Source organism: Talpa occidentalis, unplaced genomic scaffold (genome assembly GCF_014898055.3).
Source record: "Talpa occidentalis isolate TD23 unplaced genomic scaffold, MPIMG_talOcc4v2.1 talOcc4.12, whole genome shotgun sequence".
NCBI lineage: Eukaryota > Metazoa > Chordata > Mammalia > Eulipotyphla > Talpidae > Talpa > Talpa occidentalis.
This window is the reverse complement of record NW_023601212.1, coordinates 99,105,743-99,249,921: the sequence shown is the minus strand read 5'-3', so window position 1 is coordinate 99,249,921 and position 144,179 is coordinate 99,105,743. Positions and strand designations below refer to the sequence as shown.

General features: G+C 47.2%; 1 protein-coding gene across 1 annotated transcript; it reads left to right on the top strand.

Moving 5' to 3' along the window:
* Positions 1-26,970: 26,970 nt before the first annotated feature.
* On the top strand, positions 26,971-138,187 carry LOC119241952 (RNA binding protein fox-1 homolog 1). The gene is made up of 7 exons (XM_054693927.1): positions 26,971-27,108; positions 28,560-28,802; positions 75,093-75,236; positions 81,446-81,499; positions 87,820-87,912; positions 89,612-89,672; positions 138,051-138,187. The coding sequence occupies exons 1-7, from the start codon at positions 26,971-26,973 to the stop codon at positions 138,185-138,187; spliced, it is 870 nt and encodes a 289-aa protein (XP_054549902.1).
* Positions 138,188-144,179: the final 5,992 nt, after the last annotated feature.

Here is a 144,179-nt window from a genome sequence, read left to right as displayed (position 1 = left end):
TCTGAGAGCTGTCAGCAGGCTTCCTCCTATAGGTTGGCTCTCCCAGGTCAAGAACTGGGGCCCTCCACCTGGAACAAGGTGGGAAGAGAGGGCAACCCCCATGCTGAAGGGTGCCTTGTTCAGTCCCCCTGAGTCAGAGAAACTGAGTCCAGTAGCAGCACAGTGCTGAGTCCAGAAGCAGAACGTGGCATCGTTAGTCACCTACTATGAATCTGTGGGCAGAGACTTGTCGGCATGGCCAGGTGCCTGCCTGGCTCGGCCAGAGACCTGGCATCAGACAGGGGAGTGTTTCTGTGACCCAGCGCCCGCTTCAGGGTCTGGCAGACCAGCTCCCAGACCATATGACCTTGGTCAAGGCGTTTGTCCTTTGTGATTTTCACTTCCCTCGTGTATGAAGTAGGGAAGTAATGTGTATCTCAGAGAATGCTTGTGAAAAGAAAGGTGTGTTGCACTAGATAAGCTCTGAGCCCATGACCACACAGTAGAAGGTGGTATTCTAACTCACATACCCAGCTCCTGCCTACCAGGCTGACTTTGTCACCTACTTATGTACCTCTTGGGGTGCAAATTTGGCGTTGGGGATGGAGAAAGAGCAGTGGACTTATTGGGATGACGGTGCTAGAGTGTTTATGGTCTCACAGATATGGAGAGTATTCATATTTTAAAGATGGAATTTTCTGGAGTTGGGTGGGAGCCCAGCTGCCCAGCGTTGCGTTGCTGGGACTGAGAACCAGTCATGGGGATACTTAAGATGATGGCTTTCCCTCCTGATAACCGCTTAGTGTGAGAGGCTGTGTATCAGCCACTAATTCAGTGTTTACATACACTAGGATGCGTCCATTTAAAGTCAGTTGCTTGGGGCCTCCCCGGTGGCGCAGCGGTTGAGCGCTGGGTTGCGAAGCTGCCTGCAGCCTCTGCAGCGCGGGTTCGATCCCCGGCTGCTCCCCGGCCACCGGAGGAGGGTCCCACATGGCGCGGAGACCTCTCCTGCCGCCCGCTGCTCCCCTCAGCAGTGTACTTCGGTCCTTCTGCCTGCTCTGCTCCCCGCTCTGGCTCTGGTGAATTCTCTCACCCTCCTGCGCTTCTGACTGTACCCAGTGCTTGTATAAATAAATAAATCTTTTTAAAAAAATAAAAAAATAAAGTCGACTGCTTGGTCCATTTTGGTAATTATACACAATAATATAGCCTCCACTACAATAAAGATACCGGGCAATCCCTCCATCCTCCGAAGTGTGTGTCTGCCCATTTTCATACCACCTTCTCTTCCCAACCCCAGCAACCGCCAATGTGCTGTAGCTTTAAATCATGTAGATGGAATCATCCCGAACGCGGTCTTTTCTGTCTGACTCTCTTTACTTAGCGTGCTGTTTTCGAGAGTCATCTGAGATGTTGTGTCAATTAACACCCATTGGGGTTTATTTATTGCTGAGTAGTATTCCGTGGTGAGACCATCCCACGATCTGTTTATTCACCAGCTAAAGGCCATTTGTTTCCAAGTCGTATCACTGATGAGTTGAAATTTGTGTCTTTGGTGGACACAAAGGATCCGGGGAGGCAGATCCTGTCTTTATTTCCACAGTGAGTTATAGTTTTATAGGTCTCGCATTTCAAATCTGTGTGCAGCTGTAAGTCCCTTAATAGTAATCGATCACTTCTTTTTTTATTTTTTTAAAGATTGATTTATTTATGCATACAAGAGCTGGGTGCAGACCAGAGATGCGGGGGTGAGAGGATTCACCAGAGACAGAGTGGGGAGCAAAAGAGGCAGATCTACTGAAATCCACTGCTGAGGGGAGCAGTGGGGAGACAGGAGAGGTCTGCTGCGCCATGTGGGTCACCTCCCTGGCTGGGGATCGAACTCATGCTGCAGTGTCTGGCAATGGCTTAATAGTGCTGAGACTTAACCCCTGCGCCACCAGGGAGGCCCAGTGGAGCATTCACCCTACAGATCTAATGAGAATTCCTACTTGCTGGTGCAGGAAAGTGTCCCCACCCCCCACCTTACAGCCTGAGCTGCTGGACACGGCACACGTATGTTCGCTGAGATACACTTGATGCTTTACAGCTGTGATGACTGATTCAGCACCTCACCTGGTCACACACACTCACACACAAGGGCAAGCATGCACATGCACACGCTCGCACACTCCTGTGTTGTTCCCCTCACCCTTTTTCAAGGCTGACCACAGTGAGTCTAAAGTTCTGCCTCGCTAAGCACTGGGGCTTGCACGTTTCTGGAAGACATTTCAGCGCCTTCTGCAACTGCCTGGTACTTTCATCTTCTCCTTGTTGAATTACAAATGGGTTAACACGCTTAATAGGTTTTCCTCGAATCCAACTGGAGCTTCCACCTCCCACGTGTGCTTTTTATAGTCTTGAAACTTGACAGAGAATGAGGTGAATGAGCTGAGGAATTGGCCTTTCTCTTGGGGTGAAGCAGCACTCAGCCCCCAAATGGGGTGCCCTAACTCCCCCAGGCAGGGGGGTATAAGGAGCAGTTTTAAGTAGCTGGAAGCCGGTTCCGCGTTTGCACGCGTGTCACTGATGTCTACTTTTCATTATGGGAATATAATCCCTGATGATCATCTGTGGCTCCTCAGATGAGTGTGGTTCTCCACTCCCTGGCAAATGCCAACAAACTACGGCCACCTACTTTTGTGAATAAAGTTTTATGGGTACCTATTCATTTCTAGATGGTCTGTGGTTGCTTTCTGGCTGCAGTGGCCAAGTTGAGCCTTGCATCAGGCATGATGCGAGCCTGGCACAGCTGCCAGCGTCTCCTATCCTGCTCTTGGCAGATAGAGGCTTCCAGCCTCCACCCTGGGGGACCACTGGGTGAGTGCACCCCTCACACCGCCTAGGGGGCTCATGTCCCTCACCGCAAGGGCAGGCATGGTTGTCTGCTTTACCTCTGGGTCAGTCACCTGAGTTAGCTGAGTTGCATTTCCAACGTGCATGAGGGGACACAGGGCGGCATCTGTTCCACAGAGCTGGTGCAGATTCGGAGGCCAGCCAGGTGTGGGGGTGGCACCCAAGGTGTCCCGGTCACCGTCTTGCTTGTTCTGTGCACTCCTGGCCCATGTGAGTGGGGAAGGCATCCAAATGCCCTGGGTGGTTTCCCCTCTACTCGTGGGAAGAGGCGAGGGAACCATGAGGCTGCGACCTGGGGCTGGACAGACGCCATGTCCGGCCAGTGTCAAGAGCCCAGTACAGGCCCGTGGCTCCTCCGTTGGCTTTCTCTGGCCTCCTTGCTGCTGCGGCGAAAGCATCCCAAACACACTCACCACATCCAGGCATCGAACTTGCAGATCTCGATACCCACACAATGCAAGACATGTGCAGGCAGTATCCCCTGCCCTGCCCGCTTTGTCTCAGGTGGCTGGCAGCCTCCCACGGCCCCTCGGTGCTGCGCCCTGGCCCGCAGCGCAGGCCCCACCCATGCACCCCCAGCATGCATTTACGCGTCTTTTTCCTCTCTCCAGCCTCAGAGGCAATGCCGAGCAGTTAAGGATTTACCTGGTTATATTCCCAGCACAGACACCTTTTCCCAGAAAGAAATAGGACATCGATAAATATTGGCTGAATAGCGAAATGAATAGAACCTTCCCCAAGTAAGGATGGCCTCGGTGTTGCGGTATCCTCAGCCACCTGCTCTCCCTTCCGTGAACAAAGACAGTGTGCAAAAACCCACTCTACACCCCCCACACTCACACCCGATGCCCCACATAAACCCTCATGTTCACCTGCGCTCAACCACGATAGACAGAGGGATGGACGGACAGACTGACAGATGCCCCCTTAACATTCCCCTAAGCAGTCAGACAGGCACAGCCTCTCCAAGTACCCCTGCATTCCCCACTCGGAAAGACCCCCGGTAGCTTTATTGGAGAGGTCCTGGGCAGAAAAAAAGCCGCCGCTTAATGAAGGCCATTTAACAGTCAATCTCAATTCCAAGGAAAAGCAAATCTTTATTACCAGCACCCGATAATTTCTGCTCGGGGATTCCCACCCTTTGGAATGGATATATTTTTTCAGAGCCTCTTTTCTAATTAACTCTGAAGCCCAGATTACAGAAGACCAGTGTGGGAGGGGAGGGGCCGCCGGCCGGAAGGAAGCACTGGAGGTGATGTTTAATTAGGGCCAAGCTGAGAGAGGAAGACCCCCGAGCAGGCTGAGTGCTAATCCTCTTGCCTTGCGCCCGTGTCCCTGCGTGACTGTGATTGATGAGCTGCCCCCCTTATGTCTTTATCTGCGGCGCTAATACCCGCAGGCAGGAGAGGGGCTCCTGGCTCTCGCGCGCTCGGGCTGCTGATCTGGGCTGGAGGAAGGCGCAGAGCCATGTCTCCTCTGCTTTTTTTTCTTCCAGTCCTTTCCACCCTTTGTTTTACAGATCATTGGCAGGTAGACAGATGACAGATAGATAGACGGACAGACAGACAGATAGATCAATAGATAGATGATAGACAAGTAGATGACAGGTAGGTAAATTAATATAGAGTCATAACTCTACGCATATACAGACATAGATATGTGTGTATGTCTCCAGTCGTTCTGTCTGTCTACCTACTATCTCTGTCTGTCTGTCTATGTGTCTGTCTTTCTATGGATCTATCTATCCATCCATCCATCCACCCACCCAACCATCTGCCCATCTACATACCTCTCTATCAGTTATCTATCTGTCTGTCTGTCTGTCTGTCTGCCTGTCTATCTATCTAAAATACTGTACAAATCCCACTTTCTCCTTCTCAATGTGTGTCTTTGTCCAAATCTCTGTTGATCTGCCTCTGTCTGTCTCTGTCTTAAATTGTTTACCTTTTTTTGCCCCTAAGATTATCTCCTCTGAGATACTGTGGAATCCTCTCTCTGACATCTTTATTATGCAGCAGTATTCATGTTAGAGTGATTTAGAAGCTACCTTTGGTTAAGCATCTACTAAATGCCAGGGACCGCCGGATGCCTGAGGTACCTTTGGACAATTATTTAATAATTGTTCTTACAGTAGCCACAATGATTAATCTCTTCATATGTGCCAGACCCTACTGCTAAGCACTCTTTTTACCTAATCCTGTTTAATCTTCAGAACAATTCTTTGTAATAGCTACTTTCATTCCCATTTTGGAGATGAAAACACTGAAGCTTAGGGAGAGAAAGATGCATTTATCTTTCTTCCACACCTCAGTGCGTGAAGACAAGACTTCACTTCCACCTTTGCGTGATGCACAGATAGTGGTTTAAAAAGGTAAAATGAATTGGCCAAGGTCAGAAAGCTTGACAAGGGAAATTCTTGGGATCTATTCCAGATGTGCTTCTCTCCAACACACCCCTCTGAATGGATCAGAAGGTGAGTTTGTGTCTCCCAGAGTCTCTCATTTTCTCTTACCTTGGCAGTCTGTGTCCAGGTGGCGCTTCCGGCTGTCGCTGCCATGTGGCCAAGGGGCCAGCTCAAGCACACAGAGGCCGTAGAACTTCTGTCAGTCCTCTGAGCAGGAATAAATTGGCAGAAATACCTGATTTGACTTTTTCTCCTTCTTCAAGGCAGATGCTTTCTCATTACTGAGAAAAGAATGACACTTTGTCTCTCCAAGAGCTCAGATGTTCTTGGTAACAGCTGTGGAGTTTCTGATCTCAGAGTCACTAGCTCCACGGGGCCGAGGGGCGGTAGAGCTCTGCCTGGCTCCATCCCTGTAGCCGCTACTCAGAGCGGACTGGTCTATGATTCCAGCTTCACTGTGTACAATTCAAATTCTTTTATTTTTTATTAGATTTATTTAATTATGCATACAAGAGCTGGGTGCAGGCCAGAGGTGCAGGGGGTGAGAAGACTCACCAGAGACAGAGTGGGGAGCAGAACAGGCAGACTGACTGAAATACACTGCTGAAGGGAGCAGCAGGGAGGCAGGAGAGGTCTGCTGCGCCGTGTGGGTCAGCTCCCTGGCCTGGGATCGAACTCATTCTGCAGTGCCTGCTGATAGCTTCATAGTGCTGAGACATAATCCCTGCACCTCCAGGGAGGCCCTTGGCTTTAACCTTTAGATTCAGTTTCCTTGTGGGTCATGCTTCCATCATAAGTAAATATAGACCTTGAGGGCTGAATCAGACACATAGATCATCAGACAGGCCAGAGGTGTGGTAACTCTCATTTTCATGATTCGTTTCAGAGATCACATAGCCTTCCTTCTTGCTTCATGGGTTGGAGTCAAGGTAACCATTTGGAATGTTCTGTCTCCCTGTCTCTGTCACTCTCTCTGTTTTTGCCTTATGTAATATCAACATGCTTTTCTTGAACTTTCTTTTTAATAGGCCATTTCATTACTGTTATAAATGGGTCTGTGGTTCACTTGGCCTTGCATTTTTTTTTTGTGAACTGGTGACACCTCTCTTAAGGCGATAGTGTTTATTCTCATTAAAATTTGAATAATAAACTAAATTGTCTTGTTTACTAGTTAACAGAAATTTTCAGGAAATATTCAAACTTCAGGAATTCAAATTCAGTATTTTTTTCCATGTCTATTTAATTTCTACTTCATTGCTCTTCTGTATCTCTCCTTCCTCATCCTGAATATCAATACAGTGTATGTTACTAATCTCTAAGGTAGGAAACTCTACCCCTTATACATACTTACCTTCCCTAGCTTTAGGACTCTGTTCCATGCTTCTATATCATGGAACCAGCTCAATTTTCAGCATTAAATTACCATGCCAAACGGTGGATAGATTCTACAATAAACTGACTACTTAGCATGATTTTGTCAGCCTTTGCAATTGACACTGATTCCTAACATAATCTAAAAAGGCATAAAATTCAGTTTTTTGAGAATCATTCACCAATCAGAATACTGTAAAAGTCTTCTGTAAAACTTCTAGTTAAAGGAATGCAGGTTAACAAACAGAAAGTTAAAAAAAAAATCTTTGTGTTTCTGTCTGTGGTGCTAAAAATGGGGGGCCCTCCTTGAGCCAGCTTCCCTGACTTAGTAAATGTAATGATGTGACTGTCCATAGGTCTGTCCAATTGTAATGTGACTGTCCATAAGTGATTGTGGATACAAGATCAGACATTTCTCTCCAATCATCCTTTCATTCTATTTTCCTGGGACTATAGATGCTATTGATAACCTCGAGGGAGCTGATTGGTGCCTACCACACAACTGCCTCTTCCATATTATAGTCATTAGCTGCATGTGCCCATTTAAATAGATTAAAACTAAATAAAAATAAAATTAAGTTTCTTATTCACATTACCCACCTCTCAGTCACTCAGTAGTCACAGGTTGGTGGTGTTCATGTATTAGCAGCCCAGAAAAAAAAAATTCATTATCTTTTTGTGTTTTTAGACAGTGTTCCCCTGGAATATCATCTTTGTGGTGGGTTCAGTAATGCCCACCCCAATACATACAGTCCTATGCATCTGCAACATTTGAGTGATGTGAGTTACTTGGTCAGGTATTGGGGCTTCACAGATGTGATTAGATGATAGATGGTGACATGGAGAGGTTACCCTGCATCAGCCAGGCACAATAACCACAAGGGTCCTTATCAAAATAGGGGGGCAGAGGAGTCAGAGCCAGCGTTAGAGAAGAAGGCAATGTGGTGGCAGAAGCTGAAGGTGGAAAAGGGGTCATAAGGCAAGGGATTCGGGCGGCCACTGGAAATTGAAAAGAGCAAGGAAACAGATCCTTCCCCGAGGTCTTCAGAGAGAGCCAGCCGAAGCTGACAGCCCGGCTTTATGCCAGCAAAGCTGATTTCAGACTTCTGACTCTCAGAGCTGTTGGAGAATGCATTCATATCATGTTAAGTCACCACGTTTGTGGAAATTTATTACAACAACAATAAGAAACAGATACAGTCATCATCATGCTTTCATTAGATTCTTGCATTTACTCTGGACTTTGGTAAAATTGCCTTCTCAGATAGCAAGTTAGAAATAATACCTTGGGGGGCCCCCGCCGTGGTGCAGTGGTTGAGCGCTGGGCTGCGAAGCTGCCCGTGGCCTCTGCAGCACCGGTTTGATCCCTGGCCATGGTGAGGGTCCCACATGGCACGCAGACCTCTCCTGTTTTGCCTGCTGCTCCCCTCAGTAGTGTACTTCGTCAGTCTGTCTGTTCTGCTCCCTGCTCTGGCTCTGGTGAATTCTCTCACCCTCCCACGTTTCTGACTGTACCCAGGGCTTGTATAAATAAACAAATAAATCTTAAAAAAAGAAACAATACCTCGGGTATTTGAATAGCCAAGTTCGTAAGCAATGATTCCATTTCCATTTGCAATATTGATACTGGCTGATGAATTAGTTCTTCTCTGAGAGTGGGTAATGGAGGTGTAAACAGTATATCGCAAGTTAGCAATGTCAGCAAGGGGTCGAGGGCTGTGACAGGGGAAGGTGAGAAGAGGAAATCTATGTAGCTTGCTTTCTGAGTGTTTGGGGCTCACAATTCCAGTTCTGGTTGTGCACACAGTGCCCAGTCAGATTGGTGAGGTGAAAACACAGGGGAACGTCTGACCAAATCAGTGAATCAGAGACAAGGCTCAGTCCTAGGTGTGGAAGCACAGTTCAGGGAGAAATCATCTCTGCCCTTCCTACTCTTGGGGGCTAGTGTGATATTTTTCAAGCCCACTGTGTGATCGTGGGTGTGATGACTCAGGCTTATTCTCTGCTCCCTCAACCTGCTCCTTTCCTCCCAGGCTGGGTTTTGATGGATTATTTTTTTCTGGAAAATTTTCCTTCACCCACTGTGTAGTGACATCCAAGTTACTTACTTCTCTTTTAAATAACAATAACAACAATAATAACACTGATACCATAACTATTACAACAGGTAAATATGGAACACTTAATCGGTGAGAGGACATTTCTATGCACTGCCTGGTTTACTCCAAACATAACCCTGTAAGGGTGAGCTCTTTGTGTCCCCATTATAATAGAGAAAATCAGAGCACAAAGAGGTTATTCTGCTCACTCAAGGATGCCCACCTGTTAGGACGGAAAGCAGAACTAGTACAACAGGATTTCTTGACTCTGGAGATGGCTTGCATTCTAGAACTCCTCAATCTCTGAACTCCTAATGTTAGGAGTCATTCTGTCTTCTTTTGCTTTTTTACCCTGTCTCCTCAAAGAGTCTAGATCATTTTTTATTAATTGGATCACATTGTGTTATAACATTATAAAAGTTTCAGGTGTTCATAGTTGAGAATCAACATGTATATATAAATACTGTAGTAAGTTCACTGCCAAAAATCCACATGTACCTTTCACCATACATTGGCAGCAGAAGCTAACTGAAATTACTCATTTAAATGTATGTTTGAATTGTGTAAGGACCCTTACACAGAGGGGAGGTCAATATAGAGGACATTCCAGAGGAATCCTGTAGAATATGGTATAATGGGACGACAACAAGTTGGATCCATACTCCAGCTCTCGTTCTTACTAGCAATGGACAGTGAACAAGCCAGTCTTGACTTCAGCCTTGCCTTTGTCATCTATCAAATGGGGACAGTAGTATCTAGTTCACAGTCCTCATGAGGATCTAAGAGGATAATTGGTATAAGTCACTAAAGGTACATAAAAGGCATTATACATGGCCTCTTCTACCAGCTCCACCATCATAGTCTCCATCTTCATCATGCCTATTATCATTATCATCATCATCACCATCATCACCACCACCATCACTGCATCATCACCATCAGCATCATCACCATCATCATTATCACCATCTCTATTGCCATAACATACATCCAAGTGCTTGTTAAATTTTCATGTAGTCCTCGCTTTGCTTAAGTGTATTTATATTCCAATAGTGCAATCTTTTATTTTCCTATTATTTTTTAGTGAAATACTATTGCATTGTACAATTATATGCTTCAGGTGTGCATTATTAAAAACCAGCATGTGTCTACACTACATTAAGTTCACCATTAAAAGTCTGGTTCCATCCTTCACTATACGGTTGACCCATTTCGCATACCCATTTGCCCATTCTCCCACCCCTTCCCTCTGGTAAACACTAATTGATGTTATAATCAATTTAAAAATTTATTTTTGTTTTATTTACTTCATTGATCTGTTAGTTTTCTCTACATACCACATGAGTGAAATCACACAGTGTTTGTCTTGTTCCATCTGACTTATTTTATATTCTATTAAGCATAATACCTTTTTAAGTCTATTCGTGTTGTTGCATATAGTAGGATTTCATCTTTTAATAGCTAAATAATAGTCTATCTAACTGTGCCATCCTTAATAGAGATTTTTTGTTTTAATTGGACTATTTCAGTGTTCTCATAGAAAAGACTAAAGAACACAAACATCATTTTCTTATTTCATGTTGTTGCTTCAAATATCTTCAAGGGTGAGGTAGACAGTTCATTGGACTCCCATTAAAATAAAAAAAAATAATAAAATCAGTTATTTTGCACTGGGAATAGGAAGCACTATAAAGGTTAAGGTTAAATCTGTTGGCATCCTTGAGAGTAGTCCTCTGGTTCTTTTTGCCCTCCACCTCAGCCTCTCCCCCACATCGCCATGCTTGGCACCACCATTTTTGTCCTGCCCTCCTTATTCGGACCATTTTCTCTCTCCAATGCATTGTCTGTTCAGTGGCCAGGGTGACCTTTCTGTAACACAAATCTAATCTTGCTATTCTCATTCCTGGAACTCTACAGTGGCTTCCCATTACTTAAAGGGTCCGATCCAAACTATTTGGCATGGTAATCCCTATTCTTCCTATGCCGTTGACCTCATTTTCTATTGCCTATTCCTGCCCGTTCCCCAGCACACATGCACTCAAGCCATATAACCATATTCTCTGTGTTCTTTTGTGCCCTGAAGCTGCTGCCCATGGCTGTTCCCTCCCTGGAGTTCTACCTCCCTCCCCCAGGGTCACCTTTCAGACTCATGTCATCTACTGTATCCTTCAAGAAGCATTTGCTGTGCCTCCCACCTCTGAACAGGGATGTTTCCTTTGTGGCGCCCATGATAACTCGTACTTAGACTTGTAAAATCCATGACACCTGTTTTGATTACTGATTTTTCCTGTATCTCCTCCTATCCATATTTTAATCTCCTTTCTCATGTCAGAGTGGATTGTATATCTATGCTAAAACAAATGCTGATTCTGAGCCTACTAGTCACAGTATGTATGTTTCCCTAGTACACCTCTCAGTGCCTAAAATGAGTCAAAAATACATATCATGCGAGTGATGAATGAATAAAAGCAAAACATCCTTGTATCTTTGGGGTTTAAAGAGAACTAGATTCTTTCTGATCAATTCCGATGGATAACCTTGCAGAATAAGATCTAACTCAGAATATCTGCTGATGCCTTAAGCATCCTGGATACTGGAGTGTGTTCAAGGGCCCCTCCCTGACCTCACACACAGAGAATGTCTGAGTTCTGTAGGCTATTTGTAGAGAGTTTATTTCATCTTTGCAGAAAGCTGCCCAGTATAAATATTAGTCAGTTGATTTCACACAGAGTTAAAACAAGCTTTTAAAAGCCTTTTACCTCTCCTGTCCCCAAATAGGTACTTTAGACAGATTCTCAGAGCCTTGGGAGCTTTGTCATTTTTGGTAAAGTGAAAGTTATGTTCTGTTCAAAAGCGGCCTTCTGTGAAGGCTGTCTTGGGGTTGATGCTGAAATTGTGCAGAAAACGTCAGGTAAAGTGAAGAATTTTAAGATCACTAAGACTGGGTGAGGGGTGGTATGGGACTGAAGCTTCCCATTTCTGGATGATTCTCTCGATGAGGTCATTTTCTAAAGATGTTCACCTCTGGTGCCAAGTGGGTGGCTTGGATTTGTGAAGGAGCAGAGGCTTCAGATTTGAATGGTCTGGGTTCAGTGCCAGCTCTGCCCTTCGGCTAGTCAGTGTTAAGCATGGATCCAACCCAGCTGGATGACCTCAAACCAACGGGCACCACCAGCAAAAATATAATCCCATACAAACACACTTACACGGTATATATGTATAAATACACATATATGCATGGTGTAGATACATGTGTGTGTATGTATGTGTATATATATATGTATATGTATATATATATATATATATATATATCCATACGTATATGGTTCCACATGTGAGTTGCATATGCAGGTTTAAGAAAAAACCCTGGTAGCTACATTAAACAAGTAAAAATAGATACGTGAATTTCATTTCAATATTTTACTATATTCAATATGTCTCTATTCATAGCCAAGAATGTTTTATTTAATCCAACATGTCCATACTATTTTCATTGCAGTGTGTAATTAAAATACATCTATTAGGAAGATTTTGCATTCTTTTCCTTGAAGTCTGGTGTCATGTTACAATCAGAGCACCCCTCAGTTCTAACCAGCACGTGTTAGCAGCTCATCACCATGCATATGAATGAGGACAACATTTGGACAGCCCAGAGTGACACCCCCAGATCTGGGCATATCTCTCAAGTTCTTGAACTTTCCCTAACTGGGATGGACAAGATCTGTTTCCCAGAGGTCCAGTGAGATCACACGTATGTAAGTAGGTGCCCCAACTTCCTCCTCTTCAGTGTAAAGGAGAGGGCAGCGTGTTGTATATTCTCAGTTGGTTTACCCAGTTGTTGAATTTCTGTGTGACCTCGAACTCTATGAGGTAGGAGTGACTTCACTGAGCACTATGTCCCTAATGACTAGCACATAGTAGGTGCATTATTTTTCCAGGGCTGCCATGACCAAGTAGCACAAACCTAAAGACTTCAGTAGCAGAAAAAGATTTTCTCAGTGAGCTGAAGGTTAGAAGTGCAATGTCAAGGGGTCAACAGAGTGATTCCTCCTGCAGACTTAGAAGAAGAGTCTCTTCCAAGCCTCCTTCTTGGCTCCTGGGGCCTTGCAGGCCATCTTTAGTTTCCCTTGGTCTGTAGCAGTATCATGCTCATCTCTGCCTCAACTTCTCATGGTCTTCTCCTTGTTCACACATCTTTGTCCTAATGTCTCCTTTTTCCAAGAACAGTTCTAGTGGATTAGGGACACAATTTACTGCACTCTGTCCTAACTTTAACTTAACTTGTTTAATTTGCAATTACCCTGTTCTTCGGTTAGGTCCTAAGCCTTCTGAGATTCTAGAAGCTGGAACTTCAACATTTCAATGCAAACTACCCTTATTAGAGGTTTCAATAAACTTAAGTCAGATGTATGAGTCAGTCATACTTGAGTATAAAGACTCCTTTGGCTTCTTTGGGTGGGTTCCAAGAATATTCCATTCAGAAGAAGGCAGCCACATTAACAACCAAGTCAGGGAAACTGGTTAATGCACAGATGAGTGTTGTTCCTGGACAGATTCTCCATAAAAACACACGGTGCCCAATCACATGTGAACGTATTTTAACACTATTCCTTAAAGGCCTTTTGAATTGAACTTATTTAATCCCACCATCCTCAGGTGCCTTAGCTGTGGCCGACTAAAGAGTTGTTTGGATACATTCACTTGAATGTCTCGAGTTGCCACATACACCGATCACACAGTTTCTTAGGCCAGACTTTCACCCATTGGTGTCTGATCACGGTGACTCACCTCTATTCCCATCCTCTTTCTATACAAATGAAGTCAACTTCTTCCCTATTTCTGAAAATATTTCCATACTTCTGAAAATCCGTCTACCTCAACTCCACCTTGATATTTTATAAGGCCTCTTCTAAGGCACACTTTCCTCTGAACTGCGGCACTTTCTCAGCTCAGCATTCAGCAGACATCCCTAAAACTCTGCACATCTTCTGCTGAAGAAAAAATAATACGAATGCACTGATCAAACCTATGTGAAGACTTCTAGGGTCTGCAGTGTCAACTGCAGTTGAGAACCATGAGCTCAGAGACCCCGGCTGGGGTAGGCCCACTTACTGACTTGGCTCTTTTGCTGAGTATGGTGGAGCAACTTGTTTTCAATCCCCCTGAAAAAAAAAAAAAAAAATAGCTTCCATGATGGCTAAGCTGTTTTGTAGTGAATTTGTAAGGCCAATAAAGTCTCATTTCCCCTTTGTTCTGAGAATTTTATAACATCCATGTTCAGTTTTCTCATTCTTCATGTAAAAGTTTATGAGCTAGGGATAAAGGAAGTCCAGAAGTGCATCACGCAGTCAAACTTTTTGATGCAACTAGAGTTGTCGGCTCACATGAATGGAAAGCTTAGGGAGTTGGAAATATGTCTAGAGAGGTCACCCCAGCTCGAACATTTACTAACTCTCTGAAACTATATATGCTGCTGACTCACTGGGCCTCAGCTTCTCTTTTGTCAAATGGGTGTGAATGGTCCTCACCCTACCTGCTTTCTGGTGTGGTATGTGAGGGACAAATGGATGAGGTGTAAACGCTCCAGGCTGCCCTATACCCCATTCCTGGCTATGCTATTGTGATGGTGACGATAAAGATGAAGAACTTCCATCCTATTTACTTACTTGCACTGACCACTGGCTTCCTTTACCTACTTAGTCTATTTCAGACATGGAAGTGGTTTCAAGTGGAATGGTGACGTCAAGGCAGTAGTTTAAATGTCAGAACCCTCTCTTTTCTTGCTGTCCCTCTTTCTCCCCTTGACTGCTTCATCCTGGCCTGGGTCTTCATCGCGTTTACCCTGTGATTTAAAACCAAAAGCTTTGGCGCCTCTCCTCTGTGTTTGCCATTTGGACAAGATGGTGGTTGGAAAGACACACCTGGGTCTCTGCCCCCAAAGACCTTACCACCTGCAGCCTCCAGCCTCTCACCTTCCTCTTACAGGAGGTTCTGCAAAGAACCTCATCACTCTGTTTCTTTTCACTGACTTCTGCATGGAGGGTGAGGGAGAGATCCTCCTAATGCAGCATCACAGCCAGCTGGTGCTGTTTGGTTCCACATCACCTGGCCATTTTCCCACCCACCCTCCTAGTTTCAGTTTAGACATGGATTCTTCTGGAATGCCCCCCTCAGGGGCCAGCTGAGCCCCTTTAGCTTCTTACAGTCCCTTTCTCTTGGTGCATTTCCTCTTGTACTGCCCATCCCTGGTCTTTCCCGTGACCCCTGCCCACCGTACCCACAGAGGCACCTGGGCTGCATCCATCCGCCTCACCACAAAGCCCCCTAGCTCTCCCTGTGCCTGCCATCCAGAAGATGCCCAACCATTAGCTGCCAAAACAGTCACAGGGTACCAAGTTCTTGCCTATTTGGATGGTTCGCTGTCCTTGCTTTCTGGCAATGTCTCCTGATTTCCTTTCTTCCAAGTCCAAGTATAATTCACTCCATGACAGCCTTTTTTTTTCAAGGTGGCAAACTATTAGAGGCTAAAACTTATGCAACACACCAGGAAAGACAAGGTCATATTTGATCATGTTTTCCTGTTGCAGTAACCAGATTAGACATCTTTCTACAAGTGAGGCGAATGCAAGCCAGCAGATACTTAGCATGTCAGACACCTGATTGCAAAGTGCAGAAGCAGAGGGAAATGTTAATGAGGAATAACCCTACCCTTAAGGAGTTCACAATCTTAGCAGAGGTCTGGGAGGTTCGTGTGGGAAAAGTGGGTCATTAAAAACACACTCTGGTGCTTGCTTCCGTGAAGTCAGAATAAACAAGTGGGAGGCAGGTAGTAGCTGTGTCTCCACAAGCCCGTGGGGTCCTGTCAGCTAGGTCTAGACATCCGGCCTAGAGAAGGGACCAAAGGAGGAGGAAACATCAATGAGTGGCGTGGAGACATCAGCTGTTCAGTCTGTGTAATGTGTTAGGAGAGGAACCTATTCTGACTCCCTCCTGGTGTCCGGCTGTGGCATCTGCTTCTTGCTTTAGTTTCTGTCTGGAATATTTACTGCTCCCTTCACTAGTAATTTCCATTTTCCGTCACCGCATCCCACTGGAGACAGTGTCTGCTCTCTTTCTACCACAATGGCCTAATGGCCCAATTTTCTAAATCTAATAGCAGACCCCCATGATGGTGTTGGGAGGGGTGTTTCCTCGGTACGGTCCACAGTGGGGCTGGTGTCTCTCGAGGCCCCCTTGCGCTGTCTGTATAGAGAGTCACCTCCTCTCTTACAAAGAAAGTTGCCTCGCACCAAATCTATCAATTTCCCATTTTAGAAGCAAGCAGAGAATCCTCTGGATAGCTGTGATGGAACAGGTAACTGGTGATATTATCCCAAATCATATCTGCAGGGTAACTGTTCACAATCTATTTAAGGGAACAAAATCCATCCTTTTCCTTCTGTGGGTTTGGCTAAGTGTCGTTGTATTCGCAATGGTGCAAGTCATTGAAATTCACCTTGAATATGAATTTGACACTGATGTTACCCTGGTTGGTGGTGGCGTGACAACTTTTTTCCCTTCTTTAGAAAAGAGCTGGCTGTGAAAGGCAAAGAGACTGAAAAATAGAAACCAGCTCAGGCCTGGAAGTCCCCTCCATACCCAGAAGGTGAAGAATCCTTAGTGAATCATAATTTTAAATGCATTGTCTATCCCTTCCCTTATGAAAACAGCTTTTGTTTATAGTTATTTCCATGGTTCAATTTCCTACTTGTTCATCTGCCCATTTGTGATGGTGGTGGGCAGCGCCATCCTCAGGGGTAGCGATGGGGACAATGTGACGGTATCGACAGCTGATGACTCATAGCAGGTAAACTTTCTCTTTCCTAACTACTGGCCAGTGATGCCAGTTTCCTGGATATGACAGTGGACTGTGGTTGTATATGAAGTAGGTTTGGGCACAGGTCCTATGTAAGGGTACATAGGAACTTCCTCTAATTATTTTTCAACTTCAATGTTTGAGTCAGAATTGGATTGGCACAAATATGAGTGTTACCAAGCACTATCGGGGTCACCTTGGATTATTTGCTGAGCCCCACATAGCCACCCATCTCTGAAATGAAGACAATGATTGCGTCTATATCGTGGGTTTGCTGGGTGCACTGAGCAAGTTACATTTATAGAGCCTTTAAGACAGTGGCAATTATGAACTGAAAGTCCTTCTAATTATACTGTCATCAATAATGTTTTAATCACCATAATCATCCTCATTGGCATTATTAGCCCACTTGGGGTCTGGATATTGGCATGGAAGGAACTAGAGCTCATGATGTTGTGGTCACCTCCAACTTTGGCTAAGAGACATAGGGTATTTATCAGAACATCTCAGAAAACGTTTTGTGATTGAATTGCTGTACTTTGCAAATATCCGCCCTTCTCTTAGCCAACAAGGAGGTCACTCATAGCCTCCTTGAAAGAATCTCAGCTTTGGAGAATGACCTGGATTTGGGGTCTGCATCTGCCACTAACTAGCTTCAAGATCTTTTTCTTCCTTAGCTGTGAGAGGGGCATGATAAAAATGCGGTTCCTGCAGAGATCAACTTAGATGACACATATAAAGTGACTGGCATTACTTGGTGCTGAGTGAGCTCAGTAAATACCAGCTACTTTTTATTAATAATAAGCGATACTAAGACATTCACATCTATTTCACATACAGACGGCAAAGCCCTATGTTGCGTGACTTTTCATCAAGAAATCATTCTGTGCGGTTGGTATATTCCAACAGGGAGATGCTTTTCAACAGTCGGAGCAGCATTTGATGGTTTGACCTTGTTTCTCAGCAGGCAGATCTGCTGGGTGAATCAAAGCCTGCCTCAGTGCTGGTGGAATAAAAGGACTAGCTTGGGAACTCACTTTTCATTCAACAAACATTTTGAGTGTGTGTGTGTGTTTGTGTGCATGTGTGTATACCATTGTTTGAAATACTTGAGGCACAACAACAGAGAAAAAAAAAAAAGAAACAAGCAAGGCCCCTGTCCTCATGGAGTTAACCATCTAGCTGGGGACAGACATCAAAATACACGGAATGGAAATACACATATAAGGGCAAATGGAAATGGATCCTACATCAGACATTGACGAGGGTTTTTAAAGACAAGTCTGGGCCCTCGGAGAGCACAGGGCAGAGGTGAGGAGCACCAGAAAGCCCATTTTCTTAAGTGCCTGCTCTTGTTAGTTGGGAACTTCACTGGCTCTAGAGGCTGCTAAATTTTTAAGAGACAAGCACATTTCCCTTTGGAAATACCACCCCGTAAGCAACCATATCAACACTCTCACTTGCACAAAGTGCCATAAATATTTGATTGTCACTAACTTTTAAGGAGTTGAGAAAAACAACCTCTCCATTGCCTTCTGTGACTCCAAATGGAAAATCAGGATGGAACATTTTGCAAACATGACACCTCGTCACCGCGAGCCCGCCACCCACTCGGCCTGTTTGTATTTCTGGGGCTGGTGTCTGTCAGCAGCAGCGAGATGGCTTCTGGCCTCCCCCTCTGCTTCCCTGTGGAGGCCAGAGAGTGAGATGAGACAAGTGGCTTTCATTTGATTCTGTGACACAGATTCTTCTTAGCTTTGTTGGTTGCTTAGTTGTTTGTTTTGTGAGTTATGGCCTCAGAGTTCTTTGTTCAAGAGATGCTTTTCTGGAAGTGTATACAGTCAGGGAGTCAAGGTTTGTATGTTTACCTAGTTGAGGTCAGATTTGAACCCATCTCCAGATGTTTAAGACTATAGAGCTTTGGCTTTTGACAGGTTAGGGTAATGAGCACTCATAATTGTGTGACCCTAAGGAAGTAACTTCTCCTTCCTTGGAAAGGGAATAACAGTTGGTACCACATGGAATGCCGATTCATTGAAGAAACAGGCAAAGCTGCTTTGTTGAATGTTTTGTCCTCAGTAGTTAGAGCAATGACAGTTACAAAGCATTCAAGAAGAGGTTTTTCTAATCACGATCACCATCATCATCTTCATCTTCATCCTCATCACCATCACCACCACCACCACCACCTTCACCCTCATCCCCACCATGTCATCCCCATCATTAGCACCACCACCATCTTCATCATCATCACCACCATGTTCACCCTCATCGCCATCATATCACCCCCATCATCACCACTACCACCATCTTCACCCGTAGCCCCATCAGGCCATTCCTATCACCACCACCACCACCATAATATTCACCCTCAACACCATCATGAGCCCCATCATTATCTCCGTCTAAATGTTCATCATAATCATCATTTGTGCCTTCTTCATCTTAGTCTGAAGATTCAATGATAGGAACTCAACGAGACCAGATTGCACTCAAGTTCTGGTTCTGCCCCTTAACAAGTGTACTATCCCATAGTGGGAAATATTTCCTCTCTCCTTTGGCATCTCAGTTATCGTAGCTTTAGAAGGAACCATAATGCCTTCCTTGTGGGCACTGGTATGAGGATTAACGTCCCTAGCAAAATAGGTGAGGCTACAACACACCTGCCTAGCATTTCACTGGGCTAGAAAGGAGACTCATTTCTTCCCCACAAGAGGAAAATTATGTTCATGGGACTTTCTAGATTATAAAACACATTTCTATAGATTTTTTTTTCCTGAAGCATTGGAACAGATTCATTGGAAAGAGGAGTATGAGTTATGAATATTTATAAATATGGAAACTGAGGCACAAAGAGGTTGAGTAATTGCCTATAGTTCCACCTTTATGCTTCTGACTTCTCAACAGTTGACTTTGATCCTTTAGTCACAACACTAACAAAAAGTTTGGGAGATAACACTGGAAATTACCTCGCACACTATTTTATTTATTTTACTGCAATCCATAAAAGATTTTACATTGCAACCCAATTAACTCACATATAAGTTTCATGAATCAACACTAATTCTCATTATCCTTTTTTTAAAGATTTATTTATTTAGGCAGACAAGACCTGGGGTACAGGCCAGAGGTGTGAGGGTAAAAGGATTCACCAGAGACAGAGTGGGGAGCAGAACAGGCGCATCTACTGAAATACACTGCTGAGGGGATCAGTGGGGAGACAGGAGAGGTCTGCTGCACCATGTGGGTCAGCTCCCTGGCTGGGGATCAAACTCGTGCTGCAGTGGCGGGGGATAGCTTGATATCATTGTCTTTAACTCCTGCGCCACCAGGGAGACCCCAGTTCTCACTGTTCTCTTCCAGTGTCATATGGTTTAGTTTATGTAAAGTTGTGGGGATAACCTCTACATGGATTTTACCACCCAAGGCATCACATCTATACTTCATAAAACACAGGGCATTTTCCCCCAGAACTGTGTATCAGAATGACCTGGACACTTTTCCCAGAACCCCTGTCTGGATCCTGCCCTGGGAAACTATTGGCCAGTAGATCTGGGTGTAGTCCTAGTGTCCTGTTTTGTTTTGTTTTGTTTTTTAAGAAAATACCCCAAGAGACTAACAGTACACTGGTTAAGGACCACAGTCCTGTTGTATCCCTCTGATTGTTTCCACCTGAAAGCTCTTCCTAGTGAGTGTTTTGTTTTGTTTTGTTTTGTTTTTCATGAGTATGTTTTCAATCTCTAGAACGTGTTTCCTGGGGAATTTGCCTTAGTCTCAACCCTCTTTCCCACGTTGAAGGAATGAATTTCCAGTTGTCAGTGGGAACAGAGACTCGTGGCTCATGGTAGTGGTTTGAGCCCATGTGGGGCAGGACCGCTGGGGCCAGCAGTGCTGGGGGCACAGACTCATGCTTCCCCCCAGGACATTACGAAATGGCTTATTCTATCCTGGTCTTGGGGAGGGAAGCCTGGTGCAAATACTGCTTATCCAGGATTTTCTTTCCAACCCCGGGAGTTGGGAATTAAGAGAAATTCTCCCAGGGGCTCCCCTAGCTAATACCAAGGACAGTCTAGCAGGAAGGTTGAATTCTTCCAGCCTGCCTCTCCTGCCCTCATCTCTTCTGCTGTTACACAATTTAATTACCAGTTTAATCACTCCCGAAACCCCATCCATTCCCTGCAGGTCCCCCCTTTCATAGCAAGGCATCTGGGCGATAAACAGCTGTCCACCGGCAGGGCGATGGGACTCTGGAAATCCTCCCTTGACACACAAGAAAGACAGGACCCAATAAAAATGGGAAGTGTTTTGACATTTCACTCTGGGTGTTTGTTGTATTTTTAATAATAAAGGAAGAGCAAAGTATTTGTAGCTGTAACCAAAGAGGCAGCATTTGGCATGGAAATCACTGGGGATTTTTTCTACCAGGTTTTATTTTTGCTTGGAGGGAGAGGAGAAAAAGAAACAACAAAGAATGAGGAAGAAACAGAAGTTCAAGAACAGGGGAAAGCAAGACTCTGCTCTTTCCCTCTATAGCACTGACACCCCCGGGACTTGGGGGTCATCTGTAGTGTCCTTTCTGGGAGGCCTGTCCCCACACTTAACTGCTAGTCCACAAAGATGGCTCTGGGGCTCGCTCCCCTGTCACCAGACGTGATGAGTGAGCAGGTCAGATGGTGCCTCCTGTGAGCCAGGTCCTACGTGTGCTAGTTTTGCAGGGATTTAATGTTTCTTTTTGATTTGCACGATTATTCTATGAAGAAACTCACAACCCCCATTCAACAGAAGCAAAAAATGGAGCCCAGCGTGGTCAACACTTGCCCAAGGCCACAAGGCCGGTCTGCAAAGAGGCCGCCTTCCAAATCTTCAAACCACCGCCCAAGAGCCGGGCACTTTAGAAAATGATTCCCTGTGGAGTCCTCAAGGTGTTGTGTTAATTCACCTCTATGCATCCCTTTATCTCTTTGAACTCTGGCTCCAACCCTCCCCTCCTACCACCACTGTCCCCCCACCCTGCTGCCCTGCTTAAAAATATAAAATAAAGCAGGGTAGTAGCCAGCTCCTGGGTGCATTCCATAACTTTGTTGCATACCGCATATTTAGTTTCGTAATGAAAAATCCCAGCTCCAGGCGATGCATAGGATAGCATTTCTAATGTTTTTTAAACAGCTATTAATGTAGCTGAGCACTGTGTGAGTGTAGTGTGTGTGTGTGTGTGTGTGTGTGTTCTCCCTTCTCTGTATAATCATCTGCTGAGTGTGATTTCTGAGATGAGAAGCCAGAGGAGGGGCGAGTGTGATTGACGGACCAGGCCCCGCTCCAGGAAAGTCCCATCTGGGGTTGGTTTGGGGAGCAGTCAGATGTTGAGGGGGAGGTCAGCCAGGCGTCCTCAGCTCCCCCGCCTTCAACACCCCAGCCATCCACACGCTGCACACACCCGCGCTCGTAATTGAGGCTTGCTTTGGGCAGATGCTTTGTGGAGTGGGGCTAGAACAGCTGCTAAGTTTATGGAGGAGAAAGAAAGCAGGATGGTGCAGCAGGTATTTCTCCCTGTTTTATTTTTCATTGGGAATTGTGATTTGAATGGTACTCAAACCCGTCCTTGCGTTAAGTCGGTGCTGTCTGCTGTGCTACTGTGCCCCCTGCATCCCTGCATCCTGCATCCCTGCAGCCTGCATCCCTGCATCCCTGCATCCTGCATCCTGCATCCCTGCATCCTGCATCCTGCATCCTGCATCCCTGCATCCTGCAGGCGGAGGCGAGGATTTCAGCCTCCTGTGTGTGTGTGTGTGTGTGTGTGTGTGCGTGCACACACGCGCTAGCCTTCTGCTTGATGTGTTGAACTGAGCTGTTCTCAGAACCAGCAGGTTAATGGTGTGATTCTGCATTTCTTGACTTTGTTTCCATGCCCCGGGGCACGATGCTGTTTAGCTCCTTGCTCTGCACTGGAGGCTTTTTCTGAGTATGTGCCATTTCTTGCCAGAGAAGTAGAACTGTGCACACCACTAAACTAAAGTAAAGCAGAGTGTCAGCAAGACTGCACACTGCGGGCAGCGCCGGGAGGCTGGTTCTCCCCAGTGAGAGTGGGGTGAGGGGGCAGGATGCCGGGGGAGGGCCGTGGGCGGGCCTCACTGCTCTCCTTGCTGTGTGGACAGACACAATCAGCTGGACTGTGAGGGCTGGACACTCCCTGTGTGATTCTTCAATATCGGGGCTGGGTTTATGCACAAGAGGATTTTGAAGGGGCAAGAAATGGACAGGGGAGAAATAAATTCCTGACGCAAAGGGAAAATAGGTCCTCAAGAAGTTTGACAATGAGAAATGGAGAAAACAAACGAACTACAGAAAAGAAAAATATACTTTTGAACTAAAAGACCAATCGATGGTCACCAGAAGGGACGGGAATCAGGGCTGCAGAGAAGGGGGCCCACGGTGGAGAATGGCGCCAGCCTTTATGTGTCCGTTTACACGTGGATTCTGGATGATGCACCCTGAAAATTAATGATGTCATCTTGCAACTAAAGTAGAAAATAAAAGTGAAGAATGCGTTGGGGAAACACACACAGGGAAATGCTTGACGGGTGTCCAGCCCACCTTGGCAGTGAGGGCAGCCAAGCTTTCCCTCCTCTGTGTGTGAATCAGGCATTTTGACTGAAAAGCATGTACCCGGTGTGTGCCCTCCACATGGAGACTATTTTGCCATTGAGATGTCATTTATGTTAGGTTTTTTTAAAAGATTTATTTATGCATACAAGAACTGGGGTACAGGCCAGAGGTGCGAATGGAGGGGTGAGAAGGCTCACCAGAGACAGCGTGGGGAGCAGAACAGGCGGATCTACTAAAATCCACTGCTGAGGGGAGCAGCGGGGAGACAGGAGAGGTCTGCTGCGCCCTGTGGGTCACCTCTCTGGCTGGGGAATCGATCTCGTGCTGCAGAGGCTGGGGACAGCTTCATGGGTTGCGTCTTAACCCCTTGCGCCACCAGGGAGGCCCTGGGTTAGATTTGGAGCCAGAATGTTTTGCAAAGTCGAATGGGTCCTTTGTTCTTTTATGAGTTTCTCACAACTGCTTTATTAAACCACTCAGGGCGATGAGAAGAGAAATGAATAGAGAAATTAAAAAAAAATAAGAGGATCCTCTTCTTTGCTTTCTGGCTCTGTCTCCTGAGCCCACCGCAGAGAGGAAAGTGGGGGTGTGGGATGTTTCAGGAACGAAAGGACCGCACCTCGCGTCTGAGGGTGGATTTCTGGGGTCCACTCTGCTCTAGTCGTCAGCTTACGGTGTTTCTCTTAAAATAGCAAAGATATCCTGACTATTTCATGCTTCGGTAAAATATTTAAATTGAAATGGCTTTTTTTTTTTTTTTTTTTTTTGCTTTGGTGACTCAGACTTGTCTGCATCCTAACAATCCTAGTGGTCCTGGTCCCTGGCACACAAGCTGAGGGTCGGGGTCCCGGGTCACGAGGGGCCCCTGCCATCCTCCTGGATTGAGTTGCTCTAATGGACCGAGCTTTGGTGGATGAGGACAAGGGAGTTTCCTCCATGTGGATCCGAAGGGCTGCTCTTTATTTCAAGCTTCTACCCAGTGCTGTAGCAATAGTGGGTTTCAAATCATGAGGTCTTGGTGGTTTTATTTTTTTTCCCATTTGTGCAGCAACCCAAGAAAATCCACACACTGAAAATTAGATGTTAGGTTTCCAAAGTCTTGAGGCGCTGGCTGGGTGATGTGGGGGATGCGTGCAAAGCACAGTCACCCTCCCCTCTCACTCAGAGCCCCCCTAGCACCCTGCCTCTGGAAATACCAGTATTTCTGGGATCATCCCACTTATTTAGGGAAAGGTGGGGGTTCGGCCTTGGGTAGAAGGCGGCTTCTGCCAATAAGGGAATGTCTAGCCAGAAGGCTCCAAATAACTCTTGCCTGTCACCATCACCTCCGTGACGTTGACTGCAGTTCTCAACCCAGAGCCCGTTCACATGACCAAGCTCCTTGACCTGGAGCGGAAAAGGTGCCCTTAACGTGAAGGTATTTTTCCAGAAAATACATTTCAGCCAAGCTGAGAATCCAGGAACATCACTAGGGAGGAAACAAGACATCTCTGAAGCCATTTGAAGGTGAAAAAAAAAAAAAATTCCATAGGAAGTGCAATGATCTTAATTAAATATTAGCTGTAATTAGCCCAAAGTGCAAATGTTGGGAATATTAATTAGGGTTTCTCTGGGAGGACTGTCAGTGTTAATCAGTAACAGTGGGGGGTCCCGCCAACATCTGTTGGCGAACTCAGGGATCAGGAATGTGATCTAGAAGCCCGGGACCTGGATGCACCTGGAGGCACCTGGGCTTCCCCCGCTACAGGTGGCATCCTGGCTGTGCCAGGTGCTGGTGAGGTCGGTGGTCTGTCCTGGCCCAGCCGGCCCTTGCCTTTCCTAAGGTGGCCCAGACCCTTCTAGAGCCCGGCTTCAGCCTGGAGAGGGCAGAGCTTTCCCATGTCCTGCTCTGCCCCTGCCCCAGACGCCCCCTGGCCTGGCGAATCTGCACCTCCTGCAGCCCAGCACGCACCCTCCCCCGCGTGGGATGTCCCACCGGGTCTGGAGGCCTGGGTGCATGTGACAGAGAGAGATGTCATCTCTTTTGTGAATTGGAAACGAACCTCCCCAGCAGGTGATCATCTTGCCAGATGAGAGACACCTGGGCACGCGACGGACACCATTTATTTTAGCTCCCGGCTTCCTTAAGAGGTACCTAAGGCTGCATCCTTGCAAGATTATTGGCCAGTTTGGGACTGTACCATCCTTCGCCACAAAATTAAGTGGGATTCGAAATGCAATGCACAGAATGCAGGATTCTAGATGTCAACACTCTTAACACGGGGGCTGCAAAGCATCCTTTGCGGGGCGGGGGCTGCTGTGTATCGTAGTGTGATTAGTGCGTCCCTGACCTCCACCCCCAGGTGCCAGAAGCACCCCTTCCTCCCATCGTGACAACCAGAGTGGCTCTGGTCAGCCACTAATGGCCCCTGAGCAGCCACCACCGTGTGAGCGCTACTGATGCAAAGCGCCCGGCACATGGCCGGCACCCAGCGGCCTGTCCCAGAGCACCAAGGAGACCAGGGCGCCACCCGAGGAAGCACCGAGGCCGCCCTAACCCTCCTGCGCCCGCCACCTGCGGAGTGTGCCACCCAGTGTGGTGTGTTTACGGCTCAGCATCCAGTGATGCAAGTGGATCCCGAAGGAGAAGCAGATGTTCCATACCAGGCCACCTCGACACTGCCACGTCCAGTCTGCTGAGCGGTTCTCTCTCCTGCCTTGCTGCTGGCTTAATTCCTGCCCTGACTATCTGCATGAGAAGGACTCCTTATCTGTGTCCCCTGGTCAGTTAGAAGACTTTTTCTGCCTAGGACCATCCAGTCTCTGGCACAACTACAGGACTCTGCATCAAAGCACAGGCTGCATGGCGATGTCCCAATAAAGCTTTATTTATAAGGTTAAACCGTGCCCAGATTTGTCCCTGGGTCATTTGCCAATCCCTCTTTTTCTTTTCCCACACTCTCTCCTGTTGCCTAAGACAAGAATCCAGGGGTCGTTATTCCGACACGCATTCACTTAGCAAACACACAGGCCCAGTGGGGCTCTGGAGATGAAAGGGAGGGTGTGACGTGGCTTCCGCTCACAGGGAAAGCCAACAAACAAACAGCACTTGGAGTGATGTCAGATGTGGTCCCAGGCTGCAGCGGACAACAGGGAAGAAACAGCTGCACGTGCGTATCAAGGAAGGCTTTCAGGAGGAGGCGGCTCTCGATCTGGTCCCTGGAGACAGGAAGAGGCCAGCCAGGCCAGGGAGTAGGGGACCCTTTCCCAGCAGGGAGGAGACTTGATGTGGGCCAGAGCTTGGGGCCCTGCTTCTACCTCAGGATCCCCGGCTTCCAGGGCACAGGGCCCTTCTGTTTCCAGCGCAGAGGGAGCTAACACCGCGTCCAGTACTTCCAGGATGGGCCTGCTGACATTTCACTGTCGGCTCCATCCCCCTGGCTGACTTCTGCTTTGGGCAGACCCTCTTCAAGAGCTGTCTTGGTTGCTGCAGGCTGACATTTTTATAGCCACCCCTCGCCGTGGGAAGAGACCTCCACCCCCAGCTCCAGCAAAATCCCAGGATCAAACCTCCCTGGCGTTTCCTGGGCCGCACTCGGTTAGATGGACGCGAGGCCGTATCCAGAGACCCAAGAGTGGAAGGCTATGCGAGCCAGGCCAGGGCGCGTGACAGTACCAGCCAGGCGCCTCCACACACACACACACACACACACACACACAACACACACACACACACACACACACACACACTGCCTGAGAGTGGAAGTCCCTGCAGAGAGACGGACATGATCCTTGAAGAAAGAGACATGAGCTCCCAGCCCCCAGCCGCCTTGACAACCAACATCCTGGTGGTCCCCAGGCGTGGCCAGATGCCCATGCCCGGCGCAGACAGACCCCACCAGCCCCAAATGCTTCACAAAGAGGTTGGAAGGAAGGGCCTGCATTTCTGTTTCCACTGGCTCGGATATTTGGAGAAACCAGTCTGGGGGTGGAAAGGGATGTCTTCACTTGTAAAATGTTTTTAACTTATCCCCGGCTTCGCTCTCCTCAAAGTGTCATCGTTAACATTCTAATTAAGGTCCCCTCTAAACACACGCGCCAGCTCGGTGCCTGGATCTGAGAATAAACTCATCCCGCCCCGGCCAGGCTCTTTGCTGCTTTAGCCGAGCGGCTCTTGAGCCTCTTTGGCCGGGACCGAGGCGGCGGGAGCCACCCTGACGTCTGTGTCCTGCTGTGGTTCTCGGAGGGCCCAAGTCACATGCAGTCGACCGCAGCCGAGGGAGGGGAGCCTCGGGGGTGCTTCATTGCCGAGTCTCCCTCCCTCTCTCTCTCGCTCCTGTTTTTCTCTCTCTCTGTGTGGTCTGAGACCGTGGAAAATTTGCACCTCCGGGTTACGGTTTCTGATGCCATGGTGCGTGTGCGCGTGTGCGCGTGTGCCAGTGTGTGTGGTAGTGAGGCGTGGAGGTGGGCGTGGAGGTGGGAAAAGATAGATGTTTCCTGAAATGGAAGCGTTTGAATTCAGGGTTTTTTTTTTTTTTTAATTCTTTTGATTAGACTGTAACGATCACACTGCATGTTTTGCCTAGATCTGAAGGGCGGGTTGTTATGTAATACTCTGTGCTGGTAAAAAAAAAAAAATCAGGCGGGGGTTGGGGGGGGCCCTGACTAATGAGACTGAGAGTTAAGTCCAGGGTTTTGCAGAAATACTTAGGGTGGGGGTATCGGGGGCACCATCTTTATCCAGATTGCCCTGGAATTTTCTTTTTTTCTTTAGTTGTTTCACATTAGCACTGAGAACATTCTCTCTCTCTCTCTCTCGCTCGCTCGCTCGCTCGCTCTCACACACACACTCACACACACACACACACTCTCACACACACACAAGCACCCGCGCACACCATTGTGGGCATTCAGAGGCACCCCATCCCCTTCTATGAGCCAAGTCACATCAAACTTGGATTCAATTCACTGCTTAGATGAGTTCTCTCCTCTCAGGAGCACACGCCATTCCATCTCTCTTGGCATTTGGAGGATCAGGTCGAGGTTGTGCTGTCACGGTAGACTGCAACCGTGCTCCCGGCGGGAATGAAATCAGGGGGCCCTGGTGGAGCCCTGCCCGGGGGCGCAGCCCCCTCTCTAATGCTGGCAGGGGGTTGGGGAAAGGTGTCGCCTTGCAGGGCCTCAGTTTCCACTCTGGTGCAACAGGGTGTCCGAGGTGGTCCTGGCAGGCAGGTCTGGTCTGGTGGATGAGCGGGATCGGTGCCCTCAGGCTCTGGACACGGCACAGCTTCCAGTGCCAGAGCAGGGGCCCTGGGTGGGGAGGCTCTCTGGGTGCCAGCTCACCTTTTCTTTCTCCCCCTTTTGGCTTTTGCAGGGTAATCAGGAAGCAGCCGCCGCCCCGGACACCATGGCTCAGCCTTACGCTTCGGCCCAGTTCGCCCCCCCTCAGAACGGCATCCCCGCGGAATACACGGCCCCTCACCCCCACCCCGCGCCAGAGTACACGGGCCAGACCCCCGTCCCTGAGCACACGCTAACCCTGTACCCTCCCGCCCAGTCGCTGTCGGAGCAGAGCGCTGCGGACACCAGCGCGCAGACGGTCTCCGGCACCGCCACAGTAAGTGGTGCGCTCGGGGCGCGTGCCAAAGGTGGGGGGCTGCACCTGCCTGGGGGCGCCCCACCTGCCGGGGCTCCCGCTCAACACCAGCCCTGTGCCCTCCTGGCCCCCCGGGCTCCTGTCTGCACGCGTCCTCCCCTGTGCCGTCTGCAAACCAGCCACATCCTTCACTCCCAGGCCACCTGCACCTGTCGTGTCCCCTTTCCAGGACTGTGCCATCTCCTGGGACTCAAGCACGAGGCTCCTCAAACTGGTTACATAGAGATAGAAAGTACAGCCCATAAAATTCACACCTTTCTTAGGTGTACAATTCCCTGGTCTGTAGTAGATTCATGGAATGAGGCAGCCATCACACCATGTAATTTTGGAGATTTCCATCACCCCAAAACAAAACTTGTGTGCTTGGACCAAAGCTCCCACTTCCTCCCCAGAACCCTTAACTTAGCCTAAGGCACCTGCTGTTCAGCTACATTTGTAGGACAGTCCCTGGTTCTTCCTTTTTTACTGCTGAGCGTTGGGGTAGCAGACCCGGTGGTTACAGAAGTCTAGGCACCAAAAAGAGTACATTTTATTGCATGGAAATTGATTTACTATATTAAAAAAAAAAACAGAAAATAAGTCAAAAGAACAATATTTTATTGCCATCGTCAATGAAAACTGGCATAATTGGCTATGGATCAAAAATAACCCTAAGCAAAAATGACTTTAAAATTAGTGCTGATTTGTTGTACCATCTCACTGAGTCATCAAGATGCATATGAACATCTGGGAACCTGGTTGTGCTGAATTCTTAGGAAGCTCGGGCACAGCAGGCTCAGGTCCAGAACCTGTCGTAGGGAGGAGGTAATTATGCCTCCTTCTCCTGTCCCCAGACCTCTGGAAAACCAGTTTTTGTGAAAAAGTTTGTTGGTTTGAAGTGTGGCTTATTTCTTGTAACTAACAGTAACCATTGACTAACTTTTCAACCTGGTACTTTATTTGGAGGTTTGGGTAAAAATTTAAAAAAATATATACTAGCCTAAAATTTTTTCAGCCCCCTTTTTATTGTGGTAAAATAGATCCATAACATAGCATTTGTCATTTTAGCCATTTTAGCACATACAATTCAGTGGCATAAATATATTCACAATTGAGTGCAAACATCGTCATTATCTAGTTCTATATTTTCATCACCACCCCCAAAGTACCACACCACTATGCAGTACTCTCCATTTCTCCCTTCCCCCTGTCCCTGGAAACCATCATTTGGTCCTCTGTCTGAATGGATTTGGGCATTCTGGATAGAAACATATAATATATGACCTTTGTGCTGGGCTTATTTCACTTAAAATAATGTTTTCAAGGTTTATCCATATTGTAGTATGTATTAATACCTCATTCTTTTTCATGGCTGAATACTATTCCACTTTGTTGCATATATTTCCTTTAAAACATTCTTTCATTTATTCGTAGACCTCTGCAAATTTTTGCAGTTGAGAATAGTGTTGTTATTGCCTCTTTGTTCTGACTGCTGTGTCTTAGGGATGGATGCATCACATGGCCTGGCTCTCTTAGAGTATGTTTATTGTTGTGTTGATTGCCAGGTGGAGTGATAGAGTTGTTCATTTATTTATTTATTTATTTTAATTTTATTTTATATTTATTTATTTATTTATTTATTTATTTATTTATTTATTTATTTATACAAGCACTGGGTACAGTCAGAAGCGCGGGAGGGTGAGAGAATTCACCAGAGCCAGAGTGGGGAGCAGAGCAGGCAGAAGGATCGAAATACACTGCTGAGGGGAGCAGCGGGCGGCAGGAGAGGTCTGCGCGCCAGAGTTGTTCATTTTTTTATTGGTTATTTTATGATAATGGCTATTCTAGGATTTTAAAAAAGTTCAGTCAGACTTTATTAAGCCTCAGCATGTGCCAACTACACTAACTGTTGTGGGGGAGCCATCCACTCACTCACAATAGTTATTGAGCTTCTGCTGGGGCTAGGACTCAAACTAGGTGGTGTGCTTGAACCAAGTTGAAGTAGTCCTCTCCCTCTTGTAGATAGTGTGAGAGGAAGAGCAAGAAGATGGGCTGCTCAGATAGCTGTATCAACATACACTGTGACATTAGCTATATCAACCCACATTGTGATGTATGCTCTTAAGGAAACAAGAACTATGGGACGTTAAACAATAGCAGAAGTGCTTCCTGCAAATGGGTAGTCTGGGAACATTTCTTCCAGAAGAGGATTTTTAAGGTGAGAAGACAAAGCTTTCTAGGCAGAAGGAGTACAGCATCGAAGGTCCTAAGGATGGAAGAACTTTGCTCTGCAAAGAACTAGAAAAAGACCAATAAACCCAGGGCCTATGAAGGGATTTATCCATCCAGTGCATGGAGAGGAGCTCTGCGGGGGCCACCCCAAAGGTCTACCGGGTTCTGTAGTAACTTGGGATTCTACCTTAGGAGCGATGGGGAGTCATTAAAAAGAGTTTAAGTGAGAAGAGTTATAAAATGACAATTTCAAAATTTCAAAGAAGGGATTAGTTATGCGTATCTTAAAAGAAATCAATCCAGTTGGGGAGGTGAGATGCTTGACATCCTCTCTTATACATACGCACAAAACTCATTAGCAAGCAACACAACTGAACTTAAAAACTCTGTTGGTTGTGGCTCTGCCCTGTGCAGGACAGTGAGCTGAAGGAACAGACATGCACCTTTCCTCAGGGAGCTTTGCATCTGCTAGTGAGCGCAGGATATGCGTTCTGGAAATTATTGTCGCGTGGTGAGTTCTATAGCCCGAGTCTTCAAGGCTTTGTGTATCATGGTGGCAGAAGAAAATGCTTTCTAAGGAGGCTGTCTCAACCAACACCATGGCTGAGTAAGAAATAAATATTTGAGGGTCTTCTGGTTGCTAGTGACAGAAAACTCAGGAAGGAATGTGTTGGCTCATACACAAAACCCAGGAGGAAGATTGACTTTAGACAAAGCTGGGTTTGGGCATAGACCCACTGGGCTCCAACAGGATCCATCCCTGGTCTTCTTCCTCTTGCTTAGCTCCTTCCTCCAATTCTGTGTGATGGTCATGGCAAGAGCAGGCTCTTGCCATTATACCAGATTCAAAATGGATGACTCTTGGGCCAATCCCAGCACACCCTGGGAAACAGTCTCTCCCTGTTTTCTATGGAATCTCTTAGTTCAGGGCTAGAGCTAAACTTGAGTGCCTTGGCCCTGGAGCTCTTGATTCCCATACCCAGATTCATGAGCCAAGGATGGTTCCACCAGAGCCAATGATAAGGCACCTTCAGAATGCATCATAGAAGATATTGATGAATAGAAACTGGTCGGAGCTCAAGGGAGCAGGGCGAGCCATGGATGGAGGGGTTGAATCTATACATTTGCCAAGTGTGGGTGACAAGAGAGGGACAGATCCTTGGAGAACTCGTAGGTGGTGGTGTGTAGAAGGAAAGGTGCTCCTAAGTGAGACACAAGTGTGGTCTGTAGACTGGGGTTGAGCCAGACAATGAAGTCAGGGACGCCTGGCTGATGTGAACTGACACTGGCAGTTGGGACATCCCTGATGACCAGGAAGCAACTGGGTCGAGGACTCTGTGAGAAATATGCAGGGAGTGTGCGCTACCTGTGGTGAGCATTTGGAGTGAAGGAGAGAAAGGAAAAACAGTAATGGAGGGCCTCCCCGGTGGGGCAGTGGGCTGAGCGCAGTGCTGCGAAGCTGTCCACAGCCTCTGCAGTGCGAGTTCGATTCCAGGCCAGCCAGGGAGCTGACCTACATGGTGCAGCAGACCTCTCCTGTCTCCCCGCTGATCCCCTCAGCGTGTATTTCAGTAGATCCTCCTGTTCTGCTCCCCACTCTGTCTCTGGTAAATTCTGTCACCCTCTCATGCCTCTGGCCTGTACCCCAGCTCTTACATAAATAAATATTTTTTTTTTTTTTAAAAAAGCAGCAATGGAGGAACAAAGACGTCAGAGAAAGCAGTTTGTAGGATGGTTGGCTTAATTTCACCCCTCTGGGTGGGAAGAGGACAGAAAGGAGAGCAGGGAGTGAGAGCTAGAGGATGATGACTCAGGAGAGAAAGGGACAGCATTTTAGGAAGAATAGAAAGGACTATGATCAATGGTGTATAGATGCAATGGGCAGTAATTTTAAAAGAAATACTTAATGCAGCTTTACTGACGTGTCGTTGACCTGCTATAAATGGTGCTTACTTAATGTGTGCAATTATGAAGTGCTGACGTGTGTACATACATGTGGGGCCATACTCACAGGTGTCAAGATAACACACATATCCAGTCCCCTCAATATTTTCTTGTATCACCGTCCTCCGCCTCACCCTGTTCTCAGACAACCAACCGATCTCCTTTTATGAAACCTCCGTGCCATTTCCAGAGTTTTATCTCAGTGAGATCAACTGTTAAGTGCTACATTGTGTGGCTTTTCTCACCCCATCTTCATGCTAAGATCCACCTAGAGTGTCACAAGCTTCCGTGGCGGCTCGCACTGTCGAGTGTCATCCGCTGGTGTGGACATGCCACCTCTTGTGGATCCGCTTACTGCGATGGGCTTTGGGTGGTTTTCAGTGTAGCCCTCTACGGAAAAGGCTCCTGTGGACATTTGGAAACACCAGGTTTGATGCGGAAGGGAAGTGTCTCGGTCCATTCGAACTGCGACAAGGAACTGCGCAGACCGGCTGAGCGGAAGCAGAAACCTCATGTTCACAGATCTGGAAGCTGCAAGACCAAGGTCAGGGCGCCAGCTTGTCGGGGCCAGGGGTCCATTTTCTGGTTCATCGCTGGTTCCTCTTCAGTGTCCTCATGTGGGAGAAGAGCCAGGGGACCTGCTCTTGTGTGAGGACACTAATCCCATTCATGAGGGCTCTTCCCCATCACCTCCCAAAGGCCCTGCATCCTGACCCACTCACCTGGGGCTTTCGGATCCCAATGTGCAAACACTCAGACCCCAGCAGGGCGCAGGCGTACACCTGTGAAGACACAGAAATCTGGATCATGAGGAGACATGAGAAGCTCACCCCGTGCCGTCTTAGGTTCCTGGTGTGAAGGCACCGTCATCGCTGACAGAGTGAGAACCCAGGAGTGTGGACGCAACGGCAGGACTCCTGAAGTCAGGCAAAGGGCAAGAGTGTGGGTCAGATGCCTCTGGGGGTGCCTGAGTGGCCATCGGTTCCTCTGAGGTTGCAGAGCGTGAACTTGCGGTTGGCGGGTTTCTTGCCTTCTCCGTCCAACTTTGCAAAGTCCAGAATGTGTCGGGAAGCTTCAAAGGAGAGAGAACCGTCATAGCTGGAGCAGGCGGGCTTTGTGGCTGACCTGGAGGCAGTGCGGGGCCCCTCATCCTTCACTGGTTTGGGGAAGTGGGGGAAGTCCTCACGGGGCCATCTTGGTTTCGCTACAAACCACCCCACACACGGGCATTTCTCTCGCTGACCCGTCAGGAAGTGGCTTTGCTGTCTGTGACCTACTTCTGAGTTGTACTTCCCGGCATGACCGAGCAGAACATGGTCTTTGACAAGTTGGCTGAAGTTGTCTCTGCATCCTGGCACGTTTGCTGAGCACACTTTCTCTTCACACAGAGTCTGCATTTCCCGGGACACTCAACCTCAAAGTGGGTCAGACCCTGGATTGCCCCAGCCCCAGAAGCATGGCCCTGTGCACCTGCTCTGTGACTCTCCAGGGGTTTGTGTCCAGGCACGAGCTCTGGGCGTGCAGGATGCTGAATAGCGGTCTGAGGCCACCGCAGAGGCCGTGGTTTCTTCGAGTCGTTTTGGGTAAAAGAAAACTTCCCTCCATCTGGCAGGCTCCAGGAACGTCTAATGTATGCGCATGATTTCACGCAAAGTGCAGAATCTGTAAAAGGGAAGCAGGAGGCACCAGGCCTTCCACCCGGAGCTGCCCAGAAATGTCTGAAAGTACAGCCGGCAAAGACTTACCAGGTCCTCTCGCCAGTCCCCGAGGGTTGGGGTGAGGCCCTGGACGTTTGCTGCACAGTGTCTATTTAGCACAGGCCCCCCAACATCACAGATCACTGTGCTGGCGTAGCTGATGCCACAGTAGGCTCGATACTGCTCCTGACAAGGTATTTTACTCTTGACATATTATAATTAGAGATTTGCAAGTGGTGAATTTTCCATGTATCTCCAATAGCAACTTCTATTTTTAACATCTCTGCAGTCTGTCTAAAAGGTTCCCACCAACTCTAGGCCCCGCAAGGAGAGAGAATGTGGGTCCTAGAGCCTGGCCCCCAATTTCTGGGGAGAAGCTTGGTAGAGAAAAGAGCCGTTGGAGGAGGAGGCCGGTTCTCCCTGGTCTTTAGCTGCCTCTCCTCTGGGGGGTGTGTCCCCAGATTTCATCCAGACCCTTAAGAAGTAAGTCACGGGCTGGTGATAACTTCCTGGATTCTGCTTTCGAGGCCAATCAGGTAGGTAAGACGGGGAAAAAACACATCTCAATACATTCCTTTGTGTTAACTAGCTGTAATAATAATTGTAATTAGCATTACCAGCACTACTTGTACAGCTGCTATTATTGTTATAATTACAGCAAAGCAAGTTATAAAAGTCACACGTTAGCAAAGAGGATGTGATGAAAACTCAGATTTCCTACAGCCTAGAAATGTGTGCGAATGCAAGCAGATGCCCGTCACAGTCCGTGCGGGCTGCTGTAACAAACACGCTATCAAGTGAGTGGCTTATAAACAGCAAACGTTATTTCTTACAGTTTGGGGGCAACAAAGTCCAAGAGAGTGGCACCCCCAGATTCAGTACCTGGGGAGAGGCCCTTCCTGCTTCCCGGATGGAGGGGAGACAGCCATGGTCTGGGGGCTCCATAGAAGGATGAGCCCCCTGATAAGAACTCCACCCTCTGCTATTTTTGGGGCTCCGGGGCATCCCAACCCCCGCTCCTATCCTGCATGCCGAAGGACCCCGCCGGCCTCTGGCCTCTGCTCTCAGCATTCCTCTGCCCGCACCCCACCGTGGCCCTGCCATCTGCAGCCTCCTCCTGTTCCCTCCTGAGCAGCCATCACAGCGGATGTTCTCCCTGGTGGGAGACTTTGTCCTCCTGTGCTCGTCTTAAACTCAGAGAAATCCTGGAGGGGAGAGTCTCACCCTGAGCCAAGTCACTGAGTCCAAACAGCAAGTGGGAAACAGTCGCCTCGAAGTGATAGATTTTGCCCGTGAGGGTTCAGCTGTGTTCTCGGCACTTCCCGTGCACAATTTCAAGTAACCTTGACCTTCACCTCGCACCCCCCCACACACACAAAAAGGAGGTGTGACCATCCCCCTGTTATCATTGAAATACCAAGGCGGGGGCTTCCGGAAGCCGGAAGCCGGGGGCTCGGAGCTGGCGCTCATACCCTAGGGTGTGAGACCTAACCAGGCACCGGGCAGCTTCTCCCCTGGCAGGCGGGCTCAGCCGCGGGCTGCTCTGCAGAGATGGCCCTGGAGGCGGGGGCCGCCCTGGGGCTGCTCACCCACCCCAGGCCGCAGACCCGAGCGTGTGCAATATCACAGGCTTCCAGCGAGCCCTGATTTGAGACCTAGGCCTTGAGCAAAGTCCAATAACACATTTGGTGGCTTCAAAATTGTCTTTTCAGATGGCAGCATGGCTGAGCTGTTCTGTCAACACCCGTTCCACTTTCCCGAAAGTTCACATTTACCTTGAGGACGCTGGCACTGCCACGTGTTCCCGCATGAGGTCAAATGTTCTGCTTCTGCCTCCTTTTTGTGCTTGGGGACAAGTGTACAGCACCCAGGGCATCTTAGGGCATCCATCCCCCATGCCAGGGCTGCCATGTTGCCTGGAAGGCCTGATAACCCATGCCAGTCTGGTGGCCTGGGGCCAGGATGGGGCCCAGTGTAGTGTACCTCTAAGAGGAGCAGGTATGGCCATGGGTATCTGAGACCCAGGTGTTAGGCCCCTCTGCATTTGTCTAAGACAGCGGCCTTGGGTTCTGGTAGGACTGCAGGCTCTCAGAACAGGCGAGGAAATACCAGCATGGGGTGAATAGGTCATGTGCTACCAGGGGCCAGTGAGGTGTGGACAGAAAGGACTTAGCAGTTCCACCCAGGGTGGTACCCTGGGCATGGAATGTGACCTTTCTGCGCCCCACTTTCTCCTTCCGGATTTGTGAGGTTGAGATTGTCTGTGAAGTCCACACAGGGTCATTCATGTGAAGGGCTGGGCACAGTGTTGGGCACACAGTGGACACTGCCATATTACCCATTAGAACAAGGAGATGACCGTGTCAACCATGATGCAATCACATGGCCTTCCCTCTGCTCTGAATCCATCCTCAGTATTTTCAGGTAACTAAATCCATCCTAATCATTACAAAATTTTATGTATTAAGAGTAAAATGCAGAGGAGGAGCCCCGTGGCCCCTAGTGGAGGATTATTAGGGCTCTGGTGCTAAGTGTGCTGTGGCCGTATCCATCGGTGGAGGTGTGACCCTGTACCCCTAAAACATTTGTAATGTTGCAAAGCAATGTTACCTCAGTAAACATACTTAAAGATAAATAGAAATGGAGGTCAAACTAAGGCTTAATTCTCAGATTTATCTTTAAAGTAATTCTTATGTTTGATGATTTCCATGTACATAGTTTCAGTCACTCAGACCTGAGTACGACTGATTGGTACAAGCTGTGCGCTGACCGAAGCCTACGTCTAAATCCAGCAAGGTCAAGATTGACTAGAGAAACACATGACTGAAGTTCTGTTTGTGAGACCCGAGACATCTTGCTTTTCCTAAATGAGGGAAGATGCGACATACTCTGAATCTGAGTTAGTGTTTCCTTGGGGGATTCGTTGTCACATTTCAATTGCAAATCTTGCAGCCATCTAAAAAGTTCCATCTTGACTTTCTCTTTATTTACTGTTTTGTGCTTATTCGCACGTGTATCCTTTGTCACCAGCCTACGCCCTCAGCAGGACTCAGCAGTCGCTATCCGTGATTAGGCACTTAGTCTTAGAGCAGGTCTTAGCACACTCAGCAGCTTTAAGGTGTTGGGGTAACTGGGTCATTTGAAGATGAAGTGGACAGTCTATGAGCTCTGTAATGAGTAGTCTAGGTCTTTGAAGAGCTTCATCTCTGTGGCGTTGTTCACCGTGGCTTTCTTTGTTCTTAAGTGAACTTAGAAGCAGGCATTGATCTGTTTTGTGGGCAGTCTTTGAATCACTTATTAACCGATCATCCGCTAACACTCTTAATTTGTGGCCACATGTTCTGATGGTTTGTAGTGAGTGATATGAATTCTGTGCTCTGCTTACATTCTAGGCTGGCAAAGAAGCTGGTCATGCTCTGTCAGTTGAGGGTTCCTGGATGGTTCCCCCAGGCCCTTGAGTGTTAGACTTGAAAGGTTTGGAAGAATCCCCCCAGCTCATCCTTCTCATTGTGTAGCTATGAGGAGATCACATAAGAATTGAACATTCAAATACTTTCAGGTCCAAGCGAGTAACATACAAGTTTGAATGAGGTTGGTTTATGGAGACACAGGTTTAAAAAAAAAAAAAACACTAACTTTCCACATACTTATTGGAATGATAAAACTTTAGGCATGATGCTGTACGATCCCTGGTGGAGACCCTGTGGTAGTCTAGGAGACACGTGGTCACCCACAGGAGCACCCCTTACTGTTCATCTACCCACCGCCATATTGGATTGCTGTGCCAGCCCTATGAAATCTTTTCACATTTTATTTTTTAAAAAAGGATTTATTTATCTGTGCATACAAGAACTGGGGTGCAGGCCAGAGGTGTGAGGGTGAGAGGATTCACCAGAGACAGGGTGGGGAGCAGAACAGGTGGATCTACTGAAATACACTGCAGAGGGGAGCAGCGGGGAGACAGGAGAGGTCTGCTGCGCCATGTGGGTCAACTCCCTGTCTGGGGATTGGACTCATGCCCCAGTGGCTGCAGATTGCTTCATAGTGCTGAGATATAACCCCTGCTCCCCAAAGGCCCACTTTTGACATTTTAAAAGCAAGTAGCAATTTGGATTTTGTATGCACTCCTGCTCACTCCTATTTTATTCATTTTTCATTTTCTTCCCAACCTCTGAGTGTATAATCCCTGGATTAATCTCAGGATATTATTTTTTAACTAGAAATAAAGTTAGGAAATAGAGCCCTTGGAGTGAGGCTGCATTTCTGATGTCTAAGAGACTGCACGTACCAGGGGGAGAGTGCAGATGTGTTACAAGCTAGAGTCTGACACGACCACCTTGTCTGCCGGCTCCCCTTACCTGCAGTGCGGAAGGGAAGGTGCCTGCCTGAGTCACACAGTGACGGTCGCACCAGGAACCAGGCTCTGGCAGCATCCTAAAAGAATGTTCTGTGGTGGTTTTCAGAATCCGCCTACTCAGGCTTATCTTCACGGGGAAATAGACAGAGCCAGTGGCCCTGCCTCCAGAGGAGGTCGGGCTGTATGACTTGAGGCTCCCTCTCTCTCAGATATCCTGTTTTGGCTTAGTATGAGGCTTCACCCGTCAGTGGGCCTTCCTCTCACCGAGGCACCCAGCCCTCACAACAGTGTCTGTGTCTTCCAGTTCTCCTGCTGGTGCAGGTGGCTGCGCTGCTTGCACAGGGGTATGTGCTGTGTGTTGCACTTTGCTCCAGATCCGATCACTCCTGGATCAAAACTCTGCTTTGGGGGCCTTGGGGTGGGGGGTGGTCTGTGTCGCCTTATTTGCATCCCTGAAGATCTCATCTCGAAGGCTTTGGGATTGCCCTCAAGTGAAGGGACCCTGAGGAGCAGAGGCTCAAAGACTGGGTTCTGCACCCCAGAGAAGAGTAACCGGCCCTGGAAGCAGGTGATCCATGCTGCGTGGAGACCCACCCGGGTCTCCTGGGCTCGCCGACCTCTGGGCTTGGGCAGGAGCCGCTCCCCTGACGTCAGGAACAGTGCATATGTGGCTCCAGGACAGGACCCCATGTGACCTTGGTGTCCTTGGGACAGTGCTAAGTGCCACAGGCTTCCTTCAGTAGCCCCGGGGCTGCGTCCCGTCCGGTCCCAGCAAGCCCAACCTGCCTTGGAAGTAAAAAAGGGCAGTTTTCCTCTCTATCAACGTGTGTGTGGCTACAGATGACACAGTTCAGAGTTTGGGCCACTGGGTGCTTTGAAGAGGGGGATGTCAATGTGCATCCCTATTGGTAGATGGGGAAAAACAAATGGAAGTTTCTTGGGCTGGAAGAGAGAGGATCAAGGGCGAGACAACTGCCGTCCATTGCTAACGTGCAGATGGTGGGACCCGAGCTCAGGAGCGCGTGCCACACGCCCGGGCCCTGCACAGCTCTGCCTGCCTGGCAGCACCCACAGGAGGCCAGCACGTCTGGGGAGGAGTCCAGAGCGCAGAGGAACCAGGAACCATGGTCATCCAGCTCTGGAGCAGTGAGGGCAGAGCAGGGCGGCCCGCGTCCTCCTGACTCTGCCACCAGCCACGCCTCTAGGGGGTCTTATCCACGGCCGTAAGCCACTGAGGGACAGTCACGATGCCAATGTCCCACATGAGGAGGCAGCAACCCGGAGGCTAAGCAGCTCCCCGCAATACAGTGCAACTGGTGAAGGGAGGAGAGCAAGTGCAAGGCGAGGTCTGCCTGGCAAGTGTCTGCACCCACGGAGCTGATGACCCCACAGAAGTATTGACTTGGCTAGAGTGACGTCCCTGCTGTTTCAGTCATGATCGTGTAGCTCTAACCTGCCTCAGTTTACACACACACACACAACACACACACACACACACACATTCTTCCCGATCCCCAGACACCCCTCCCCGGGGTGCCCAGTGGCCCCCAGGGGTGAACGGAGCCCGCAGCCCATTTGGCAAGCTGACTGGAGGAAGCGTGGATTTCCCAGAGAAACTTGCTACAAGGAAATCGCTAATTATAACCCAAATTGTATTTGACGTCTGCATCTTTGCTTCACATTCTAACACTGTAATTTAAAGAGATTGTTCCCTGGCCTTTTTTAGGGGGAGAAATTAACTACCATTTTTTTTCACTAAGAAAAGCGGTGGTAGCAGCAGTTCTCAAGTGACAGGAGGTGGGGCCCCTCCCCGCTTTTCCCTCTAATTGGCTTGCAAGTGGGAGTCAGGTTAGCAATTATGTGAGGAGTTGCCTGGGGTTCCAGGCAGTGTCTCTGGGTGACATTCCTCTAGTGGCGACACAAAAGGGACAGAGATGGGGCTGCTGGGGTGGGGAGTCAAGGCCCCAGAGGGTCTCTTGGACCCCAGGAGGTGGCAAGGAGAGAGACAAGGCACATGGGTCCCTTGGGGACCTTCTTCTGTGTTTGGATCACAGAGCCTGTTGGCAGTGTAGACAGAGGGCACAGGGTTGGAGGTCAGAAAGAAGAGTTGGAAATGGTACCAGCACCTGAACCTGTGCTGTCTCTTGCCCTGGTCTGGCTGTCTGCTGGACTCAGAGCTGCCCCCAGCCCTGTCTTCCCCCTTCTCTTCCCGGCCTCCCACAGGCCTCTAGAAGCGGTCAAGTAGCTAGACCGAGACTGGAAATGAGGACCAGTAGGTCTATTCTGGCCCACTGTCTGTTTTGTTAATAAAGTTTTATTTGAACACAGCCACAGTAACACCGCATGTGTTCTCTGCAGTTGCTTTTGCATGGAGGCATGAATGAGTCATTGTGACAGATCTGTGGCCCACAAAGCTGAAGGTACTATCTAGCCCTCTCCAGAAAAAGTTTGTGACCCCTGATCTAGGCCAGAGTTTACATATTGTTGAGTGGCTGACTTCATTCAAAACTTACTCATGTGTTGGGTTCACAAATAGAATTATCTACATTTTAAAATGAAAGACTTTACAATGTGATCTCACTTTGATTAAAAAATGGAAAACTAGCTGACCCTGATAATGTTGCTCTGTTTTGAGGATGTGCCGTCTCCCAAGACTGCTTGCCACAGTCTCCACCACTCTCTATAGTGTCCCACCAAGCTTTCTTGCCCCATTGACATAGAGACTGTGAGACATTTGAGTCTGAGCTTGCCATCGGGATCTTTGAGTTACCTCTTCATAAAATATTTCCAGTTTCTCCCTTGAATGATAGATTCCATTTCTTGTATTATTTTCCCTCCATCCAACTGGACTTCCCTTTGGGACTCTGACAAGAAAATAAATATGTAATGCCAGAAGTTAGTGAATGCCAGAGCTGTTATATGAGAAATAAAACATCGTCTTCTACTTTCAAATACACCCACACATGCGCTTGCACAAGCACACACACGTATACGCACAGTGCTTTCCCCCTACCCCCACAAAATCCTTTGGAATCAACATCTGTGTCACTGTTGACTTCGATTTGAATCAAAGCAGGATTAATAAATATTACATTCTTCTGAGGTTATGGAACATCACAGTTGTTACTATGAATAGATTAAGTTCAGGGGTTAAGTCCTTTAATTCTAACCCTGATGCTAGATCGTGTTGCCCCATTTCACAGACAAGGAAAACAGACTCCCCCATTTATGTCAGCTACCCTGAGCAGTGCATCCAGGAAGTGATGGTCCCGGGACCCAAATCCAGCTCTTGACTAAAATAGGCCACAGATGCCCACAGCTGAGCTGACATGTGGCCCCAGGATCTTTCCTCCTGTTGCTAGAACTGTCCATCTTGGTGCTTTAAAGTTCTGGGAGAACCACTGAAGGTCAGCTTGTACAAAGCAGAGCTTGCATGCAGAGCTTGCAGCAGAGGGAGAATTTGGGGTGAGTGGGTGGAGGAAATCACATGTCTCCTCCTTAGAAGAAGGGTGTGCAGGGAGTACCCATGGCGGGAGGGAGCCTCGTCAACAGACTCAGCTCCATCCCGCAGGCTGAGATTTTGTGGCGCAGAAGCCCAGGCTGCACAGGTGTTGCCATGCACCTTGGTGTGCGCATGTGTGGCTTGAGGAGATCCTGTGATTTTCCCTCCACGGCCTGGATACTGAGTTCTGCGGGCTTTCTGAGGAGTCAGAGTGGCCTGATGTTGGGGCTGAGCCCTTGATAATGACACTGTAGACATGAGGTATTTACAGCTCTGCTCCTTCCCAGGCAAGCTAAGTGGACCTCGGATTATTATTCTGAGTATAATAGGAGCATAACTAACACTGAAGGAAAATTGTCCTTCTCTATTTTATTAACCGCTTTTATATTCCCTTGTGCATGACTATGATGCTATGAAATCTCCTTAAATGTGATATTACTCAATATAATACAATAATAATGCACACACCGTAATGTATTGGATTACTTTGCAAACAGCCCTTCTGAAATTGAATTTCCCATCATTTCCCTGGGCCAGCTCAGGGTGGCTGGCCTCACAGGGGCTGGCAACCTGGGGTCCACCTTCACAGTCACTTAGGTTTTCAGAGATGGAAGCATTGGGCTGCATCGTTTTTATTCATGTGTGGGTGTTGCGGCCACATTGCTAAACATCTTGCCCTTTGTTGAAGCTCAGGAATGACAGTTGAAGCTCACAGTTCTGGACACCTCAGTGTCCTTTGGAAATGAACTGAGTTAGACAGCATCAGGAAGGAACTCACTAGATAGAATCAAATTCTGCAGTGTTGGGAATTGCCTTTTCTGGACACCCAATCAGATCGTTACTCTCCCGCACAGCCTGTGTTCCTCTTAAACCCTTGCAGGACACCTTCTCCATGCCCTGTTGGCCCTCCCTTATATGCTGTAGGTGCCTTGGAAATTCATGCCTTTGGCATCAAAAACAGGTGTTTATTGAACTCTACAGGATGTCACCACAGACACAAAGAATGGATACATGACCATCAACTTTATCATAATTTTGAACTTGACTTTTGCATTCATCTGTAAAGTTCTTGAGCAGGCCACTGTGCCTTCTTCAACTTTGTTCATCCTGCCAAGCACAGCACCTGGCATAGGGCAGATGCTCAGCAGGTGTGCATCATTTTCTTATCCATGACTATTTCTTGAGTCTCTGCTCTTTGGGAGGTGTAGTCCTGGGCCTGGGATGACAGACCCAGGGTTTCCTTCAAGGAAAGTACAGTCTGGTACAAAACATAGAAACAAAAATCACTTGTATAATTAAGCAATGACATAATTAGTAATCATGGGCCGTGTTATCAAGGAAAGGTGTAGGTGCCTTTTAAAAGCAAATGCTTCTTCCCACCATGATGGGATGTCATGTTAATAGCTTCAAGCCACCATGGTGAGAATATTTGCACCATATAAATTGGCAATGACACAAATCAGGGCTTTGGGGGGTTTTGTTTATTGGAGACTGGCCAGCAACCAGTTACCACCATGTCCCTGTTGACAAGAAAAAATGTGTCACGTCAGTGTGCCTGGTTGAGGGGCAGGGAGGATCTGGCACAAGGGGAGGTTAAGGAAGTGGGTCCTTCCTGCAGGACTCAGTGGTAACCGTGTGAGGAGGGGGGAGTGCGTCTTCATGCTTTGCACCTGAGAGTGGGGCACTGGTGGATTTTAAGTAAGAGAATGGCAAGGTTAGATTTTGATTCTAGGAATGATCTGACTGTGGAAAATAGATTGGGGAGACACAGCAACAGGTTGGGGGGGACCGGTTGCAGAAAGAACAGTCTGTGACCAGCAGCCAACACGAGCTGGGAATCTGGGCAACGAGTTGTCTAGAGGGTGTGTGAAGGAGAATGGGGTCCACCGTGGCTCCGAGTTTGGGCATGAGTAAAGGCAAGTCTCATAAAGTCAAATCTTGGTGGAAATGAGTGTCATTTTCCAAGGAGTAGGAGCTGAGATAAAATTTTAATGTGTGTGTGTGTGTGTGTGTGTGTGTGTGTGTGAACTTTGAAATTTTGTGAGCTACCCAGGTATACAAGGAAGCAAACCTCCACGTCTTTACACTGAAAATGGGCAAAATAATGCCTGTCTCAGCTGGTGGCTGTGATTTCAGAATGGGTTGATACAGAGGGAAGCACTTCACAATAGAAAACAAGCAGTAAAATTTAGTGGAACCTGAATTTCTAGACATGTTTAATCCGTGCCCTTTAAATATGTGGACAGCCAGACAAGAATTAATGGATAATGTTTCAGGTTTGGTCTGAGATAGAGGATTCTATTATTGGGTCGCAGTGTATGAGGGGGTGGCTGTAGCTAGAAGCCTCAGTTCTGGTGATAGCTGGGGCATTCCCTTAAACAAACCACTCATTGCAAGGTGTAAGTCACCATGTGGTTTCAGACCATCTTGGTTCAAACCCTGCTTCTACCACCTCTTAACAAGTTAAGCAAGGTGCTTAATCCCTGATGCTCAGTTTTCAGACTACGGTTGTCTAAGTTAGGGCTCGTATGAACACAAAGGAGATCTTGAAGGCAAAAAAAAAAAACTATTAAGACTATGCTTGGTATAAGCCTGTACTCTGTCATGGGGCTATGACTAGGATTCACTTTAAATCTTGATTTTTCCATCCTCACATGGGCACAGTTTTAATCTACATTCTGCCTAACTCACAGGGTAGGAGTGACCATCAATGACCAATGCCCCAAGAATTAGCCCCCTTTGTAATGAGCAATGTACACACATGTGAGCCTTGTTACTAGCTTAGTGTCTAAAGTAATTTGTGATTTAAATTCAAGATGACCTTCAAGAATAGGTTCAATGAAACCTATACAGGGGAGGACATTGAGGCTTGGGGAGCGGACATGACTTGGTGACTTTCCCAAGGTGACATGGGTATGTGAGTGGTATGTCTGAATCCACAACCTGTGCCGATAACTCCAACACTATCCTACTTCTGCAACCTCCTGAGGGGCTGGAAGAATGGAGAAGCCACTGGGTTTGGGGTGCGGGATCTACTGAAATATGTACCTAGTTCTTCGAGACCCACCCTTCCTGTCCTTTTCACAGGAAGTAGGAATCAGTGTCCATTCCCTCTGACCTACCTCTACCTGAGCAGACCCTCGTCCTCACATCCATCTCAGGAGTGGTGTTTGGGATTAACAAAGAGCCCAGTGCAGATTTCCAGTTGGCTGCAGACCAGAGCGTTTGGAAACTATGCATTGGAAAACAGTTCCGGATAAATTAATTTCTGCGATACATAATGCATGAGGGGAAATCCGTGGTATTTTTAAACAATGGAAATGAGAGAATCTGCCTTTTGGGCATTGATCCCAATTACATTTAGTTCAGAAAACATTTATCAACACCTACTGTGTGCCAGGCCCTTGCTGGGAAACAGATGAGTCAGACATTGTCTGTGCCCAAGAAGAGTGAGAAATCAATGGAGGCTCCAGCTGAGTGATCGGCGTTGGGTTAGACCTTGAGATCAGGGAAAAGGGGAGCCAGGGGCAGAAGCCCACCTCCTAGTGGGGAGAGTGAGCCTGAGGATGAGGGGTGACTGAGGAAGGGTGATTCTTCTCTGTGAGATCAATTGTTCGGTTGGATGGTTTTCCTCCACTGTCCTCGCTCTCCCCCCATTAATACAATTCTTGTTTAAAACTTTCTACCTCTCAGTCCCTCTGAAACTAAGATCAGCTAATAAGGTTCAGACACCCCCCGCCATTTAGAAACTTCTCCAGTCTTTGAGCACCTTGGATCAGGGACTAGCTGCTTGAGTGATGGGATGAGGGTGCTACCTGCACTACAGTCCAGGTTATTGTGAGGGAAGATTAGCAATGGCCAGTGCCGCCTCTGTCCTTATCTTGTATGTTACACTAATGCATTGATGGGGGGTTGGGGTGATGATAATACCAAAAGCAATAACCTTGATCATGGTGATGTTAATAATTGGAAGCCATGTGTTTCCCACACTGGCCCATTTGCTCAACCTGGTAGCCGTCACTGCTACTCTCATTATAAGTGATTATATTATATTTGATTACCACTATGATTAATACTACAACTACTCCTACTCTGTTGTTACTGCTACCGCTATCCTATTGTTGTTGTTATTAGCTTAATGATAGATCATCCATTCAAAATTATTTGTTGAGTACTCACTGCGTAACAGGCACGGGGGATCTGGAAACAGGCAAAGACAGACAAGATTTCTGTTCCCTGAGTGATTATGTTCCTGTGGGAGAGACAAATCAAAACAAGCAAACAACACAGCTAAATAATTACAGATTATGTTTGCTTCAGCTGTGCATTGCTGTCTAACCAGCTGCCCCCCAAAATAGGGACTTAAAAAACCAGCATTTCATTTTGTCATGATTTTGTGTTTCAGGAGCTTGGGTGAGACTCAGCCCAGCAGATCAGTGGGTGCTCACTCACTATGCTGCTTCACTGGTGCTGGGGACCTTGGGGCTGTCTGTGTGGCCCTTTGCTCTCTCTACTTGACTAGCTTGGGCTCCCTCCCAGCATGGCCGTCTCTGGCTAACGGGGTGTTTTCCATGGCATCTATAGACTGGCCACATGGAGGCTGCATCCAGAAGGGAGAACCTCAAGGCTCAAAGTGGAAGCCACATCCCTCACAGATCAACCCTGACATTTTCACTGGGCACTTCTGCCTCTGTCAACTGGCTGAAGCAGCTGAGAGTCAAGGATTGCCATCTGGCCAGGGGGGTGGAGAAGAATGGACTACCATCTTCAACCCCTCTGATGTCTTTGGGAATAAGCACACGTTAGGCTGATAAAGAGAACAGTGATGAGCAGACACTGGACCATGGGAGCTTCTCCAAGGAGGGCATAGTAATGGAGCTGTATTCTAAAGGATGGGAGAGGTTCCTGCAAAGACATTGGGAACAGCGTTCCCGCAAGAAGGAGGGTCATGTGCAGAGTCACGTTCCCTCTCGCTGCATCACCAGAGCAGCCCCACCCCCCACCAAGCAGGAGCCTCCTCTCAGGGTGGGCAGTAGGATGGGGTGTGAAGAGTAGCTTCTAGGTGGTTGAAACCCTGTCCCTGCTTGCTTTTCAGCGGCAGGAACCGAGACAGGGGGTAATGTGTGTAAATACACTGACCTTCGTAGATGTGCCGCAAAAGGTAGTGACTGTTTTTCCCACCTATGATTGAACTGGAATTGCCTAGAGAGCCATCAGGTATGAGTTGGTGCCACCAGCATTGGTGGGAAAGTTGAGGTGAGATCCTAGGGAACCAGGGTACAGAGACTGCCCAGCAGAAAAGAATGGGCAGAGTTGCCTGTTGCCTGTGGCCAGTGGCTATGACAGCCCTTGGCTTGTTGCTTCTGCCTCCCCAGCACAGCTGCAGGTGGAGGCTGGGGCCTGGATGGCGGCGGGGGACTCCTCAGAGCAGTGAGTCTAGTTCAGGTAGATAAGAAGAGATAAGATGGCCGCCCCTTCCCCACCCCAGCTGATTCCTTCTCTGTAGACAAGGTAACCCTTTGGAATTAAACACACCTGGTTCGAACCCCAGTATTGCCAGTTGTTCACTGCTGACTCAGGGAAAGCCCTGCAATCTTACTAAGTCCCAAAGTGTGGAAGGTGCTCCATAAATTGTAACTGAGGGTTCCTGCTCCATGGATTTATTATTCAGCTAACGCTCAGAGAGCAGGAACCTCCTGGAGGTGGGATTCTTCAAGCCTCTGTCTCTTGCTTTCAAAGGCTCCTTCTGCCAAGCTAGAGTTGCCTTTCGTATGGCACCCCAGCTGCGCACCTCATGTCCTGTACCTTTGGTTTTCTCCAGAGCTCACGTTGCCTTCGCAAGGGACCCATGGACTTGGGGTCATTATTTTGAGGCACCATGGTGCCGTGGGGGTGACATGGCCAAGAGACTGACTCCCCAGAAGGCTGCAGATTCCCCACACCCCAACACCCCAGACTTGGCAAGTATTATTTGCCAAGTTTTTATCATAAACTATAAGGTCAGATAATGAAAATACTTAGAGGGTATTTGTGAAGATGGCACTGTCAGCAATTGCCAAGTTCCCGCCAGGCGAACGGGGGATGTTCAGGAACCCTGTTTGCTTTCACCTCTGTTGTCTGTGATCTCCATGGGTGACACAAGACACAGACAGGAACCTGCTCTGCAGAGACCAGTTGTTCGAACCCAGATGTATCTTTTCATGAAAGAGTAACAAGGAGATCAGTGGTTAGGCACCTGTGAGATACTGTACAGAGAGGCTCTCCCTGCACCTGGGTTAGGCTGCTGTGAAGGCTTCCCTCTTGGCTGCCCCAAAGCGGCCCTCTAACTCACCCCAAACCCAGGCCCGTGCATCATCAGGGCCGGTTCCTGTCCAGTGCTTGACTGGATGAGTCCCCTGGAGGGTCAGCTGGGATGTCTCACCAGGCCCAGAGTGTTTCCATCTGGAGGCCCCCATGCACACTGGAAACCCAAGGCCCCACCCCATGCCTGTGCACACCCTGAGCAGAAAGATAATTATTCACCTAATCACCCAGAATCCTTACTAAGTTCAAATACGAAGAACTCTGAGATTCAAAAATAAACGATTCTGCAAAACCGGCAAAAAGGTCTTTGTTGGCTGTTCTACCAGGGGGCACCCCACCTCTGCGGGCTGCAAAGTGCTGAGAGCCACGTTCTTCACTGGCCCTGCAGCTTCATTGGAGCCCCTGCCGCCCCCTCACACCACCTCCATCCAGCACTGCCAGGGTTGTCTGCTGCCCGCTCGTCGTCACTTTTCCTGACTTCCATCTGACCTAAAATTGATCGCTCTTGTTCATCTGGGCACACGCAATGTGCACTGCCAAGGACCCATCTGAGGCAATACACTGCCATGTAATCCCCCGAGGACCCCGATAAAGCTAGCTTCCCCCTTTGGGGTGAGACAACTGAATCTCGGAGGAGTGAAAGGTCTGTGTGGCACCACATAACCCAGCCTTGTGCACGGTGACGTTGAGACTCGTTCTGCGGGGTCTGGGTCTTCTTTTCCCAACCACCAGCCCCTGTATCCCCTTAACCCTGTCCCTCCCTTCGTCCTCTCACCTCAGACGCCTCTCTTTAAAAGTCATTTGCATCCCACTTGCTTTTATAAGTGTCTTGCTTTGTTGAATGGCCCACTATGTCCATCTCCCTCATCACTCTCCTGACTCGCTTTAGGAGGCCTCATTCCCTGCAGCTCCTTCCACGTCGCTCTACATGGCAACATCTCGTCTTTCCTTGCAGCTGCAAAATAGTGCGGTGTGGACAGACCACATCTTCTTGACCCCGTCCTCTCTCAGCAGCTATTTAAAAGATGCTGCAATAAACATTGCAGAACGTATATTTTTTTTGAGTTGGTAGATTCACATTCTTTGGATAGATGCCCCCGAGTAGGATTGCTGGGTCATAGGTATTTCAACTTTGTTTTTTTTTTTTAAGTTTTATTTATTTATGCATGCAAAACTGGGGTGTAAGTCAGAGGTGGTGGGGGAGAGGACTCACCAGAGAGAGTGGGGAGCAAAACAGGTGGATCTACTGATATGCACTGCTGAGGGGAGCAGCAGGGAGACAGGAGAGGTCTGCTGCGCCATGTGGGTCAGCTTCCCAGTTGGCCTGGGATCAAACTCATGCTGTAGTGGCTGCGAATAGCTTGATAGTGCTGTCTTTAACGCCTGCACCACCAGGGAAGCCCCTCAACTTTGTTTTTTTAAGGTAAACTCAGATCGCTCCCCAATAAGGCACACCAGGGAGCACCCCCACCAACAGTGCAACAGGGTCCCTTTGTCCACACCTTCTCCAGCACTTGCTGTTGGGGAGTCTTTTAAATACGTGCCCTTCTTACAGGTGTAAGAAGGTATCTCATTGTGGTTTTGACATGCATTTTCTGGAGGATTTCTTAACAGCCAAAATTTAAGGAGTATCTTGGTGTCTTTGTGTTATAATTTTCATTCTTTGCATTTATTTTCTCAATGATTCCATGAGGCAGAAGCAGCCCCCTTGGTCTATGCAGGAGGAAAAGGAGACCAGGAAAGCTTGAACTGAACCACGGGGACTCCTCTGACCAAGCTCTGAGTCGCTTGGTTCTGTCGCCTCTGTCCTTTGGGGTCAACATTGGTTGAGTGTGATTGCTGCGGGGAACAATGACTCAGGGAAGCAAGTGTTGGAACAGGACCGGCACGTGTCCAAACACTTACTGGCTGGGCTGCCCATTTGTCAAATGCACTTGATTCCGTGTCCTGGGTTGAAAAGCATCCTGCCCAATGTGCAACGTGACCTTACTTGCAAACAGAGTCTTTGCAGACCTAGTTAAGTGAGATCACACTGTTTTTGAGTAGACCTCAGTCCAAAGGCCAGTGTCCTTATGAGAGAGAAGATGCCCATGGGTCCCTAGAAGCAGAAGTGGGAGTGAGGCAGCCACCAGCCAAGGGACGCCTGCCGGTAGCAGAAACCAGGGGTGTTCCAGGGAGAATTTGCCTCTGAAGTCTTTGGGGGAGTCCAGCTCAGCCAACACCTTGATTTCTGGCCTCTGGCCCCCACAACTGTGAGAGACTGACTACCTTCCTGTTATCTCAGCCACTCAGTTTGTGGTGATTTGCTGTGGTGGCCCCGAGAAACTCACAGATAGGAGATATTTGTTTCTTGAGTGTGTGTGCTTTCCTGCATTTATGACAGCTTGCAGTGATTTGAGTTGACTGATGCTGGCCCACTGAAATACGCTGCTGAGGGGAGCAGCGGGAGAGACAGGAGAGGTCTGCTGCACCATGTGGGTAGCTCCCTGGCCAGCTGGGGACTGAACTCGTGCTGCAGAGGTTGTGGACTGCTTCATAGTGTGGTGCTTAACCCCTTGCGCCACCAGGGAGCCCAGGAATTATATTTTTCCTGGGCCCCTCTGCCTAGCCGAGGCCCCAGGAACTTGAGTAGTTCTGTGGAGGGAAGTCACAGTCAGAGAAACGGTAGTTTCTGCAGAGATTGACAGGGCAGCACCCTGCCCTCCCTCTCCTGAACAGTGGTTTCCCTTTGAGAAAGGAACCCCCACCAGTGAGCCAGAGGGGATGCAGGAAGCTGGGGGTAGCTGTGTTGTCTGCAGCCCCCGAACCCCCGTGCTCCGAGCCAGAGCTCCACCTGCCATCTGCGGTCGGCTTTGATCGCTCCGGGTCCAACAGACACACGTTAGTCGATAATTCTGGGAGACATCAAACCCGGCCCCTGCCCTCTGCTCCCGGCAGCCTTCTGATGCCTCTGGACGGGCCTCCATCCCGAGACTCTGGAGGCCACGACTGCCTGTGTGCTGAGCCTGAGGCCCCTCTGACCCAGTTATTCAGAATGAAGACAGTATCCCTGGTGGACACGTTGGCCCTGAGGTGACTGATTTGGCTGCGGCTGCTGCGTTCCCCTGGCCTTCTTGCCTCACAGAGGCAGACAGCACGGGGAAGGTAATGGGTCCAGGGGCTGGGAACTTGGCAAAGGTCTCACGAGGCCGCGTGGCACCAGCCGGCCAGGTGCCCTTCCTGGAGAAGACTGAGCATCTGGGAGCAGGACCCGAAATATCCATCCTGCCTCGCGACAGGTCTGCGTTGAGACTCAGGAGAAATCAGATGTGACTATGCTTGAGAAATCGAAAGTGTGATAAAAATAGAAACAATTATTGTCATTATCCTGTGATGCTGAGCTCATTAAAAAAATAATAAGTTCATGACTGACCCCGGTTATGCATTGCAGATTGAGAGACGGCAAGACCAGGTCCCTGATGACTTTTTTTAAAGTATGCAAATAACTCCTATTCATTATGGAAAAGATAGAAAACCCCAAATAAGCAAATAATAATGATGATGATTAATAATAATAATAGTAGACGCAACCGGTCCTGCTCTCTTGGACCACCTGGCTGTTTATCCCGTGAGAGCTTCGCGGCGTGTTACCAAACAAGTTGAAAATAGATAAAAATGCAAAGATGAAACCTGTGCTCATCCATTGTGATGCTTTCACATTAAAATACCGGATGCACCTTCCCAGTCATTTAATGCATTTTAACGTTCCTGGCTTTCCTGAAAGCCCCTGGGTGTTTTATTGCCCAGCGTGGCTCCAAGTGGACATGGTTTATTTAGCAAATCCCTTGGAGTTGGGCACTTAGGTTGTTTCCCATTTTTCACGGTGGCAAATATCACCATGATGAATTTCCTTTCGCCCAAATCCGTGCACACTTTCCTGATTGTTTCTGTAGAATAAATTCCCAGAAGTAGAACTGCTGGGTCAAAAAATAAAAATGCACATTTTTTTCAGGCTTTTGATAGTCAAATAAAACTAAAAAAAAAAAAAAAAATCACCCTGCAGAAAGAGGATACCTATTTAAACTCCAACTAAGTTGGAACAGGGGCACCCCATTTCTCGAGCTCTCCCGAACCCCAGTGCCCAGCATTATCTCAAAGTGATTTAAAATACCCAGGGAGGAGTGATAACGGTTTCTAAACAGCACTGGTGGCTAAAACAGGCGTGCTGCATACTAGCTTTCAGCTTGATAAATACTTTCTTATAAGGTCATAAATATCGGCGGTACCAAAGGTTAATGTAGTGTGCATGGCTGTAAAATTCAGCAGGCAACCTGCTAGATCATAATGATGCATTAGCACCTTTCAGGATGAAGTGCAGTGACTTACAAAGTCTGTTTATAAGTGGCCACTAACTCAACAAGTGCATAATTGTGTCAGTTGGCCCCACTGTCTCTGCAGACATAATTTATTAAGTGAGCACCCTGCCTTCCATTAGGTGCCAAAAATGAGGCGAGGAGAAGAGAGAAGAGAAGAAATGATTAGTGGATCTGACCATGCATTTAATCCCTTTTGCAAGCTAGAGATACTTAAAAGACCAATGTAATTTATTGAGGAAAAAACAAAGCACATCGTCTTTTTCATAGAAAAACAGTGAGCTTCCCACATGGCTGCAGTGTTCGGATCAGAATCGAGGCGGGCATGACAAATAGCTGTACCTTCGCAAGCGTGTGCTGCCAGAAATTAGACTTTTAAATGATTTAGTTCATGTTCTGGAGTTTGCGATTCAGATACCTTGCATGTTCCATTCTTTCTGCAGGTGGAAAGAGGTTTCACGGTCCTTTGCTGCTGTTCTTGTTTTGGCCAGGATGAGCGGAAGCCATGTGTGATTAATGAACGCACAGGCCTTGGGCCTCTTGCAGCTGAAGAGTGGTCTGGCCTGGTGGAAGGCAAAACACAGAGATATGGGCTGGCGGGGTCGGGAGTTGGGGTCCTCTGGGGTAGAGAGGGGGTTAAGCATGATTGACGGGCTTAACTCAGCCTGTCTTAGCGTTTGCTTGTGTGAGATGATGCCTTTACTGTTTGGGGTCTTTGCAGAACACACTCTGTGCAGTGGAAATAGGCTGAATGTTTGCGTTCTGAGCAATTTATTCCATTCATTTTCAGTGACTATTCACCATGTAAAATATTCTGAAACAAATCAAGGAGTTCTCTCTCTCCATGCCTCTGAGGAGCTTCTGCCCGTTGGCGGTATAGACCCAAGCAGAGGAAATGTCTTTGCAGGAGCAGTGGGCAGGAGGCAGTGGGTGAACACAGATCAGTAGCTGGTTTCTTCTCTCCTGCTCAAATCTCTGCTCTGTTCACCCCCATCCCCTGCCTGACCCATCACAGGAGGGGAGACTGTCTCCCTCAATGGGTTCCTCTCCCCTCCATGTTGTCAGGTTCTACCTTCTGCCTATGTGCAGACTGGCAGAAGGCAGAGAGGAAATTTCAGGCATGGTGGCACTTTCATGCCACAATTACTAACTGGGGGCTCCACTAATTATGCTTTGGTTATTAATGAAGAATTTACTGTTAAGACTGTACCCACCTGATGGCCTCCCTGGTGGCGCAAGGGGTTAAGGGTCAGCACTATGAAGCAGTCCGCATCTACTGCAGCACGAGCTCGATCCCTAGCCGAGGAGGTGACCCACATGGCGCAGCAGACCTCTCCTGTCTCGCCCACTGCTCCCCTCAGCAGTGTATTTTGTCAGTCTGCCTGTTCTGTTCCCCGCTCTGTCTCTGGTGAATCCTCTCACCCCCTATGACTCTGGCCCATCCGCCAGTTCTAGTATGCATAAATAAATAAATGTTTTTAAAAAAGAATGTACCCATCAGGGTTCTCTAGAAGTACGTGGAACATGACTGAGAACAATGCTGCTGTCCAAAGCTCACATTCCAGGAGGCCAGACACCTCCCCAGAGCACCGCTGGTAACAGGAGATAATGCCAGGCTACTGCAGGGGCACATGGTGGAGTCTCCAGAGAAGAGGAGCTTACACGGATGCCTTTGGAGATGAGGGATCCAATTTGGCAAACTAGGGAAAGAAGAGATTCCAGGGAGAAGACCCTCCACCGTGCAGGGCCTCTGCAGGGGAGGCATCGATGGTGTTGGAGACTGCAGGGAGGGCCTCGAGTCATTGAGTGAGGCTTTGCTACTTGTCAGTAAGCAAACTAGTGCTTGCGATGAAGTTGTGAATGGTAGGGCCTCCTTGCCCCGCCGGGAACATAGATTCAATTCCAACGGATAGGAGGAGCTACCAGAGGGTCTGGAAGCAGAACGGGCACCTTCTCCTGGTTGGGTGCCTCCAGTCTTACTCATTTATTTTTGACCACACTGGAAATACACTTAAGTGCCAGGGTGGCCGAGTGGTCTAGGGACTCCTGCTCATGAAGGTTAATTTGGTGACACAAATATCTGCTCCCAGGCGAGGGAGATGCCTCTGATGATGCCCAGAGGGTGGACTTTATGATCTGGGAGCACTTGGAATGTTGCAGCAAAGCTGCATCGTCCATGGACTGTCTCTTCCATTTTTAATGAGGAGCCGGAGGCACTATATAAATAAAACGGCCGAATTATTAAATTATCACTCTACTGGGCATCTTATATTAGTCCTAATTAAATGATGCATCTCATATTAACAAACAGAGCTCAGAAAGGGATTCCAATTTTTAATCCCAACCAAACAGATAGAGGAAGCCTCTGAAATTTCTAGAAATGTCTAGAACGTTGCCCTCACTGGAGGGAAAAGAGGGTTGAGTTTTCTGTTAATATTCTCAGTAAATGCAGTTCTCAGAACCTCGTTCACCCAAACCCAGATGATCTCATTCATCCAAACAAGAAATACTTATGGGGCTTTAGCTTTAGTGACGATGGAGTAACAGGGATGAGGTTTGCATCACACTTTAAACAATGGGGAAAATGGTCGACATGGAGGAACCAGTGGTTTCAGATGCTGCTCTAGAAGCAGCACCAGGAGAAGGAAAAGAAACAAGATGAGCCCTAGAGTGACCCCAGCTTACTGCATGGGAGCATTTCCAAGCCATGGGACAAGAAGGAGTGACATAAGGGACATTTAGGGTGTATTTGCTGGGTACCAGCTCCTAGATTCTTGGGGCGCAGTAGTAACTAAGATGGACAATAAGTAAACAGGGGGGAGAGCAGAAAGCAACAAAATAATGGTGTCATCTCAATGAGGTTAGAGGAGGTGGAACAGACTGGTGAGAGCCTGTTGTGTGCGTTTCTTCCCGAATCTGTGATCTCTGTCCAGCTGCATTTGGGTCGGTAGATTGAATTCTGCTAGGGCTTGTTTTCATTTTATTTACTTATTTTTGAGCATTTGCTTACCGAGAGACTTTGAGACAGTGTGGTTAGGAAAGCTTTGTAAGAGAGTGTCGTGTCTGTTGAGACATGAGGATGAAGAGCCCAGTGTTCCCAGGGCAAACTGAAGGGGGAATATTTCAGCAGCGAAAACGGCGTGTGCAAAGGTCCTGTGTCCACCTCCTCGCCTCCATCCTCTCTGAGGCTCAGAGCACATTTATCTTATTCTTTCCTATCTGCCTTCCTTAATGAGACCTTCAATGTTGTATGTCAGCTGTGTCATCACTCCCACCTTTGCTACATCTCAGTGAGCACAGCAGACAATGTCTGTACGTCATGATCAGATCTCGATCCTTGTATCTTGTTTTCAGACTGTCTTCTGAGTCTGTGTCTTTACATTTTCCATAGCGGAATTTCACTACTTATTCCCAGGAATGCTTCACTGCCAACCACTGGAGCTTCGGTCAGTAGTTCTCTTTTGTGTTGTCTGTGACATTCTTGCACAGCTAGAGGAGAGTTACAAACAAAAGCAGGAACATTCCCTTGGCCTCTCGAGGGGTAGGACTTCAGCATCAGAAGGTGAAATTACCTTGGATGGTATTTTCCAGGAGCATTTTCTTGAACACCAGGGTGTTCTCAGAGACAATGCAGGGCTGAGCCGGTGAAATGACCAAGGGGTCAGCGCCCTGAGTGGCTGCTGGGTCAATGTTAATTGATAATGATGCTTTTTATGGTAAAATCCAAACTGAACCTCAACACTGTTCTTAAAATTCACTGCAGAAGCAGAGAGAAGAAATCCATAGTTCATGACCCTGTAAGATTTATGTCTCAAGCATTTCCAAGGCCCGTATTATTTTTTTTTTATTTTGTTTTTGCATGGCCTATTTACCACTCCCGGACATTCTCTGGCCTACCTTCTGTTCTCTTAGGAAGCAGGAAGATATTCTAGGAGGAATGAGCTGCTCTTCCTTTCTTTTCTTCCTTTCTTTCTTTTGTTTGAATTTTCCCATATCTGTAATTTTTAAATAATAGCTCAGGATCTTGGGTAATGACTGTAAATGAACATCAGACATACAGAAGTGAGCATTGCTGAGTGCTGCAGAGGAGAGGCACATGGCTGAAGTCACCAGTCAGTGGAAGTCTCGGGGGCCGGTGCTTTAGGCTGAGGATGGGAGCTTACCTCTCAGGGATGGGTGGGTGTCGCCCAGATGGAGCTGTGTCATCAACCCCTGCTGCAGGAATTCTTGCTGCAGGATGGAGCTGACTGACTCAGTCCACATGTCTGGGCAATCCCAACCCAATCTCAAATCCATGAACCAAGGAATCTGGTTCTGGAGACCAAGAGACCCAATCCCAGTGGATGGCGACACCAGCGTCTGCTGTCGTCTGTGCTCTCGACTTTTGGAACAAGACCCCAGTTTGCTCCATTCACAGTCCATAGTGTGTGCCTGGCTCCACGCTGGGCCTTGAGGCTAAAGAAAAGGAGATTCACCTCCTGTTCTGTCAGAGCTCACGGTTTCATTGGGATAGTGGGTCCACTCATGGATTATACCATGAATAGGCCTTGGGACATCACATCATCCATGGTAAGTTGGACTAAATGAATCGATTCATCTTTACACAGTGCACTCCAGGGACAGGCCAGGAAAATCAAAGGCACCAGTGAAAGGAACTCACCAGAATCTGAGCATCCCCAGAATAGCCAATCACCAACTGTTCTCTTCCAGGCACAACACTAAATGCTTTCCATGCATTATTTTATTTTCAAAGCAATTCTGTATTTTATATGCTCTGCGATAAAGTCCATTTGATTGATTAGCACCCTGAGCCCAGAGAGGTTAGCTAACACACTCAGGGTTGCACAGCATGTGGTAGAGAAAAGGACTCCACTAAGAAAATCAGACTCTTGAGCTCAGGTTTTATCATTAGCTATTCTACCATGGAGCTGGAATAATGCAGAGTTGGTCTCTTGGGAGCTCAGTTTCCTCATCAGAAAGGTGGAAAGTTCACAATGCAGCAGCTCGAAGGTGAGCCGCTGACCTCAGATGCCAGGGAGTCCAGATGAGGACTTCACGCATCTTTGCCTCCACCCCCTTCAAGCACCCAGCACCACTAACCTAACCAGCCCCAAGTTTTATGAGCACTAAGTGTTCTGATTTCCTAATGCAATAAACCAAATACAGGACGCCCGACCTGTAATATTGGCCGCATTATCACCATGTTCTAACCAAGCGAGCTTATTACTTCAGACAATTAAGAAAATACAAGTTGCAAATACTTGGTTATTAGAGAAAAAGGAGTAACATAAATCCACAATGTTGGGACAATTAGCATTTGCAGCAATAAAAATCAAGTCAAACAACCTAAGGAAATGAATATTAAGTTGATTAGTTAGCATTTACTTAGCACTTCATATTTATAAAATGCCCGATAATTGTTCTGGGCCATTTCTTTTGGTATAACTGATAAAGGACATTGGCTGTTCTTGTGGGTAGCGCAAAGGAGGTTTTAAGTAAGAGCCCATTAAATTACCATTCAAGTAATCCTCTAGTCTCTTGTTCTGAACTCAGATTTAAGCAGAGAAAGAAAGCATCCAGAAATCCTGCTAAAATGTAAGTCATTTCATCTCCCTCCTTTGTTAAAAGCCCTCCAGCAGCTTCTTCATTTCTCTCCAAGTAAAAGCCCAAATCCCATAAATGCAACTTGTTATCCTGGTGGAATCCTGCAACAGCAAAAGGACAGAAGTGAGAAAACAGGGGAAATGTGAATAAAGTCTGTAGCTGAGTTGATAACAATGTGCCCATGTTAACTTCTAAGCTTGAAAAAAAAAGCACCGGATTAGGCAAGTTGTTGACTTTAGGGGAAAATGTGTGAAGGGTGTGTGAGAGCTATCTGTGCAACACTTGGGTAAATCTAAAAATCTAGAATTGTTACGAAATTAAAAATGACTTAAACACAGCAGAGTTCCTACCACAGCCTACTAGGCCTCCCTTGACCCCTCTCTACCCCTCATTACATCTCTGACATCTTCTCTTGGTCTCTACCCTTTGACTCCTAGGTACTCACCCCAAGGCCTTTGTACCAGCCATGCCATGCCGGTGTCCAGACCATTTTTGCCTGAGCAATCAATCCCCATGGCTTAATCCTCTTTGTTGAATTCAACTCAAATGTCATCTTCCCCAAAACTCTTGAGAGCACGTTTCAGACCCGCCCTGGTAGCCTCAGTCTCGTCACGGCCAGTGCTTTGTCCCCTGGAGCTGACTTTTCTGACATACTCTCCAGTGTTTTTACTCATCTGCCCATGTTTATCATTTTCCTCCCCTTCTGGCTGAGAAGTTCCTTAAGAAGGGGGTTTATCTACTTTCTTCGCTATGCACATCCAGCACAGAGAATTGTGCCCAGCACATGCCTAGTGCTTGAAGGATATTTGGTTTTTGTTTATTTATTTGTTTGTTACATACAAGAACTGGGGTGCAGGCCAGAGGTGCAGGGGGTGAGAGGATTCACCAGAGACAGAGTGGGGAACAGATTGACTGAAATATACTGCTGAGGGGAGCAGCAGGCAAGCCAGGAAAGGTCTGCTACACCATATGGGTCAGCTCCCTACCTGGGTATCAAACTCATACTGCAGTGGCTGCAGATAGCTTCATACTTCTGAGACTTAACCCCTTGCACCACCAGGGAGGTTCCTGTAATTTAATTTTGATTAAAGATGGTGTTTAACCAGAGGGCGTATGCTCCTGGCATGTGAGCAGGTGGCTGTCATGAGCAGGTGGCTGTCACTTGACTGGATCTACTCAGGTGGACAAAATCAACACAGAAAAGGTTGGGACTCTGGAATCTGCATTTCTAGAAGGTTCTCCAGATCATCCTGGTGCACATGCAAATTATCGAGCCAATATACCATAAACATTTTGTTGGAATTGTTGCATACATTTGAAGTAAACACATGAAAATAACATATAATATGACAAACATCTAAAAAATGGAAGTACTAGGCCTCCCTGGTGGCGCAAAGTGTTGAGACACAGCCTGTGGGGCTGTCCACATGGTGCAGCAGACCTCTCCTGGCTTGCCCGCTGCTCCCCTCAGCAGTGTGTTTCAGTCAATCTGCCTGTTCTGTTCCCCACTCTGTCTCTGGTGAATCCTTTCACCCCCCACACCTCTGGCCTACACCCCAGTTCTTGATTGCATGAATGAATAAATCTTAAAAAAAATAAAAAATGGAAGTAGGACTTGTATTTTTAGCAAATGCTCCTGGATAGTTACGGTGCATGGACTGTGCTGTTACTTGTCTTATAAGAGGTATTAAAAAAAAAATGAATAAGCATATTCCAAAGTTTTATTTTTCCCTTGCCCTTCAATGAGGTGTAGCTGTTATGCATTAAAGAATAAGTCAGTAATCCTATTTCCAGAGCAGCCTGCATCAGCGGATGGTTCGAGGTCCTTCCTGAAAGGTTTGGGCAAAGATAACAAAATGTCTGGAAAGCTGCAGGGCAGGGCTGAATGGAAAAGTAGGCTTGTAATCTCAAATTCAATACAAAGGATCGAAAGCATCAAATAATCAGTCGCCGGTGAGCCTCCCATCAGAATGTTCCATCTGCCCTGGAATTCAGCTTTGTGAGGGTTTTAGGATGTATACTTCATACCCTGTCTGTCGCCCACTCTCCAAATATATAACCTCATAGAAAACGCTGGGCACTTCTGAGATCCGTAAGGAAGCCTTTCTTGACTTCCATAGAGAAACCCCCAGAAGCATCGCCTACCTCTATTCCCACCCCATCCTCCTGAAAAACATAAACATCTCTTTTCCAGACAGAGTTTTTAGTTCAGGAGAAAGTCTTCCCCTGCCCCCAGGCCAAGGGCAGTCCACTAGTTGTGCAAACCCTGGTCCTCGGCGGTTCAATCCAAGGCTTGGGCTTTGCCCTCTAAGCAGTGGATTTGTCCTTAGAAGGTGGATGGTGGTTAAAAATGACTTTCTGTGACTGATGTTTACCGAGGGGTCACCAAGTGCTGGAAGCCAGGACAAGCACTTTGCACTCGTTACAATGTTAACATCCCCCTCACCCCCCATCTCTTGCTTCCTGCCCAGTCACATTGAAGATAGTCAGTTAATGTTGCTTGAATGAAGGAACATACTCACAACCCCCCTTTTTAAAGCTTTGGTAGGGGAGGTGCAGAAGGGAGAAGTATATCCAAGGTCAAATAATCCCCTTTGCTCTCTCAGTCCAGACACATGAGCTCCCGGGAGCTCCTGGCCAGGCAATAAACAGTGGCTGCTGAGATGTCAGAGCACATCAGTCACAGATGATTATTTGAAATGACTCACCTTGGTCTCAGGGTCATGAACGTTTGGGGATGACTCCCCAGGTAACTCAGGGAGGTGGTCAGAAGGCTGTATCTGGAGGCAGACCACGCCCCTACACACCTGTCACTACAAACCTGTCTATCTGCCAGGTGGCAGCTTCCAAATTTGTCGAAGGGTCTGGCTCCTTGGCCCACCTACTTCAACCACCCTCTCAGAGTCTCAGAGCCTGGGATGGTTAGATAGAAGCACCTCTAGGCCCCCAAATTCAGTGCATTTCTTTCTCTGCTCGGGTACAGTGAATATCATCCTAGAAACACGAGACAGTGAGAGACTGACCCAAGATGGGCTTGACACCAAGTCTCCTGAACCGACAGACCTCCGCCGCCTTCTAGTGCCACATTGGTTTCTATATTTTTGTCTGCTGTGTGATCAAACCTTGCTCTGTAAGTGGAATAACCCAGGGAAATGGAAATCATTGACTACAGGTGCACACCACCTTGAATAATCATAGTGTTTGTGTCTCCAAGAGGCAGCTGATGTTGTCAGTCCTTGAACACAAAGGAAGAAATGAAGACTCAGAGAAGGCAAGTCACCTGCCTGACATCACACAGCAGCCCAACTACCTCTCAGATCTTTGTCAAGTCTCACGTTTTTTCTCTATAGCCGTGGATGATATATTTAGATGGCAGATGACCCCAGGAGAAATTGCTGTGTCTTCATTTGAAGATTTAACTTTCAGGTCGCCAAAGGTCTGCTTGTGAACTCTGCGAAGGTACTGCCAAGTTTCTAGATGGAGACTTTCCCCGAGAAGTTCTTCATCATCCCCTCCTGAAGAATTGTGTATCCAAAGGTCCTTCAATCAGAAAACTCACCCACTGTCTTGTGATTGTGCTTTAGCCTCTCCCCCTGACAGTGCAGGGAGACCCCAGAGGCCTGGGACCACTCATATTCCTCCTCCAGTCCTCGCATCTGGCAAATATTCTTCATAAAGTGGGATTTCATTAAACAGTAGCCACATAGACCAGCCTAGAACCAGAGTGTTGATTCCTCTCTGAAACAGAAATGACCAACTCTGATCCCATTTTTGTACATAAAGCTTTATTGAAACACAGCCACACTCGTTGTTTGGCTGGAACATTGTTTTCATAGAAGCAGCAAAGTCAGATATTTACTCTATGGCCCTTTGAGAAAAGAAAAACAAAAACAAACTTGCGTCCATCTGGGTGTGGAGCAAACTGGAAAGAAGATGCAGACATTTCTATTTTCAAAGTGTATTTTTTGTATTTCCTTTGCATAGCATATATTTACACCCACCCCCATCCACGGGTGCAGGGGAAATAGGCCTGCTGGTGGGTGGGGTCTGGATTCAGAAGTCCCCTGAATCTTGCTCGCTCACAGAAGCCATGTCCTCGATGTGACAGGCCCAAGTATGTGAGCAGGCTGCTCGCGAAGAATGGTGTCCCCACGTGTGCCGGGGCGTGTAGTAAGTTCTCGTTTAACCGATAGGTTCTTGGGAACTGTGGCTTTAAGCAAAATGATATACAATGAAAGCAGGTCTTGTTCATCATCAGCAGGGCTTGTTTTTTCCCTCACTGATATTATAAGGAAATGACATTGACCTAAAGACTTTAAATAAGGACCCACAGGACCAGCAGGACACCAGTCGTCCCAGGACAAAACTCTTGCATTGCTTGTCTCTTTGTTGGGAGCATTTATGCAGAGAAAGAAGACATTAGCAGGGAAAGCCCAGGGATTTTTTTTTTAGCTGAGATCAGTCCCATCTTAAATACATCACCAATTTTCTGCAACCAAATTATGCTTTCAGCAGATTCCTTAGGCCTGGAAAATTAGCATAATGTATAGATTTGCCATTTGGTTAAATTAAATTTTGCATAATATGTTGGGGGGACATCTTTGAGCTGAGTGGATTTGCGGATTCACTGCAAACTATCAACCTATTTTCATTTCAAATTGATGTTTAAGTTGGCCTTGATTTCTGAGTGTTTAAGGAAATTAAAGAAAAGCAGAAAGCTAGGAGGGAGTGAGGAGAAAGCTGCAGGTGTCAGCCCTGGAGAGGGAGAGCAGGTACTGGCCAGAGGGCATTCCGTGCATGGGGCGGGATGCTCGCTGAGCTGGAGAACTAGAAGACTCAGCTAACAGAGTCTTCAAGGCCTGAGATGAGGCAGCTGTGAGTTTGGGGGGAACTTGACACGGAGGCTTGTGCTGCTTCTCACCTGGGGTGGTTGAAGGAGGGGACCGGCCGGCACAGTGACACTCAGCAGGAAGGCTAGGCGCTGCCACTGAGGCGCTGCCTGGATGCCAGCCCCGGGGGCATCCCACTCAGCAAGGAGGTTCCATTTGGAGGGCAGGGCGGGAGTTCTGAGGTTGTCCAGGAAGCCCAGTATGGAAGGAGGGTGCCTCCTTTAAAAGGAGAGCTGGAGCAACTGAGACGGCCCTTGGCCCTTGGATAGCAGAAATGGCTGAGCTCTGCCCCGAGTGAGCCCAGCGTGCTGAGGCTCCTCACACCTGCCAGGGGTACGGCAACTGGGAAAAACAGAGACAAGAACTTGCTTCTTATCACCAGGAAACATCTCATTTAATGGGAGGCCCCTTCTCCCGGGTCCCAACCTAGAAGGGCCATGACAGGCTACAAGAGTCTAGCAATGACCCTCCTCATACGGACACTGCTGCGCAAAGCAAATCACGCCTCACCCCCTCTGGGTTCTTCTAGGCTGGACCATAAACAAGCATCAGACATATTGATAAGTGAAAAAGCCGTAGAGAAGTTTAATAACAGCTTGTCCGCCTCCTATCTCGATGGGAGAAGCCCAGAGTGAGGAAAGAACGTGCCCTCGTGGCTTCAGTTACCATCACAAAGAGCTGAGCTAAGACAGGACTTTGGGGGGCAAAGGGAGGTCAGTTAAGGAGGTGGGGAGAAGGCACAGTGGCCAAAGGTGTGCAGACTAGTTCTGCCTCTTCCTCAAGAAGAGACAGAAGGTGAGGTCTTCCTGGTGCACGCCCTACGGGAGCTTACATGCAAATATCCTTTTCAAAGGCAACCTCCACCCGCCTTCAGGACCCTCCCACAGCATCAGACTTTTGCCAAAAAGGGCATATTTTGGGTGCCCAGTTTCTACTCCCTATACAGCAAAGTGCTCAAATGATAGCACTGAGAGGCAGGAAATGCCCCCTGAAGCAGGCCCAGCAGGACATGGGCTGCAACAGGAAGGGTGTTTGGGTCTCCTTGATTTTGAAATACATACAGTGGAGCTGCCAGAGTGGCCAGAAGGACATTGTCTCCTCTTTAGAGGTCATCCTGGGCTTTGACTCAGGATGGTAGAGGCCTCAACTCCCAGCCATTCTGCCTGCCCTGTCTGCCATGGGCCCACTGAGCATCTAAGAGGGGCACTTAGCCCTTCTTAACCTCTGGTACTTTATCTGAAAATGGAGACAAAGAATAGATTCTTTCCCTCCAAGTCATCTGGTGGTGCAGCAAAAGGCACACACTGTTGATCAGTCTATCCACATGTACTAGAGGGCTGCTGGGCACCGGGTACTGTCCAAGATCCTGATGACTATGGGCCACTCTAGGGCACTCAATGTGCCTTGACTCATTTGGGGTGGGTGCTGATATTATTCCAGTTTCCAGTTGAAGGAAATGAGGCCCAGAGTGGTTAAGCAACTTGCTGAAGGTCACACAACTAGAATGTAACCAAGCTGAAATTAAAATGCATAGTTGGTTTTCAGCATCTGTTAATGATTATTGTTAATAGTAGTACACAGAATCCTTGCACCCCATCATTTTGTTCACTATCACCTTGTTATGACATTGATGAGGAAAAAAATCCTGGCTGACACTGAATCGCATTGTTTGAGGACCTGCTTTCATAACTCCTTATTTTGCTTGGTCAAGGTTTCCAAGGACCTATCAGTGGTTTTAAGGAGGGTGAGGACTTATTGTAGATAAGTTTTAACTCCTCATTCCTGAACTAAAAATCAAAACTTTGAACGTGGAGGAGTAGAGAAGTCTTATTGTCTAGTCTCTGATAAGCAGGCACCAGCTCCCAGCCCTACCTGCTATTTCCACAGAACTGGTGTTCAATAAATATATTTTTAATGATCAATGAGAGAGAGAGAGCACTCTCTCCCTCCTACGTGATGTAAGGAGGCAGGAGCTGGTAGCAGATCAGGAAGAGAGCTTTTACCAGGAACTGACTTAGCCTTGATCTTGAACTTCCCCGCCTTCAGAACTATAAGAAATAAATGTCTGTGGGTTGAGCTTCCCAGTGGATGGTATTCTGCTGCAGCAGCCCTGAGTGGACCAATACAGACATGGTGGCAGCCCATCTCCTTAATGGATGTGTTAAACATGAAACATGTGATCCCTTGTGTGCTCAGCCTGCATTTTCAAAGACAAAAATATAGCCAGCGAATTTGGAGTCAACCCTTCTCTGCCCCCCAGCCATGCTCCTTTCCAAGGAATTTCATCATTTCAGCAGAGCATTGAATTTATTGGAGCCGAGAGAGATGTGATACATTTCCCAAATCTGTGTCACCTCACTGTGGAATCAGCCCCGCTGAGCTAGAAGGAGGCATTAACTACATCCAAGCTGTGTGATTAACTTATTTGTTTGCCTACAGAGCTGAAATGAAAAAGCAGGAAGCTGAGTGTATCTTCACGAGCCCCGTTTTGAAGTGGGACTGTGTGAAAACCCGAGACTTGGGTTTTAATTCACATTTCCAGGGCTTGCCATTATTATTATGTTTAATGGAAAATAACTTTGTGCAATCTTGGCTCCATTTTAAATGGAGAATATGCAATATTGTCTAACACAGAGTATGAAGTTGATTTAGTATGCATGGTTTTCTCCCCACCCGCTCCCTGCTTCTTTGTACACATTCAATATAGTTACATTTTTGCTTAGAACATATATATTTTCCCCCTGAACTTTTCTCGATTGCTTTTTTATCAGGTTTACAAATCAAATCAAATAGGTATATTGCAGAGCTCTGTGATATTATTTTCTGAGCTTATAGTACAATGTATTGAATTATGCCAGTCCCTGCTCCCTTCCCGCCTTTCGCTCCAGATTGAGAGAGAGAGACTATGGACCCTGTAAATTCACTTGGCGCCCGGCATTACTGGCTAAATCAAGACCGCTATTCAGGCTGCAAGAAGAGACAGAGCTAGTGTTCGTTACACAAATCAATTTGGTCCAAAGTACATCGCAGTGGGTACTCAACCATCGCTCACATAATATTGTCAACTTAATCAAATAATGCCTCGAAGACACTCACCAGCTTTTCTCTCTGAGAAATAACTTGATTGGTGGAGGAGGGAAAGCAGCTGGCTATTCAAAAGTACACTTTTTATTTATCACTATTAAGGGCTTTGTGCATAGAAGGGAGGGCGCCTGTAGCAGAGGGAAGACACTGAATATTCAATGGACTGACTGGAGAAATGAGGCCGCATTAGCTGCCTGTTTTGGGTGTTGGGTTCAACACCACGATGGCAGGTTGGGGATGGTCAGGGGATGAAGAAGCTGGATGCAGAGAGGCCTCTTGGCATGATGGTATAAAGATTTGCTGAGGGCCTACTATGTGCCATAGTAAAGAGCTCTGAAATGCATTTGATATAGTGTTTGTCTATAGGATGCTCATATTCTGGTAGATCAGACATGCAAATAAAAAAGATAGCAGCTAATACGTGCTCAACAGAGTAACAGGAGGATGTAGGCATCCAGAGGAGGCATCTGAAGCAGACTGATTTGGTCAGCTTGTTTGTTTGGTTGGCTGGTTGCTTGGCTAGTTTAGTGGTTGGATGCTTGGGTGAGTGGGTGGTTGAGGGGTTGAGTGGGAAGATGGGTGGGTGGTTGGATGGGTGGTTGAGTGTGTGGTGGATGGATGGGTGGGTGGTTGTGAAAGGGCCATATTCATAGAGCTCATCGCTCTGGTTTCAACATGGGCGAGGCATAGGCAGCTAAAACTTGAGTGAAGCTCTGTTCCACTGACGAGAGCTTTGTGGTTTCCCTCTAGCACTTGCTGTCCTTAGACCACCCAGAGCATCTTCCGCCTTGACCTCAGAGGTCTGAAGAGTCCAGGAATTGCTGTTAGTCTAGCTCCAATCCTGGCTCTGCCATCTCCTGGCTGTGTGAACTTGGTCAGGTCACTGAACTCTCTGAGCCTCATCTTCCAAGTGATTGTTATAATTTAGTGAGAAAATACCTAGCAAGATGCCAGGCTCACAGCAGGACCTCAGAAAGGTTGTATTTCCAACCCCTATCCCAGTACTCTTTAGCCACTTCCACACTTGCCAGGGATCAGGTGGTCTTCAGCATCCCATGTCTACATTCAGGGTAACTTCCACAGCAGAGGTCCTCGGCCAAGGTCCTTGCATGTCGAGCTGTCCTTCAGGGAGTCTCTTTCTGAGATTGTACACAGGATTAATTAAGGTGTATGTGTGTTTTCCCCCAGGGAACAGGTTTGTCACCCTCATAAAAACGTTTGTGTCCATGCACAAAGAAAAAGAGTAAGGAACCTTTAACAAGGTAGGGAAAATTCTGCTTTAACAATAGTAATATTGAAAATAGCAGCAAAGATTAGAGCTGCCACTGGTAGAACCATCTGCAGTCGCTGCTCATCCTATACCCATGATGCATATTATCTTCAGTTCTCACAGTACCATGCAAGGAAGTCACTATTATTCCAAACTGATTTTATTTATTTTTAAAATTTTCATTTAAACCTTTGGTTCAGTGTGTTCCAAGTACCCCATCCTCGCTGGTCTAGGGAAGATGTTTTCTTTCTCCATTTCTCTTTCTTCTCTTTGAATCCCATTCTGCAGCCCCTCCCCCCATGACACCATCTGTATATAATCCTGGGGACATTCTATGCCTATGCCAGTAATGAGGGTGTGCCTTAGCCATGGCAATCATCATGGCAGTCCCCTGGACACAGAGGCATCACCTTACAGTTCCGATGCAGAGACATCAGAAGTCTCGCCAGCCCAATCAAATGTCTTCAGATAGGCTTTCTCTCCGAAGCTCTGGATAGGATCCCTTCCCTTGCCTTTTCTGCCTCCTGGAAGGTTCCCTCATCCTTCCCATTGAGATCTGACTCCTCCAACGTCACACCTGCAGTGGTGTGCTGAGTCTTCTCGCTCTGTCACACTGGCTGTTCTTCTGTCTCCCTATTCCCCCTTTGGGGAGCCTATGACTCCCCTGGGTCCCACAGGTAATCAGCATCATCTCCCTATTGTAAGGTCAGCTGATTAGCAACTGTAATTCCACCTGTACTCTTAGTCCTCCTTGTGTGTAAAGTATCGATTCACAGATTCTGGGCATGAGACATAAACATTGTTAAGGGGTCATTCCAGTCACAGTTACCTGTTGAGCCCTTGAGATGTGGCTGGTGTGAATAGGGAATCAAAGTCTTAATTTGATTTAACTCAACTCAAACACTGATACTTGATTATTTAGTTTTAGATGTGTTTTGAAATTCTTGGATGTTCAACTGTCAATTTTTCACAGCCTAAATGCCAATCAAATATTTCCAACAAAGATCTGGTATCCCTACTGAGAAATGGAGCCAGAAGTGCAAATTATACACAGGATTTCAAAGCTTTTGTTAAGAAAAGAAGGAAAAAGATCATTTACAGTGATTACATATTGAAATAATATTTTTTATGGTTGGATTAAAATAAATACATTCTTAAAATTAATTCCTTATATTGCTTTTTACTTTTTTGGAATGAGTCTTCTAGAAATTTACAGATGACTTGTGAGCCTTCTATTTTTTTTTTCGTGGGGCAGGACTGCTCTCCAGTGCTCAAACACCACCCTTGAACTAGTGCTGTGTTGTGAGGACTTGCATTTTAATTTTCATCATGTGGGGTGAGGGAAAATACTTTTCCTTCTGAGCTTCTAGGGTCTTGGCTGAGTCTTCCTCCCCAACTATAATAAAAGACAGATTAGCAGGAGAAAAATGGATAGAAGTTTAATGACATGCATATCTTCTCTATACTTGGGAGAGACCTAAGAAAACTGAATAACTCTCCAAAATGGCCCAAGTCACCGTCCTAAACACCATCTTCAACTCAAGGCAGCTTTCTCCTTTGGTAAGTGTCTACACCCTTACAGCTGTGCCTCCAGTGACCCAGAAGCACAGACAAGTTGGTGGTGGGAATCCATCACCGTTGTTTGCCAAAGAAGACAGTGATGTTCAGGTGGGTTAAGGAGCTGGATGGGACTGGGTTTTTAACTTGGAGATCCCGGCCTGCACTCCTGCTGGATCCCTGGTCCTCCCCAGAAGAGGCCAAGTGAACTCAGCAAGGCAGGCAGAGCTCCGAGTGGGAGCCGAGGCTCAGGAAGAGGCCAGGGCCCAGGGCTCCTACCTCTAGGTAAAGGCACATTCTCTCTGAGTTTTACCCGGATTGGTCGATATCAAAATCTAATTTCACCAGGATTAGTCGTCAGTTGCTCAGAGCTATTCATTGAATTAGGGATGATTATAGCAGAGGGAGCCCCCACAGTTCTTTATTATTAAGTTCTTTGCGGGAACACTAAGCGATCTTCAAGAGATTAGAGTACTGGTGGGGTTTTCTTAGCATTTTTAACCCACACCAATATCTGGGGACTTTGTTTATTGGAAAAATTTGGTGGCCCGCATCCTGCGTCCTAATGGGGCCTTCAGACAGGGCCCAGGCAGAGCCAGCTTTGCCACCCTCAGAGATTCTTTGGGGGCCTGTGGCCAGGGCTGCCTGGAAACACACCTCTTGAGGTGAATGGGCTTCCCATCCCCTTGGGGAGCTGCCTCCTTTCCTGCATGACCCACTGTATCATTGGCCTGAGAAATAAAGGACAGAGCCGATGGCCATGAACAGCAGCCATAAGAACAGGAGCTAGAATGACTTCAGTTTCTCCATTTCCCGAGTGAGTTCAGTATTATTCTGCTGGTTTGTTGGGTTCCACCATCTGATCTCCCAAACATGCTTCCGAGGGGCATTGCCCATCCAGCTGGGGCTCACGTTAGGGGTCAAACGACTTGAAAAAGGATCAACCAAGAGTCTTCCAGCTGGTAATCCCCACATAGCCTGGACATGCAGGGGGCTCAAGTCAGGTGACCCCTGCCTCTAGCCTGCGCACATTCTACATGTGTAGTTCCATCCTTCTGTCACCCTGTTTTATTTTTATCTTAGAACTTTCACTCTGTGCCTCTGCCATAAGCTTCAAAGCACATCTCAGGATTAGTTTATCCATCTATGCAGAGTACAGGGCTGGGCTCTGGCAGCCCATAGGGAAAGTGATGGCTGCGGGGGGCTGGTGGATGCCCTTCAGCCCAGCTGCATCCAGAGTCAGGTGCAGAGATGGGTCTGCTCGCCTGGGCTGGCAGAGGGAAGACTCAAGTCTTCTTTCTTTTAGGGGAACTCAATGGGCTTCCTGGCAAAATCCTTCTTTCTGCTTCTGTCCTGCTAGAGATCCACCCTTTGGGGAACTCCCTGCTGTCTGAGGTAGTAGGAAACTCATCCCCCACCTTGCTAGCAGCTCATCATTGTCATGCCCGGTGGCTGCATTGTTTAGCCGGGGACCACAGGAGTCGAAGGGTAGACTCCAAAAATTATGCCCATGCCCTGACCTTGTCAAACCGACAAATGTGACATTATTTGGAAAAAGGGTTTTTGCAGATCTCATCAGGGATCACCCTGGATGTCAGTGAGCGCTAAAGCCAATAGTATCACCCACAGACGACACAGGCAGCGGGAGGTTTGCGTGGCGACTCCGGGAGGGGAGAAAGCGACATGAAGATGGAGGCAGAGGAAGGAGCCCCACAGCCCCACACCCAGGGACCAGCAGGGGCTGGAGAGGCAGGTGGACTCTCCGGCACCTCCAGGGGGAGCTCAGCCCTGAACTGAGGCCTCCCTCCCCGTGGACACCGGACAGAAAACACGGCTGTTGCCTTAAGTCACCGAGTGAGTGGTAAACGTTAGGAGACTGAGACAGCGACATGAGATATGGGCATTTTCTGAATACATTTTCCCTGCAACTTCTCAGAAAAGTCGAGTGAGGCAGGGCCGAGCCTTGGTGGCCTGGGCGCGGGCGGGGCTGGCGTGACCACTGCAGAGGCTCTGTGTTTGCCGCAGCCGCTGGAATTCTGTCTTCACCCCCATCTCTTCCATGTGTTCTCGCTCACCCTCTAAGTGGGTATCCTCAGTCCATTTTGTTTGCTTTTTCTTTTTCAGCTTCTTGGATCGTCACCTTCATCTTCCTGTTCCTCCGCATTCTCCCACGATGTCCGTAATGTTTCTGTTTTTTACAGTGTGTGTTATCGCTAAATAATGTTGTTAACACACAGGTGCTCCGACCTCGCAGTTGGTGGGCATCGGGACATCCGCGTGGTCTATGGAATGATTAATTGAGCATTGTGTGTTTTTATCAAAGGAAACAATGCAGAGATTTCTCCAAAGTCCTGTTTGACTAAAGATGATTAATTTTAATTTTCACGCGAGCGGCATAATGCTATTAATCATTTAATATGTTTAATCATAATCTCTGTAATTCCTGTAATAGGTTTATTAAATGGAAACATCCAGCAGTTCTGCGCAAATCCAACTCTAAGTCTCCTTCTTGGGATGAGAAGGGGTTGGCTTTAATTTGCAGTTGAGAAGCAACTTCTAACAAGAGGGGAAAACCTGGGCTGGAAACTTGAGGTGTAAATTGCTGCTTCTGCCCACTTAGCACCTATGTGAGCAGGCTGGGACCCCAACCCCTCTGAAGAGCAACCATCCCGGGATTCAAGGTCATCTCACCTCATGGACATGGAAGCAAAACTCTTGTTAACAGCAGAGGAAACACAGTTCCCACTCCAGTGGGGTCTCAGTGTTAGGTTCTCATTGTTCGACTATCACTTGAAGGTGGCACATCATTCATGCCCTCCTTCCTGACTTCATTCCTTCATGATCCACTGCCCAGATCTTCACCTGGCAAGTGTCATTTGTCCTCAGGGCTCAGCCTCTGCGTCACCCCTGGCTCTGACCCTCAGTGGCTCCTCTGAGCTGTCAGGATGGAATGACCACTCCTGCTTTGCCCACATGGCCCTTCTTGAGCCACCCCTGACCCTGCCCTCCTCTCAGGGGGTGCCAGACCCTCCTCCCAGGGGAACTAAGGTCCATGCTTAGTGGACCTCAGAATCCAGAACGTTGTGTCTCCTCTGTGTCTTGCTTTCCACTCTTCTGCACTGGCCCTGTCCTGCTCTTAACTTAGACAGCTCCCACTTAAAATGTAACCGCAGGCCGGGCCGGGCCTGCAGAACGTCCTGCTGCCCCATCCCTGATTGCACCTCACTCGGCCTCTGACTCACTCTGGTCCCAGCACCAGACAGTCCGTACCATTGTCTGATTCCTCCTTCTCTCCCACTAGACCAGGAACGGCGTGCATTTGGAGGCTGACATGTCCAGTGTAGGGCAGCTGCTTATAAAGTTGTTTAATAAGCAGGTGAGGAGCTTTACTTTGTTTCCCAGGAGAGGGTTTTGCACCTCGCTTTTAACTTTATGAAGAAAAAGAAAAAAAAAAATACCCTCTCTAAAAAAATCCCTTGCCTTCCTTTCTCTGCCAAGTTAGCCTATAGGGCTGTGTCTGCTCTGCACAGAGCCTTATAAGGTGCCCACTATTATCACTGCTTATTTTCAGATTAGAAAACCACCACCACTCTCTGTCCAGCCCAGCAGCACAGACGAAATCACCAAGCAGCAGGTTTTGTCGTGATGACCTCACATTTGAAAGTCTAAGAGGTCAGCAGGAAGGATTCTTGATACCAAGCCAGCTTGGAAGAGCAGCGTGCCAGGCACGGGCAAGTGTGGCTTCTAAGTGCAATTCAGGGTGTGTTAGGAAGAAAAATGCCAGCAGAATCTGACAATAACTACCAGGGCTGATGAGAAAGTCGCTAATTATATATATTTCACTTTGTAAGATTGTCTGTTTCTCTGTCTTTATTATTTTACACCCGGCTGCCTGGCTTGATAGCTTTGTCCCAGTTATATGTTTCTGAATTGCTTACAAATGGGTGAAAACAATTCCTTGCTGGTACATGGGACCCCTTGCGTGGTGGCTGGGGAGCGGCAGCTAGCTGGTGTGAGCGCCACCTGCAGGCACTGTGTGCTAATTGCAGAGAAAGTATTTGGAAATGAGAATCCTGAAATGTTGGACTGTAGAACTGGGAGTGTGGGCATGGGGAAGGGTGATAGGGATACCAAATGTTGCTGTGACTTTTCTTCTAGTTCCTTCTTATATATATGGGTTTCAACATGTTCTCCAGACTTTTATGGGAGGGGGGTGGGGGCTGGTTGTAGGCCAACACCATCCAATAGAAATTGACTTTGATAGAGACAGAGATGTTTCTGCATTGTCCCATATGGAAGCCACTGAGCCACACGGGGCTGCTGAGCCCTTGAGCTGTGGCTAGTGTGAACAAAGAACAAAATTTTACATTTATTTCATTTCAGTTTCAATGTGTTCAGCTGTGTTGAACAGCACAGGTCTGTACAATCAAAAAACAGTTAAGATCTTGAAAAAAAAAAGTTCAGTCAATCAGATGGTGACTTGCACTGCAGAACACCAGATAACTGTTCCGAATATTTTAATACATGTACTAAGACTTTACCTACAAAGCCGCAACAATAATGTAGGGGTGCATTCAGATTTTGAACAATCTTGATTAAGGGATCCACTGTCTCACCCATTTCAAGAGTATTACCCCTTCTCAGTGAGACTTCTTAGGACTACCTGTTAAAACTCCCCACCCTCCTATCAGCTCTGTATTTGTTATTGGGTTTTTTGCCTGCGTTGCTCACTACTAAATCCCAGATCCATGATGGGTGAGTGAATGAACAGCTGACCCAGCAGGTTGCGTCGGACAACACCACACTGACAAACGGGAGTCGTGGAGCAGGCTACATAATGCAGGATGCTGCTGAAGAGCAAGATCCTGGCCCTTTTATTCATACACGTAATTGGTTGTAAGGAGATTAAGGAGATTAAAGAAAGGGAAGGGTGTAGAAGATTAGGGATTGTGAGTCTGCCCTCCAGGCACTTCTCATCTGCTTGATGACTTGGTATTGTGATTGAGATCAAGCCCTAGTTCCCCAGCCATCGTTTCAGTTATCAATAAGCCTTTCCACTGATCAGTGTCTGGGGTCCCTTGTCATACATTGGTCCTTGCCCCCGCCCCGGGCATTCCAGGTCATACCTTGTGATGTATAAGTCGGGAGTATGTGTTATGCATCGTTCCTCAGCCCCCCCTCCCCCGGGCATTCTGGACATACCTAACCTTCCCAGTGTGATCCAGCTTTGTGCTCTTGTTTGATTTGAAGGGTTTAAGGGTTGGGCTCCTGTTCCTAACTGGCCGGACCACTTTGACCTTGTTTAGGTGACAAAATGGCGGCCGAATAGGCCGCTTAGGAGTAGCCAACCCACACCAGCAGGCCCCTCCTGTTCCTTCTTCCTTTGTTCTGGATTCTCCTACCACTTGGGGAAACAAATGCATGTTGTAAAGAGCCTTGGCGTCCACTCAGAGTCTCTTTGCTTTGCTCTTGTTTTTTTAGCAGACAGATGACGCAGCACCGACGGATGGCCAGCCCCAGACACAACCTTCTGAAAATACGGAAAATAAGTCCCAGCCCAAACGGCTGCATGTCTCCAATATCCCATTCAGGTTCCGGGATCCGGACCTTCGACAAATGTTTGGCGTAAGTACAGCCTCTGTCCTCTGCAGTGCCCACTCTGGGGTCCCCAGAATCCTTCCTTGTCTCCGCCTGTAAGTTCTTAGTACTAAGAATACTAAGGTGAGATGTTTGCATAAGGGGAAGAGGCATTTTAGATCCTAGCCTGTGGGCTTGTTCTGGCGTAGGGTCCCTTTATGATTTAGTATAAATTTCCATGCATGTTTCCACCTTGCCAAATGGTCTTCTAGTTAGAAATTTGAATGTGAAATGGAAAAGAAACTGCCAGGTTGAATCGAGCTCATGGGTGATCCCAGATGGAGTGGCCCCAGATGCTCTGTCCCTGCTGAAGTAGACATTATGAATTGACTCCACCCTTTCTTCCATTGTGATCACCCAGTCATCGGGTGGAGTGACTCTTGCCAAATCTTTCAGATCTTAGGCTTTCCCAGGCACTCTGCATTGAGGTTCCAGAGGCAGTTGTAGAGAATAGCTAGTTCTGCTGGCAACTTCATTACAAAACAAAACAGATTTCTAAGTCTGCCTTGCATCCTGCCCTAGACACTATCCCAAAATCAGTGATGAAGGCTCAGGGCGCCTGTGGGATGTTGATGCCACAGTGACGGCCATGCCCACCCACCACAGTTAAATGCAAATGGTGTCCAGTCCAGAGAGATAAATGACTGGGGTGCTGGTTTCATAGGTGTCAGGGCCCTCATTCTCTTTCTGGATGATCCTGGCACTGTTCACCTTGGAAAGGGATGAGTTTGTCATTCTTTGGGCTCTGTTCCACCATAGGACAGAGCTGGATGGAGTTGGATATCCTTCATTTTTGCAAATGCATTCAGCCCATTTGCCCGTGACCTCCCAGCGTTGACGGGAAGTATCTGTGGACACAATGAAAAGAACTACATCCTTAACGTTTGACATAGAGTAAAGGTTGGCTGCCAGCAGGGTCTTCTTCCAAGAGTTTGTCGACAGATGCAAATATTACAAAAGGAACCAGAAGAGACCCAACTTTAATGTCTAGTTCTGGGCAAAGTTAATCTCCCCCCGCCACCCCGATGAACGGGGGGTGGTGGTGAGGGCACTGGGTCATCATTCCGTGATGGTGAGATGAGCCGGCACCTTTTATTTCTTTAACATGCATGATGTTTATCAAGTATGCAGCTGACATGAAGGCAGAACAAAGCATCCTAATATTTAAGATACCCACACTTGAACGCTGACATTTCAGAGGAAAAGGTCAGCATCTGCACTTTTATCTCTCTCATTTGGTAATAACCTTGAGCTGAGCCCTCTCACTCTTGCAGAGCAGAGATACCCTCGGGCACTTTTAGGTCAGAGATGCCTTTGAAAAGTGCAGAGCATTCAAAGTTAGAGTGGAGGTTAAGTGTGTGGAAAACAGTGAGACCAGGTTTGAGTGATGGGTAACCAGAGGGATTAGATTCCTTCAGCCACTGCAGGTTACAAAGATGTCTTGCTCTTCGGTCATCAAGTGTCACTGGGAGCTTGGCTTTGAACTTGGTCCTCTTAATGGTCAGAGTGTCCCTCATTACATCGTACCTGACTCCCTCCTGGGAGGGTGCTCTTCCCTCCCAGTTGTCTTGGTTACCTGAAAGGGAGGGAGGTCTTGTCTGCTAAGTCAGGCAGGTATTCCACATGCACACAGCTAATGCTGCAAGAGCATCCTGTTTGCACTACTCCCTGAACCTCATGATTCTTTTAGAGGGGGCCCAGAGAAAACTCTGGGTGCCAAAGATCACACCACCAGTTGTCAGAACTTAATCAAAATCTACTGGCTTCAGAGCCACTTCCTGTAAAAGTCAAAATTCCCAAGCAGCTGACAAGATGTCGATTTGACAAGATGATGGATGCACTTAGTACCTCTCAATTAGAAAAATGCAGCAGGCACTCAGCACAAACAGCAGCTGTGCCCATTCTCAAAAGTATGCAAGATTTTTTCATGGGTTTTGCCTTTAAAGGGACTCGCACATGTGAATTCCTGGACCCTGCAATAACTCGGAGGCCTCCTGGGTTTCCCAGCACCATTGTGAAGAAACAGAATGTGAACCCAAAGAAGCTGTCTTTCCTGGCCCCGCACGGCAGCCGCAACCCTTTCTGGTTACTCGGAGCTTTCAGTGGCCAAATCCCATCGGAGGCGTCGGGTCAGTAAATGATTGACCCCCAAGCTCCAGCAAAGGGGATTAAGTATGGTTTCCCCTTTGAGGTCATAGCTGCTGTGAGGAATGATAGTCGAATGCCAGTGGGGTATTTCTTGCATCGCTTACGCAGGAGAGGCCTCTCTCCTCTTGTGCAATATGTTGCCTTTGTCCCTTCAACAAGGGCGGATGCAGAGAAGACCCTCCGAGACCTGTCTGCCTTTCTCCTTCATAAACCACGGCCAGGGATTTTCCACCCCTGACAAAATAAGGCAAACAGCCTCCTTCCTCAAACCGCCTAATGCCCAGCAGTGTTCACACAGAGCCTGTGACCTTCAAGCATCCAGCCGTGAAGTCTGCACCTCCGGCAGCCTCATCCCTGCCCCACACTCTGCTTTTACCTTGTGTCTTCAGCACCTCCCCACACCAGCCTGTTCTCCTCTCTCTTCCATGACTGTCTGTCTTTCCCTCCTCCCAATTTCAAGTATTAATTTCAGTATTTGTCATGAATTCCTCTAGGTCATCTTGGATTTCCTTTCTTTCTTTGTTTTTCTTTTAAAATGAACATCCCTTGCTCAAAAGTTATGAGGCCTCCATGTCCAAGCAGAAGCTGGAGTCTTTTTAAAACCCCAGTGGGGTGTGGGAGGGTGGGACTATTCTACTGTGAGGGGCATTGCTTCTGGAGGTTTCAGAGAGGGGGGGAAGTGGTTCTGGGCCTGGTGACCTTCTCCTCAAGCCTGGATGTGTTAGGACTGGCACATCTGCTTCCTTTACCTTTGCAATCTCCATGGGCCCACAGAGGGACAGCGGGCTTCCCACCAAGTGTGTGCACTTGCATAGGTGGCCTCCCTGAGTTTGATGTTTAAAGCTGGGGGACACATCCGGACCACAGAGGCAACACACTGTATTGTAGAATCATCTCCAGAAAAAACTATTCCAGGAACACAGTTACAGATTTGACCCACCCTTGTTGCTGGCACAGCCTCACTTTGGTCATCAAGACACACACCCTCTGGTCATGAACAGGACCCTCTACCAAAGTCTACTCTTAAAAGCAAATTCAGAACGTGGAGAAGCAGACATCGTGATCAAATTTTTGGCAATAAATTTGAGTAAGATCATAGATGTCGTCAATGTCAAGGCCAAAATCCCATGGATGATGATGTCATGAGGCGGGGACATGGTGGGAGGCCACCCCTTTCTGCACCCAGAAAACTGAGCCCACGCTGGTCATCACCCCCATGCGCTCTTTGAACTAACCTCACTTCCGTGCCTTATGCTGGATCCACTGAACAACTTTCCCAGTTTTTCAGAGAACTGTTATTTGATCTGAAGATGTTGGAAAACACCTGGTACCTATTTGCCCAAGTGCATGCCCCAAAGCTCCCAGACTCTTCCTGACACACGACGGAGACACCTCACGCGAGGCTGAGACACTGAACGTCGGTGTTGAGCAAACAAACGCAGGATGTCTGCGAATGAGTCGTGTCTATTTAAATTGAAAATGTGCCAGCTGTGTTTACATCATTAGTACCCAACTTCCCAATTAAACTGTTGATACTATAAATATAGTACACAACTGTCTCCGAAAGGGGGCTTACATCAGCATTCTTCTGGTGGCTGGGAGATGTCAACCTCATGGCAGCCGCCAGAAAAGCCAACATTTGAGACCGTTTCAGGGCATATGGCGACAGCTTTCCTTTTAGGGAAGGACGCAAGCGAAGATGGCTTTGTGGTTGGTTCTCTCTCCGGCAGATCTTATGTTTGTGCTGACGCTGTAGACAGGGCTCTGCTCTGTCGGGGATATTGTCTTTGTGGCTTTGGAAGAAGTCCTTTGTGAGCTTCTCTCTCCATGAACATGTGCTTCCAGGCCCTCATGCCTGGAATTAATAGGGTGGCCTCTGCGTCAGCTGAATATTCTAAGGAAGCCACGTCACGGTGACTGCTTCTGAGGGGCTCACGAAGCTGGAGGGTTTTTTTCCCTCCTGCTATGAAATTCAGTTCACCTTGAATGGCAAATCCTTCTTTTCCCAAATCTGTATATTTTCTTCTTCTATTTTTAATGATTTTTCTCTGCCCAAATCTAGGGCCCTTGAGACGATCTGTAGAAAAATATTCTCTTGACCCAGAGAGTGCATCAGAATCTTGGTTGCAGGGTGAGCTGGCGCAAGGTCCTTGCTGCATCCATGGCCTTGGAAACCTGTAGGCTTTATGTCTCGTCTCCTGGCTGAGCTATCCCTTCCTGATTTCTTTCAACCCTTCTGTTTCTCTGCAAAGGAAACACTTGGGCTCAATGGGAAAAATGAAGCCCGCCACCCTTTGGCTGAGGACGTTCCCGAGAGAGTCCCAGCATGGAGTGACAGAAGCTTTAGATTTTTCTCAGTCAGAACCCCCCTCACCCCAGAGTTTCCAGCTCTGAGATTTGACTGCAGAACGCAGGCCGTCACCCATCTTCCTCCCATCTAGACTCGCTGTGTGTTCCAGAAGATGGCCTGTGGTTCCAGATACTTCTTGTTCTTAGATCTTAGGAGGACCCTCCCAGCATGGTCTGTTTGAGGCACCGAGGTCAGGCGAGTGCTCCTGATTCTCTGTGTTCTACCTGCTCCTTCTCTGTTGAGCCCCTTCCCAATCTCTATCCTCTGCTGCAGTCTGCTTAATGCTTCCCACCCAGGGGAGAGAGAGAGCACAGAATCTCCTAGGGTAATAAAGGATGCGATAAAAATGCAGCCTGCAAAAGCTCAAAATAAAGAAAAAAAGGATGGAAATATGACTTTATGTTCAGTTTATTTTTTTAATCGCTCAAACGAGCACTGGCTCTATTCCACATCAGGGTGCAGTTTCCATCTGATGTCTCCCTGGGCCACATCACTTGCTCCTCCAACCCCCTCACTCACGTGCACTTAGGTAGAACAGACAACATTCAAACCTTGCCCTCTGCTTCTTGTGATCTAAGAAAATGGACCGATTCCAACACCAGAGAAAAGGATTTGGGATTATCAGATGTTCCTGCTTTCGGGGTTCATGTCCCCACCTTTTTTAAAGTATGAATCAAGAATTACTTGAGGTTCATTTCTCATCCGAACTAGATTTCTCACTAGTTTAGCAAATTAAAAAGAAAAGAAAACACACAGTAGCTGGATTTGAATTGTAGACAACAAATCCGTTATTAAGTAAAGAATGTCTCAAGTACTACAAGGGTCAGAGGAATCCTGAAACATCTGGAATTTCTCCTTCATAAGGCACCTGTATTTTACCTGGCAGTCCAATGTATTTGCAATCTGAGACCTCCTTTCTAGAATGTACAGAGCCGCCTTGCCTTCACTTCCCTTCCTAGTCTGTTCATGCTAATTGTTGGAAATCTTTATGTTTGTTTAACAATATGGAGACCCATCCAGAGAAGCACATTTCAGCCTGAGGACTAAGCCCAGCTGTGCTGCTGTCTTGAGAGTGATGGGTGCTCGGTGGGGGACCTCGCTTTTATCCCTTTTTGCTTTATTCTCCTCCGTGGCCTGGCTGCTCCAGGCTTTTATGGGATGGGACCCAAAATCCTCAACCTCATACTCTAGTTGAACATTTTACCATCAAAATCCCACTTCATCCCAGTGGCCAGTGTGGTAGCCAGTGAAGGTCAGTAGCCAGTGAGGTCAGTAGCCAGTGAAGGTCGGTAGCCAGTGAGGGTGGGTAGCCAGTGATGTCAGTAGCCAGTGAGGGTCAGTAGCCAGTGAGGGTCAGTAGCCAGTAGCCAGTGAGGGTCAGTGCATACACCAGTGAGGTCAGTGCATTTATAATCTTTGCTGCTCAGTGCCTGGGAAAGCAAATCACAACCACATAAGGAAAGGAAAACAGAATCAACCTCTCAGTGCCATACTCTGCACCAGACCCTACAATGATTTCCTCTCACCCTGTAATACAGAGATGATCGCAGCGCCTTGTCATGATAGAACCCCTCAGAATGCACATCCTTGATATTAGAAAAGAAACAAAATTTTGACGTGGGGAACAGTGTCCCAAGTGCAGGATGTGGTTTGCCCCGTTTTCTCTGCCTGCTTAAACAATCTTTCTATTTCTTTGCAGCAATTTGGTAAAATCTTAGATGTTGAAATTATTTTTAATGAGCGAGGCTCAAAGGTAAGCAACTTATTTCACTCTAACACGGTTTAGCTTATGGTAAAGCTCTTGTTTTATGGATAATGGGAAACAACTGCACTGTTGGGTCAGCTCCTGGGGACAAGGCAGCTCATGCTTTGTTCCTCCTCAGTGTCCCACGCGCTGGGAAGTCGGATGGGTTCCTTTGAAAATGTAGAAGGGGGTCATTTAAAACTGCTGTTTTCTATCTATATCTTAGATCAAGTTTCCCGAAGAAAATTGCCCATGCTTAAAAAATAATGTTGTTGCTACATTTTTGTTTTTCAGTGATAATTATGTTCTTTATATTAAAAAGTGAGTTGATAGTCTCACGAGCAGGTAAATATGTGATCATTCTGTGTTAATAAAGTGCAGTTATTTTCCTGGGTTGTAGGGGAGACGCGGCATATACACCAACCTTTTGAGTATCATTTCCTTTATTAGTGTGTTAACCAACACACTTTTTTTTTTTTGGCAATTTGCCATGACTTTGAGGTGGTTGTGTTTCTTTCCCTCCCTAAAACCCACTTAGAAGTAGCGTTTGCTGGAGCCAACAATGCTAGTAAAAGTCAGGGCTGGTAGGGAGAGTCTCCAGCACCTTCAAAATGGAAATAGGTTGGTAGGGGAAAAAAATCTGCTCTCCTGGGAACCCGGATGTGCATCTTGCAGGTCCAGCCCAGTCCTGCAGGGTCAGAGTGTCTGAAAATGGATCTCAGTGTCTGTGTTTTAAGGAAACTTCCAGGCTTGTCCTCAAAGCCACAAACACTGCACCCTCCTGGTTTAGACAAAGGCGATGCTGCCTCTGAATGCAAAATGCCCCCTGGTGGGCCCCTCCCATGTGGGGCTACTTGTGCCCCTTCTGCCTACACCCACAGAAAGCTGAGCACCCCCACCCCAGAATCCTCCTGGAGGAAAATGTGGGACGTAGATGCAGATACCCAGTGGGGACCAGTGATGAGTGAAGAATGGGGGTTTGGGGCTCCGCGACTGGAAAAGAGAGGCTTCTGAGAATCCAGCCCAGTTCCCTGAGTGCAGGCCCCAGGTCCGCCCCACTCCAGGCCTCCTCACACTGTGACCACATCCAGGGAAGTTGCTGACCAGGTGCCGGCCCCTGTGTAGCCATCACCGTCCTCCCCAGGCTATGCCGGAGAAGCCGGGACTCAGCAGAGCTTCTGGGGCTGGTTTCTCTAAGGTGGTCAGTGTCTCTCTTGGGGACAGCAGCCCCGGGCACACATGAGGGGTCATAGTCCTGGGCAGCCTCCTCCCTGCTGAGTAGGCGTCATAGGAATGGACAGGACGAGGCATATTGAGCTCAGGAAAGAACGTTCTAGGACTCTGGTTTCTTGGGCCCACATGAGCTTGTGCTCTGCTAGATGAGGTTCAGAACCAATCCTTTCTGCTCTGGTCCTGCCATTTGCTGGACCGTGTCACTGGGCCACAACATGAGAGGTCTGACAGCCACAGGGGGCCAGAGGTTCACCCCTAGGCCCGAGGAAAACACGCACTCTCAGCTTCTTGTATGGAAATCCGTACGGGGACTGTCCTTCCACCCACAAAGCAAAGTGTGCTCAGAGCAAAGGCACCACCGTGTCCCCCCCAAGCCCCCCAACCCCCTGGCCCCGGTGGGTTCCTGGCCTCGCACAGAAGCTGGCCCAGCATGTTGGCCACGTTCTCCTAAGCCAGCGCCTGTAGCACAACTGCCTATAAAGTTTTTATGTTTTTATGTTTTTTAATTTATCTTTTATTTGTATTTTGTTTGGGAACTTTTGCCACGCGAGCACGTTATCCCTTCCGTCGGGAGCCGCGTGGGGACTCTAGAAGAAGATCACTTGCTATTCAGGCGGTATAATGGCGGAGCTATTTTTAAGCCTCCTTCCGTCATTCCCGTGATTAGCCTGTCTCGGGGGCCTCGGGAACAGGACCGTTTAGGTTTGCTGCATCCAGAGATTGACTTTGTGGAGCCGCTTTTAAAAAAAAATTTTTTTTTTGATTAGGAAACATCAAAATAGCTTCTCTCGCTGGGTGTGCTCCCTGGGAAGAGCGAGTCCTGCAGGTGTGGCCCCCAGGAGCGTCCAGCGGCAGCTGATGGGCAGCCTCACCCTGCGCAGCTTCACTGGGGGAGGCTTTCCCTGGAGAGGCCTTATTTAAGGAAACATTCCCACCTTAAAGGCTGAGCACCCTGAATGTTGGCGATGGTCTCCTGCATCCTTGGGGGCTGCAGAAGCAGCCGGGAAGGGGGTGGCCTTCAGAGCCAGGAGCTCCTCCAGGGCGCTGTGGCCTGGGGGCTGTTGGGGCTGGTCACTTAGCGCTGGGTGGTGAGTTTGGCTGCGTGCTCCGTGGGTGCTGGGGGCACCCATATACCCATCTAGGCAGCGTCTGTCTCATCCTGACTATGTGCAGCATCAATAACCCACAGAGATGCAGCAGAGCGAGACCACAGGGACACCACATTCTCCAAAACGATCTCCCAGCCTTTGAAAATGGGAATTAGCCAGCATTTAGAGGTGAGAGATCCTGAGCTTCATTTTCCTTTTAGAAGATTGAAAAGCATTTTGTTTAGCTCTGGAGAGTTTTATTTGTGGGACGCAGCCAGACAGAGCTACTGTTCAATACAGTAGGAAATCTACAGCCTGATCTTGGATTCCATAGAGGTCCATAGCACTGGTCTCATGCCAAGCACCGGCCTGGTGAGTAACCACGAGAGAGACGAAAGCGTGTCCTGTCCTCATAGATTTTCCTGAGGAGCAGGAGGGGCAGATCATCAAGACAAACAGCTGCAGCAAAGTGGTTGCGTTCAAAGCCAGGGAAGAGGCTGTCCAAGGGGCAGATCGATATTGTTCGAAGGCAGGAAGGCTTCTGGGAAGAAGGAGCATTTAAGCTGAGAGGAGAGATGAGTAAGAATTTTCCAGGGTGCAGAGGGGAGGAACATGTTCTCCCTGGGAGAAGAAGCTGCTCCTGAGGGGCCGGGGCGAGGAGGGAGATGCCCGCTCCTTGGCCCACAGCACAGCAGACCTCAGCCCCCTCCTTCAGACAGCAGGTCTCTGCATGGGAACTGGAGCAACTGGATTTTCATAGAACATGGAAATTCAGGGCACACATCCATCCTAGGGGCTCCGGAGTCTTATGATATAAAATGTTGTATTTACATTAGTACAAAGCAGAAAAGATCACTTAAAAATATAACACAGGACCAAAACAAAAAAACAAAACACACGCACAAAAAAACTAGGGTACAGGAAAGTCAGAATTTATGGTTCACAAAGACTTTCAACAAGCAGTGCTGGTCTGGCGCCATGTTGGTCTCCGGCTGGGCTGACGAAAGTGTGTCCAACGCTGTGGTCCCAGCATGCCCTTCCCCCTGCTCTGTCCAGCTCGGCTACACCCTGGGCACAAACTCCGAGGGGCTGCCCCTCACCCCAGCAGCCTCTTTGTTCTCCATCAAGTAGGTGCCCCGGCTCGTGCTCTCTGGACTGGTCTAGAAGGTGCCGGCTCCATCCCTCCCTCTCTCTAAGGCTGTGTGCACAACAGAATGTGTTTAAGATCAGCAATTTTCTTGAGATAGAATTCTTTCAGCCCAGGAGGCGGCTCTGAATCAGCTCCTGCTCGCGGTCGCCCAGACTCTGCTTGGTAGAAAGGACACAGCTGGGGGACGGCTGCGCAGCATGTTCTGCCTGGGTGGGGGCACAGCTGCCCAGCAGAGCAGGCAGGAGAGGCCCTGTGGATTTGGGGGGTGTAGGGGGGACATGCTTTTGGGAAGTCTTTTTCAAATTTTTCATCCCAGCAGCTTAAAAATAAAAATAAAAAAAGAGGAAAGAAAAGAAAGAAAAAGTGTCAAAATGTAAAGAGAGTAAGAATTGTGAGGAAAAGAAACAATACATTATCTTTGCTTCAAAACAAACTGAGAACAGAAGAATTTCCCTTATAGTTTAGAGCGTTTCCTTGGCTTTTGGTCTCCACCGTGGCCTCTCCCTGCCCCACACGGATGCTTCTAGGCGGGTGTGTCTTGGCCTGGTCCTCCTGAGGCCCAGGAGGGTGAACACTGGACTCTCTGGGGTGATGTTAGGAGGTGCTGTGTTCCCCGTTCCATCCTCCTGCCCGGTGGGAGGGGCTTCTGGCCCCACACACAGCCACAGGGGCCTCCAGATCCTGCTGTAGTGGGGATTTTCCCTCCCGGTGAGAGAGTTGCCCGACACAGCCCTGTTTTCCCACACTACATTACGTATTAAATGCATGACATACTTACGGCTCGGAGGTTAGGAGGACAACATGGCTGTGTGATTTGGCCTGTACCCCTCATATAAGGTCCAGAGAACTGTGCCAGACACACCCACTCCACAGGCTGCTCGGTGGAAGCTGACAGTCTAATATTCCACTTCATGCACAGACCTACAACCTTCCCACGGTGCCCAGCAACAGGAGGGGCCATGGAAACTCACCGCCAGGTCACGTGGGTAGCTTCTTGGGCAAGCAGATTTCTGGGCTGGACTCGGGGCTCCTGAGATGGCAATTGGTGGCAGAAGAGAGGAGTCTAAAAGTGTAGGGCATGCTCCCCAGCTCCTTCTGAACTTCAACTTATTCTGGGCCCCACTGTCCATCAACCAGAGCTGCCCAAACACTGTCCCCAAACACTGTCTTCCGCATACTAGAGAGCTCATATTTCAAACCTCTGCTGTTAGCAAGTATATTTGAGTACCTGACATGGTCATATCACATAAGCAGGGCCGTTTTGGTGTGGAGGGTATAATCATAATCATATTTAATCAAATGATTCAGACCTTTGCTCATCACAGATCCTCATGAAGAGATGTGCTGCAAATAAAGATTAATTCAGCCCAATTTCCCTAAGGCAAGAAGTTCATTTCTGTTCTCTAGAATCCTGTCAAGTAATCATCTCATCTAGCTTGAAGACCTCCCCAGCTGCTGTCCTCTGTGGGTGGACCCTTTTTAGTACTGGAACGCCCTCTCTTAGGCAGTCACTGGTGACATCTAAATTCCCGGCAAGGCAGAGATCAGCTGAGCGATGGTGACAAAGTGGGAGTTAACACTCACTGAGGATAAACTACTGTGCTTAGAGTTTATCCCTGACCAGGCTGCCTTCCTGCCTTGGCCAGTTTACCCAAGGTGGACGGGAGCCCCAACACTCCGCTTCATTTCCCCTTGTGAAATCCCGGAAAAGCTGGGCAAATTGACACTGGAATTGTTTCAAAAGGTTGGTGTATATTTCTGAACAAGATGTACAAATATTCTTAGGGGGTTCAAAAATATTGTGTTCTATTTTCTGAGCTCTTCTTAGGAACAGTGTCAGTGGAGAGAAAAGTGGATTTTGACCATATGATGTTTAGTGGGGTTGTGTTTTGAGATTGAAATGTTAAAGCAAAATACACCAGTGGTGCATAAAGGGCCTATTTTCTATGATCAGTGAACGAGGAAGTGCTCAGCGTTACTGTAAATAACACGATTTGTCAACCAAGCTGCTGTATTTCCCACCTGTTGATGTGGCAGATGACCACCAGGCTTAGAAGTTTTTTCCATGTCTGCACATTTCCCTTTTTGGTTAATACGGTAGCCTGGGAAATTGACACATTCAGAAGCATGGATGTTATGGGGGTGTTGGGCGGGAAGGAGTTTCGAAGCCATAACCAAACTGTGTGCATTCTCAATCAATGGATGTTTATTTCTCTTCATTTCATGTGATTCTTTTGTTTCTTAGATCAAAGAGTTTAAGATGTGTGATGAAAAAAGGTCTTTCCTTTTTTTTTAGGCTTCTAATTTTTATTTTCGAGAAGTTAAGGCTGTAGAATTGACAAACTCAAATAGCCCTACAGTTGCATGGAGGAGAGATGTCCTAAAACCACGTGGCATGTCTCTGTAGGCAGCACCAGGAGATTTTGGCATTCATTGTTGGATTTTGTGCACACATTGTATTTTATTTTTTTTTTTCTTAATTTGCATGTCAAGAAAGTGGTTCCCTTTTCTTTCCTCGTTATTTCATTTTCTTCTCTGTGAAGACACTGTAAATTTATTTTGATCTCATTTTCTTTCCGTTAGATTTATTTTCTTCTGTAGTGACATTTAGAAAGGTATTTTGGGTATCATTCTTTGAATTCTTCAAGGGTTACAGCTAACGGGTGACAGAAAAAAAATCTCGTTCACATTTGTCGCTTACTTATTGCACATTTTAGTACTCTTATAATTTCTCTAATTTGCATGTTACAGAACTGGAGCCAGGACAAGACTTAGACATTAAAGCGAGAACGTTTCACGGGGTCGTTGACTGAAATAATAATCTGCATGTTGTTCTCCCTTCTCCCTCCTGCATGCAGGGATTTGGTTTCGTAACTTTCGAAAATAGTGCCGATGCGGACAGGGCGAGGGAGAAATTACACGGCACCGTGGTAGAGGGCCGTAAAATCGAGGTGCATGTTCAAAATATTTTCCTTTTCATCTTTTTTATAAATGTGTGCTTCGCCCTCATTTGTTGTTTCAGACGCTTCATCCTGTCTTGTATACGTCCCTGCTCCCTTCTCATTGTTTATATATTTATATATAAAAAGGAAAACTGGCCTTACTTTTATTTTACTTTTACTTGGTTACGTTACTCTTATGACTGCTGAAAGGTGAATGGCAGAAGTGAGACGCAGGAAACGTTCACCTGAAGGTCTTTCTTTTGTTTTGTTTTGTTTTGTTTTATTTTCCATTGTTTTAGAAGCCATGGGTGCAGTAGGCTCCAAACAGCAGAGATAGGGTTGAAGAACAAAAAAAAAAAAAAAAAAAAAAAGCAAAACAGAAGAGTTTCTTTTTTTTCTTTTCTTTTTCTTTCCACCGCAGGGTTGATGAGAGATCCACAGTGGTGTGCAAATTAAACCAAATTGTGAAAGCAATCGCATTCGAGAGAACAAAAAAAAATGAGAGATCTTTATGCTTAAGCCTCTCATTTTTTTGCTGAAGAAGCCAGCTTGGTCTGGAGTTCTTTTGCTCGGTGAACAACCGAACAGGATTTCCTGTTCACTATCTGGCCCCTTTCATGGAAAACATAGACGCTCAGATTCCGATCCGCCCCATTTTGTACCACTGGATCTCCCTCAACGTGGCCCCAGGGTCATAATTTGTTAAAACTTTAAAAAAAAAAAAAAACCAGTTAAAAATGCTTTAGTCTTTGGAGTAAGATGTTGCATATTTTGCCTTTCATTTTCCCCCTTCGACGATAACGCTTAGGCCCCTCACCAAACTCTCAGTAACCATGGTAACTGTATACAAACCTTGCTGGCGGTGGTGGTGAATGGTAAGTGGCAAAGTCCATCTGCCGTTTCCCGTATTTAGTGCTGATATATCTATATACATATATATACCACGTGAATTTTTTTGACTTGTCGTATTAAGTTTTCTTGATGCTCTATTTTTTTGGATATTGGTACGCCTGTAATTGAGTGTACGTTCTAAGCTAGCCTGGGAGGCACTGACTGGATTGAGATATGACCCGTGCACATCTTACTCAGATTGTTAACTCCATATCGTGTTCGACAATGCACCCCTCCCCCTCTTTCGTTAGCTGTGACTCTAAAGCTTGAATGATTTTGTTAATTCTTGCGATGTCAAAGGTCTTGTTCCAAGTGTTGAATGCTAGATGTTGCTCTCCCGATGGTTCTTCCCCCCAAAGTGTTGCTCATGTGGTTCCTTGTCTGTCCCTTCCTTTGACATTCATGTTCCCTGTACTCTCTCCGCTCTTCTTCGCCACTGCATGCCCCTTCATATGAACTTTATTTTACGTTGAAAAAATATTTATCGTTTCTGTGTTACCATGGAGTACATGCATGCTTTTAAATCTTCAATTATGCGGTTCCTTTTCATTTGCTTTTACTGTTTCCTTATTAAACTTTTCAATGATATGACATTGCTTTATTGAAATGATTTGTAAGTTAAAATGGTGATGAAGTAAATGTAATTATCAAAATGTATGATTTCTGTTATGCACCTACTGCCTTTTATAAATTAAAACGCATTTTAGTTTTTTTCGTTCTTGTTGTTAATAAGTAATCACAGTCATAATGCATGCGACTAATAGAATGTCCGGCTCGCCCTGGAATCTGTGCTCACTCGAGTTTTCTATGTACGTAGGTAAATAACGCCACAGCACGCGTAATGACAAATAAAAAGACCGTCAACCCTTACACAAACGGTGAGTAGATTGGCGATGAAATCGTCTCTGCCTCTGAGTCCATTAAACGATTTGATCAGGGACTGTGTTCTCACGAGCCACACTGGCCTCGGCCTGGCCACCGGGTCCCGGCTGCTGACCGGCCTCAAGGAACCATCTGAGTCAATACGATCCTTTTCACAACAAGAGGCACATTTCAGGCTAAGTGGGGTGCCCTTTTTCTAGTCTCTCTAGAATAACTCCCCGTTGGGCCTGAGATGCAGCCATCATTTGAGCATTTGTTGGATAATTCCATGCACTGTGATAGTAGCAAGGGGAGGGAGGTTGGAGGCCCATTTCCTCCTCCTCACTGTCCCCTTACCCACCACGTCCTCCCCGGGAGTGGCACCGCAGGGCTGGTTCTGGCTTGGGGGCTCCAAAGCTTTGAGTGGCAGGTGTGAGGGCAGGCAAGGTCCTCTCTGAGAGCCCACGGGTGAGCGCTGAGCTACGCCCCCCAGGTTGCCCAGGTGGGGCATGGAGGGGTATGTGGCATCTCCCCCAGGACAGTGCCCTCCATCCCAGACCCATCCAGGAGTCCTGCAGGCTCTCCTAGAAACAATTCGGAATATATGAAGAGTCGTTAAAGATGTTCAAACACGTTGATTCTCTCACCCTCCTCAGGCTAAAGCGCTCTTAATATAGAAAAGGGGGAACCTGCTGATAGGCTGGGCAGGGGCTCAACTGGACCAAAAACTAGGTAGAAAGTAGCACAGTAATTGAAGGTCAGTGCTTTGTGGCCAGTCGGGCCCACACAAATGAGCAGGATAAAGACTGTGAGGGACCCTCGTGGGAGAAAAGTTATAGAGAACATGCTCACAACTACATGAGGGTGGGCGTTTATGCTTATGGTTTACTTGTATTGCAGGGGGCAAGATATTTTTTCTTTGTTTTGTAAGTTTTAAAAAGAATATAATTTTAGTACTGGCATCAGGGATGTATGGGATTTTTACTTTAGCATTTTAATGACACACACTATGTAAAAATGCAGACTTCCTGAAAAATAGGAGGGGAGGGAGAGGGAGAGAAGGAGGAAGGTTGGTTTAAGAAAGGGCCAATGTGTATTTTGAATAGCTCAACTGCCAGCTTGCCTTGCTCCCCACTCAGAGGAAGTCCCTGATAGAAATTACCATCTGTATTTTTACTTTTGTAGTGTCATGCATATATATGTAGTAAGAGTATTTTGACAGGATTCACAGTATTATGTACCTGCTTTTATATAAAGGGGATCATGTTGTACATTTGTTTTTAATCAGATTTTATGGATCAATATGGAGTTCTTTGGATAGTGATACATACAGACCAAACTCATTCACTTGCATGGTTATATAATATTCCATCAAATGAGTAGATGGTTTTATTGAGGACTTCCACACTGATTGACATTTAAGTTATTTTTTTTTCTGTTATAAACCATAGCATTAGCGTATGCTAGCTGGTTTTTGGTATTCTTTCTTGTGCCAAAGACTACCAATTTGACCGAGCCCATCTGTTTTTATTCTAACATGGGGTGCTATTAAACAAAAGGACACCCTCAACATAATAACACTCTAAACTGAAATCCCAAAAGAATGATTAATTCTGATGCTCCTTTTTTCCTAGTTCCTACAACCCAAGACATATCCTTAAATTAAATAGAAATTTCCCACAATATGCTTTGAATGTCCAGTGCTGGAATGAAGCAAATCTCTGGTCCTTGTGGCAGGAAAATTTTCCACTTGGGTGAAAATGTTAGTTTTGCAACTTTCCCAATGCCTGAAGAGGTGAACCTGACAATGGGTATTTCCTCTAACCAAGAAGTAGAACCATGCATGTGTGCACACGTGCATGTGAGTGTTTCCACATGCACACATATGTGCTCATGTGTATTTGTGTGAGAAGATAAAGCAAGGAAAGCTAAATCTCATTGCATCAGCCATATGTGCACATATTTACTTTAAAGAAACAGTTACTGATCAATGCCTTGCCAGGGCCTGAAAACTAGACCTGTGGGATTTTGGACACAACTCAAAATCCACACATGAATAGCCAGCATCTCTGGAATGTGGACCTTGCCAAAGATGTTAAGCATTTCAGTGCTCTGGGCTCACATGAAGCCCTAAGAACAGTCTTCCTTGCTTAAAAGATGCAAAAGCTGAGGCTAGTGAAATGAAGTCATTGGTCAAGTCTTTTTCTTTTCTTGCAAAGGAGCACAGTGATGGTGTCTGTCTGGGAATGGCACATTCCTTGCTCCTTCATCTTGCTGCCCTGCACTCAAAGGGAAGCCAGGGTCAACTAGCCAGCTGCGAAGTTCAAGAACACGATGAGATGTGCAGCTTCATATCCCACCAGATGGCATATGCTCCCCATGGCCTAGTCCAGGTAGCCATACATTCTTAGTAGACAGGAATAATGTCCCTCACCCATGTACCTGCTTGGGATATTGAAAGGCTTCTTTTGTCACATGGACTGGGTATGAGGCTATGGGCAGAACAGTCACCATAGAACTGAACTGACATAAAACACAAATCTGAATCCAGATGACAAGACAGTTAACTTCTCTAGAGGAGATCATGCAGACTTTTGGCTTCAAAGACAAGTAAGTAGTATTCCAAGCTTCTGTGCCCTTGATTCCTGAGGAACACCACTGCAAATACATGGTCCCATAGATTTCATGGAGCACACCTGATAATAGATGGGGAATTCTCAGATCCTCAATAAGAGTGACTATTTAAAGAGGAGAAAATCAGAAAATAAAAATGGTAACTAGGTAAGGTGGTGGAAATGTTAACTATCTTGACATATTTCAAATCATCAGGTTGGTCACCTTGAATATATGCAAATTTTACTTGTCAATGATACCTCAATAACCCTTTAAAAAAGAGTCAGAATCAATAAATTTATGTTGAAGTGAGAAAATTAAGTGATCAGTGAGATTTATTCATTAGCTACCTAATTCATCCTCAGAAGATGTCAAAGTTTTGCTTCAGCAAAATTTCAAATTACTAGAGTCATCCAATTTTTAGTTCATCTTCAAATAGTAAAATACAACTCTCGACACCCGCACTGCATCCGTGCATGCCTTCAATCATGTATCCAAGAAAAGTTTAGCAGCTGCCAAGTTTCCAGTGATGAATAATAAGACTGGGTCCTAAGTGTGATGGGAAGCTTGGCTAGGAGGCTCTGCTAAGTGTGTTAATTCTGTTGTGGGGGATACAGATTATAACTCCGGGGACATCTGAACTTGGGTTTAAGACTAGCATGGCAGATGGAGGTCTACGAGCCACCCATCAGAACGCTCCTCAAAAAGATGATCTGGCAGCTTCTCCATTACTCATTCTTCCTGAGGATACATGCTCTCAGTGTGGAACTGGGATCTTTGGGAATTTTCTATTTCTGTAAAACAAGTTGAATTTTCTCAGAGATTTACTGGGTGTTGGAGAAGCATGGGTATTGGAAGTAGCTCTTATTTTCTTAGATTTCTTGGGAAGGATAAAAATGGACAAAAAGATGGAAAACTCTGTAAGAGGTAAACAGTATCAACTCGGCCTCCCACTGGCTATGAAACTGTAGGCAAGTTGTTTCAATTCTGAAGCTGAAACATACATTTTCTCCAGTGGGAACTATACATGCAATAAAACCAACTGTACAGGCGATTCTAATTATTATGGAAGAAAGCAGCCAACATAGTGCCAGGGATACAAAGTGCCCTAAATTTTTAATTACACAATAATCTCAATAGCAAGTAGTTATCTTTTTCCTTTTTTTTTTTTTTTTTGCTCTAGATAGTCAGGTGAATTTCCTGATTGACATTTTAATTTAAGGATTAAATATTCAGATGCAAACAGCAGCTGGGCAGGTAAAATAAATGAGCAAGTGAGAAGGTCTGGGGATCTCACAATCTTTATGGTCTATCTTTCATTTTCATACAGCATAAAACAAAATATTTCTCACACGTGGTAATAATAAAAATTTGCTAACATATGGCCTCCAAGCCAGGCAGACAATAGAGAGCAGTGGTGACTGTGGATAATTGGAAAGTTAAATAGATGTGGGGGGTGGGGGTGGACACCTCCAGTAAACTGGTCCCTGAGGAATTCTTAACCTAAAGTTGACATCTCTATTGATGTTTCAAGAGAACAAGAGATTGTATATTTTAGGTGAAATCTAAAGGTTGCCATGAACATATGCTGCAAAAAATATATATTGATTGACAAACAAAAACACATCTCTGCATAATGTGCAGCTAACTTTGCATCTGGGGCCTTGCCTCCTGCACCATTTCAGCTTCCAGGTTGCAGACATCTTTAAGAGATGTCTTTCAAAAGCATTCTCATGCAGTTGGCAGAACCCCTGTAGTATCATTAAGGGCACTTTCTTGAATGTGTTTCTTTGATACCCAACCCAGCAAAGCCCTAGAGAAGGCATGTGCAGATTTTTGGTCTGCACATTCAGACTTGTCTTTTAACACCCAATACAACAATAGTGAACGCCAGGGATCTTGGCCAGCATTTTTACTAAAGAAACCTGGCAGATGACCTTTTAGAAGCTGTCTGATTTGGGTGCAGTACCTCCCAGTCCAGCCACAGAGGGGTCTCTAAATTGCTCGTGTGTCTGGTCTCCGCTCTGTTGCCTCGCCGTATGGGGGCCCTGGGAGGCTGGGAGCGCGGGCTTTCTCAGCTGCTCTCCTTTTGTTATAAGCCTCATTGTTCAGTTTAATGTCCTTGATCAAAATCTCTGAATTTGCAAGGCCTGGGGACGTACACAATCTGCCTGAGAAACTAAAAGTGGGATCATTTTGTCGTCTTCCTGACAGTGCAGACTCAGACCCGTGTCTCCAGCAGGCTTGTCCCAAGGGTCTCTTCCAGGTACTAGAAGGAGTGGCAGGGACCAGGAGTCCATTTGCATGTTATTTGCATACATCTACATAATCCTGCAGGAGCTCTGTAGGTCTGAGAGGAGGTGATTTGCAAGGGCTAGATTCTTATTGCCTTCCCCTTAGAGGCAGTCACCCTAACAGGGCCCCTCTTCATTAGACATACAACCAAAAGCAGGTCACTGGAGGTTGGAGGCAGACAGAATGTTAGCCAAAAGGGAGCAAGCCTGTTAGAAAATTACTCTGTATCATTTTACTTTCTTTAGAGCAAAATTACATAAACTTTTAGAGAGCACTGACTGTTAACCAAACACAATTTTTGATCCTGGGGATTCACATGGGACACCAGTCCCACTCACCCTGCCATTAATGGTAATGGTGGAGAATCTTTGAAAAACAATTAAGAATAAACAGAAAGAAAACCCCATAAGCCCAGCAGTGTCAACAGCGATACAGAAAACCAAGCTGGGACTGAACCAGAGGGGCATCCTAAGAGGAAAGACACATGTGCCTGAGCAGCCCTGGGGAGACATGGAGTCCTCATGATGTCAGGTCCACTTTGCCTGGAGCTGGGGGGAATTCTCCAGGCAGAGGGAGAAGTGGGTACAATCTAGGATCATCAAATCCAAAGTGATCTGGAATGAGCTCAGATAGTTCTCTGAAGATAAAACAGACCGGTGTCAAAAGCTTGGAGAGCAGAGCACAGTGGTACAAAGAAATACCTGATTTACTTCCTCAATATTGCTTTGGCCACTATTACAGAGGGGAATGGTGATGGCAGAGGGACGCAAGCAGGAGTAAGAGGAGACAGGGAGAGTTAGGACGTTACTGCCGTGGGGGCTTGTCTAGGAGACACACGTGTCTTGGCCCAGGCTGGTGGCAAGAGGGGAGAGTGGAAACCTCTTTTCAAAGTCTGAGAAATAGTTTTTCCCTAAGGGATTTTTCATGAGATACGAGGGGAAGGGAAGAATCAAGGAATTAAAGATCAAGAATTTCGTTTTAAGGAAACCAAGTGAATGGGGGTGCCCTTTGCTGGAGGGGTGAGACTTGCCAAGGAAGGAAGGAGGCAGGAAGGTAAGGAGGGAGGGAGACTAGACCTTACAAATACATATACCAACAGGCATATGTTTCCTCCCCCAAGGAAATGAGTAAAATAAAGGCAGATAAGAGAAATGTGATTTCTAGGCAGCCTTATACAGTGCTGAGAAATCCATTTCTATGAAAAAATGAAAGCTTGTTGGCATAACTTGCAATCTTTGGGAGTCACATCAAAATGAAACCATATTCAGTAGTTCCAGACATATAATCAAAAAGAAGTATTTAAGGGAGGTAAGGTATACACAAGAAATTAAATCTTAGCTTAGTTACCGAGTGTCAAAAAGATCCCTTCTCTCTGACCAGTATAAGGTGGGGCCATAAGCAGGGTGTAAGATGAAAAACACTATGGAGAGCTGTGTGGAGATTTCTGGACCTACTAAACATAGAGCTTCCATATGATCCAGCAATTCCACTCCTAGGTATTTACCCAAAGGACACAGAAACATCAATTCCAAAGAGCACCTGCACCCCTATGTTTATAGCAGCACTATTTACAATAGCTAAGCTTTGGAAACAGCCCAAATGCCCAAAAATAGATGACTGGATCAAGAAGATGTGGTACATATATACCATGGAATATTACTCAGCATTCAAAAAAGATAAACACATGCAATTTGCAGCAACATGGATGGCACTGGAAGGGATCATGCTCAGCGAAATAAGCCAAAAAGAAAAAGAAAAATACCGGATGGTCTCACTCATAGCAGGAATCTAGAAAACTTAAATAAGGGACCAGGAAAATGAATATAAGAAAGTGAAAATCAAAATCAACAAAAAAACTATGAACCAGAGACACTTTTTGGGGGGTGGGGGGCGGGAGGGGAAGGATTGGGGTCAGAATGGGGCGTTTGCAATTGTATGGGGGAATATAAAAATAAAATTTAATATTTAAAAAAAAATAAATAAATAAATAAATAAACCTTTTACTGACTACTACTTTAACTATCTTTGGAAATACAGCATGCATTAAAATTTCTCATAATGGAAAAAAAAAAAAAAGATGAAAAAAAAGATGAAAAACAGAGGGAAGAAATAGATGAGCACTAAATTAATGACTTAATTATTCAGTTAGCAGGGCCCCTTACAGATTTCTTTTACACACTCTACCTGTCTGTGAAGGACTAAAAAGAAAACATTAAATACATCCAGATAACCCTGAAGCTTTATTTTCTACTACCTTGGGTTATTTTCTCTTAGGCTTGAAATATGAACATTAGTTCCCATATCCTTAGGAACTGGATATTTTCTTTTTGGAGAATCCGTGGGAGATCAGTTGGTCAAATTTAAGTCATTTTCCACATTCCTATTCCCCATGTTCTGAAATGGCCAGGGTAATTTTCATTTATATATGCTATACAAATTCCTTTAGTATGAGATGTGGCTAATAATAAAAGGTGAAGGTGGCAGTGTGGGATTTCAGAAACCTTTGAGATAATGGGTCTCAGAATTTCACATCTCTTTTTGCAGATCTAGGATGGCCTCAGGAATTGTCCATTAATAAACTTCCCAAGTAATCCAGGGACAAGACTTTGAATCAGAGATCAGCCTGGGGCTGTAAACCAGCTGGCTTATTCAAGTTGGAATTGAAAGTTCTTAGACGCAAAACATCCTTAGAAAGTTCTAGAAAATTCTTAGGTCCATCCAGAGACCTATTTATAAAATATTGAGCCTTTGTCTTCCTTAGTGGGTCAGGAGATGGTATTCACCTCTCAGGTCAGATTAATGGGATGCCACATCTTTCCCTTCTGGATAGGGCTCAGAATACCTTCCTTCACACCCCAAATTTCACATTGTCTTTTTCCAGAAGTGTTTATTAAAGGACATCTGGTGTTTTAAGCTGACAAGGTTTTCCACAAAAGACAACAGACCTGTCCTCTGCCTTTCAGGAATTCTACACTGAATGTGTTTGTAAAGACCAATAGAAGCTGAAAGTGGTCACCCTGAGCCTAAAATGTAATCATTCTTTGGAAGTTGTTCCCTAAATAACTCCAACCAGTGGTTTGCATTGTGGGCTGTGCTCAGTCAGCAAATATCCCCAGATGTTCTTCACATGAGTGAAAGTCACTAAAGGGAGCAGCAGGATCCAGAAAATTCTCCATCCAGAACATTTGGAAAATTGCAAGATCCTATTAATCCCATGTAGAAATTATTTGAAAGTTACCTTAGATATCATGCATTGATTAAGGATAATCATGGTCTCTGAATTCACTGAAATGCATTAGTCCTTAGTGCATAAATGTCCTTTTCTTTGGGACTTAAAAAACACTTTGGAATCCTACAGTCTCTGGGCCATAATTAGGAATGATATTAGTGAGACTATGTTGCTGCAAAATATTTATGTGAACTTTCAGATTTTTTAAACTTAATGCAAAGGGACATGTGATGTATTTATCTAGCAGTGATACATGAAAGAGAATAAAAAAACACATCGAATATTATAGTGGCTCTGGAATTGTGGATATGGGAGAAAATTAATTATGATGTCATTTTTAAAGGTTCCCCTGTAGCTGGTCAGCAGCTTCCATACTACTTGTATTGGCAGAAAGTAAATACATACATACATACATACATACATACATACATACATACATACATACATAAAAGCATAGAGCTGTTTTTCTCTGTGTAATTTTCAGATAATTTTTTTAACACATGCCCAAACTATGTATCCTCAAATTTTAGGGAAAAAAAATATATCCATCCATTTAGTTGCAGTTAATTTGCAATGATGTTAAGTTGTTGAATCAAATGTGATAATGAAGTTTTTGTATATTTGTTTTAAGGCTGGAAATTGAATCCAGTTGTGGGTGCGGTCTACAGTCCCGAATTCTATGCAGGTAAAGAGTTTCTCTTTGCATGATGTCTCCTTGGTCTTTCTAAATGTGCTTTGCCTGCCAATAAAACGAGTTTCATCAAATAATCTGAACCAAGTAAATCCCTCTCCTAACAATTTCTGAATGATTTTTTTTTTTTTTTTGGCAAAACCAAAAGTGTTTGAAACCCTTTAAAATATAAAAGGAGGAGTCATGGGAGTTATCTTGTGGATGAAGACTGGAGTCACAGCTTTGATGACATTCAAGTTGATTTTGCCTTAAAAAAAAAAGCATTGAGACTTTGTTCAAGAGCATATTGAGCGAACATAGAGCTATTCATGCCCATTTTATTTCAATATGCCTGAATGTTTCCTTTAGCCATACATTTCCATTTGGGGTTACATTTATTTTCCTGGCAAAGCAGAGAGTTGGCTTGCTTATTCCAGTTACGTGGATGTGAGTCGGAATTGCCAAGAGAACTATTGCAAAAAACCAGCAATAAAAGCTACGTTGTCCTTTCTCTGTGGATTGATTTCCCTTAGCAATTCCATTTCTGTCTGCTTTGCCTTCAAGGATGTGTCTCCTTCCTCACCCCTTCCCTGCCTAGCCACCAACTACCACTCAACTGGGAAATCCACGCTTACAGAGAACCCGGCCTTCAAATTTGGGGAGAGTAACCAGGAGCCCCAGGGGCGAGGTCTCATTCTGACTTGCTGGTCTTGGCTGGTCACTGCTGCCTGTTGTCTTCTTGCTCATTAACAAGGCTGCACTTAACACCTTAGACCCTTAGTCCATCTGCCTCTTGGATATTGAAGGGTTTCTTTGATGTGGCCTTTGATTCTTAATAAGGAGAAATAAATGGCCACTGGTCTAGATCCAATTACTTAGTGATCTCTTGACGGTAAGTCCTGCTCTTTGCCTTGTCTGTACCGGGATGCCTTAGTTCTGTTGTTTTCCTTGTTCAAAGCATCAGCACTAGTGGATGACAAAGGAACATAGGAAACTAAGCTGTTCAAGTACCAACTTGATTTAAAAAAAAAAAGTAAATAAATCTAGGAAAGGTCCAAGGTGATAGCTGAGTCCTGGATTTTAGGTAGGCAGTGTTTGCAGTTGCCACCAGCCTGGTTAATTCCAGGACTCCATGACTGTGAAGTGGTTGTGTTGACTCTTATGAGGGAGGAGAGACTTAGCTATAAAGCCTTCCATAGTTCTGAGGTGGACCCACCTCCTGAGAGGACACAGTGGACAGAGGAACATGGACACTGCACTCAGATAGCCCAGGTTCCAGACCTGGCTCCTCTCCTTGCCGGCTGTGTGACTCGAAGCCAGTTACTTAACCTCTCTGTGCCTCAGTGTCTTCATCTGCCAAATGGGAGATGATAACAGGAACAAACTCACAGGTGTTTGAAAAGAGTTAAATAGATCAGTATGTGAAGACTTTTGGCATATAGTCTGCCCCATGGAAATGTTGGGTAAAATAGTAAATAAATAGGTCAATGTTCACCTCCTTGTCATAAAGGAAAAGTTAACCAAGAACTGATTCTTCTGAATTCTGTGTGTGCCACTAAACTTAAAAGACTCTACCTAGTTCATGAGAAAATGTGTCCTTCAACCTCAGCATGTCCACTTACAATTTCTGGGATCAGGGGCAATGCAATCTATTGAGGGACATGTGCTATGTTCATCCTGGCACAAAGTTGCAAAGAAATGAAATTCCACAAAGGAGCAAGTCAGGCAGCGCTTCGGTGCATGCAGGTTCCATCCCGTGTCATGGAGGGGCCACAGCACAGGGAAGGCAGGGTGACTGCAAGTCTGTGGGAGCACAGCTGCATGCATGTTCTCCCCCTGTGACGAGGAGGGTGGTCAGAGAGGTGTGAGTTGTGATAGAGGAAAAGGAATATCTCTGGTGTTGCGCCAGGTAGTTGCTGCCACCTTGGTTCAAGCAACCAGGAAAACACCAAGTAACTCCTGGACTTGTGATTTCAAACCAATGTGCATACCTGTGGGGTTTTAAGAGGACATTAAGACAGAAGAAACAATTCAGAATGACTTGCACATAAAGAATAAATTTATGAGCCCTGCCTCAGCCACCAAAGTTAGATCATTGGATTATAGGGAAAGAATAAGTCATACTAAGGGTTAGCATTCACCAATTACTTTTTATGGTCAGGCACTGTTCTAAGCATTTTACTTAGGTTAATGTATTTCTCTCCTCAAGGCAATTTTCCATATAAGGAAACTGCCAGGACAAAGTATTTTCATCTTGGGCCTAAGATTTCATAGCTGGGAAGAAGTGGCTAGAATTTGGAATCAAGAGTTTGTGTTCATTCCAACCAGGTTACACTGCTCTTTATTGCTTGTGAAAATTTAAAATCATAATTCTTATTAACTGTGCCCTTTGATAATAGATCATGCTATTGTTCTATGTTCAAACTAGTCAAATTAAAGAATAATAGTAATCTAATCGATCTGGATTATTCCAACTACCACCATCAACATCACCTCTACCAGCCCCTTCATCATCACCATCATCACCACCTTCAGTACCAGCATCACCATCACTGTCACCACCACCACCATCACTACCACCACCTTCATCATCACCATTATCACCATCATCACCACCACCATCACCACTGTCATCACTACCACCACCACCAGCATCACCATCATCACCATCATCCCCACCAACTCCACCATAGCTGCCTTATTTAAAAATGTTAACTGGTTGGGTCTGTGGAAGCTTTAAGGAGTCTGGAGAACTATGTATTTCTCTGACATGCTCCAAGAAACTTAAAAAAAAAAAAAAAAAAAACAACATGACATTGGGGAGTGCCTCTTGAGAAATCTGAGTATTTGTGTTTGGTGTTGCCAATAACTGAGTTATCCTGAATAATCAGTTATTTTCTGGATTTTGCCTCTTTGTCTGTACATGTGGGTAGATGGAGTTCATAATGTTCAGGAATGAGGGAAAATGAGGGTTGCTACAAATTCAGCATTCCAGAATAATTCCCTTGCAGTCCGTGAAGACCCACACACACTGAGATGAGAACCCAGCTAGCTTCAATCTAAAGTTTCATACACTTGTATTTATGAAGTGGGCCTATGCATAAATATAGATGCAGACTGTATTTAGTTCCATATTCACTTAAATACCCATGTCTAAGAATGTAGGGGGCATGTAAAATGTCCCCAACTATAAAAATAGTCTGATTTTTCTTGCAATTCTGAACATGCCTCAAAACTGAGATGAAGACCTTGTCATTGATTCGCTTTGGGTAGTTAGCAGGTCAGCCTGCATCTGCCTGAGATGGAACGCCAGAGTTATTAGTCACCTCTCTCTATAAAATTGTGTGTTAATGACAAATATCATAATATTCTCATGGAATAATTATTGATTTTCCTGAAGCTTATGCAGAGTTAATAACCCAGCCTCCAATTGTCTCTCAGAATGGGGCATGAAAAGTCCACATATTTTGTAAATTAAAATCAATATTTCCAATCTCTCCTAAAGGTAATTTTCCTAATTTAGTGGACTTTTCCCTAACATTTATTTTCTCTTTTAATTATAAAATGGCAGGTTATTGATTTTCGTATATAACCTCCTGACGCCCTGAGTGCATTTATATTGCTAACGCAGGTGGGGGTGGGGAAAGCGGTGGCCTCTTTTAATAAGGATCTTTAATTACTAGCTGAACAGTATTAATTTGCTTTGATAAATTATGACATGCACTCTCCCCGCACACAATCCAGAGGAAGCCGTTAGAAGCTGTGGGAAGGCCTTTCATGTCTGTGGGTTTCTGCGTGCTCAGCCAGTCAGTCCTACAAGAACTCTTGGCAAGTTTGTGCAACACCAGCCTCCAGAAGCAGGTGCACAAACATCAGTCTCTCCCACGAACGTATACAAGTCTTCTGCAAAGACACAACCAAAGCTCAACAGCATGGGTTATTTTTCCTAAGTCTGATCACCTTCACACTCCTGGAGGCTTATTCTCAAGAAAAATGATCGTAAGTCAATTAAAAAAAAAAACAAAAAAAAACAGTGCAGGTGGACCTCAAGGCTTTTAGCCAGGTCCGTGCCCCATTTTAGAGTTTAAAGGAAACTTGAGGGCACTAAATGGAAGTAGAATTTCTGCCTCTGTTCAAAGCCACACACCTCAAGTTACTTAGTGTTACTGGGAATCGTGCCTCTTCGAACTCTGGCACAGAAGAGGCCTTGGTGGCATTTCTAGTTCCCCTTCAATATGAGATGCTCCCTTAACCTCCTAATAAAAAGATTAAAAAGTGATGTCTTTTAGAGATAACATCATATCCAACCAATGAAACCGTTGATTGAAAGCACCTTAATTTTCATAAATAAGGGAAACAGAGTAGAAATAAATAACAGAAGGTTATACAAAGTTGTCAACAGGCTATTGACAAATGGCAAATGCATCTGTTTCCCAATTGCCAGTAACACGGCCGCAGAGCTCACCCACGCTGTAGATCATATCTGCCAACTCATTTCTGTGATTAAATATTCCATCAGTGAGGCTGTAAGGTGGCAGGGTTTAACAAGATTCATAAGATGCACCACTTGAACACACATAACTCACTTCCATGGATGGAGAACACCCCGCCTGCAAAAGAAAATTGGAATTGAGTTAAATTACTCCATAGGTCTCGATCAATAGGAATAGGAAAGGCTTTCCCAGTGCAATGCAAATCTAAGCTAGAGTTAGGTCCTGATGACAAGAAACACAATTAAAGTCAAAAGTAGAGAGATGCAGAGTGAATCAACTTGCAAAGCTTGATGGGGACAATGAATGGTAGTCTTGGTGACCCTATTATTATTAGCAGTTTTTTGGATCCTGCATGGATATTCTTCCAGAAAATAAAAAGTTCTGGTTTGGAGAAGGCGGGTGGGGAATGACAGGTACTAAGAGGAGGGCTTTTACCCTAATGCAGAGTGGCATTAGGAAGGTAGCTAGGTCTTGAAACTGGGTTATCCTGGGCTCGTGGGGGGACTCGGATAGCAGGTGCACAAGAATTTTGTAGACTGTAGAGAAAAATCAAAATATAAGAGATAAGTGACCTCTGAAATCACCTCAACTGAGTGTGTCCACATCGGTAAGAACCTGGCCAGGAACCGCGTGACTTGGGAAGAGGCTGGGTGATGGGAAAGTGTAGTGGGATTTCAATATAAAATTTAAAATGGCTCTAGCACGCTGTGATTGCTTTTTTCCAAAAGGGCAACTGTACTTGACCTTGGACTACCCTACAAAGTATTGATTTTCTATGGACTTTTGGCCACCGTGAAGCATGATTCATCTCAGAATTGGGCAAAAAGAAGGTAGATGGAGGTCTCCCCCCAAACAGCCCCCCCCACTTCCACTTCATGGAGTCCATTATGGCCAGGAGATGACCTTTAGCCACAGGCTGAATGGACTTCTTTCCAACCCCCTTCCTGCAATTTGGATCCTACAGCATCTGAGAAAGTAAGATCAAGGTGATGAAGGAGGTCCTTGGCACAAATCGGTCATGGTCCTAGACAGTGAATTGGGTGATTTGTCTAAATGATGGGCCCCAAAGCATTCCCTGTTTGGGGTGACTGCCTTAGCATCCTGGAAGAGTGGGTTTGAAAGGTCCCTGCTACCACCCATGCCCCTCACAGCAGCAAATCTCCTTGCCCCTCAGGGCTCTGGGATTTCCTTCATGCCCCTGGAGAGCTGGGCTCCCCTGGCCTCCACGCAGGGTGGAGGAGCCCTTCTTAGGGAGGCTGCCCTTTGCCTCTGCGCTCTTCTGTGTGATTCATACGTCCTCCGGACTCCAGTGCACTTCAGTGAGCTGGAACGCAGGCGCCCACGTGCCAGTCCCCAAGCAAAGGATTTTCAGCCAGGAGATGTTCCACTTCAGAGAGTTTATCTCATACATCTGTTTACCTTTGCCTCCCCTCTTGGTTGCAACTCACTTTGCTTCTCTCCTCTCCTCCCCCCATCTGTCTTATCAGATTTTATCCCACTGCTGCCCACATTTGGCCTTAATTTTTATCTGTGTCCTTCCTCCTCCCGCGGAGGGAACACAGCTTGCAGCTGGTCTTTGATGGAGCCTGTGGGGTTTTGATCTTCAAATAGGATCAGAGCTTGCTTATATACTGAAAACTGCATTTCCTAATTGGTTTTTATTCTACTGCATGGAAACTCTCTCATGGCGAGCCTTCTCCCCGCAACCCCCCCAAAATGAAAAAGCAGAGTAGCAGGATAGTTCTTGTTCATGAAGCCCCACCTCCAGGCAATGGGAGGAAGATGAGGTTTGAATTTCTGACTCTGAATTTCACAGGGAAAGTTCTAGGCTTCCACCATCAATATACAGAGCATTTCAGAACATCAGCAGCAATACACCAGCTCTGGGCACTCATTCTGTGCCAGGCACCATGGAAAACATCTCCTCACAGCCTCATAAAAATGTTATGGCATCATCTTCATTACAGAAATTATGAAACGAGGGCTTCATGGAGAGTCTGTCTCACCCCTAACTCTCAGAGCTAGTATGTGTGTGTGAGAAGTCTGCTTATTATGCAAAGGTCTCTAGCCTACCTCAGAGTCCATGTTTTCTGTCACCTGCTTCCTAAGTAGGATTGGCCGAGGCCAGGCCCTCTGTGTCCTCTATCATCAGGCTGTAGAATGTCATCATGAAAACATGCTTGCATTTAACTACCAGCTGCTTACCTAGTTCTGTGTTGAGATCTCCACATATGTTTACTGAGATTGCAACATTGCATGTGAAGTGTGGTTATCTTCATTTTGCAGTGAGGTAGTAGAATTCAGTGAAGTGAGGTTGATCATGGTTGCTGTCTTCAAAAGTTAAAGATCTGGGTGCAAACCCACATCTTTGTGATTCCAAAGCCCATTCCTCTTTATTACAGGTTACCTCTATAGGACAGGTTACCTCCCACACATGCTTTAGTTAATACAATATCCTGGGTGACCAGTTTTGTGATTTTCGTCCCTCCTGGAGATACTTTTCGTTGTCCCATCTACGAGGAGGGTTTACTACTGCCATCTAGTTGGTGGAGGCCAGAGATGCCGCTGAGTAGCCTACTGTGCCCAGGAGGCAGACAAAAGTGAACTCAGTGTGTACGAAAGGATGTTGCCTGCCAGGGCACTGAAAAATTCCAACTCTGTCGCCTTAGTGATGGCATCAATAGGGCATTGAAAAAGAGTAAGAGTTCACCTTATAAGAAAATAGATAAGGTCAATAAATGAGGAGGAACCTGGTAGAGTGAGGGGTGAGTAAGGAAGAGTTTTGGTGGAATCTGGAGGAGCAACTCAAACTTTATTTTGAGAATTCATTGAGAAATATTAAAAAAAAAAAGACAGACAAAAACAAATGCAGGGTCTGGATCTTCACCTGAGATGGGGATTTGGGAGGCGAAATCAGCCTGAGGAGTATTGATGTGATGAGATCAGAGGGTATCCATTAGATACAAGATGCAAAAGACCCACTAACACCACTCCAAGGAATATGGGTTCCAGAAAAGGAAACCTTTGGGTGGAAAGCAGCCATCAGGAGCTATCACAAAAGTAAATAAAATAAATCAAACAAGCAAAAACATGAGGTGATATGTTAGCATCCACAACTGCACTTGAAACAGTGAGTTCTACCACTGTGTTGTGGGTTAAACCCCAAAGACCTGCAGGGGGCCTGACTCAGGATCACTGAGCTCCCAAGGCTGTTACAAAACCTGTTTTTCCTGATCTTGTCCAAATATTTTCCTAGGAAAGCAAATTACCAGAGATTTCAAAAACAGGGGAATTGTTTTCCTTATGTTTCAACTTGCCTTGCCTTCTATTATAAACCACTTAGTTTTGAAGATGTTTTGCTTTCCACTTCCAGCTTTCTCTTCAAAATTTATAGTTCACTGTTATTAGTTCAACCAATTAAGTGGTTGCACAAATAGAGACAAATTGGCCAAATACTGTTTAATACCCTTTATGTTAATTATACAGAGATACTCATTCTCCAAGTGTAAAGCAAAGCCGTCCTGTTGTCTTTTAAAAATGTCGTGTTGAAGAACCAACACACAAATGGCAAAATCCTATTTCGATTAACTACATTGATGGCAGTTAATGCATTTCGAGAACTTCCGTGGAACTGTTACAACCCATTACAGTCGAAATAATGGTTTATGAAAAATTAATAAAGGCGGTGGAAAACGGAATTCAGCATCTGCATTAGCTACTTACACCAAAAGAATCAGCCAGAATTAATTATGCTGCATGCCACATTCTAATGAGTTTTTCATTAAACTGTATACCATTATGGAAACTAAACAAGGATTATTCAAAGAATAATGCCAATGGCTGTTATTTTTTTGGAGAGATTAAATTAGTTAATGGGTTATACATTTAAATCTGATGCAAAGGTTAATGGATAGACTCTTATCTTTGCATTAAACCCAGTATCATTTCAAAAACATGAACACCCCAAAATCACTGATCTTTTGTTTGGGGGGATATGGGAATCCATTTGTATGTTTCTGGGGTTTGTTTCATTATAAAAATTGAAACCGTCTATATTAGCTCTCTGTAGGTTTTGAAAACAATTTTCACCAGGTGAAATATTCTCTTTGCTTTCAGTCCATAGAGTGTATGTGGCGGAGGCGGGAGCATATTTATAGTTATCAGATTATCTGATTACTCCTTGAAGTATATTTTCTACTCTCACCAAAATAATGGGGTCAGGATTTAAACCTAATCTGGGATAGGATGAAAACTCAAGAAGAACCTCTACCCCTCACTCCATAAATATTTCCTGCAATTCCTAAGATATAGCTCTCACTTAAAGAGGACTCTAAGAGAGGGCCTGGGGAAGACTCTCTAGAAGATTCTCTAGATTCTGGTAGCATGTTTGAGATCTTTATCCCTAAAAAAATGAGAGACAATGAGGGAAAGCTGGGTTCTTTGCAGAGACTTGCAAATTCCACTGACTTGAGTTCAAGTGTCATTTCCAGTCTTTTTTTTTTTTTTCCTTCTGAGCAGAGGCTACAAATTCAGATAGCTCCAGGAGCAGAATGTGAGATAAATCAGTGAAATGTGCAATTTTGGGGGCACATCTCACTACAGGAAGAGTGATGCCCCCTACTCCCAGCCCTGAGCGCCCCTGCCATGTTGGAGCCTGACCCAAACCCACAGGGCCGCGTCATGAGAAGCCAGACACTAAACCTCTCAAGTTTAAATGTCTGCTATTAATCCTCAATCTTAAAGTGGCTTCCATCAACTCTGTTATCTAAGCATTGCCTTCGTGGGCAAACAAATCAGTTTAGTCGCTACCAAGTTGTTTCTTGATAGGGATGGTGATCCCAGGTGCCACATCTTGAGATTCCTGTTAGTGGGGATGGGATAGTAATGAGATGACTAATTGAGGATCATTATTGCTGTTGAGATCACTTGTTCATTGTCTATTTGCAAAGGCTTTCATGTAATAGTTCTAACCCTTCAAACATTACTTGAGAAAGTAGATTTTTGTCCTGATTTTACACATGTAAAAACTGAGGTCTGGGTGTTGTTAAATGACCTGCCCAAATATGAAGAAACAGAGATGACAGAAAACATAACTAAGTTTCAAAGATTCTGAGGCCCAGGATCTGAGACCCTAAGAGCTCAGGATTCTCTATTTCCTTCCTCCACGTCTTTCTCCATCTTGATGATGGGATTTTCTTATCTACAGAAGATTCTTTCTGCCCAAAGACTTCCTTGGTTGGATTTACAGTCCTATGGAAGGTTCTTAAACCCATCAGGAGCTGCTAGCCCACATGTTTGCCCTGGGAGAATCAGGTGTTGCTGCCAGAGTCAACCACAGACTCCTTGGATTTGGCTTAGCTGAACAGATACTTATCATTCCAAGCACTTGTAATCAACTCACACGCAGGCATCACCCTTGACAAGAGCCCAAGTTTGGGCATCATGCAAAGAGGCTGAGGTTCGTTTCTAAGGCAGGAGAGCAGAGCAGTTCGATAGATGCTGCGGGGATCTCAGTGGCTGTGAAGTCCCCAGTATTTACCGTTGTTAGCAGTAAAAGCGTCCCCTGGAGTTTATCACAAATATAGGCTCAGGCCCTGAACCAGACCCACTAGATAAGAATCTGCATTTTAAAGGGTCCCCAGATTCACTGCGCCTTTGAATTTGGGGTGACCCCGACCTGCACACTGACACCCTATCTTCTCGTTGTTTTTGTTGTAGCTGAACTGTTGACCTTCCACCAATACCCTCTAGATAATGTTTCTTGTTTCATTGTCCTGAACAACAATGACTGAAAAAGAAAGCATTGACTGCCATTGCAAAGGCTGCATCTTTAAAATATTCTGGTGGCTGGTTTTGAACAAAATGAAATAAAACTTTGACCGATAAAATGATACCTTCTGAAGTATTTACCCACAGCTTCGTGAGGATGGGCTAGCACTATACTGAGACAGTGTCTGTCAGTAGTTACAAAGGGTCCCTGTGCCCAGTTCTGATACCACCCACCCAGAGAACTGTGCCCAGTTCAGTTCTTCAATAACTGCCCCGCCCCCAGTCTCCGCCCACTTCAGACACCAGTTACAGGCCAGGTTGTTCCTCCTGCCCTGGCAGACTGTCAATCATGGGTTCCCAGGTCTCCTTTCCTGGGTTTGGTTCCCTTGCTGGAACATCTCAGAACTCAGAGGACTCTTTCACCAACCAGTGCGCTGGTTTATTAGGAAAGGATGCCCAGGAGATGCCCAGGACAGGTATGTGGGATGAGGTGGGAGCTCCACCACCCTCTGCAGGTGCTCGCTCTTCCTGCACCTGCAGGGGTCTAACCACCCCAGCTCTCCCAACACTGTCACCTTGATGGAAGCTTCATTACAAAGGCGTGACTGATGAACCCACCCCCAGGTGGTGAGTGATTCAACCTCCCACCTCTCTCTCCTCCCACGTGGCCTGAGGGGAGACTGGAAGTTCCAACTCTTTTATCCTAAGGTTGGTTCTCCTGGCAACCAGCCCCCATCCCTGTGGGGTCCAGAAGTCACCTCATTTACATAACGAAAGACACCTTTATGGCTCTAAGACTCAGAAAGTCCCAAAGGCCTCAGGAGCTCTGATCAGAAATGGGATGAAGTCTGAATACATGTTGTTTGTTATAAATCACAATATCCCAGTATTGTTCCAAACACAAAGGGAGCATCCGAACAGGGCTCAAAAAGCGTTTTCTGCTTAGGTCCACATGATGAATATATTAGTATTTTCAGGCCATAACCACTCACCTCTGTTGCTCCAGCACAAAAGCAACTGTGAGGAATCTTCCCCCAGTCAGTGACCCTCTTCCAGTACAGCTTTATTTATCCATTATGAATGCTGAATTTTATGCCATTTTCACTTGCCACCAAATCTTCTTCGATTGATTTTCTCAACCAAGCAAACATGTTAAAACCCTTCTTAGCTCACAGATGATAGAAGGAAAAGGTGTGGACTACATTTAGCCAAGAGCCTGTAGTTGGCCTGGCCTGACTCAATTTCCTTAAAACCATGGGTCCAGGAGTCCAGGTGGGGGGGGGGGAGCGCTGGGGGTTTGATTGTGGTCAGCCCCATGAGATTTCTATCATTGTGACATTGGTCAAGATTCTGAGACACTCTGGGTGTCAGTACCCCGTCTTTTACATCAGCATGAAACAGCCTGTCTTCAGAGCCCCTCAGCATAAGGAGGGTCCACATTAAATGCTGGGCACAGTTGCCGGCACTCGGCAGGTATTCAGCAAGCATTTTTGTGAATGTGACTGCTGACATGTTTATTATTATATTGAGTCCCATGGACATTTTCTGTAAAAGTCACTAGTGGCCTACATTTTGGAGGCAAGAGAGGAAGAGAAGAATTCAAATGAATCATTCATTATTTTCCACCACAAATATTCAGGGAGAAAGCCATACAGTCTTTGCACCATTCTCCCGACTTTTTCGTGCAACCTGAAATAATGTTGAAAAAAAAAATGAAAAAAGAAAAAAAAAAAACAAGAGATGATGCATTTCTTTTAAAATATTATGGAAATCAAAACTTACAAAATAAATTGGAGTGAAGGATTATTTACACTCTGGACAGATTCACTTCAGGGCTCCTTTAAATATGGAAATCCCCTGGTACAATTAAAACAGGATTTGATTTATGAGAATTAAATATACATACAACATTTCCCTGCAACATCTGTGCCTACATGGAAATACTTCTGTACTTAAAACTCTACCATAACTCTTCAGAGAAGCTCGCCCTTCAGGCATGTATACAAGCATTAGGTATTAGCTGTGAAATATCTCTACATGGATTAGCTCAGTGCCTGTATCTGTTAAAAAAAGGTGTAGCTGCAAAAATGTCCACAGCCTGTTGGGGTCTGAGCAGATGTGTCCATTGGAAGCAGGAATCTCCATTGACTTGGACCACGGGCAACCTCCCAGCCTGTGCAGCTAACAGTTTGATGCGTGTGCTGTATAGTAGGGGATCCTCAGGTATAGAGTCTCACGGGTCAGGTGCATTGCAAGGTAGGTAGGTAGTTAGACTAGTCTGCTAGGGCTTCCTTAGCAAAGCAGCACAGACTGGGGGACTTAAGCCCCAGGGACTTACTGTCTCACCGTTCAGGATGCTGCAAGTCTGACATTAAGGTGTTGGCAGGCTTTCTTCTGAGGGCTCTGTCCTTGACTTGATGGCTGTCTTCTCCTTGGTCCACACACAGTTTTCTCTCTTTGTCTGTGTGTGTCCTCATCTCTTAACTTGACATCAGCCGCATGGCATTAAGATCCACCCTAATGGCCTCATTTGGACTTCATGACCTCTTTAAAGGTCCTGTCTCCAGCTAGTCACATTCCAAAGTGCTTGGAACTTCAGTGTATATGAATTTGGAGGGGGCGCAATTTAGACTGGAGCTGTAGGGAAGGTCACCTTTTGGCTGGGAAACCCAGAGTGACCACCTAGGATCATGCAGTTGGTGACCTGCTGCACCTCACTCATCAGCCTCCCTCCGGGAGTTGGACAGAATAGCTAGGAAGCGAGGCGAATTATTCTTTGGGTTGGAAAAACGACAAAGCGAAGGCAAAACCTGTCAGTGTACAAAATGGTAGGAATAAAATTAAGCGATTTCTACTTCTTTGCCCACAGAGGTCCTCCAACCAGATATATTGAGCCAGTTTGACTTTTCTCCTGAATATGTGGAGTTGACCTTGGGCTGGATGACCCATGCATGTCCTGGGGGCCACAGAATCAGCCTCCTGGGGTGCTAGTTAGTAACGCAGATTTCTGGCCTACGCTGCGCAGGGACAGGGTATGGGAAGAAGCACCATTGAATATTCTTCCCAGGAGACTCAGGGTGCTGGGTACCTGGAAAACCTTGAGTTTAATGAGGGGAGACCCCAAGGCATTGAGATTTGGAGAATAGGAAGATAAGGTGAAAATGCAAGTTCTCGGGCTCTACCTTGACATACTGAGTCAGAAACACAGGGAGTGGGGCCCATGCATCGTGTTCATCACGTCAGCTGGGTGATTCTGGTGATGCCAGTGGGTATGAGGCCCTGGGCATTGCAAGTCTGGGGCTCTCTTTTCTGTGACTGTCCATGCCTCACTGGCTCAGCGTGTGTTCTTTTCATTATAACCAACATTTTCAAAAAATGTCATTAAAAGCTTTAAAAAAAGATCGCTCTACAATTGTGGAAGCAGGGCGGTCATTGATAGGTGAATGAGGACTTGGATCCAGGTAACTGGACTCTCACTGGACTTAGCCTCTGATGGATGATAAGATTTTGCAAAAATGATGTAGCATTTCTGTGCCTTTTTTTTTAAATTTATGAAATAGTACTAAGACTATCTGACCTTCTGGGGGAGGGCCATTATAAGCATTCTTTGTTAAATATTGCCAAACATTTCCTTCTTTTTTTTTTTTTATATAAAATCAAAGTGTTATGTCCAGTGTTGGTCACTCTTATGAGTGTGTGTTTCCCGCATGACTGTAATATGTAGCAGACACATGGGATGAACATTGTGCTGAAGTCATAATGTGCATAGTGGTTAAAAGCTGTTCCAAAATTACTTTTAAATTATTTTGGTCTCAGCAAGCAAAGTAACTAGCCATGGAGTCTGAGGCTTAGGGAGGATGTCCAGAACGCTGCCTTTCTTCCTTGGGTTCGTGTGTCCTTGATGATGAGTGTGTGAGCACCAGAGTCACAGCCTTTTGGCTTTCAGAGAGGTTGGGCAGGTGCTCCCAGCACCCACACTGCACCTGGCACGTGGGAGATGCCAAAGAATGCCCACGCTGGTTGATAACAGTTGCAGCCCTTGCTCTTCCCTGCTCAGCTCTAGCCTCAGAGGGAGGGAGTCCCACCCGGGAGGTATCCCCACCCTGCTGCCTGGGCTGGCTCCCCTTTGCCTGCTCAGCTTCTTTCCAGGCTCTGGGTGAAGTGACAGCAGGAAAGCAGCACCCCCAGCAAAGGGATCTGTTTTCAAGTGTCGAAAGGGATCACACACAGTTTTGTGGAGGGGGTGGGGGGACAGACAGCACTGGACACACACCACCCGCACACAGTACATGCTCCTGCTTCCCACTGACTTAAATATCGTGGAAGGTCTCCTTGTGGTTATTCTTTGTGTCCTTGTATCTTTGCATTTCAACACTCAGGAGCATTCTTCAAATTCCTTAGCAACTCTTAATTTTGGAGCTAATGAAGTGAGCTGCCTGGAGTTGGATGTCTCTTTGACATATATATTTTTCATTATAAAGTCATTTAATGACAGCCTAGTCACTCAGCACTGGACTGGCTTGGAGCCGCACCTGTTTGAGTCTAGACTAGAAAGGGATATGGTGAGACAGCCTTGCTCTTCTCCAGTCCCCTGTCTCCATGCTAATTTTATTTCTTGAATGTGGAAGGTGGCTGCTAATCAGAGAGCTCCCCTACCCTCTTCAGTTGCTTCCTGCCTCTTAGCCAAGGTCTCTGGACCCACAGGTGCAAGGAAGTAAGACGTGACTGCAGATGGGAGCACCTTGGGGCAGACGCATCACAGCCCAGTCTAGAAGAGCAGAGGCAGCTGACAATGGCCGGGGGAGGCAAAACAGACTCTAGGTGGGAAGCCAGAGCGCAGTCCAGAACCATCTCGGGGAAGGTGGCACCTCCTAGGACAAGAGACACCCTGTACGTGGTGGGGAGCAGAGAAACTGCATCTGGCTCTGGCATGGGTCCAGCTTCCTCACTACGGTTGACTGCAGACTAAAATGTTGAGGTGCTTTCTCCTTCCTGTCTAGGGTAGGAATATCCCCTTCTAGGCATCTGCTGTCCCCTCGAGGGTACAGGAATGATCCCCCAGACTGTGGGGTGTCTCCAGGTGAGCAGAAAGTTTTGGGAGGCCAAGCCTGAGACACTGGCCCTGCCTTGCCCTCTCCCTGCTGGAGTACCCCAAGTCTTGCTGGAGACTGGCCATGTGGACATCTCACCAGCTTTGGGGAAACAGCCTTTGGGCAGACCCCCTAGTGAGGGGGCCTGACAGGCCAGCTGCTGATACACCATCGGCACCCTAGGAAATGGATGACTGTTAAACAAACCACAGGGTCCATCTTCAACAAATCAGAAAAGACCAGGACATAGATGAATCACAGAACTCTCGCTGGTAGCTAGACGTGAACTTTAGGCATGCCAATTCCAGCTACAAACCAGGGACAGGGAGAACTTTCAAGAAAGGTTGGTTGGATGCAACCTTTTTAGCAAAGAAAATAGAAATGGAGAAGTCTATAAATCATGTAATAATTCAAGCCTATGCCTCATCCCTCTGAAGGCCTGGTGTTTTGCTAGGGGGCTGGGGATAAAAAGATGAGTGTGATTTGACTCTGACCCAGTGGGATTCTCTGTACTAAGAAGACCAATATGTAAATAAAAATTGTAATACAGCATGACAAAAGATCCGCTAGGGAGATTTTTTTCAAGTGAGATAGGAGCATAGAAGAGGCAGTAATTAACTCCTGAGGGCTAGCGAAAGAGGAGGTGACTTGCAGATGACACAGAAGGGAGGTGGGGGGCATTTAAGAAGTCGACCCGCATGAATTGCTTCCTCCCACTCTGTCTGACATGAAAAGGGTCCATTTCATATGTTTTAGCCTAATGGACAGAGCAGGGCAGCAGAGACCCCTCCTGTCCTCCACCTCTGCCTGGACACTGTGGAATGACTCTGAGGACTGCAGGCTAATAGGACAGGATGATATTGAAATTGATAAGCGATATGTCCTGGGGAAGGAATGGGGGTGGTGGATCAGCTGGAGGCAGTTGGCATCTGGAGTCCTAAGGAGCTGGGTGCTGGGAAGGCGCCTGGCTGGTGGGCAGGTGATGGGCAGGTAGGAGATGCGGGCAGGTGACTCATCCAGAAGCAAGGTGGGCACTGTCTGGAAAAGCGCCTTGGGGGACCTCAGTCTCTGTTTAATTTACTGTTTTAAGCAATCACCGTTCTCACCCCATCCAAAAAGGGGGGTGCAGGCCGTGGTGTTCTCTTCTGCCACTTTGTTTTGTTTATTTCAAAGCCTCCCTTAAAGAACAGGCCGCAAAGTGCTGAGAGAACATCCAATAAGTACTGTGCACATGAAGTTGGAGCATGTTTTCAGGTAAAATAAAACTGAGTCCTGTCTTGAGGATGGTGTTTTATAAAGGTCAATTTTGGTTTTGCTTTTGCTACTAAGAGGGCATTCGAAGAAGTGATTTCAGTGTAGTTTCTCAGAATCTGCAGCATTAGAAAATGCGGAGAGCTTTGTTGTACTCCGCCAGGCCTTCGCTTTCTAGAGGGAGTCTGTTCTGTGGCTCGTAGAATTCTGCAAATTACATGGAGGTTGTTGAAAATTAGCCAGAAGGTTCTAGCTGCACAAAGCTGAGATGTCCTTTTGGATATGCTTTTGCAATAATTATACTATCTTTCTATTGAAGCCTAGACGCCCCGAGGTCCTTCACATCTCATTTCAAAAGTGCTGTTTAACCAGTAGGGCAATCTTGCCATTCACGTGCCTGGGTCCTTTTCTGGAACATTCTGATTCAGTCACTCTCCATGTCTCTAGTAGAAACGCTAGTTTCTCGCTAAGATTTCCAGCAATGAGCAAAAGCAGATGGATGTCCACGGCAAAGGCCCAATGGGTTCTGTTGACAAAGCCAGACAGGGAGGTCCTGCCTGCTGGGGTGATGTCAGACACCACCCCATAATCTGGGCTGGCTGTGTTTGCTGTTAATCCCCATACGATGCCTGTTATCTGCCAAAGTGGAAACATCTCCCGAGGAGAAACCAGCCCCTGTGAAGTCTCATATGTTGTGATAAATTATTTTTAAGTGAAGTAGAAAGAAGGATCTGCTTGGCAAAGGTTGATTGTGGTTCAGTTCTGTTCAGACTCTTAATATATTCATTTCCAAGGGCAGGGCAATTAATTGCACCCTTCTGTCCTGGCTTTTGTGGGAGGAGGTGGGGAAGGGGTTCTTCTGTGGCAATAAGCATGGGATATGGGGTAACTGTGACAAGAACAGGGAGAAACAAGGGACATCCCTTCAGACCACACTTCTGTCCACGGTCAGAGGCTGGTGGACCTGGGCCACCAGGCTCTGAGGAAGTCTAAGCTGGCTTAGGGATCATCAGGGAATCCTTTTTAAAAAAAAATATTTATTTTTATTTATTTATGCATGCAAGAATTGGGGTGAAGACCAGAGGTGCAGGGGGTGAGAGGATTCACCAGAAAGAGCAGGGAGCAGACTAGGCAGATCTACTGAAATACACTGCTGGGGGGAGCAGCGGGGAGCCAGGAGAAGTCTGCTGTGCCATGTGGGTAGCTCCATAGCCAGGTATTGAACTCAGGCTGCAGTGGCTGCCAATAGCTTCATAGTGCTGAGAATTTAACCCCTGCCCCACTAGGGAGGCCTGGAGCCCTTATTTTGCCTGGACATCATGTAAGGAATCTGGAGAAGCACGAGGAGCAGAGGGCAGAGTGGAATTTGTCCATGTCTTGTGAGCCATCTCTCTGGACTCGGTACCTGAATGGTGGTGGAGAGGAGGTGACACAGAACTGGTGGACGGACGCTTGTCTGGTTTTCTAGTGCAGGAGAGATAATTGTCACTTAACAACATCATGTGTTGTGAACCCCCTGCTCATTCTGGGGGCTCTGACTGCACTTGAGTTGGTCCTGGGGAGACAGGAGAGGCCAGGGGGAGGCTGAGAGCCTCTGCCTAGGCGGGTCTCAGGTATGAGGGGAGGTCTCTGCTCCCAGCATGAACCAGTGAGTGACGCAAGCAGGGACCCCAGGACCCCTTTCCATCATCAGTCATGGGCTTCAACCTCCTCCCGAGTCTTTGCACACTCTTGGACTTTGAGCTTCACAGCTGCAGGAGAGCAGAGTGGATGCCTGAAGGTCCCTGACCTTGGCCGTCCTGCAGCACGTGTCGTGGGTGGAGGGGCTGGCTCAGGACTCCACCCTCTTCCCCCTGCAAAACTCCATTTTGCTGGGATAAGCGCCCTTTGCTCTCATCAGGGGGGACGGTGGCCCCTGCGGTGCACGGCCGCCTCTCCAGCTGTCGAGCTGAGAGCCTCAGGGAAGGGAGCAGGAGAAGCTCAGGAGTCCCAGGCAGTCTCTCCGAGTCCAGGGCCCGTCCAGGCCAGGTCCCCACAGCTAAGGCCGCACCTCCTCTTCCCTGCCTTGCTCCTGTTCTTCCTCTCAACTGACTCAGAAAGACTCGAGTTGGGGGGAAGGACAAGTGGGCTCCACACACACCGGTGCACCTGCTCACCATGACTCCCACTCACATTGCCCGCCCTGCCGGCAGGTAGGTATGCGCAGCCCCCCTTCCAGATGGGCACCCAAGGCACAGAGAGGCACAGTGACCAGGAGCTCACACGGCCAGCAGTGCCAGGGAGGCAGGCGTCTCGTGCTCGCTGCTCGTGCATCCCGCGTGTGTGCCAGGCTGCTGCCCCCGCTGACCAGGGCCCCAGACCACCAGACACCCCTCCCCAGGGCGCGCACCCCGCGGAAGCCACGAGGAGCCCTGGGAGGGCTGGGGTGGGCTTCCCGGGGTCGCTGCTCCCCTTGGCTGAGGCAGGGGGTGCTCGGGGGTCCCGGCACGGCTTTGGGGTGTGGCTGCATTTTCTTTTCTCTCGCTCGGTGGCTGTTCCCAGACCAGACACCATCTGTCTCTCTCTCTTTCGTAGGCACGGTGCTGTTATGTCAGGCAAACCAGGAGGGATCCTCCGTGTACACTGCCCCCAGTTCTCTTGTATATACTTCCGCAAGTAAGCCGCTGCCGTGGCCTCTTTTTGTTTTGTGACATAAATCTGAGTCCCATCACCTTCCCTGCCATGTGAGTCCTCCCCGCCCCCTCGTGGCTCTGCGGTGACGTCGGCCCCCACGTGCATGTCTGTCCCCCCGTTGCCTTAGCACCCACCCCCTCGGCTCATCACGTGCGAATGCTCCCAGGTGTCCCCGCCATTGTTCGTCACTCGTGTCAGGACGGGCGTGCACGGGACCTGGGCGGGAGGGGGGAGCAGAGACACCGGGGCGCGGCCTGCCTCCGCCTCGGCCCCAGCGTGGGGGCCACGGCGGAAATCACCCCGTGTCCCCCGCAGGCCCTCTGGCGCACACTCTTCTCCCTGCTCCGGAGCGGCCAGCCGGGTGGGTGGTTTGTCCGCCCGGCTGTGCTGCTGGGCAGGAGGAGAATGGGGCTGCCACTTCCCCGGGCGGTGGGCATCACGCAGAGGCGCTTCAGCAGATATGAAGAGAGCAGCTGGTGCCGGGGCATCAGGCCCGCATCTGGGACAGGCCACAAGAGCTGGGGTGGACAGTCCAGGGCGCTGGGGGTGGAGGGATGGGGTGGACGGCAGAGCACAGGCTGCCCGCCCCTCCCCACCCCAACCCTTGCCTCCTGTGCCACACCAGGTCTGTCCACCCTGTGACCCCTCTGTAGCTCCACATGGGCCCCTATTGGGATCAGAGTTCAGAAGTGAGTCTGGGGGGTCTGGGGGCAAGTGGACAGCTTCTGGGCTGGCTGGAGAAGGGTTGGAGCCCAGGCTGCCGGCTCCTGGTGATTGAGAGGGTGAGAAGCAGAGGCGGGTCCTCCCCACGTGCAGAGCAGGCATCTGGCTCCCCAGAGCCTACGGCTGGAATGAGCCTAACTCGTCGCTGTGGGCTCAGGGGGGCCAGAGCCCCAGTGATGGGAGATGAAGGGAAATCTGCAGGGCCCTGGAGGCTGCAGCTGTGGGGCAGCCAGTTGCACTGCCCAAGAGCATCCTCTCAGCACAGTGCAGGCATGGGTGGATGCAGGGCACTCTCTGTGACCCCGAGCAGCCCACCCCTGTCCGCTCGGGCAAGCTGTGGTGCCTTCTAGCGTCATGAAGACCATGCCGTTTGGGTCATGGTCGGGGCCTTCCAGTAGGATTCATGACCCAAGTTCACATGCTTGACCCTGCTCAATCCTCTCAAATTCTGCACCAGGTAGGTACGACGCTATTTGCTTTGCAGCTGAGCAAGTGGCTGGGGGGCTGCGAGGGGGGGATTCTCCCAGGACCACGCTCCCATCTTTGGTGGGCTCGCCTCTGGACCTGGGGTGTCCTCTGACTGCCCTTCCGGCTCCGCTGGACTATGAACCTCATCTCCTTCCACGTGCCCATCCCTGCTTCTTTTCTGGAAATACTGTTTCCCAAAGGGGTGCTGATACACTCACACCCCTTCGTGTCGAGATCCAGAGAATCTTTTTGCTATTTTCTCTAACTGCCCCCCTCCCCGAGGCCAATCTGGGTGAAATGTCTTGTGTCCATGCTGTCCAGCGCACGTGCCCCCACGAGGGAGACACCACAGCCTTAAAGATCTTATTTGATTTTAGTAACTTGTTACTGAGATCGGTCATGTGGGGCTAGCGGCTACCATCTTGGGCTGGGAGTCTCTGCCATCGGGTCTCCGAGCTCTACTTCAGATTTCGTTGTAGAAGGGAACAAAGCAAATTAATCCCATAGAAAGAGCTAGCGTGGGTTGGTGTGGCTCTTGTGATGCTACCAAGGTCAGCGAGGGTCGCAGACACCAGCCCTGGGAGTTGCGAGCCTTCATATGGATTGGCCAGCAACGGCAGCCTGTTTTTTTGTTTGTTTGTTTGTTTTTAAGATTGATTTATTTATACAAGAACTGGGGTGCAGTCAGAGGCGCGGGAGGGTGAGGGAATTCACCAGAGACAAAGCAGGGAGCAGAACAGGCAGACGGACCGAAGACACTGCTGAGGGGAGCAGCGGGTGCGACAGGAGAGGTCTGCCACGCCATGTGGGAATCTCCCTGGCTGGCCGGGAATCGAACCCACGCTGCAGAAGCTGCGGACAGCCTCACAATGTGGCTCTCAGCCCACTGCGCCACCAGGGAGGCCCAGCAGCCTGTTTTTTGTTTTTTTTTTTTTTTGACTTGTGAGCTAACAATGCGCCTAAGATTTTCACAGGATTAAAAAAACAAAACAACGCTGATAAGTGCTAAGGACCTAGGTGGCTTGCTAAGCCTGAGATATCGATGATTTGGCTGGTACAGAAAAAAGGATGCTGGTCTCTCATCTAAACTCTCCATTTTATTATTGAAAATACAAAACAGAACTATCCCTTCCCTGTTAGTGTTGTCCGTTTTTTTCAATGTTGAAGAGTAAAAATTTATAATAATTATAGTCACTGTATAACGTGTATCCAACACCTTTCATTTTTAAATTGCATCATCAGTCATATTACCTACACATTTGTCATTCTATTATTTTCACTTATGATCATGTCATGTGTGCCTTATAAAAATATGTTAATGGACTCCTAATAGTATGTGGTTTAACGATGTTTTATTTTACTCTCTCCCCCCACTGTTGGGCACTTAGTTGATAGCAATTTTCCAGAAAGTATTAAAAATAAATAAATGTCCTTGTATAAAGTAGTTTTAAACAAGACCACTAATTGCTAATCCTACTACCCCATAATAATTAAAAAAAAAAAAACAACCCAAACGAGTTTCTTAACAATAAGCATCTTCACGTGTCGACCCCTTCGGCGGTGGGTATTCAGACAGGCAAGCTCCATCTGTATTTTGTAACCACCTCTTCTCCACTCGGGTGGCCGGACTGGGATGGTGCAGGGGCACCGAGGGGAAAAGCTCCCCGCTGCTCCCTGACACACATCGCTGAGACTTCCTTTCTCCTTTAGTTCCCGAAGTCAGCAATGCCCTTGTGGACCAGGCTGTTCCCAGTTAGCTGGCTTCTTTGGAACATTCTCTTCCCGATGAAGGCGTCTGTTCCAGTAAAAGTCACAGTCCATTTTGTAGAAACAATTTGGCCAGCACATAGAGAGTCATTTGGGCACACACATGCACGCACACACAGCCACACAGATGCACGCATAAATGCGTATGTGTGCATGTGTGTGCATATTCTCACCTGTGTGTGCATGGGTGTGTGTGCCTTCACATCTGCAAATACTCACATATGCATGCAACCTTGGACACACACGCCTAAGTGCACGCGTATGCACATGCATGTGCATGATCCTGCACACACATGCATGCACACACAGCCATGCACACAACCGTGCACACATGCACACACACACATGCTAGCAACATATGAGCAGTGACCTGAGTTCTTTTTGTCCCACCAGGTCTGACGTATGAGGCCGAGAGCCACGTGTCTTGTCCTGGAGGTCAGTGGTGCAGCCGCTTTCTTCTAAGAATCCGGCTTTCCACCTAAAAGCTGAGGCTCCCTGGCTTCTCAGCAAGCCGTTAGGACACATCTGCTTATTTAACTTGAAAATGTGTGCATTTGTCATTTTTATCTAGCAGTTATGCTCCTGAAGAAAGGTGTGTAAAAACTGCACTTTTGGAAATAGGAGCCTGTGTGTTTACTGACTTCCATAATTATTCCTGAGCTTCTCTTTCTTTTTTTTTTTTTTCCACGGATCTTTAACTGGCCTTGGATGTTTGAGACTTAAATTGCCCCTCCGCCTAGCCAAATAGCTAATCATCTGTAAATAACACCCTTAAATGCAGTAGGGGAGATGGTTTTGAAAGGAACCCTGCTGAATTAGTCTGTAATGAAAATAATTCCTACTGAAGTTATCTGTTTTTTAAGATGCATTTTTGCATAATGGTTTTCTTCCTGCCCCTCGTGTGCACCATCCTAATATCGTAACCAGGACGTGAAAGCCTGCAGAAAAGGGATTTCTCTCAGGACCTCACAGCCCAAACCCACAGACTCCATCTGACACCAACTGACGGTTCTTCCTCCTCATCTCCTGACTCTATCCTGGTGTGAACCCTCGTTCATGTCGGAACCCAGCACCTCACCCCACCCGCTCACAGGTCCTCCTCAGCCGCTCTTTCTATGGACGTAAATGAAGTCATGACAGAACCCCAGAGATTTAGATAAGATGCCCTTGTACCAGATGCAAAGCATTTAACATTGATATTTTTGTCTTACAATGTTAGTTTTTAATCAACCGAATTAAGCGAAGTCCGATGATTCTATTCATCGAAAAAGAATTTTAATTAATTAGTTGACATTGTGTTTGAGTAGCAGGGAGGCTTGATGGAAGTGGGCAGTGAGGGTGTTGCTCTCCGCCCTCCACCTTGGTCAGGGCTGCAGGCTCCTCGTGGGGGGAGAGGCACCAGCTGTATTATTGTCAGCACTGTTTGCACACAGCAAATGTTCAATATCCAAACAGCTCCGGGCAGAAATAGGAAGATAAAGAACATATCACTTCTCTTCCAAATTAAAACATGACTTCCATTTTTATTAGCTCAAATATCAAGAGGTAAACATCGGTTCCATGTTTGAGCTTAGATTAACCAAAGTAACTACCACTGATCCTTCCTTCCATATGGAGTCGATGTTTCCAGAAGCAGGTAAATGTTGCCAGCTTTGTTTCATTTTCTTTAAAATTTGACTGATAGATTTTAAATTTACAAGAGTAACATGTGCTTGCTATAATCAGGCAACCTGCACACACACACACACACACACAGAGAGAAGAACGTGGTAACAATATCCCAGCTTTATCCCTAAACTCAGACCCTCAACCTATAATGACACCTGGTGTGCGTCCATCTTTCTCCCATAATACGCCAAGAAGGCCAGACCCACGCACCGTGGGGGTCGCCCATAGTTTGATGCTATAACGGGAAGCACACGTATGTGTCATGTGCACACTACACATATGAATCCCATTTTGCTTCACTTAATCCCACATTTTGACTTGTGCCCATTAAACCTCATGGATCCTTTCATGCCGCCTGTGGCCTGCAGCTCACGGGGCCATTCTCTTTCCACAGCTGCCCAGGCCTGCCCAGGGCTGGGTGCACATCCTGGCCGGCCCTGGCACACCCGTGCTTCATGCATCAGGCCCCCAGACGCGGGATTGGTGTTTGCATCCCCACATTCTCACCAGCACCTGCGTGTTTTGCTCTTTTTAATTTTGCAAGGTGGGTGAGTGGGAGACAGCAGCCCCCTGCTGCAGTTTTCATTCTCCTTCCTCCAGGGGAGCACCACCTTTCACATGTCTATTGTCATTGTCCTGGGGATGTCGCCTCTGGTGAATTTCTGGTCCACACACCCCCATTTCTCTTCTGCATCTTTCTCATTTTATTTTTAAATCACATTGAGAAAAAACACTCATTAGGGAGCACGACCTGTGGAACCCCTCGATGTTGCAAACACGTTTCCTATCTTGTCATTTGGCTCTGCTCATGTGCCATGCCACATTTGTAATTATGGACGCAAATGTCATGCCTTCTCTTTTGTTACCAGCGTTATCACTTTAGATTGCACAGTCCCTGTCGGGGGCAAGTTTTGCTCAGCACTGTATTGTTGGGTCTTCTTGTGCCAAGAAAACAGAATGCCATTGACTGGAGGCTGACCCAGGAGAAATGGATTTTCTTAGAGTTCTTGAGGCTGGAATTTGAGGTTCAGGTGCAGGTAGGGAGCTTCTGGCTAAGGTCCCTCCCAGCTCATAGGTGGTCGCCTTCTCCCTGTGACTCAGGTGGAAGGGACAGCTGGTGTGCAGGCATCTCCTCTTAGAAGGTCACTAATCCCTTCATGAGGGCCCCACCTTACCTGAACCCCATCACCTCCCCAAAGGCCCCACCTCCAAATTCCCTCACAATGAAAGGGGCCAGGACATCAACATGAATTTTGGGGGGTGCATGCAAGCACCAATATTTTCTGGAGGGGGGGCTTAAAAGAATATTATTTGTTGTCTCTGGTGAATCCTCTCACCCTCCCGCGCATCTGGCCTGTACCCCAGCTCTTGTACACATAAAATAAATCTTATTTATAAAAAATAATATTTGTCAGGGACTAGAAAAGCAAGTCCAGCAGCCATTAATACCTGGTTCCAACTGCTTCTTCTGTCCTTATCCACGCAGACAGTGCTCCCTGGAAGCCCCAGTCCAACCTCAGATCCATGTCAGCACAAGTTCTAAGTAAAAGGCATCAGCTGTTTCTTCCACTTGAAATTGTCATCCCTGACAACAGGAAAAAAAAAAAAAAGTGATATCCCAGGCAGAAGATTGGGAACCTAAACGTGATCGAAATGCAAAATCATCACCTCATTTATTCACTTTTATGAAACTCAAGGGCAAGTGGTCGTGGCACTGTTTTAATTGATATATTGATTGCAGATTTTATGGAAGTAATTGTGTGCAATTCATAAAACAGTGATTTAAGTGGCAGAAAAATGCATAAATCAGGCCTGCACTGTTCTACTCTTAGACAATTGATGGAACTTCCCTTGGTGTCTGTAATTAAAATAACGACCTAAATTAATTTATGGCTTCCTCTTTCTGTGGCCCAATGCAGAAGATGTCAGTAGCCTGAGTTCACTTCATAGAAAGTGTGAGCACAGGCCTGTGAGCCCCTGGTGGCTTTGTCTTCTGTCTCCCTGTCCTTCCTGTAGCTCAGAACTTTCTGGTTGCCCTGAAAAGGCTTTTTCTAATATTTTCTGGAAGAAGTTTAGAAGAATAATAATCAATGCTGGGAGGAAATAGGGGAAGGTAGTGAAATACTAGCCTCAAATTTAAAGAGCCCCTCCCCCAACTCAACACAAATAAAAATTTAATATATTTTTTTAAAGTCTAAATGGGAAAAATACATGATGAACAAAATATCAAAATTCTCCATAAAGACGGAATGAATATTATTTTTTTTTCTTTTGCCTTAGAGTCCACCTTTTTTGTTTAGGTATAGAGTGTCCTTCATGGATTTTTCTAATAGCAATTTTAATATTTTCTTTAATTGCAGTAAAATAGGACTTTTCCTGATTACTGGTCTTTGTTTTGTTTTTGGTGTCTCCTCCCCTTAAATGTTTTACCCAAGGTAAGTATCTAGCTGGCCTTAACCTAGTTCTAACTATGAGATTAAAAATAGCACCAGACTAATAATAATAGCTAATAATTAGCACTTGCTCTTTGTCAGGAATTCTGCTAAGCCCATCACATGAACTTTCTTACTTACTCTTCACAAGATGACTATGAAATAGGTGTGATTATTATGAACCCCTTTCAAATGAGGAAATTTAATGTAGAGAAATTAAGGAATTTGTCCAAGGTCACCCAGCTAGATCAACTTTGACCTGTGCCTAAGTGAAACCCAAGCCCACTGCTCAGCTCCTGGCAATGTCTGGGTGGAGAGGATTCAAGTACATCCTCTCGGTCAGTGTCCAGTCCTTACCTTCAGGCCATCTCCTTCCCATCCTACCATCTCTGGAGATGCAGTTTTTCCCTGTCTGATCTGTCTGATCAAGGGTTGACAAAATTATTCCTTAAAAAGGCCAGGCAATAAATATTTCCAATTCTAAGAGCCAACTGATCTCCTTGCAATTACTCTGCTCTATCCTTATAACTTGAAAGAGGCCATAGACAATACGTCAATGAATGGGCCTGTTTCCAATAAAACTTTATTGAAAAAAAAAAAATCTTGGGGGCCAGATAGTTTACCAGGGCAGCTGGCTACCTGGGATGCAGATTAAAAGGAGAATTCTTTTCTTTCTTTTTTTTTTTTTTTTAAGATTTATTTATTTTTATACAAGAACCGGGGTAAAGGCCAGATGTGTGGGAGGGTGAGAGGATTCACCAGAGACAGAGTGGGGAACAGAACAGGCAGACTGACGAAATACACTGCTGAGGGGAGCTGCAGGCAAGACAGGAGAGGTCTGCTGCACCATGTGGGTTGTTCCCTGGCCGGCTGGGGATCAAACTCATGCTGCAGAGGCTGTGGACAACCTCACAGTGCGGCGCTCAACCGCCTGCGCCACCAGGGAGGCCCAAAAGGAGAATTCTTTTCATTGTGTACCTTCAGGTACCTTTTTCATTTTGCACCATTTTACCATAGTTTAAAACAAGTAATGTAAGTAGGTGTGTGAAGAGATGCCTTTCTCCTGGTAAGTATTAAAGTAGGACAGAGACATAATTTGGAGATGTACCTAAATTGGGACTAGATTCAATGGATTCACTGTTAATTCCACTCTCACAATAAAGAGCAAATAGATGGGGATGCAGAGGCCTTGCTTTGGTGCCATTAGCCAGGGCTGACTCAGGCCTACCCTAGTTCCCTGAGCTAAAAGTGAGACTAGATGGTGAGAGTTACCCAGGAGCTCTCAGCTGGGGCTGCCTCTATTCCTCCTCTCCCATGTCCAGCTCTTAAAGATACTCTGGCTCTTAAAGATCCCCAAACTAGGTCCCCTAATGGGAATCAACATCGAGCCGTTCTTCTTTCTCCATAGCTCAGCCTTATGGTGACAGCGTTCTGCATCCCCTCTGTCATCAGCTCTGAACAATCCCTGCCTTCCTCCTCTCACTTCATCCATCCCCTGCTGGGGGAGGAGATTGAAATTAAGAAGCTTCCTTTGACCCATCTCTCGTTTCCTTCCACACACTCGGCTCCATTCCATGTACTGCAGGTGCTCGTGGCTGGGACGTCACAAATCAGCCTCCTGCAAGCTTGTGCTCCTAGGGGCCAGACAGATAATAGGCAGATGCCTCCTGAGAATTGTGCACACATTGCGCACAGGGACACTTGAGAGCCAGTTCCTGCCAGGGCACTGACCCTGGTGAGCGCCGCCTCTTAGCAGGTGCAGTGAATTTCCCTGCTCTCCACGCGCTAGCTACACCTGACGGTGCAGGTGTGGGTCCCTCCCCATGCCCTGGGAGGAGGGCTGTTGCCATGGGCTGCTCTCAAGCGCCTCTATCATCATCGGCCCATGCGCCGAGCGGTGATGGACACCGTGGGACTCGCTGTCCACCTGCCACCGCTGACGCTCAGCTCCAGGGACTCTGCCTCCCCATCTCTCTGCTTTTCTTCATCTGCTGTTTTCTCGGAGTCCAGCCCATCTCCATCCTGTTAGCAGGTGATTTTTAAGACATTTTCACTGACTCTTCTTAGTTATTCTACCTGGACCCCAGTTTTCAGAGCAGCTTCCTTTATATTTTTAATCCCTGCCACCCTCACCCGGCTGGGTGACTCCATGGCCATCTGGAGAATCACTGAATTGGCATCGCAGAGAACCTCATAGTTTCTGTTCTTTCTATTCTTCTTCTTCTTTTTTTTTTTTTTTACCAATTTCAGGAAGATTAAAAAAAAAAAGCACTAGTTGAACACCCTCTGTTGTCTAAAGGGGAGACTCTGCAGGGAAGCTGCCCATGTCAGGCGCTGCGCCCCGGCTCTCCCAGCACCTCGGTTATTAATCTCAATGCAGACCGGTGGCTTCTGTCTTTTTCAGTCGGGGGTCTCGCTGATGCAAAAGGCTGCCAATTGCAAAAACTACCATCCCGTGTGTGCCCCCAAACATCTTATTTGTCTTGATATTTCTTCCACAGAAATACATATGACAGATAAGGAGTCACTTGAGGATGGTTTGCTTTGTGTCAGACAGATATTAAAACAATAAACTACGTAGCCCTGGGACCTCAGTGCACGCACAGGCGGAGAACAAGGCCGAGATGAGACGTTTCTGAAAGGCAGCGAGGCAGTTGTTCTGGGAGAATTCCCTGGAAACCTCGAGTCCTGTGATAGCATTGACAGAAAGGATTTTTTTCATGCTTACGTTTCCTTAAGAGGATCCACAAACCACTGGGTGCAGCCCCCCCACCCCCACATAACACCCTCCCTGCTGCAGCCCTGGGCAGAGGCAAGAGGGAGGGCTGATAGGGTGGACAAGCTTATTTTTGGAAGCACTCATCTGCTTTCTCAAACTAATGCGGATTTAAGATGAGGAGAAGTTACAATTTTGAGAGTTCAGGACTCTGAACATAAAATTTACAGGGGCTGAAGATCAAAGCTCCTGTGTGTTGCCCGGGATATAAATCCGGGGGCAGCTTGGTACAGCAGGGCCAGGGGTGTGTTCCTAGGGGACCCGGGCGGATACATTGAGCCCAGACCTCTGTAAGTCTTCCCAGCTGGGAGTGAGCAGCTTAGGAGGAGAGTGGGGAACATCTGGAGGTGGCGATCCGGCACCTGGATTGTGCCCTTGCCTAGGATGAGTCTAACCCCACAGGGGCACCCCACTTACAAGCGCAGTTTCTGTGCACAGTGTTACCCCCTGGACGTAACTGAGCACACCCCCCATTGATGGAAAAGAGCCCGGCATGGTTTGTGGGGCACCTCCAGTGGACACTCGCTTCACTAAGGCCCCCCAGACATCTTGTCTTCGGTCCTGTCTTATATAAAAGCACCGCTGCTGGCGAGCTGGGGAAGCAAGTGTGAGCAAAATGCAGCTTGCAGGCTCAGACAACTCGCCTCTATTTTAGATCCTCTATTTTAGATCTAGATTTGTATGCAGCCTGGCTCCCAAATCGCTCTACGTGTGAAAACAAGCGAGTGTACAAGACCCACGTCTCTGGGACCCCTGCCTGAGTGTCCACACCATCCCGCCCTAGTGGTTGCTCCAGGTGGCTAAGAAGCATTTCTAAAGGTCACTTTTTGCTGGCAAATTCTGGCCCCCGGCCTTGATATTACAAAGTTCTCCTTGAGTGCACCGTGCTATGGTGAGAAGAGCTGGCCTGGGGGACTGGGTCTCGGGTGTATGGCACCTGGAGCTGTGGCCTACCTACCTGAATGGGCATCAAACATGCCCCTGAATGGGGAGCCCCTTGGAAGCTGGAGCCTCTGGAACAACTTGTGCCAGGAAGCCTGTCTGGTTTAGGAGCCTCGTTCTTTGGCAGCTTTGAAAGCTCGGCAGAGAAGCTGGCCATCCAGTAACTGGACAGCTGGATCCTTTCTGGAAGGTTCTTCCAGGTGGGATATCAGGCAGGTGGTCACTACATCCATCTTGTCCCCACCCCCCCAGTTTTTTCAGGATCTCCCACCCAATCTGCCCCTGCTGATTTTGAGTAATCAACATCAGGTTGTCTGAGCTCGAATCAGCCCCTGCTCGCCCCCCGAGCCAGCTGGGTGTGAGTGCTCAGCCACCCTCCCGTGGGCTCAGCAACCCCTCTGGGGGCCTGGTGAGGGGCTGCGGCAGCCCCAGAGCACCAGGGAAGGCAGCCCTGCCCCGATTCCTACCTGGAGAGGTAATTCACCGAACTTGCTGCTTCAGCCAGCTGTGAGCCAGATCATGAATGATTTAACAATTGAAGCTTGACCGTGTATATGCACTCGATAAAGTAATTATTTATATAAATTATTTGCCTTTTTTCCATCGTGGCCCCCAAAGAGCTAAATGGGTACCGGGACCGGTTTTGTCAAACGAATAGATGATGGCAAATCCCCCTCGTCCAAATGAAAACAGATCTCAGCATCACGGCCCTTTGTTTGTCTTCCAGCCACAGAAAGCACCTTTGTAAATGCCTTCCGTGGGCCTGCCAAGTTAAACACTAGGAGATTGAGATTCATTCTCGTTTGGCTGAATGAAATGTTACAAAAATTCTGCCCGGGGGGGTATTGTCAATACCTGTGAGAAGACAGATCACAAATATGTCTTCTGCACGGTCAAAGCCTTTCCCTGCACGCTCAGCAGCCATGCCATTCACCACATGTCTGTCGGATTAATCCGACCGTTTGTTACCTGGGAGCAAAGAGACGAGGAGATGACTTTGGGAGGTAAGCAGGAATAATGTGCCATCAGTTAGGGATGAGGCTGCGTGCTCGTTCCAAGTCCAAAAGACCTAAATGATGAAGGGGTGTTTCTGTGCGTGAGCTTTCATGTGGGTTTTGTTTCAGCTTTTGAAATTTGTTTTTAGGCTACAAAACATTTCTGCTTTGGGGAAACAGCCTCACTGCTCAGAGCAAATCATTGTGTTTTGATTGCATTAGTTTTCTTGATTTTTTTTTTTTCCTAGATGAGTCATTTCTTTTCTTTCTAAGGAAGAGATTTATTTCTAACCAAGTTGTGAGTCAAGTGAGATTGAATAACAATATTAATAGATGATATGCAGGTAAAAGCACAGAGATCCAGTTATTATGGGTCTATTTAAATCTTCGGAGTCTTGGAGAAAATTTCTAGTTGAATTTGATCATAAGCTGCTCATTATCTTGACAGTAATCAGGTCTGTGTGCATAATGCCAGGTCCCCATTACTGGAAGCATCCATTTCCCCATTTCTGGATTGTATGTGACCCCCCAGCTCTCATCCAGATGTGGAAATAACCCCCAGTGGAGAAGGGAAACAGCTTGCCTTGGACTCTTATCGGGAACATAAATCTGCCGTGATCCCGGTGGCCTGTATCCAATTAGCAGAAAAGGAGCAAAAGCCTTCCAGGTGTCTTGAAATCTCAGATCATAAATACAGAATAGAAGAAATGGTGCTCCCCCCAACTTCCACCCCCTGCCCCCCAACAAGGAGCATATTGAGGTCTCAGGGAGGCTTGTCAACAGATTCCCCTGCAAATTAGCACAATCCATGATGGATTGGGCTGGGTTTCTCGTCTCTTGTATGGCTACAGGGAGGGATGAAGCACCCTTAACAGGCAGTAGGAGCGAAGTGCAAACTGAGCTTCTCTGGATGTGGAGACATCAGAGTAGACAGGATCTCCCCAAAACTGACTTGGGAAGACTTTGTCCTACTCATCTTGTGAACAATAGACAAGATCAGGGGCCCAGGGTGTGGCAAGCTACTTGGGCTCAGATCACTTGGTGACTCTCTTGAGCTGCTCTGTATAGCATCTCCCCTCCCTGGGAAAGCAAAGGGAACAACGCCGCCTGGATCACAAGGCTTTGTGAAGAGCGAGTGAGCTCATCCGTGGGTCTGCCACGAGCAAGTGTCAGTAACCATGGCTGCTACATCACAGCTGCATCTTCCCTCTCTCTGAGTGAGGTGCTGGGGGTTGGAATCTAGCCAATTGCTTGGATTATTTGAGTCCCTCACGAATATCCTCAGGAAACCAGTTTCCCTTGGATCATGCATCCTTGTTAAGCAACCTCTTAGCAGCTCCTACCCTGTCTAGGTGCATGACACACCATCCCTGGGTCACTGACCATCCCTGGCATTCTGACTTTACTGACAATAAAACCAGTAAACAATTCAGCAACTGCCTTACGCCAGGTGAGGTGCTGGAGGTACAGTATTGACACATTAAAGTTCTTCTCAAGATATCTCAACACAGAGATAGACGATGCATTTGCAACCATCTCTTAAACCAGATTTAAGAGATGGATAATTGGAGGGGGAAAAAAATGGTGATGGGGAAATGTGGAGTAAGATCAAAAGGAAAATACCCCGGGAAGGAGGAGATGTTGGAACCAAAAAACAGGGAATCAACTCACACTCAGAGACCAGACAAAGCTGAGGACAACGGCAAAGGCAGTGGTCCCAGGAGGCTGGAGAGAAATGAGGCATTTCAGCCTCACTGAGGGAAGATGCTGGTCAGCTTAGGCCGGGAGCCCGGCACCGTGTCTCCGCCTTCCCCTCCACCGTGTCCGTTTCTCGCCAACTTAGACTTCTTGCCAATTCCTCCGACACATCCTAATCAGCCCCGCAACAGCCTAGAAACTTCTGGCTAATTTGGATTTGACTAAAACTTTTGTACCATGACGTTATGTAAAGAGATTCAATTATGGTGCACAATGTTTTGTGAGTAACTACCGCCCATAAAAAGTTAATTAATCAGGGCTGTGTCAATTTCCTCGTGCCATGTCAATTTGCTGCCAGGTAATTAATCACTAATCACCCACCAAGCAGCAGGCCGGGGGACAATCCATGAGCCATTTATTGTCTCTCCCCAAATAAATGGCACGCACAGCCAGCAAGAAACACATCTTGCCTTTCATAATATTTTTATCGACACTTTTGCAAGTTGTAATAGACGGCAGCAACAAGCAGCTGCAGCTCAATGGAATATGAATATTAAAGAAACAAATGAGGGGAGATTTATAGGACATTGCGTTTCTGTTATGTCAGTTTTGAGATTAAACCAAGCAAATGAACAGTGAAAAATTACTCTTCCATGTGGAGAATGGTGATTAGACTTGTACATTAATTAGAAATTTTTGTTTTCCTATTCAATGCATTTCAAATGAGGAGGTCCTATAAGGAACTGTTTGTCCAAAATGTAGATTTATTCACTTCTAAACAGCAGTATTTAATATCAACATGCAGTTTTTCAATGAGACAAGAGCCGATCCCAAACGTGTATTTCAGGATAAATAGATGTGAATAGGAGGGCCAGAGACTCCAAAAATTTCAGTGGCCATTTTGGTCTTCCTGACGGATGGAGCTTCCTTTCCTTTCCTCGGAAGCCTTGAAATGACTGATTGTTTTAAAAATCGAAAGCCATTTTTGTTTTGACCTGGCACTAAATAGGCCCCGTCGTATTCAATTCTCCATTTAGTGTCGTTCAGAGACAGTGACCTAGTTGTGCATTCAATGCGCTGTTGTAAACCAACATGCTGCACCTTGATTTGAGATTCATTTGGAAAAGATAAGCTAAGGTTTTTGCCATTTGGGGAAAAAAAAATAGGCTGTTTGGCTGTTGCTTGTGATGTGTGACACGCCAACCTGCCTGTGACACTGAGCTACGCTGGGTGTTTATTTCCCCTGGCTGTGTTACCTATTAAGCCACTTCTTAATTTATGGTTCTGCGCGTGGAACGGGTGTTCCCCCAAGGGGAACCCTGCAGATCTGTGAGCCTAATGCTGAAGGCATGCCCGCAACCCCAGAACGGTGAGCGGCTATTTCCTGCCATAAATTACCCGCAGAACAATTCCACCCCAAACAAACAGGGCCTCTCTAGCCTTAAGACATTCAGAGGCGGGGAGGGGCTGCACGGTGGAGAAGCAGGGAGGACAGGAGGACAGCCGGCCCCTCCTGCCTCTGATGGCGCACCTTTCCCCGGGCATCTGGCAACCTCATGCGAATGCAACCCGGGCACAAAGGCAAAGAATAGTTGCCCATTAAAGCGGTCGTATATTTTTATGGCTTTGATGTGAATCTGCCCCCCTGTCGGGTTTTGCATCTGCCGCTCGTCCATCTCTCCCAGAGCGCCAAGGCTTTAATATGCACTTTATAACCCTCAAGTATTTGCCACTGGTTTTGTGTGTCTGCTCTCGGGATTTCCAGGCTGGTGGGGTGATCTTATTTGTGTTTATTTTGGAAGGTGAGCTCGAGAGCCATGAAAGAGAAGGGAGGGTATGGGTCCCTTGCTGTAAATACACTGAATGTGGGGGTCCCCTGAAGGTCGGGCGGGGCTCAGCCTCAGGGGAGAGGCAGCTGGTGGCTGGTAGCCCCTTTGGCTGGCTGGTGTGTGTCCTGCTCACATACTAGTGATGGACACTTGATCCCCTGAGCCCATCCCAGGCTGTCTGGGGCTGCATCCCCGAGGTTCTTCCCCCTTCACTGTGCTCCGAAGTGTGGAGGGTTTTATTTCCAACAACCTAGAAGGTCCCTCCATGCCCCCCGGCCCCTGGTATGCTCTGGGTATAAATCTCGGTGAAGGTGGGAGCAGTGGGCTGGGAATGGCGGCCGTCAACCAGACGCTCCTGAGCATTTGCTCCAGCGCTCTGCCCTGTTTTCTTTGAGAGAAACTCATTTTTAGCTTATGAGCTAAATCCAATTTTCGTTGCAGTGATACCAGATTTTTCACTTTGATTCATGCTGGATAAGGTTTTAAAGGGAGCCTTTCCAGGATAATGAACCTCCCTTTGGATTTTTGCCTCCCTCACCTCCCTCACGCCTGGCACTGAGGCTTTGTCCTGCATCCATGCCACCACCTGCACGCTGTCCGTGGGCCCCTGGTGATGGTCTGTTTACGTATTTACTAGCTTGGAGTTCAGCTAAAAAAAAAATATCCAGCTCCTAAGTTGGGGCTCACGAATGCCTGTGCCTTGGAGTCTTTCCTCTCTAACACTGTTCTTTAATTAACAAAGAGGCATTTACAAATATTGGGCGGGGTGACAGGTTTATGACTTTCATTAACGTCTTGACGTCGATTACTCCATTCCAAGAATGGGGAGGACTCTGTGCATTTCCACTGGCGCCTTGCATGGGGTTTATTGCCATTCATCGCCTGCTAACTGCATCCAAACTCCTGAACTGGGGCCTTGATAGATGACATGGTAACTGAAGTCAACAAAAGATAAGAGTCAGTGGCACGAAGTGAGCACGGAATTGAGATGTCTGCTCTCTGCATGGTTCAAGGATAAGCCTTTCTGGTTTTGTTTCATCTGTATCTGAGTCATCTATCTGGGTAATTGCTTTATGGACGCATTTAACCATGTCATGGTATCTGCAAGCCAGCCTGGTAGGCAGGGGAAAAAAACCAGGGCCTCCCACCTTTAATCTAAAGGCAGCCTGACAAACAGGCTCTTTTGCATTTGAAATTGACCATTTGTCTGAGTGGCAGAAGGGAGCCAAGCTGCCCTAACCCAGCCATGGGGGCCAGGAGGTCCTCTAATGGGGGGTGGGGGGGCAGGAGGCACAGCTACATAGCTACAGAGCAGACAAGTTAGGGATTATAAAGATCGTAGATGATATTTTCCCTTGTTCCTTGTTGCATGCATGTACTGCGTTCAGAAGTGGTGCTGTCAGGGTTGCGAGAGTGCTGTCTGCGCGACATGAACGGAGTGACATGGCTCAGTGGCTTTTCATAGCTGTCACCTGTCTGGGGGACAGTGTGAGCCCTGCTTTACTCCAGAACAAGAAACGGATCTTCAAATCCTGTCACTCGGCAGCAATAAAAGCGAATTTAAGTGAACGGAGGGCTCGAAAGCATTCCAAGTGCAGTGGTTTATCCAAGTCCTCTCCCTTTTCATCAGACCCACACATGTCCCAAGTCCTGCCGCTGATGGCTCTGTGGCTCCTGTGAGTATGGACATAGTAATTATTTTTCTAGGGGTCACAAATGAGATCCAGCTGTGCTGTTTGTAGCCTGTTTCTCTGCCAGTCCTGGGCAGGACACTTTAGACAGTGGGCAGTGAGGACAGTGCTATGGAAAGCAAAGAGGAAGGGCCTCTCCTCTCTCAGAAAGGAGACAAATGAAGGGTGTCCAGGCTCTGTTTTTGATCGCCGATGCCTGCTTTGTGCCAGGCCACCTTCGAAATCAATGAGCAGAGCAATGGAGGGAGGAAGCAAAGAGAGCAGGAAGGCAGCAGAGAGGCAGGAAATGCTCCTCAGTCATGAAGAACAACTAGGGCATCATCCAGCGCCCCCTCAGCCAGCTCTAAGGCAGCAGCAGGGAGGAGACAGCTGAGAACCCCAACATCTGGGAGACTCACTGCTTCTCCACGAAGCTTCTGCTCCCAGGTGTCAGCCATGGAACCTCCCTATTTAGCCTGCAGATAGGTGCCTCTCAGGAGGGAGGAGATGGAAGCCAGGACTTTACCGGGACACCCTCTAATGCTCCCCCGTGGAGGATCCCAGAGCCTTGTCCTGTGACTTGCCAGGGACACTTCTTCCTCTAACAACGGGGTGCAAAAGGGGACCTGGCCCCGCACTTGGAGCAGCTCGTGCTCATCTCGCGCCGCTGCCAGGCTTCTGCTTCATGTTCTCTATCTCAACATCTAAATCCTCCAAGAATTATTGTAAAACCTGCTTGTCGCTGAGAGGGATCTTGTCTGGCCGGCCCTGCCCTGAAGCAAGCAATAACGAATGGGGCAGTATAATTACCGTGTTTGCTCACACAGGCAGCCAGCTGCTCGGCCAGATTGTGAATTTTTCATTCTCCTTATTTCAAAAGGCAGGGTGTTCCTATGAAAACTTAATATTGGAACCGTGGCAAGATGGCCTCCAAGCCAAAGCTCTCGCATCCCCCAGCCCTGGAGCCAAGGTCTCCCGTCTCCCTGCTTCCAGGCCTGCCGGGGTCAGGATTTGCCCCCCATCCACACGGACACCTCTCTGCATCTCAGCCCCATCAGCTGAAACCCCTTCCCGGTGACGTGGGGGTCGGGGGCTGGCCAGGAGAGCGTGTTTCCCATGCACGGCTGGTCTTTAGGAACAGACACACAGATTAAAAATAACATCACTATCTTCTGGGACTAAGAGATAAAGTCTTTCTGGGCTGGTTCTACAAGCCTAGCAGTTACCCCCGGCCTGAGGGGAAGGTGGGGTTGACTCCAGGAGCCACCTGGCCTCTGGCCCTTCGAGAAGGGGGAGCATCCTGGGCCCAGGGGCAGGCTGGCCTTCAGTTCAATGGGTCAGACTCCAGTCTGGGCTGGGAACTGGGCGGGGTCCCTGTGGGAAACCCCTTCCCAGCCCTGCCCCTGCAACATATGCTACAGGGGTGCAGGGTGTGGTTCTCAGGCCTCTGAGCTCACTGCCCCATCTCCTGGGGAGCAGGCAGACTCCCCTGGGACCTCTCTCCCAATGTCCTTTCTAGCCTTTAGCAAAATCACCTTCTACAGCCCTCACCTGGTGCAGATAGAAAGAACTGAGCTGGGGGAGGAGCTGAGGGAGGCTTCGGCTCCCCAAGGTGCCAGGAGGAAGGGGGAGCCCCTCTTGGCAGTTTGGCTACAGAGTGGAGAGACAACTCTAACACGATCTGAGAAACAACACCTGCAGAGGTTAGGTGTCCCCAAAAGGGAGTCCAGGGAAAGTGAGGGTGGCGTGTCCTGCTGAGCTCAGTTAAAGAGGCTTTAAGTCTCCGAGCTGGCCAGGAAACCTGCCCCCTCCGCTGCAGGAAGTCCCAGGTGAGGGCAGGAGAGGGGAGGCCCCTCTTTCTGGACGCTCATAAGGCTCCTGTTCAAGACAGGGAGGCGAGAGGAGAAAACGGGGCAAGGAGAGGTTTGCTGGGTTAAGTATCTGTCCTCCGCTGCCTGACCTCGTTCGCCTCCTGCGCATACATTGAAACCATCCACTCCCATGTCCACTGACTATGACCTGGGGATGAAATCGGGGGCCTCTGCTGACTTGGGGAGGCATGGGGGTGGAGGGAAGGGAGGCAGGACATTCACAGCATGGAGCTCCTGGGGGAAGGCAGCCTGGTGAGCTGGCCAGCTGCTCTGGAGCACCGCCGGCCCCCTGGGCCTCCTGAGCCTGGAACATCCATGCCTTGGACAACAGTGGTTTCTGGGTGTATCCCCAGCAAAGCACCCCCTCCTGGGCACGATTGGGTGATGCTGCCTGGGGCACAGGGGAGAGAACAAGCTGGTGGTGTCCCCAGAGATGTGGGTTTCAGAGGTGGCTGGTGCCTGCAGGGGCGACTCCTGGAGACTCCCTGGCTCAGCATCTGCGTGGGTAGGAGGAAGGGTACCCAAAACTCCTTATCAGGGGGTTCAGCCTCAGACTTCATCTCCCTCATGACACTGACAGTCACTCTGCGGAGGGACCTCCCCCCAGTGAAGAATATCCCACCACACTCTTCTCTCCGTGCTAGGAGTGTCCAGGCTGCACAGCCATAATAGTGTTTTTTATTTCATTTTTTAAAAAGATTTATTTATTTATGCATACAAGAGCTGGGGTACAGGCCAGATGTGTGGGAGGGTGAGTCACCAGAGACAGAGTGGGGAGTAGAGCAGGCAGATCTACCAAGGTACACTGCTGAGGGGAGCAGCGGGCGAGACAGGAAAGGTCCGCTCACCATGTGGGTTGCTCCTTGACCGGGGATCGAACTCGTGCTGCAGTGGCTGCAGATTGCTTCACAGTGCTGTGCTCAACCCCTTGCACCACGAGGGAAGCCCCATTATAGTGTTTTTTAAAGCCTTACGGATGGTTGGGGGCAGAGGGAGCTTGGTGAAGGGTTATTTCTCCAGCACCAGGACACTTGACCCGGGACCACTGCTCTTCAATTAGAAACTCTGAACAAGCAATATATGCGCACGAGGGGGAAAAAGGTGGAAATAAATAAGCGTGAGATGAGAAAGCTATGAATGGACAATCACACTTTTGCAGTCTAGCCCCAGAGATAACCACTGACACACCGGAATGTGTGTATGTCTAAACAATCACATCCAGGTGAATGCACATTAAGTATGCGCCTCCTGTATACATGTGTGAACACATGCATGCCTGTGCACAGATAGGTGCATGCATGTGTCCAGGCGTGCATGTGAATGCAGCCCACATGCGATGCACCTGTGTGTATGTGTGTGCCTGGAAAGGCCAAGTGTCCAGTCTTGGTCTGCAGGAGCAGGGTCCCTGGGGACGGGCGCCCTCCGGGGCCAGCGTTTGTCTGACACCTTTGCTCTCTCTCCTCTCGCCCGCAGTGCCCGGCTTCCCGTATCCAGCAGCCACCGCCGCGGCCGCCTACCGAGGGGCGCACCTGCGCGGCCGTGGCCGTGCCGTGTACAACACCTTCCGGGCCGCAGCGCCCCCACCCCCGATCCCAGCCTACGGCGGGTAAGTGGGGGTGGCCCCCGTGGGGTGCCGCCCCGCGCCCACCCCTCCTGCTGCGAGCATGCTGGTCTTGACGCCCCCAGAACCACCCCGCATGCAGCCCGCGCCTGCGTTAGCCACCTTGAAGAGTATTGAAAAATGAGTGTAATTTGTGCTGTCTGGTCGGTGCCTTCAAGCATCCTACATGTCACATGTGGTTATGGAAATTCTCCTGGAGACTGAATGCCGGAGAACAGAGAGGTGGTGACAGACAGAGCTGTCTTTCTGACGATGGCAAACATCTGGTCACTAAGGAGGTTGGGTCACTTCTGCACCCCGAATCTGGCCCTCTGTGGACTGAGGGTTTTCAAAATTCCCCCTGGGGTGGTCTTGCGCCCCAGCCCCCAAACCATCTCACTCTTCAATGTTTCTGAACCTTTGGGGGAGAAGAGAAAATTAGGCGGGAGTCACCTGCAAACATTCGTGAATTCAGTGCAATTGAAATCAACACTTGTTTTGGTCCAATTATCCAAAATGGCATGTGCCTTCCTTAACCCCCTTCTGGGAACTTGCAAGTTGGCCAGTTGGCCTGTCTGCACGTGGACTTTGGTATTGCCAACAGAATACCAAGGAATGGTGGTGAATGCTCCAAAACAAAACAAAACAAAACAAACAAACAAACAAAAAAAAACAGTCCCAGTTGGACGGGCTGCGATCCTGAAGGGTGTCCCCTTCTGCCTTCCTGTTACGGAAACTCCCAGAACATCCAGCACCCCAAGTCAGGGAGCGTGGGACCTCAACAAGGGAATTGTAGCCTGAGGGGACTTTTGGAAGATCTGGAGACGTGGTGGGTTGTCACAGTGCAGTGGGACTCAGTGGCATCTAAGCGGTAGAAGGTGGGGTGCTGCCAAGGGCCCTCCGTGCACAGGACAGCCCCCCCACAGAGTTAGCAGGTGCCACGGCGCTGCTCTGAGGAGTCAGCTGTGCCCTGGCCAGTGTGGCTTGGCTGCCCTGGCCAGTGTCTGGCTGTAGAGTCTGTCGAGAGAATGTGACTTCATTGGGGACCACTGGGAAGGGCTGAGTGCATTTTTCATAGCTCTGTGGCTTATAAATCTCTTTTAGCAAAACTGAATTAGCCTAGATCACCACAATACTGATTATAAAGAAAAACACTTGTCACTTCCTACTCATCTCACCCCTACCAGGGTAGCACATTCCAAGTCTATGAAAGCAAATGCAATGAGGTAAAATAAAGGATGAAAGAAACGAAACTAGGGGGAATGATCAGGAAGGGGAAATCAAGAAATAAGACTCATCATTTCTTGTTTCGGGTTGAGGTCAGTGCTGAGCTTTTTAGTGGACAAGAGCAAGAAAAAGGTTTAGTTATTTTTAAACTTAAAGATGATAAATATTAACAAACCAAGGATGAATTTGCCCCAAATTCTCCCCACCCTCCAAAAAATGCATCTGCCTATCCTCAGCCCTATGTGTGTGACCTTGTGACATAAAGAATCATCGCTTGGTATATTTAATCATTATCTCTAGCACTGTCCGGCCCCGTGTTGAGCCCTTTTTATCATTCCAGAAATGCCGAAGTGAAGATCTTTTATTCCCAAGGCCACACAAAGAGTTATGAAGGGGTTAAAAAAAAACCAGGTTACCCTGTAGGCGCATGTAATTCCTAAAGCAAAACTCATAAGCCACAAATGCAAAATTGAGTTTGTCTGAACATCATTATCTTATCTTAGTAGATAGTACTTGTAGCTTTTTGGTATCTATACCTGCAGTATCTCACTGCTACCCTGAACAGAACAATAAAATAAAATTATGTGGCTTATTCTCACATGAACAATTTATAAGTCTCAGAATAACACACCTACTGTAAAATTGAAATTTGCCAACTTATAATGAACTTGCTCTTTACCGGAAACAACCACGCACAACTAATTAATGCCACGCTTGCCAGGGGAGAGGCTCCAGCATTTCCAAACGGCGAAGCAATGTGTTTGTGACTACTTCGAAGGGGATTTAATTTTAATATTTTCAGCGATGCTCCTAATCATTTTGGTTAAAATGGTCAATGGTGCCTCTTTGCGGACAATGTTATGACTGGAGCTCTGAAATCTTAGTACAGTCATGAGCCACCTGGTCTTTCATCAACAATGGGCCACACAGACAACAGAGGTTCCCATCCATTGTACTCTAAGCCTTAGCGTGTGCTGGATCCTACCCTCTGGACTTGCGGGACTATGCTCTGTGAGCTCCCACCAAGATAAAATTGTCCTTTCGTTAAGCAGACCCTTGACTGTAGTAAGACCAAGCTCTCAAAAGGGAGGATCAGGAAGAACAGAAGGGCCAGGGGCACGTGTCCATGTCTGTCAGTTCTAGGTGAGCAAGGGGCTGGTTGAAAACAAGGGGGTTCAGCGAGAGGCTGGGGGCTCTACTGGGTTAGGAACTGCCTGGTGTACACTGCCACCAATGAAAGCACATGAAGCCAGCCTCTCAAACGAACATTTCCATTTGCTCCACCACTGGGCCGGGGCTGCAGGAGGCAACAGGGTGCCAGTTCCTCCTGGAACAGGTATGAGTGGAGATTGGTTGGAGCCAAAAAGACCCTGAGCTTGTGTTGAGTGAAGCAAGGAGCAAAGAAGTTGGGAACCTAACCATTTCCAGGAGGGAGCATTCTCAGGATTCAGCTGGCCCAGGACTGCGGTTGCTTGTCTCCAAAGTCATTTCTAGATTTGATGAATGTCTTTGCTCCAGAGGGTTGAGCTTCCACCCTTGACTCAGCCCCTGCCATGGTCCAACGCTGACATGCATGCAGGACACAAGCAAGTGGCACCCGTGGGAGGGGTTTCTCCCAGTTGGGGAGAGGGGCTCCCCATAGCTAGCAATGTGAATCAATGTGATAGTAATAGGTAGGGTGTTGAGTCAGTGCCAAGGAAGAGCCCTGAGCCCAGGTGGGGTGTTCACAGAAAGCTTCTCAAAAGAGAAGAAATAGCAGTCCAATCACTTCCTAAATCGCCCTCTGAAGATCTCTCTGCAGTCCCCCCACACCCAGCAATCCTCATCTTTTCTAAGTTGTCACTTAGCAAACTGCATTTATTAAGGAAAAATTTATTTTTCTCATTGGCGCCAATTGGAGACATCTAACTGCCAACCTAAATCTCTGTTTTTCATGACAAATTCCCATGTGGATCTATTTTGTTTCTAAAATGCCAACCCAAAATGTTGCCCTTACCTCACATTCCTGGGTAGCCTCCATACTTTTCCCCAAGCCCTGGGTCATCCTTGGAAGGACCCAGCATCAGTTCCCTTACAAGGGGATTTGCCAAGGGCACCTTCCCTTCATCTCTCCTTTTATTGATCTGGTTTTTCTCCACCTTCTGATATTTTCTGAAGTCCCTCTCAGCAACTAAAGCACCTGGTTTGGGGCAGTCTCTAGTTTCTTCTTTCTCAAATAGCTAAAGAGGACACTGACATCTGATTGCTCCTCTTGAGGCTGAGGGGTCTCTGCTGTGGGGAGATCACAGGAACACGTTGAAAGTCCTAATCTGAGCCCACCAGCTCTCCATGAGATGTTGACATTGATGAGAATGAGTCACTTAAGTGAGTCACTAGGCTAATGTCTACACCATCAATGGGATTGTTCCAGTCCTATGAACACATGGATTATGGACCAATGGGACTGGCCCCCACTTTCTCCAAGGTAACTGACTTAATCTCTATAGTTACAGTTGCCTTAAGTGGATAGTGAAGACAATCCCTGTCTCTGGAGGGCTAATAGGGGATGGTATACAGGAAATCCACAGAAGGTCACACCCTAGCAAGGCCATCGTACAACTGAGCACAGAGGACGGCAGCTACTGGTGTTGAGGCTATACAGTTACTGACAGTTTCATCAGCCACCCACACTTTTCTTCAAGGCCCTCTTTGTCTTGTGATGACTACATGGGCGATGCCCATATCTCTCCCTCTGTACCGCTTACCCCCTCTGCTGGGAGGCATCTATAGTTAATGGCCCTCCCTTCCCCAAAAGCCACTTAGAGGGTTTTGGATAGAGGGACTTCATAATTTATGGAATGCATAGATGGCAAATAAAATATCAACTAGTGAATAGTCTCCCAGGGAGCTGAGTAGACCAGATGTCCCACATCTCCTTGCAGACTGATTCCTTGGAGTCAGTTCTGATGGCGCAGCCAATGTCCAGTCTGTCTGTGACTCAAAGGGAGACATCAGATTCTTGTCACCCAAGGGAGCTTGCAGGCTGCTGAGCTGTGCACGGAGACTTCAGAGACATCCGCACCAGGGTCAGCGCAGCACGGGATGTCAGAAGATGACAGCTAAGCCCTCACCAAGTTCTTTCATAATTCAGCAGCGACTTACCTAACGCCAGTATGCACCCAGGCACCGTGTGTGGGGACATAATGGGTTCCTCTACTGGGCACCCCAGGAGATTTAAAACATGATGGTTTTTCTAAGCTAGGCATCATCCTGTCTCAGCCAGAAGGTTTTGGTCTTGGTTGTCGGGGTCTCTGAGCCAGATGTCTCCATTTTGTCAGGTCATTAGTTATGACACCGTATGCACAACTCCTCAGATTACCTGGAGATTATTAAGAGGAGACTCGGTGCTACTCTGGGTTGATAAGTGAGATGGCAGGAAACTCTTCAAGTCAGCCAGTGCGAGGAGGAACCACACGGAGTTTCCTTGAGGGGGCTGTCGTCGGGTCTGAGACCGCCTCTGACCCGGCCCCGAGGCTGTGTATCTTTCTATCTACAGATCATGCCTTTTGGCTTTGATTTGTCAATGTCTGGTCCTCGGCCTGCACCGTCTGATGCTGAGGGCCTTTCCTGTTCTGCAGCAGTGCTGGGAACTGATGCCATCATCACCCCTTCCCAGAACACTTTCCAGACATCTGACTTTTTTTATTTTTTGCTTTTGTTTTAGGTGTGAGTTCTTGTTCAATTAGTCAGTTTTCAGATGTGACCTTTTATATTTAAAAACACTGCTTCACTGAGTGCACTTATACACAAACACCATAAATCAGTGGGTCTTAAATTTGGAGGGGATTGAGATGTCATTCTTAGATTGGACTTTTAATAAGCTAGTTAGTCTATTAAAACTGTATTTTCTCCCAGGAAAATGTCCGTATATCTGCACACATGCGGCTCTATACAAATGCCAGAGAGTTCATGGACCCTCTTGCTGCCTGTTGAAAACAGCGAGATTTAAACACATTGAAATTTTCATTTATTTTCCCATTGCAAGGGGTGGTAAGGGAAAGGAGTTCTAAGTAAATATCCTTTCCTTCAAAAATATAATTGTGGTTGGGAAACAATATGTTACACAACCAGATCAGACATCCAATACTTTCTTTCCTTTTTTTTTTAAAAAAAAAAAAATGGTAAACTAATTTGCTATAGTGCAGTCATTCCTATTTGATTCCTCCAGATCTTTAGCTACTGTTATTACCTTTCTAAGAAAATGAGATGTGCATTTGCATTATGTCTCTGCAAAAGCACGCTGCAGCCCCAAAGTGATTGACAAGCAATGCAGTTACGTTTTCGTAGCTGGACAGATGCCTTTGCTTTGAGATCGGGCTGCGCCCGGCCAGTGCACAGGACAGCGACGCCCTCCTCTTGGATCGGCCCGTGGGTCACTGAGCCACAGCTGCACTAGATATGGACCCCCACATTCCCTGTATTTTAAGTTCACCCCTTCATCAGGCTTTGAAAAGTGTTTGGATCCATTCCTGGAACTGACATACAAAGCTTTCCTGTCCTCGGCTCCCATTTAGAACAGGACCTAAGAGGCTGACCATCACTTGTCTCAAAGCAGACTAGTAGACGTGTTGGGGAGGCTGTGCCCTCGGGCCCCGGGTTCCTTAGCCCTAGACCAGTGGTGTTGGCATCGCTCTTATCTGGTTACAGCCTCCAGGCTGGCATGACACAAGCCCTCCAGGTGATGCTGCTGCCGTAGCTGGAGCCATGAGCCAGACTCCCGAAGCTAGAACCCCAAC

Coding starts and splice junctions, on each gene's coding strand:
- LOC119241952 (XM_054693927.1), top strand. CDS start 26,971: ATGATCCTTGAAGAAAGAGACATGAGCTCCCAGCCCCCAGCCGCCTTG. Junction 27,109..28,559: donor CCCAAATGCTTCACAAAGAG/GTTGGAAGGAAG, acceptor TGGCTTTTGCAG/GGTAATCAGGAAGCAGCCGC. Junction 28,803..75,092: donor CGGTCTCCGGCACCGCCACA/GTAAGTGGTGCG, acceptor TTGTTTTTTTAG/CAGACAGATGACGCAGCACC.